The 107,074-nt window shown below is 33.5% G+C and overlaps 5 protein-coding genes and 1 non-coding gene across 7 annotated transcripts; 1 reads left to right on the forward strand and 5 right to left on the reverse strand.

Moving 5' to 3' along the window:
• Positions 1-1,478: 1,478 nt before the first annotated feature.
• LOC104879582 (extensin-2) lies at positions 1,479-31,806 on the reverse strand. The gene is made up of 5 exons (XM_059737275.1): positions 31,535-31,806; positions 18,158-18,681; positions 11,470-12,137; positions 7,733-8,848; positions 1,479-2,661 (listed from the first exon to the last, which is right to left on the reverse strand). The coding sequence occupies exons 1-5, from the start codon at positions 31,695-31,697 to the stop codon at positions 1,479-1,481; spliced, it is 3,654 nt and encodes a 1,217-aa protein (XP_059593258.1). The 5' UTR covers positions 31,698-31,806.
• Positions 31,807-38,519: 6,713 nt separating this feature from the next.
• On the reverse strand, positions 38,520-40,705 carry LOC104879583 (extensin-2-like). The gene is made up of 2 exons (XM_059737381.1): positions 38,945-40,705; positions 38,520-38,854 (listed from the first exon to the last, which is right to left on the reverse strand). Exon 1 carries the CDS (start codon positions 39,959-39,961, stop codon positions 38,972-38,974), a length of 990 nt encoding a protein of 329 aa, XP_059593364.1. The 5' UTR covers positions 39,962-40,705; the 3' UTR covers positions 38,520-38,854; positions 38,945-38,971.
• A 334-nt stretch (positions 40,706-41,039) lies between these two features.
• On the reverse strand, positions 41,040-61,012 carry LOC100248547 (xanthine dehydrogenase 1). The gene is made up of 14 exons (XM_002285437.4): positions 60,331-61,012; positions 58,938-59,037; positions 57,966-58,074; positions 56,096-57,604; positions 49,244-49,486; positions 48,549-48,863; positions 47,138-47,377; positions 46,729-47,013; positions 46,376-46,597; positions 45,601-45,762; positions 44,657-44,791; positions 42,922-43,158; positions 42,376-42,549; positions 41,040-41,533 (listed from the first exon to the last, which is right to left on the reverse strand). Exons 1-14 carry the CDS (start codon positions 60,464-60,466, stop codon positions 41,291-41,293), a joined length of 4,110 nt encoding a protein of 1,369 aa, XP_002285473.1. The 5' UTR covers positions 60,467-61,012; the 3' UTR covers positions 41,040-41,290.
• Positions 61,013-69,200: 8,188 nt separating this feature from the next.
• On the forward strand, positions 69,201-80,478 carry LOC100243203 (polyadenylate-binding protein RBP47B'). The gene is made up of 8 exons (XM_002285443.4): positions 69,201-69,529; positions 71,115-71,601; positions 76,378-76,454; positions 76,529-76,659; positions 77,019-77,115; positions 78,487-78,648; positions 79,804-79,904; positions 79,996-80,478. Exons 1-8 carry the CDS (start codon positions 69,332-69,334, stop codon positions 80,084-80,086), a joined length of 1,344 nt encoding a protein of 447 aa, XP_002285479.1. The 5' UTR covers positions 69,201-69,331; the 3' UTR covers positions 80,087-80,478.
• A 1,312-nt stretch (positions 80,479-81,790) lies between these two features.
• Positions 81,791-89,992, reverse strand: LOC100244935 (origin of replication complex subunit 1B). 2 transcript variants are annotated; one of them, XM_010652946.3, is made up of 17 exons: positions 89,870-89,992; positions 88,863-89,610; positions 88,403-88,538; positions 87,862-88,014; positions 87,637-87,777; positions 87,394-87,545; positions 87,216-87,315; positions 86,963-87,085; positions 86,711-86,872; positions 86,538-86,595; positions 86,187-86,365; positions 85,795-85,909; positions 85,162-85,232; positions 84,190-84,285; positions 83,417-83,493; positions 82,945-83,028; positions 81,791-82,113 (listed from the first exon to the last, which is right to left on the reverse strand). In XM_010652946.3, exons 2-17 carry the CDS (start codon positions 89,582-89,584, stop codon positions 82,050-82,052), a joined length of 2,433 nt encoding a protein of 810 aa, XP_010651248.1. In that variant the 5' UTR covers positions 89,585-89,610; positions 89,870-89,992; the 3' UTR covers positions 81,791-82,049. The 2 variants fall into 2 exon arrangements, with proteins under 2 accessions (XP_010651248.1, XP_019076232.1); XM_019220687.2 differs by lacking the exons at positions 81,791-82,113; positions 82,945-83,028; positions 83,417-83,493; positions 84,190-84,285; positions 85,162-85,232 and adding an exon at positions 85,241-85,375 and having other exon boundaries at positions 88,863-89,980.
• Positions 87,877-87,954, reverse strand: LOC132253990 (small nucleolar RNA snoR28). The gene has a single exon (XR_009465940.1). It is a non-coding gene; the product is annotated as a small nucleolar RNA snoR28 (small nucleolar RNA).
• Positions 89,993-107,074: the final 17,082 nt, after the last annotated feature.

Here is a 107,074-nt window from a genome sequence, read left to right on the forward strand (position 1 = left end):
TGTGTCAAAGTCCAAAGAGTAACCCTTCAATATGAGATATTATCTCTCCCTAACTGACTCTGATACCATTCTAGCCTAGAATATACATATATATGTATATAATTAAACATAATTAAACAGTAAGCATACTTAGACAGTTTCAAATATAGTCGAACATATACTAGCAAATCAATAAGGAATAAAGAGAAATCTTATAAGAAACCGAGGGGAATCTTACACTCAAAAGGACAGAGGAGTTGTTACAAGCCTATACTTTAATTCACCGAGCACCCTCACATGAACACCCAAAAGATCACTTCAAACACTCAGGCATACACTCAGAAGCTTAGTAAGGAATGATTCCTTAGTAAGAAAAGAGTAAATAAAAAATTTAATATAAATTAAAGACTAAATAAACAAGGCCTCATCCTCAGCTTTAAATAATTTTTTTTTAATATAATTAAGACAAATTTTGAATATTTGAAATTTCAACTGATCACAGATCAGGCATCCTTGAAGGCTATCAGTCACTTGACTACTTCTAGATGAGTTATAAAATTGCTTGAGAAATTATCTGCTTTAGCCAGTTAATTTCTAGGCAAATGTTCAACAGGTTACTCAGAATACCCTCCATAATAGAATGAGCCGAGTCGAAAGCACTAATTATACTAGAGATACATGCAATATGGGTATAAATAAAAGTGAATACTGTGAACCCTTTGAGCAGTGAAGGAAAAAAAAATGGTCTCAGAACCTTTCGAGTCCTTAAGAGACTTAGAAATTTTGCAAGGATCGATACTTAAATTAATGAGCCAAATTTGAATATTGATGGAAAAGCACATCAAAGCTAGTAACTTAGCCATGGCCAGCATGCATCAAAGCTTGCTGGCATTAGAAATGTACTATGATGGAAACTGCCGTGAAGCAGCACTACTAGATGCAGCTTAACAATGTTTCACATGTTGAAACTCTCTGCGGGCTTTGCTCAACTTGCGAGCCACGCATTTCTATATTTTCAATTTCTAATTGTTTACTCTGGGCTTTTTGCTCATAAATGAAGTTTTGCCTTTGATCCATCTGGGGCACATTCTCACATTCAAATCACTGCAAAAATTCCTTTTTATTTCAATATCAGTAACATAATTTGTAGACAGTGAATGGATAAACACGATCCTGAGGAAAAAAATCAATCGTAATATACTTAGATTCATGACTCATGAATACAAATAAAATCAAAATCACATGAAGAAAGGCAAAGAAGCATCCATGGGCTTTGACCCTTATTCTGAACGCCATTGTCTTCTTTGAGTTTAACTGGTCGTCAATGTATCCCCAAAGAACATGTGGCTCCTTCTTTTATTAATTACTTTTCTATCAACCAATGAGCTGCAAAAAAGATAATAAAAACATTAATTTCATAAAAATAATAAAAACCAGGAGTGAATAAGCTGAAACATAAGTGTTATGCTTACATAAAACAAGTAGAAATGGCCGATCTTTTAGTAATGGTATGGAGGTGGTGGTGATGGAGAAGGTGGAGGTGGAGACTTGTAGTAGGGTGGAGGGGGTGAGGGAGATGGTGGTGGTGGAGATTTGTAGTAATAAGGTGGGGGAGGTGATGGAGAAGGTGGTGGTGGAGACTTATAAACATATGGAGGAGGAGGTGATGGAGATGGTGGTGGTGGGGATTTGTAAATGTAAGGAGGCGGAGGTGATGGAGAAGGTGGTGGTGGGGATTTGTAGACATATGGAGGAGGTGGAGATGGAGATGGTGGTGGTGGGGATTTATAAATGTAAGGAGTTGGAGGTGATGGTGATGGAGGAGGTGGGGATTTATATACATATGGAGGGGGTGGGGATGGTGAAGGTGGTGGTGGTGATTTATAGATATAAGGAGGAGGAGGTGAAGGAGATGAAGGAGGTGGAGATTTGTAAACATATGGAGGTGGAGGTAAGGGAGATGGTGGTGGAGATTTGTGAATATAAGGAGGGGGAGGTGATGGTGATGGAGGAGGTGGGGACTTATAGATATATGGAGGAGGTGGTGATGGTGAAGGTGGTGGTGGTGATTTGTAGATGTAAGGTGGAGGAGGTGAAGGAGATGGAGGAGGTGGTGAATTGTAAACATACGGAGGAGGAGGTGAGGGAGATGGTGGTGGTGGTGAATTGTAAACATACGGAGGTGGAGGTGAGGGAGATGGTGGTGGTGGGGATTTATAAATGTAAGGAGGGGGAGGTGATGGTGATGGAGGAGGTGGAGACTTGTAAACATAAGGAGGAGGTGGAGACTTGTAAATGTAAGGAGGTGGTGGTGATGGTGAAGGTGGTGGTGGTGATTTATAAATATAAGGAGGGGGAGGTGATGGTGATGGAGGAGGTGGTGACTTGTAATAGTGGGGAGGTGGAGGAGATGGAGATGGTGGCGGTGGTGATTTATAGAAATAAGGAGATGGTGGTGAAGGAGAAGGTGGAGGTGGTGATTTGTAGTAGTAAGGTGGTGGCGGAGAGGGAGATGGAGGAGGTGGAGACTTGTAGTAGTAACGAGGTGGAGGAGATGGTGATGAGGGTGGTGGGGACTTATAGTAGTATGGAGAATGTGGTGATGGTGGTGATTTGTAGCGGTAAGGCGGATACTCATGCTGGTAATAAGGTGGTGGAGGCGGAGATGCATAAATGTAAGGCTTGTCGTCCGCAGCTACATTACTGGCTATCAAGCAAAACGCCAAGGCAAAAACTAGATGAGGCCAAAAATTGGCCATTTCCAGCAACCCTTAAGTCTGATCCCCAATATGCAGGACTTCTACCTCAAAACGTCTGTAGAAGGAACTTATTAATGACTGGAAACGAGGGGCTCTGCAGAGCTTTTATAGTGATCTTCTGAGCAAGTGCAGCATTTGTTTAATAGTTGTTGAAAGCTTCCAACTTGTAAAATACCTAACATTTTGAAAAAGTATCCCACGTTATTAAATTATTTGACAACATGTTAAGGATTCCACTATAGACTAAATATACATGTCTAAGAAGAGGTCAAAATAACTAATGTGAGAAAATATCAGGGTCTCAGAAAATCTTCCATGTAGCCATGTCAAATGGATGCCAGCAGCTAGCCTGCCGGCCATCAGTTGACAACGATAGCTAGGGCCAGCCGGTGGATTATTAATAATGATAATTGTAGGTCTTGGATCTCACATAGACATTTGTCTTCCTACCAAATATCAAGAGCTTGTATACATATTTACAGAATATTTGGCATAAAGTTGAAAAAACATTCCCAGAGTGAAGTTGGTTGATGTTAATAAAGTCTAGAAATTTAATATACTGAAATTGTATATAACTAGATATAAATCAATAACAATATAGATAAATGTATGCTTTTTATGTGGATTTTTTTTTTGAGAGCCAAAAAATCATAAATTAATCAATGGATTAATTTCTTTGTGCCCTTTGTTCTTCTCTTCTATATATTAATTTGTCTTCCATTTCAGCCATGAATTATTGAAATTTTCTTCTATATGTTTTCCTTTTCTACATTTAAATTTCTAGTCATTGGTATAACTGCATTCTAGCTGCTTTTGTCTGGTTCGGTCCATGTATATGTACCTGTGATTATCAAGTTTGTCAATATAAGTTGGTTTAGGTTGTTCTTTTATGTTCATTAAAAGGACCGGATCCAAACCTCTAGCCAATAAAATAGTTGCAGTGACAATCAAAAAGTCATTTGTGAAGAAGAAAATAGGGTGATGAGGTATGAAATGTTCAAAGACATACTACTTAATATATTTTTATCGATCTGCCATCAAGTTGGTTGAAATGGTTATAATAGTTAACTGGATGGCTCCATGTATATTCGGACAATGGTTGCCACCACTATCTGAAATGGAACTATAAAATAAGAAATTTGTTGAGGCCATCTAGCTACAACTTATATACAATGTCAAATGTGAATTAGGTTAGTTGTTCTACACCATTTTTGCCATCACTATCAGTCCACATTCATACCATCCATTCAGGTGCCAGCTAGGAATTAGAAGCTACTCGGAAAATTCATCATGATGTGCTTGAGATCGAGACATGAATCGATAGGTTTTTAGATATTTAAGGATTATTTAATGTTTTTTTTTGTTAATAATTAAACCGAATAATTATAAATGGGGAGTACTCATTTGCTAAACAGCATTCTGAATAAGCTAAGTTCTAGTTAGTTTGTTACTCTCTTCTTCCGGATGCTAGTCGATAGATGAAAATAGGGCCTTTGATTCAGCAAGTAAGAAGTTATGCTAACAAGCCAGATTGATTTAAATGATAAAGTAATAACAGTGTACAGTAACAGCAAAAAGAAAGTAGGGAACTTGGTTTAGAATTTTGCTTTCAATAAGATCCAAATAGGAAGTTTTTTCGCTTCTAAAGTTGCATTCAAGAACATGGAGTTTCTAGTACTTATCAGAGTCATCCTTGAAGACCATACTATAGCCTGATGGGCAAGATATCATTACTTTCATTAGTTAATTTCTAAACTAGTATGGAAGATATCAGTAGGCAGTTTGCTCTCCATATTATAATACTATGTATGAAACGCACCTCCAAATTGAGGTTTGTTTTGTTTTTAATAGGAAAAACTTTAATTAACAAGGAAAATTACTTGTAGCGATGAGTATATGAAGTCAGGATACATTTTTCCCATCAAGCCCAGGTAAAGATCAAAGGTCTAGAGCACCCAATCCAGCAGAAAAATTCCAAAATAAAAATAAAAATAATTAGATGAAAAAATATATCATTAATTTCTTAATGCTCATTCCAAGCTTGATATGACTAGCTAGTACTGAGATTATTTAAGCAATTTTTTAGTGCCTACTTTGAATTTGGGAGGAGGAGACAGTGCAAGGAGATATATATTCTAGAGATCCTTGAAGTTTGAAATCTTCTTTCACTTATTGCAAAATGGTTAGGATATGTTGGGATAGTGAGTCTTGTATAGTTTGTTTATTGGCAATTTTGTTCCTTTTCATTCTAACTTAGGAATCTTTTTAGATATTGATTTACTCTCCATTGAAGATTCAAGGTTAAAGACACTACTATTCGTATGACTCTTTCCTTGGCATTGAGTCAATATTGGTCTATAAGGGAACTTGATGTTCATGCCACCTTTCTTAATGGTGACTTGTTTGAGCAAGTTTTCATGACACATGGTTGATTCTATATGTATATATATTGCATGTAATGAGGGTAAAAATCACATCTTAGCTTATATTTTAGCACTAAACTCATTCCCCAAGTAGTCAATTGTATGGTACCTTATATATGCCCAATTTTCTCACATTTCCTTTTATTTGTTGATGTTTACAACTGCTTTCATGAATAATGATAGTCTTGAGATCCTCTTAGGACATTTTGTAGGCAAGAACAATGTATGAGTAGAGAAGGGTTACAGTCACATGAAGATCAATGGTGTAGTCCTATTTTGACTAGTCCAAAGTTTGAGGATGGTTAAGGGGGTTAGAAATGTTTAAATGAACTCAAATAAAAATTTTCACATTCTAGGCTCTTTAATGATCAATCTCACCAATTTTGAAAATATTTGGACATCACTTGCCTATGTAGAAAAATTGAAAAAAAATTGGTAAAAGATTGGAGAAGCGTTGAAGGAGTTAAAGAGCTTTTTGGAAAAAATGGCTCTAGGATGGTGCCACCACAAGTTCAGACGTCATTTCCTTTCTACCCTAGCTCCATTTTGAGAAAAAGAAGCCTACCTACTAGAAACAATGGCATCAAGATGACACTACCTTATTACCTTGCACCATTTTCTCCAAAACTACTATCATTTGTTTTAGAACTCTGAGAACATCCAGGACCCACATTTTTATTGGACTTTTTCCAAGCCACCATTGGACCTTCCACCTTGTATTTTATGCCTTCATATGTTATGCCACTTAGGGCAATGTGGGAGTACTTATTTAAAGAGATTTTACAATTGGAGAAGGGGATTTTGGGGGAAGGCCCTTTGGTGAGGAGCTCTTCTTCAACTTCCAACCTTGGGACTTGTTGCTACTTGAATCTTCATAATGTTTTTTAGCCTTTAAGAGTTTTTTAACATATTAAACTCCTTTATCTTGATTGTGTTTGCATTTAGTTATATTTATTCTCCAATTTTGTATAACTTTGAAGTTTAATCTTGGATTTCAATGGTTCTTATTTCATGTTTTGTTTTTTAATATTTATTTTAATTCAATTTTCATTTTGAGTAATGGATTAAGCTGAGGAGAAGGGGGTCCTTAGGACTTCCCTTATGCCCATGATATGATCCTTTAATCTTAGGTAATTAATTATTTATTCAACTTGTAAGTCAAACCTCTCCATTTTTAATTAGAATACCACGTCTTGATGATTGAAAATTAGAGTTTAGGGGTCCTCTTTAAGGATATCTCTCAAGTACTTAATGGTGAGATTCATTTTAACTTGAGGCAACCATTATTGAGCTCTTAATACTACAATTTGGAAAACAAATGAGTTGTGGGGTCTTTAAGAATTTCACATAGTGGTTCAACTCTCAAGTTTGAAGCATTAGGTTTAATTAAATGTGCTTGTGTTGAAAATTCTCCAACTGAGAATGCCTATAGATAATCTTGGTTGTGGTAGCTTAATTAGGGTCTTTTCATGGAAGGGAGCTTAAGAGACCCTCCTATCCTTAGCACTTTTTTTTTTTTTTCAAATCTTATAAAGTCAAATTTCAATTCAAATTCACTTGGTTTTTCCTCTATTTTCCATAAAATTCATCATTTTTTTTCTTTTTTTCTTTTTTCAAGCAATTGAGTGAAAGAGTTTGCCTAAAAAAAAAATTTACTTATCCTTTGATCTTTTCAATTCCCTTATACACCTAAGACACCTCGTGATCAACATTCAATTCATTGGGATTTTAAAACTACAATCAACTCCCTATATTTGGGGAACCCCACTTTGGTATGCATATTTGGAAGCAGTCAACACAACCCCTTAGTTTTGCAGGTCCTTCCCAACCCAATTTTGTTTGCAAACTTACCAAGGCGTTCCATGGTTTAAAGTAGGCTCTATGGGCTTAGTTTACCAAGCTTAGTTCTGCCTTAGTTGAATGAGGTTTTTCTCAACTTGAGAGCCACTTATTTCTATATGTTTGATTTCTTATTGTTTTCTATGTGGGCTTTGCTCACGAATGATTATTATAGATAACCCTCGGTGAAGTTTTGCTTTTGATCCATCCGGTCATAGCCATATATTCGTGTGTTCAAATCAATGTAAAAATTCCTTTTTATTTCAATATCACTAACATGCTAAGCAAACAGTGAATGAATAAATATCATCCAGCATAAAAAAATCAAGAGAAATATTACTTAGAATCATGACTCATGAGTACATATAATATCAAAGCCACGAGCATGAAAAAAAGGCAAAGAATCTTGCATCCATGGGTCAAAACCCTTATTCTTAACGCCATTGTCATCTTTAAGGTTAAGTGGTCAGCAATGTGCCTCCAAAGAACATTTGGCTCCTTGTATCAATTACTCTTTCTATCAACCAATGAGCTGTAACAAAGATTATAAGAATATAAATTCCATAAAAATGATAAAAACCATGAGTGAATAAGTTGAAATCTAAGTGTTATACTTGCATAAAACAAGTAGAAATAGATTATTTTTTTTAGTAATAGTAGGGAGGTGGTGGTGATGGAGAAGGTGAAGATGAAGACTTGTAGTAATAGGATGGAGGGGGCCAGGGAGATGGTGGTGGAGGTGATTTGTAGTAATAAGGTGGGGGAGGCGATGGAGAAGGTGGTGGTGGAGACTTATAGACATATGGAGGAGGAGGTGATGGGGATGGAGGTGGTGGGGATTTATAAATGTAAGGAGGCGGAGGTGATGAAGAAGGTGGTGGTGGGGATTTGTAGACATATGGAGGAAGTGGAGATGGAGAGGGTGGTGGTGGTGATTTGTAAATATAAGGAGGGGGAGGTGATGGTGATGGAGGAGGTGGTGATTTATAGACATATGGAGTAGGTGGTGATGGTGAAGGTGGTGGCGGTGATTTGTAGATATAAGGAGGAGGTGGAGATTTGTAAACATATGGAGGTGGAGGTGAGGGAGATGGTGGTGGTGGAGATTTGTAAATATAAGGAGGGGGAGGTGATGGTGATGGAGGAGGTGGAGATTTATAAACGTAAGGAGGAGGAGGTGATGGAGATGGAGGAGGTGGAGACTTGTAAATGTAAGGAGGTGGTGATGGTGATTTGTAAATATAAGGAGGGGGAGGTGATGGTGATGGAGGCGGTGGCGATTTGTAATAGTAGGGAGGTGGAGGTGAGGGAGATGGTGGAGGTGGAGATTTATAGACATATGGAGGAGGTGGTGATGGTGAAGGTGGTGGGGGTGATTTGTAGATGTAAGGCAGAGGAGGTGAAGGTGGTGGGGGTGATTTGTAGATGTAAGGCAGAGGAGGTGAAGGAGATGGAGGTGGGGATTTGTAAACATACGGTGGTGAAGGTGAGGGAGTTAGTGGTGGTGGGGATTTGTAAATGTAAGGTGGGGGAGGTGATGGTGATGGAGGAGGTGGAGACTTATAAACATAAGGAGGAAGAGGTGATGGAGATGGAGGAGGTTGAGACTTGTAAATGTAAGGAGGTGGTGGTAGTGATTTGTAAATATAAGGAGGGGGAGGTGATGGTGATGGAGGAGGTGGTGATTTGTAATAGAAAGGAGGTGGAGGTGATGGAGAAGGTGGTGGTGGTGATTTGTAGTAGTAAGGTGTTGGCGGAGATGAAGATGGAGGAGGTGGAGACTTGTAGTAGTATGGAGGATGTGGTGATGGAGAGGATGGGGGTGGTGACTTGTAGCGATAAGGTGGGTACTCTTGGTTATAATAAGATGGTGGAGGCGGAGATGCATAAATGTAGGGCTTGTAAGGCTTGTCGTCTGCAGCTACATTACTGGCTATGAAGCAAAATGCAAAGGCAAAAACTAGATGAGGCCAAAAATTGGCCATTTCCAGCAACTTTTGAACAAATATCGGCCCAAAAATTCACTCCTGAACCTCAAATCTGATCCCCAAAATGCAGGACTTCTACCTTAAACGTCTTGAAAGAACTTGTGAATGACTGGAAACGAGGGGCTCTGTAGAGTTTTTATAGTGATCCTTTGTGCAAGTTCAGCATTTGTTTAATACTTGTTGAAAGCTTCCAACTTGTAAACTACCTAATAATTTGAAAAAGTATCCCACATTATTCAAGTATTTGACAATATGTTAATGGAATTCCACTACTCTCTCGATGAGTTAGCTACACAGAATATATACGTCTAAGAAGAAGTCAAAATAACTAATGTGAGAACATTTCAGTGTTTGGAACTTTGATGTCTGAAACATTTTCCATGTAACCACGTCAAATTAATGGCAGGTGACAGTGATATCTAGGGCCAGGCCAATAGTTTAATAATAATACTTGAAGATCTTGGATCTCACATGGGCATTCGTATTCCTACCAAATATCAAGAATTTGTGAATATACAAAGCTGAAAAACCATTCAAACAATCAAGCTGATTGATGTCAAGTCTAGAAATTTAATATACGGAAAATGTACATAACTAGATATGATAAATTTATGCTTTTTATGTAGTGGTAGGTTCTTTGATCAATTGCTTTTAACTCTTTGTTCTATCATGACCAAGATTAACATTATAGCTGCTTTTGTCCGGACCGGTCCATGTAAGTATACATACATGTGATTGTCAAGCTTTCAAGATAAGTGAGTTTAGTTTGTTCTTTCATGTTCATTGAAAAGACCATTGCCAAAACCAGTAGCCAATAAAGTAGATGCAGTGACAATCAAAAAGTCATTTGTGAAGAAGAAATGTTCAAAGACGTAGTACTTAATATATTTCTTTTAGTTTTTGTCTCAGTTCTTTTCTAGGATTCCCACTAGAAAGCAAACCAAGTCAACATGAAGCTCAGTTGTCTCTCACCGTTATCTGCCATCAATTAATTATATTCCAAGTTGATGGTCGAAATGGTCATGTATACTAGCTAACTAGATTGATCTCGAACCATATATAATTGGACAAAGCTTGCCATCACCATCTGAAATGGAACTGTTAGATAAGACATTTGTTAAGGCCATTTAGCTAAGCTTACAGCTTACATACAATGTCCATTAAATCAAGGTGAAACTCAATTAATTAATCTCACAATCCTTTCAGTCGAGATTCAGTATACTAGCTGACTGCTCATTTAAGTGCTCGGAAGAGGCTACTTAGAGTTCTCAATTTTTTTTTTTTTTTCTTTTTCGAGATACAAATTTCAGCCGGAAAATTCATCATGATATGCTTGAGATATGAATATATAGGTTTTGGCATTATTTGAGGATTTGCTTCACAAATGGTGTTCTCCCACTCAAGGCTTCTATAGGAGTCTTGTTCCATTCTGCCTTAGTTGGACATCTGTCAATCAAATTCACTGCTATATAAACAGCTTCAGCCCAATAAGTTTAAGGAAGTTTCTTCTCATGTAGCAATGACTTAGCCTCCTTGAAACTAGGCTCGAACTTATATATGTGCCTACTTTAGTGACAGCATTTTCTATGCAAGAATTGAAGTTCATTTAAGTGCAAACTAAAGTGAGTATCATATTTATTCCAAGAATTTTTAGAAGTACAAGTTAATGATTCAAAAAAAGAATCCTTGCAGCAGTTTAGAGAGTCAAGATCAATACTCGGATGCTCAAGTGTAACATGCATGCCACATTTGTTTATGAAGCACCAGCACTCTGATAAAGTAATAAAAGCCGAAGAACTTAATCATGACCATCAAAGCTTGCAAGTAAATCGAGATGTATACATTGATGGAAAATGTCACTCAGCAGTAATTCTGTATTTTTTTCCAGTTTGCTGATTTAATTTCTTTTATTTGTTGGCTCTGTATACAATAAGTTCCGGATAATCCTCATGGAATTTGTCTCATAGAAAGTTTTCCAAGAAAATCTCATGTAGTTTACTGCAAAAATTAACATAATTGTTAAAATGAGAAAGTGAACAACATTTGCATGCTCTTGATCAATGAATCCATGTTTAGCACTTTATGCCCACATTCAGATCAATGTAAATGTTCCATTTGCTTCAAATTCTGTGTCTTAAATAGACAGCAAGTACACCATTGGGGTACAATGAGAGAACACATCAGTGGATAGAAAATATTTAGAGTGTACTCATAAATACAAAATCAATCAAAACAACATGAAAAAAACTGCAAAGCGTCATCAACCCTCTGTAAAGTTCCTTTGTTATTTAACTGGTTCCTCTTCGTATCAATTTTTCTTTCCATCAACCTATGAGCTGCAAAACAGAATAAGATTAATAATTTAATTGATGATAATTGGAAGAAGTAAATAAAAGAGATTTGTATATTTTACTTACAAGAAACAAGCAAAAGTGGCTATTGATTTAGTAATATGGAGGTGGTGGTGATGGAGAGGGAGGAGGTGGTGACTTGTAGACATAAGGGGGTGGCGGTGATGGAGATGGTGGTGGTGGTGATTTGTAAATATAAGGAGGGGGAGGTGATGGTGATGGAGGAGGTGGTGATGGTGAAGGTGGTGGAGGTGATTTGTAGATGTAAGGAGGAGGAGGTGATGGAGATGGAGGAGGTGGGGATTTGTAAACATATGGAGGTGGAGGTGAGGGAGATGGTGGTGGTGGGGATTTGTAAATGTAAGGAGGGGGAGGTGAGGATGATGGAGAAGATGGAGACTTATAAACGTAAGAAGGAGGAGCTGATGGAGATAGAGTAGGAGATTTGTAAATATAAGGAGGTGGTGGTGATTTGTAATTATAAGGAGGGGGAGGTGATGGAGAGGGTGGAGGTGATGGTGATGGCGGTGGTGGTGGTGGTGATGGAGAAGGTGGACGTGATTTATAGCGATAAGGCGGAAAGTCGCGTTGATAATAAAGTGGTGGTGGAGACTTATAAACATATGGTGGTGGAGGTGGAGATGCATAAATGTAAGGCTTGTCATCGGCAGCTACATTGGAGCTGGCTATCAAGCCCAATGCCAACACATAAACCAGGTGAGGCCAAATATTGGCCATTTCTGGAAATTCTCGAACAATACACCAGAAAAGTTCCCTCCTGCAGCTTAGGACTCTACCTTAAGGATGGAAGGGGGAATCTGTGAATGACTGCAGAGGAGGGGCTCAGAGATTACATAGTAATCGCTTAGGAGACTTCCAACATTTGTTTAATGGTTGTTTGAAGCTTCCAACCTTTAACAAGTCCTACACTAAAAAAAAAATCCCAGTTTATTCAAACGCTTGGAAGTTGGAATGGGAACCCACTAACTTCTATATGAAAAACATAACACATTTCTGTGTCCAAGAAATGGTCATCAAGAAGAGTAAAATGTGCAAGAACATATCAACTTGAGCAGGTCTCCGGTGACGTAAAATGGAAACAGTCAGCTGTCTGAAATGTACTAACCAGGACTGTCCGGTGTGTGGATTAAAATATGATAAAGTTTGGAACCATTGGACCTGGATCAATATTAGTGGCATTGACATTAGCATTCTTTCCATTCTTTTAGCATTTATAATCATGGAAAATATTGTTGGTGCGTCATAGTCTCAGCTTGTCAGAATAGACCATTATCATTTGATTATGTGTGGCTTGGGATCAATTAGTCAAGAACATCCTTGGCACGTTGTGATCTACATATATGTTTCATTTTTCCATGTACACCAAGAAAAAATGGTCTCCTCCTTTTTCAGAACTTTGTTCCTAATTGACTTTGGCCATAGATTTAAAAAAATTTCAAAGCAACAAATATGTTTTACCAGTTCTGTTTTTCCATGGTTAATGTTATTGGGATGAGAACGGTATGCACTAAGCCAAAAGCCAGTGCCAAATTTTCTACAAATGCATGCAAGCCTAATTTAAATCACCACATATTTTTTCAATAGAAATTCATTTCTTGGATGGTATTCTCCTCTTTGCTAGCTTTACAAAAGATTGGATTTTCCTATTTAACATGAGCAAGAATACTATGAACACTTCATTTCTTTTTCTCTTTCTCATGATTTTTTGTAAAATGCTTTGGGTTGCCTCTCATCCTTCATCATTGCAATTAATCAGATTCCAAAGTTGAGCTGGTTAACTAGCTCACTCACTAATGGATTATGTGACAGATTTTGCATTTTGTAGTCCTTCCTTCAAAAAAGGGTGCATTCAAATTGTAAAAAGAGCACTTCTAAGCCTCCCAAAAGCACTCTTAACTAATGGGCTCTAAAGTATATTTTATGGTGCTTTTGCAAAGACAGAATGGAGAAAGGCTTAGTAAGATTATCCATGGTTCTCCGAATTCAGTTTTGTTTTCTCGACAAAAAGGTTAATTAACATGAAAAAATATTACTTGTATATAGAAATGAGTAGAAGTAGTGGACCCTTTTTTTTCCATTAGATCTGAGTAAAGATGAAAGTTATTTGGCAAAAGGAAAGAAACGTCATTAATCTCTTAAATATCTTCTTCATGCATTTTGCTAGATAAAGGATTGATGGGGCGGGCAACAAAGGGAGATTATTTAAGGAGATTTTGTAATAACTACTTTGGAATTGGGAGGTTTAGAAAGTGGAAGAGAAAATGTTCAAGGAATTATTCATTCCTCAAATCTTCATCCATTCCTTTGTATAGGGTTTGCCTCTAAAGGTCAACAAAACTGTTCAAAGTGTCTTTGATAACAATTTTAGAAAGTGTTTTTAACGTTTGTAATACTTATATAAAAAAAATTTGGTAAGTATTAAAAATATTAAAAACACATCATAAAATCACTATTAAAAGAACTTTTAAAAATTTATATGAAATTAATCAAGTTAAATAAAGACAAGTTCTAACCTGTGGACATATATGTAGAACTAAGGTCTTAGAACTGGTGATGATGCTAGAGATTGCAATCACAACTCACAACCAAAGATCATACATGCTTGAAAGAAACAGATTGAAAGGAAATCTATTTCAATATGGATTATAAAGTGTTTTTGTGGTTTATATAAAAAACAATGACACTACATGCAACTACATATGTACTTGCTTTATATGCTAACGACATTATTTATATGCTAGATATTAACTAGACACCATCAATCAGGTCTATATATATATATATATATATATATATATATATATATATATATATATATATATATATATATATATATATATTATTATTTATATCCTTATACTTTGATCTCATTTGTTTATTTCTTCGTTCAACAACATAAATCTCATCATGCATGTTTAATGATCCGGATTTAGAGTTCAATAGATATCACTAGGGTAGCTTAGGATTTTCTTACCTAAAATAACTATAAGAAGTACTCAAAGAAAAAGAAAATGAATGATCTAAAAGTGGATCCCTTGCAACACTTCAAGGAGTCGAGATTTGTACTTGGTTGGGCTTGGAATTCTAATAATCCTAGTTGGCTGGGCACTTGGCTTTCTAATAATTCTAGTTGTCGCATTAACGGAAACTGTACGTAACTCAACAGTATGGACAATTGAAATGTTTATGGAGTATTGTTAATCAAAGCTGCCATGGGAAAATCTTTTGTTTGAAGCCCTTCACTGAAATATTCAATAAATATAGCTAGCGCCACTTTCCCTTAGAAATAATTCCCCCCAATACCTTAAATGGTATGCATAACTTCTTATTCACTTTACACACCTATTCATCTTAATTACCAAATGCACCCACTTTCTTTTTTTATTTTTATTTTTTCTTTTAACTCATTTTTTTATATTTAAATTTTGGTATTAATCAAATATTAATTTTAATTTTTTTAATTATTTAAAAAAATTACCAAATCAGTTAATGAATTTAATGCATTAGCTCTCAATTGATTTGAAATATGTTTGTCTAATGATAAAACTTGAAAATTATACAGTTATACGCACTTAAAAAATTGGCCAAGCGATTGTAGATCAGTTTTGTTCCAACAAATTCTAGTATTAATTGGCTTGAATTGAGTTCTAAATGATTTTTAAACTTTGTTAAACTTATTAAGGAATCCAACGCATCAAATTGGATTTAGAAGATGACACATCTCAAAGCAAAACAATAGGGAAAGGTATAACAAATCACAAATTCAATGTTATAAATATCAAAAATTAAACTGAAACAATCTCAAATGACAAAAATTAAAAAGATTCTATAGATAAGGAAATAAAAGCAATAAAGAAAAATAACACATTGAAATTAAATCCCTTCCAAAAGGGAAAAAGGCAATTGGAGGAAAATAGGTAAACAATGAGTCAAATCCTATTTTTCGAAAACAACCAAATGTTTAGAAAACAATAATAAATAAATAAATAAAATGAAATAAAATAAAATAAATAAGATCTCCTTTAAGACTAAATGATTCCATTGAATTGAGTATGATTGTATGTGTGATAGCATCAACTATACTAAGAATATCAATGACCTTTTGGCAACCAACCTTCAAAATATAAAGAGGAAAGATGTGCAAAGAAGAATCTAAAAGGAGAAATAGAGAGACACAAAGTAAGATTAGTGGTTAAGGGTTACAAGCATCAACTTGTAAACAACACATTAGCAATTGCACTATCAAAAAAATCCAATTTTATATGTTTGAAACAATATATTGATACAAAATATCATTTTATTAGAGAGTACATGATGAAGAAGAAAGTATAATTAAATTTGCAAAATCTCAAGATTAAATTGCAAATATTTTCACCAAACCTCTCAAGTTTAAAAATTTCAGAAAGTTAAGTATGTTACTTGGAGTTACAAATAAAGTTTAAGGGGAATATTGGAAAGTTAAACTTGATTTAGAAAGTTTCCAAAAATTAGAACTAGATTTAGTCTCCACAATTCAAAGATAATATTTTATTTTCAATGGTTGTTTATATTTGAGTAGTCAAGTTCTAGAAGGTTAATTTCTATATTTTGTTATTAGAATTTTCTATTTTGTTAAGTGTAAATATCTATAAATAAGATTTTATGTAATATTTGAATAAGAAAGTGTAAAGATGAATCTCACCTACGGATAATAGCTAGAAGGGGCTAAATAGATGTTTTTTAAGACATCTTAAGATGGTATTTCACAAATGCTTACAAATCCCTTATTTTTCTCAAATGTTTTGGTTTGTTTTTTTTATTTTATTAACAAAAAAAAAAAAAAAAAACAAATCATAAGTAATAATGGATGCATCAACACTCTCTCATTAAGTGAGTCAATACAAATCACGTACAAATGAATCAACACTCCTCAACTATAATGTATAAGACATTATATGCATCAACACAAATCCCATTTTCGCATGTCCCTTGACATTAATATCAAAAACTGAAATATACCATATTCTTTCAAAGCTTCAATGGTTTAATTTAAGCTCATATTTCAATTAAACAACAAATAATTCAATAGAAATATCATAAGCTAATGAAAAACTAAATAAAAGATGAGGTAGAATAGAGAAACAATGACACCAATATTTTATCATGGAAAACCTACAAAGGGAGAAAAAACCATAGACCTCGAGCGATCAAATCATTCACCATGAAGAAAATTGACTAAGTACAAGGATTTACCTAACCCAAACCTTCAATCCTCTCCCGGTCCACTTGCCTAAAATCTTCAAACTTTAGCAACCCACTTTCTTCTTCTAGAACACACTTCAAATCCATACCAAGTTTGATCTTGACCTCTTCTTAAATCCACATAAGAAGATATTTGAGTTTTTACCCCAAATAAGATGAATACAAGCGTAGAGATGAAACTCACACCGAATCAACCTATTTTGAAAGAAATTTTCTCACTCAAAAATGATTTTCAACTCAAACCCATAAAATTTTCAGTCAAACCAAACACCCCGAAAACAGGTAATAGAATATGAAGCTCAAGGGAGGCCACCTATCTCTCTCAGCCCACCCTTCCTCTTATAAAAATAGAGCTTACATATTAGGGTTTTAAAACCCATTAAACGGCTGAGATTTGTTTGGAAAATAATGAAGATTCGTAGTGTGATCGAAGTCTGATCACAAGACTGAAAAAATCTGGGTTCAACAAAAACTGTTACCCTTCAGTTTTATGTTGTGGTTGAGTACTACTCGATAATAGTGAGTGGTAGCATTTATGGAGGACCATCACATGATGGTCCAAATGAGAAGTAGCTAGATATGATACTAAAAATTGATGTAAGGTAATCAAGTAAAAGTTAACGAGTTGGATCGAAACAGGTTCTGACTTTCTGTACGTAGCTGCATTTAGAAATGAAGGTTTTACAGGCAAAGATGTTTCAGACACTTCTTCACCAAACCCATGTATAAAAGGAACAGATTGAACCGAAAGCTACTTCATTATGGTTTTGTGGAGAGTTGCTTTTCTTGAGAAGTTCTATATAGGCTTTCTGTTACTTGTGACCTAAGTGCTTCAAATCAATCAATTTGCTTTTCGTGCCAGAATGAAAGCATTGATTATATTAGAAGTTCATGTTCAAGTTTAAAGTAAAGTAAATATGTGAAGACAGCTAAATCGTTTAAGGCATTTTTTTGTTATCAAATCTAATTCCCTTTATTTCCCTCCATTTTTTTTTTCTCAGCTTCTGAGTTCATGAAATTACAGTTACATGGAATTTGGCCCACAGGAAATCTCTTTTAGAAAATCTTATCTGGTTTACTTCACAATTTTTGTTTAGATGTGAAAATTAAGAACAATTGCATGCTGTTGATCAAGACATCCATGTTTAGCAATTCATCCTCTCATTGAAATAAATGTAAATGTTCCATTTATTTAAAAGTTTGCGAATCTTAAGTAGATGGCAAACAGATCAATAAGGTCCAATAACAGAACAAATTAATGGCTAGTATATACTGAAAGAGAACTCAAGGGTATAAAATAAAAACAAAATGATCCAAACTGCAAAGCATCATGGCCATGGCAAGGTCCTTATTGTTGAACTGGCTGTCTTTCTTTGATGTTAATAGTCGTTGTACCCCCAAAAGATCTTCCTGTTCCTTCTGATATCAATTATTCATTCTATCCTATAATCTGCACGGAAAACAGAGGAATGTTAAATACTGTATGAATGATGAAAATGGGAAATGTGGTCTGTATTATATATACTTACATGAAACTAGAAGAGGCAATTCATTTAGTAATATGGTGGAGGAGGTGAAGGAGAGGAAGGGGGTGGTGACTTGTGGTAGTAGACTGGTGGTTGGGGTGATGGAGAAGGTAGTGGTGGGGATTTGTAGAGGTATGGTGGAAGAGGAGATGGAGATGGAGGAGGTGAGGACTTGTAATAGGATGGAGAAGGTGGTGGTGGTGATTTGTAGTAGTAAGGAGGAGGTGGGGAAGGAGATGGTAGAGGTGGGGACTTATAGTAATAAGGAGGTTGAGGAGATGGTGATGGAGGAGGAGGTAATTTATAGTCGTAGTGAGGAGGGGGTGATGGTGAAGGTAGTGGTGGTGACTTGTAGTAATACCACGGAGGAAGAGATGGAGATGGAGCCAGAGGTGACAGCGGTGGTAGTGATTTGTAGTAATAAGGAGGCAGTGATGATGGAAAAGGTGGGAGCGGTGGCAGTGATTTATGGTAATAAGGAGGTAGTGATGATGGAAAAGGTGGGAGCGGTGGCCGTGATTTATAGTAATAAGGAGGTAGTGATGATGGAAAAGGTGGGGATGCAAAAGTATTAGGATTGTAAGGCTCGTCTTCAGCAGCTACATTAGCGGCAATCAAGCACAAAGCCAAGACACAAATCAGGTGAGGCCAAAAATTGGCCATTTCCAGAACACGAGAAAATTTCACTCCTACAACTCAAGAACTTCTATTTCTTAGAACAGAAGGGATTTTGTGAATGATGCTTCAAGGTAGAGGCTCAGAGTTTATATAGTCATCCTTTCCATAATTCTTTCATTTGTTTAATTAGTAGTTGTTGAAGCCTCCAATCTTTAACAAGTCTACAACTAAATGGTATTCCCCTATTTTCTATGTGTTACCTGCACATCTGTCCATGAAAAGTCAAGAAGATTAGTAAACATATATATACAAGAGTGCATTTCAGTTTTGGTTGTTGGGAGCCTAGAAGCTTCCCCATATATTATGTCAAATGTGACTGCCATCTTTAAGAATTTACCATGGAAAACTCAACATAAAATATTACTATGAAGCATGTCTACCAAGCAAAAAGCTAGGGCTATTAGATCTCCTTCTACCATAACTTCCTGTTTTTCGAAAATTTGTCATACATTGAAACCTTTTTCAAAACAACAAAAAGATTTAATATTGCAAATAATTTACGGGCATTAATTAGGAAGGTAATGCACTAATAAACCTAAAATCAATGCCAATTTTTCTAGAAAGGCATCGTTGTCTTTCAATAACTTCTTAAGCTAGCTATTTAATATTATAGGACGACTAGGTCTATGAATGAGATCATCATATGCATTTTCAATAACAAGTAATGGACCCTTGTTTTTCCATTGGATTTGAGTAACGATGAAAGTTCTTTAGGAAAAGGAAAGAAACATAATTAATCTCTTAAATTTCTTCTTCATGCATGTTGCTAGATAAAGGATTGATGGGGCAAGCAACAAAGGGAGATTATTTAAAGAGATTTTGTAATAACTACTTTGGAATTGGGAGTTGTAGAAAGTGGAAGAGAAAATGTTCAAGGAATAGTTCATTCCTCAAATGTTCATCCATTCCTTTGTATAGGGTTTTGCCTTTAAATATCAACAAAACTGCTCAAGGTGTATTTGATAGTAATTTTAGAAAGTATTTTTAACCTTTATAATACTTAAAAAAAAAAAAAATTGTTAAGTGTCAAAAATATTAAAAACACATCTTAAAATCACTACTAAACGGACTCTTAAAAGTTCATATGAAATTAATCAAATTAGATAAGGACAGGTTCTAACCTGTGGACATATATGTAGAACTAAGGTCTTAGAACCGGTGATGATGAGATTGCAATCACAACTCACAACCAAATATCATACATACTTGAAAGAAACAAATTGGAAGGAAATCTATTTCAATATGAATTATAAAGTGTTTTTGTGGTTAATATAAAAAATAATGACACTACATGCAACTTACATATGTACTTGCTTTATATGCTAACGACATTATTTATATGCTAGATATTAACTAGACACCATCAATCAAGTCTATATATATATATATATTATTATTTATATCTTTATACTTTGATCTCATTTGTTTATTTCTTCGTTCAACAACACAAATCTCATCATGCATGTTTAATGATCCGGATTTAGAGCTCAATAGATATCACTAGGGTAGCTTAGGATTTTCTTACCTAAAATTACTATAAGAAGTACTCAAGGAAAAAGAAAATGAATGATCTAAAAGTGGATCCCTTGCAACACTTCAAGGAGTCGAGATTTGTACTTGGTTGGGCTTGGAATTCTAATAATCCTAGTTGGCTGGGCACTTGGCTTTCTAATAATTCTAGTTGTCGCATTAACGGAAACTGTTTGTAACTCAACAGTATGGACAATTGAAATGTTTATGGAGTATTGTTAATCAAAGCTGCCATGGGAAAATCTTTTGTTTGAAGCCCTTCACTGGAATATTCAATAAATATAGCTAGCGCCACTTTCCCTCAGAAATAATTCCCCCCAATACCTTAAATGGTATGCTTAATTTCTTATTCACTTTTACACACCTATTCATCTTAATTACCAAATGCACCCACTTTCTGTTTTTTTTTTCTTTTAACTCATTAATGTTTTAAAAAAAATTGGTATTAATCAAATATTAATTTTAAAATTTTTAATTATTTTAAAAAATTATCATATCGGTTAAGAAATTTAATGCATTAGCTCTCACTTGATTTGAAATATGTTTGTCTAATGATAGAACTTGAAAATTATATAGTTACACGCACATAAAAAATTGGCCAAGCCATTGTAGACCGGTTTTGTTCCAACAAATTCTAGTATTAATTGGCTCGAATCAAGTTCTAAATGATTTTTAAAATTTATTAAACTTATTAAGGAATCCAATGCATCAAATTGGATTTAGAAGATGACACATCTCAAAGCAAAACAATAGGGAAAGGTATAATAAATCACAAATTCAATGTTATAAATATCAAAAATTAAACTGGAATAATCTCAAATGACAAAAATTAAGAAGATTCTATAGATAAGGAAATAAAAGCAATAACAAAACATAATACATTGAAACTAAAATCCTTTCCAAAAGAGAAAAAGGCAATTGGAGGAAAATGGGTAAACAATGAGTCAAATCCTATTTTTTGAAAACAACCAAAGGTTTATAAAATAATAATAAATAAATAAATAAAATGAAATAAAATAAAATAAATAAGATCTCCTTTAAGACTAAATGATTCCATTGAATTGAGTATGATTGTGTGTGTGATAGCATCAACAGTACTAAGAATATCAATGACCTTTTGGCAACCAACCTTCAAAATATAAAGGGGAAAGATGTGCAAAGAAGAATGTAAAAGGAGAAATATTAGAGAGACACAAAGTAAGATTAGTGGTTAAGGGTTACAAGCATCAACTTGTAAACAACAAATTAGCAATTGCACTATCAAAAAATCCAATTTTATATGTTTGAAACAAGATATCAATACAAAATATCATTTTATTAGAGAGTGCATAATGAAGAAGAAAGTATAATTAAATTTGCAAAATCTCAAGATTAAATTGCAAATATTTTTACCAAACCTCTCAAGTTTAAAAATTTTAGAAAGTTAAGTATATTACTTGGAGTTACAAATAAAGTTTAAGGGGGATATTGGAAAGTTAAACTTGATTTAGAAAGTTTCCAAAACTTAGAACTAGATTTAGTCTCCACAATTCAAAGATAATATTTTATTTTCAATGGTTGTTTATATTTGAGTAGTCAAGTCCTAGAAGGTTAATTTCTATATTTTGTTATTAGAATTTTCTATTTTGTTAAGTGTAAATATCTATAAATAAGATTTTATGTAATATTTGAATAAGAAAGTGTGAAGATGAATCTCACCTATGGATAACAGCTAGAGGGGGCTAAATAGATGTTTTTTAAAACAACTTAAGATGGTATCTCACAAATGCTTACAAATCCCTTATTTTTCTCAAATGTTTTGGTTTGTTTTTTTTTATCTTATTAAAAAAAAAACAAATCATAAGTAATAATGGATGCATCAACACTCTCTCATTAAGTGAGTCAATGCAAATCACATACAAATGAATCAACACTCCTCAACTATAATGTATAAGACATTATATGCATCGACACAAATCCCATTTTCGCATGTCCCATGACATTAATATCAAAAACTGAAATATACCATATTCTATCAAAGCTTCAATGGTTTAATTTAAGCTCATATCTCAATTAAACAACAAAATAATTCAATAGAAATATCATAAGCTAATGAAAAACTAATTAAAAGATGAGGTAGAATAGACATATAAGGGAAGCAGCCTAAAATCATGCCTATCATTCAATTCTATATTCTGTCATATAGCTGTATATTGTAACAGTAGCATAGATTTAGCCTTACCGTTTCTAAATTTGAATCATATAGTTGTATATTGTAACGGTAGCATCCTTATCGTGTATATGTTTCTTAAACTAGCTTCTTAATCACTTTATATAATAGAGTTTCCATCAATAAAATGAGTTGGAAATTCTTCATTGAAACTACGACAATATTTTTTTCTTTATATGGTATCAGAGCACTGATCTCAAATGAGCCATCGATCCAAGTTATCACCATGCCTTCCTCCTCTGATCAAACTCCAAACTTTAATCTCAATACTCAACTTCCATCTGCAGTCGATAAACCCCTAATTGCTCTCAATATCACAACCCAAATCAATGAAAAATTAACTCCCTCCACATTTTCTCAATGGTGTGCTCAATTTGAAGCACTCATTATTGGTTACGATTTACTCAACTATGTTGAAGGCACCATTCGGTGCCCTTCCTCTACTGCTACTCCTACTGATGAGTTGCACAAAACCCATTGGGTCCGATAGGATAAACTTATCTTGAGTGCTATTCTAGCCTCCACATCTTCTTCAATCACACCACTCATTGCTACGTCAAAGACCTCCCATGAAGCTTGGAAAAAATTAAAACCTCTATATGCTACCCGATCAAGAACACATGCTATGCAATTAAAGGAGGAACTCACCTTAATCCAGCGAGGAGATCGGTCGATTATAGAATGCATCCATCCTCTAAAGTCCTTGGCCAATGAAATAACCATTATTGATCATTCAATTTCGGATGATGACCTAACCCTTTGTGTGTTGAATGGCTTAGGTCTAGATTTTCGAGAGATTGTTGTGCATATCTGAGCTCGAGAATCATCACTGGCTTTTGAGGAGTTGCATGATCTTTTGGTTGGACACGAGGCATACTTATGACGCATAGGAGTTGCGATGCAGAACCTAGTTGCTTCTGCAAATTTCATAAAGATGACGAAGTAGTCTCCACAATGAGGAAGTCACCCGTGGTCTTTCAAGCAAACTAGCTTTCACCATGAGCCTCGAGGTTCTCAACAAAGCTGCAACTCAAATGGAGCCCAACGTGATGGATGTCGCTCCAACAATAACTCTAGGCGACCCAACAACTCCAATTGGTGTTACCAGCCCAAATGTCAAATTTATGACCAATTGGGCCACACTGCAAAGTTCTGTCCTCAACTCCATTCATAGAATGCCTCCATCAATTGTGCTGCAATCTCTACTGGCAAGGACAAAAATTGGTTACTTGATTCGACTATTTCTCATAATATCACGGGTGATCTTTCCAACTTATCTATTCACTCCGAATATGATGGAATTGACAAAGTAATTCTCAGTAATGGTTCAAGTTTGGTTGTCTCACACATCGGTTTTTTGGATTTACACTCCCCTCATCGAAATTTTACATTGCATGATACTCTTTGTGTTCCAAATCTTTGCAGAAATTTAATTTCCGTTCATCATCTCACCAAACAAAACAATGTCTTGGTTGAATTTCACCATTTTCATTTTCTTGTGAAGAACAAGATCACGGGGGCAATCCTACTAAGAAGAGCATGTAACAATGGCATCTACACTTTTCCGACATCAATGGTGGCATAAAAAAATATTGCTAATGTGCATGAACACAGATGGATGGCACAAGCGTCTTGGGATTCCTTCTACTAAAATTGCCCATCATCTTGTCAATAAATTTTCTCTTCCTATGTCCTTGAACAAAAAGTTTATCTTCATTATGTTCTTCATGTTCTATTAATAAAGCACATCAACAACCACTTTGTGTCACTAGTCTCCAAAGTCATGAGCCACTTGACCTTATTTACACGGATGTGTGGGGTCCCGCTAGTTATACTGGAATTGATGGATCACGATATTACCTTATTTTTGTTGATCATTATACAAAATATATATGATTTTATCCAATGGTCACAAAATCCAATGTTTCTAATATTTTCCCGCATTTCAAAAAGTTTGTTGAAACTTGTTTTTAAAAATCTATTAAAACACTTTACTTCAAAAATGGTGGTGAGTTTATCGCTTTAAAATCTTATTTATTACTTCATGGCATAACTCACTACACCACTGCTCCACACACTCAACAACAAAATGGTGTCTTTGAACGTTATCACTGTCATCTCGTTGAAACGAACCTTACACTTCTTCATGATGCAAATCTTGCTTTCTCATATTGGCCCTATGCTTTTCAAACAACTTCTTATCTCATAAATAAACAACCAATGCCTTTCCTCCAAGAAAAAAATACCTTTTGAAGCCCTTTTTGGTCAACCACCCAATTACTTGAAATTAAAAAAATTTGGGTGCATTTGTTAGCCCCTCACACGAGCCTATAATTCAAATAAAATGCAGCCCAAATCCAAAGTCTGCATTTTTCTCGGTTATTCACCAACCCAAAACGCATACAAGTGTTTTGAACCTCAAACAAAAAATTCTTTCTCTCACGGCATGTGTTATTTGATGAAAATCTAACATATTCCAGTCTATCCTAAACTGCGTCTTCCATAACAACCCAACCCACTCGAGAATCTCACATTTTTTTTCATTTTTTCTTCTTCAATTCTCAGCAGGCTGTCGTGTCTCCATCACAGTTGTCCGGTACACCTATCTCATCGTTGTCTCCGGAAGGTCCGCCTACCATTGTTGCGTCTTCCTTAGGTGATTTCGGACCCTCTGCTCCTTTCTTTCATGATTGCTTGCAAACCCTAGATCACAACACCACCCACTTGAATTTTCCTTTACATGACACTCAGACTGGTCCTTCTTTAAATTTGCAATCACGCTCTCATGATCAGCATCTAGGTCTAGCTAATACTTCCAATTTTCCAACCCCTACCGAAACCAATAATTTTCCCCAACGCACTCATACCATGACCATAAGATCAATGTACCAAATCTTCAAACCCAAACAACTCCACACTGTGTCAAAATATCCTCTCTCCTCGACCATTGAACCAACCAATGTGAGCCAAGCCATTTCTCAACCTCATTGGCGTGAGGTCATGTCTAATGAGCTTACTGCTCTAATGAAACATAGGACTTGGGACATAGTTTTACCACCTTCAAACTGTAAACCCGTGGGTTGTAAATGGGTATTTTGAGTAAAAAGAAAAGCTGATGGGTCAGTGGACAGGTTCAAAGTCTGTCTAGTTGCTAAGGGCTATAATCAACGTCTTGGTGTTGATTACAAAGACACTTTTAGTCTTGTCATCAAACCAACAACTATTAGATTTGTCCTATCTATTGTAGTCATGAATGGATGGGTTTTGAGGCAACTGAATATCAACAATGCTTTTCTAAATGGTGAATTATCTGAGACTGTGTTTATGGCATAACCCCCAGGGTTCAAAGATTTGTCCAAACCTAATCATGTTTGCAAGTTAAAAAAATGCCATCTATGGGCTTAAATAAGCCCCGCGAGCTTGGTACACAATGCTAAAAAATGCCATTCTTCAGTTGGGTTTTCATAATTCCAAAGTGGATTCCTCTCTCTTCATTTACAACCATGGTTCCAATCTTTATTATTTCTACAGGGAATAATTTCATACTTATGGCCACTATTATGAAGCAGCTGGGTGACATGTTTTCTCTCAAAGATATGGGTTCTCTTCATTTTTTCTTAGGAATTGAAGTAATTCCTACTCGGGCAGGATTATTCCTCTCACAACATAAATATGTTCATGAACTTTTAGCCCACACCAGTATGAGTAGTGCAAAAGATGTCTCCATACCTCTCTCTACCACTCAATCTCTTCAACTGGTTGATGGCATTGTTGCTGTGGACAACTCAGAGTTCTGTAAAATCATTGGCAGCCTTCAATACCTTTCTTTGACGCATCCAGATATCTCATTTGCAGTAAAAAAAACTCTCGCAATTTATGCACAAGCCGACTACAAATCACTGGACAGAAACCAAACGACTCATTCGATACTTAAAACAAACCATTTTTTTATGGTATTCAAATCAACAAAGCTGGAACTCCAGTATTAAGAACATACTCAGATGTAGATTGGGCTGGAAATGTGGACGACTGCACGTCCACCTCTGCTTCTATCAATTTTTTGGGATCTAACCAAATTTCTTGGAGCTCAAAGAAACAAAGAGCAGTTGCAAGATCCTCAATAGAAGTTGAATACCGAGACTAGCAACTGCGGCTTCCGAGACAATGTGGATGTCTACTCTCTTCAAAGAACTAGCATTTCCAATCAAAGAATCTCCCCAATTGTTATGTGACAACCTTGGAGCCACACATCTCAGTTTTAACTCGGTTAATCATTCACGCATGAAACACATTCAAATTGACCTTCACTTTGTGCGTGACTTAGTGCAAAAAGGAAGCATCCAAGTCAGCCATGTACATACTCAAGACCAATTAGCTTATCTGTTAGCAAAGTCGTTGTCCAAACAACGCACAGAATTGTTACGCAACAACATTGTCCTTACCGATGGAAGCCCTATCTTGCAGGGGTGTATAAGGGAAACATCCTAAAATCATGCCTATCATTCAATTCTATATTCTGTCATATAGTTGTATATTGTAACAGTAGCATCCTTACCGTGTATAAGTTTCCTAAACTAGCTTCTCAATCACTCTATATAACAGAGTTTCTATCAATAAAATGAGTGGGAAATTCTTCATTGAAACTACGACAATATTTGTTTCTCTATAAGAGAAACGGTGACACCAATATTTTAGCATGGAAAACCTAAAAAAAGGAGAAAAAACCATAGACCTCTAGCGATCAAATCATTCACCATGAAGAAAATTAACTAAGTACAAGGATTTACCTAACCCAAACTTTCAATCCTCTCTTGGTCCACTTGCCTAAAATCTTCAGACTTTAGCAACCCACTTTCTTCTTCTAGAACACACTTCAAATCCATACTAAGTTTGATCTTGACCTCTTCTTAAATCCACATAAGAAGATATTTGAGTTTTTACCCCAAATAAGATGAATATAAGCGTAAAGATGAAACTCACACTGAATCAACCTATTTTGAAAGAAATTTTTTCACTTAAAAATGAATTTCAACTCAAACCCATAAAATTTTCATTCAAACCAAACACCTCAAAAACAGGTAAAAGAATATGAAGCTCAAGAGAGGCCACCTATCTCTTTCAGCCCGCCCTTCCTCTTATAGAAATAGAGCTTAAATATTAGGGTTTTAAAACCCATTAAACGGATGAGATTTGTTTGGAAAATAATGAAGATTCATAGTGTGATCGAAACCTGATCACAAGACTGAAAAAATCTGGGTTCAACAAAAACTGTTACCCTTCAGTTTTATGTTGTGGTTGAGTACTACTCGATAATAGTGAGTGATATCATTTATGGAGGACCATCACATGATGGTCCAAATGAGAAGTAGATATGATACTAAAAATTGATGTAAGGTAATGTCCCGTCCCAAGACCCACTCCAAGGGCATGAAGGTCATTTCACACCTCAAACCCAAAGGCTTAAAGTGTAACCTGACCCAAACAATTATCTTATAACTGGAAGTTACCAATTACCAAATACCTGTTTAGAGTAGCAAAATAAAATTCTAAAATCTTCAAAACTTAACTTTAAAACTAAGCATCCATCAACCAAAATCCATTTTCCAAATAAATTGCAAACTCAAACAATTCAAGTGCTAACAAAAATTTTCATAATCTCCAAATCTCAACTTCAAACTATCAAAAAAAATTTAAAAGTTCAATATCTAAATAGCTTCCAAAAACCAAATAATCCAAATGAACATAAACTTATAAGCTAACAATGTCCAAAAATAACATCCTAAGCAAAATCCTAATGATGACCATTCCCCGACCTAGCCATCACTCATCGCCCGAACTAAGTGTACCTGAAAAATTATCAACAAAAGAGAATGAGCTCAAAGCCCAATAAGGAACATTATTATAGTCCATGGATCAAATATTTCAAGTTCACTTGTAAAATAGGAGATATTATAACTAATTATTTTCATAAACCTTTGAGTCAGTTTTGTCAATACATTCAAAACTTTTAATTGAACACTTTCATTTCTGATTCAAACATTTTCATATCAAATTCAGTCAAAACATTCAAATCATTTATTTACTTTGGTCATCAAACATTAAATGATGTCCAATTAGGTGAGACTTTTCAAATAAGTGGCTAGCCTCAAATTGTTCATTTAAGGTGGACGAAACCAAACACTACTAGTACTAGTAACCTCTAACCAAACCCCTAGAGGTTGGGGTCCAAATCAATTACATTCCCCACCAAGAAATGTAAATGTCAACTATTATATTTCGTCGACAAGGGTCAAACAAACCAAAATCAAACACTTATTTCAATTATTCAAATTTGCAAAACATAATATCTCCATATTTCTCTGTTGTGAACAAAATGTAAGGTTCTAACATACTTTTCATGCAAAACATATTTGATTCATGCATAAAACGAATAATAACTCAAAGCGTTTCCAAATGATGTATATAAAAATTTGTTTCTAAAAAAAAAAAAAAACCTGCATTAATTTCCCTTACCTCAAAAGAAGTCTTCAAAAACTTAGGAGAAAAATAATTCTTAAAAATCTACTCCTCACCTAACAAAGTATAAGAGAAATAACCATTATTATTTATCTAAAATTATAGGTTTGACAATCCTAAAAGGTATTCAAATTAATGTTTTTAATTATAAAAGATAATTTAATCTATTCCTATTTTAGAAAAATTAATAAATTTCTAATTCATATAAAACTTAAATTTTATTTTCAATTTATTTCTTAGGATACAACATAATTTAATTAAACTACAATTTATTCTACTAATTAAATTTTATGCCACTTATTAACTTACACTCATCATTAGTATAATAATATTGATAACTTCTATTCTCTTTCTTTCAATTTTTTTTTTCCACTAAACATAAATTGTAACCCTAACAATTCTCCATTATTGCTAACATAATAATGTAAAGATATTTATTAACCACCAAACACCATCCGTACACATCTTCCTTTATTATTAATATTACTATTTTTTTTCTTTTAAAAAAAATAAAAAATTCCTCCAGTGCAAGTGTGTTCTTTTTTTTTCCCCTAATGTTTTCTAATCCCTTAACCCACATATAATAATATATTTATTTACTCATTTATTTATTTATTTTTAAAAAAATCATTACTTAGATCTATTCATCTAAAAAATTTTGAATTTCCCTTATTTCAACAATAGAACAATCTATATTCCCAATTTCAATATTTTGACCTAAAAGTTTTAAATAGGTTAAGTCTAGCCTAAATTGAAATCTTTCAAAGAAATTTTTTTTTTTTTCAAAAACTTAAGATTTCCCAATTTTTAATAATAAAACCACCAATAATCCTAAATTTCTAATATTTTGATATTAAAACGAATTAAAAAAAAAACTAACCCTAATCTAAATTAAAAAAATAAAATTCAAAGAATAACTAACGTGTTTAGAACTAACTATTGAATATAATATATTAATTTAAGATTAGAATCTTACCTAGAAAAAAAACCTGAATTTCAACTTTAAATCTCTAACCCTTGAGCCCTACGAACTCCAATTCTCTACTTCTAGTTAATAGGGTTTTCTGAACGAAGAAGAAAAGAGGAAAAATCCAATTTATACCTAGGATTTTTAATTGTAAAATGACTCTTTCACCCTCAATGAATTTAATTAATTATTTAATTACTTTATAAATTACTAGTTTGCCCCTAGATTAAATTTTGGGGTGTTACAGGTAATCAAGTAAAAGTTAACGAGTTGGATCGAAACAGGTTCTGACTTTCTGTAGCTGCATTTAGAAATGAAGGTTTTACAGGTAAAGATGTTTCAGACACTTCTTCACCAAAACCCATGTGTAAAAGGAACAGATTGAACCGAAAGCTACTTCATTATGGTTTTGTGGAGAGTTGCTTTTCTTGAGAAGTTCTATATAGGCTTTCAGTTACTTGTGACCTATTGTGCTTCAAATCAATCAATTTGATTTTCGTGCCAGAATGAAAGCATTGATTATACTAGAAGTTCATGTTCAAGTTTAAAGTAAAGTAAATATGCGAAGACTGTTTTTTGTTATCAAACCTAATTCCCTTTTTTTTCCTCCATTTTTTTTTTTCTCAGCTTCTGAGTTCATGAAATTACAGTTACATGGAATTTGGCCCACAGGAAATCTCTTTTAGAAAATCTTATCCGGTTTACTTCACAATTTTTTTTTTAAATGTGAAAATTAAGAACAATTGCATGCTGTTGATCAAGACATCCATGTTTAGCAATTCATCCTCTCATTGAAATAAATGTAAATGTTCCATTTATTTAAAAGTTTGCGAATCTTAAGTAGATGGCAAACAGATCAATAAGGTCCAATAACAGAACAAATTAATGGCTAGTATATACTGAAAGAGAACTCAAGGGTATAAAATAAAAACAAAATGATCCAAACTGCAAAGCATCATGGCCATGGCAAGGTCCTTATTGTTGAACTGGATGTCTTTCTTTGATGTTAATAGTCGTTGTACCCCCAAAAGATCTTCCTGTTCCTTCTGATATCAATTATTCATTCTATCTATCCTATAATCTGCACGGAAAACAGAGGAATGTTAAATACTGTATGAATGATGAAAATGAGAAATGTGGTCTGTATTATTATATATACTTACATGAAACTAGAAGAGGCAATTCATTTAGTAATATGGTGGAGGAGGTGAAGGAGAGGAAGGGGGTGGTGACTTGTGGTGGTAGACTGGTGGTTGGGATGATGGAGAAGGTAGTGGTGGGGACTTATAGTAATAAGGAGGTTGAGGAGATGGTGATGGAGGAGGAGGTAATTTATAGTCGTAGTGAGGAGGGGGTGATGGTGAAGGTAGTGGTGGTGACTTGTAGTAATACCACGGAGGAAGAGATGGAGAGGGAGCCAGAGGTGACATCGGTGGTAGTGATTTATAGTAATAAGGAGGCAGTGATGATGGAAAAGGTGGGAGCGGTGGCAGTGATGATGGAAAAGGTGGGAGCGGTGGCCGTGATTTATAGTAATAAGGAGGTAGTGATGATGGAAAAGGTGGGGATGCAAAAGTATTAGGATTGTGAGGCTCGTCTTCAGCAGCTACATTAGCAGCAATCAAGCACAAAGCCAAGGCACAAATCAGGTGAGGCCAAAAATTGGCCATTTCCGGAACACGAGAAAATTTCACTCCTGCAACTCAAGAACTTCTATTTCTTAGAACAGAAGGGATTTTGTGAATGATGCTTCAAGCTAGAGGCTCAGAGTTTATATAGTCATCCTTTCCATAATTCTTTCATTTGTTTAATTAATAGTCGTTGAAGCCTCCAATCTTTAACAAGTCTACAACTAAATGGTATTCCCCTATTTTCTATCTGTTACCTGCACATCTGTCCATGAAAAGTCAAGAAGAATAGTAAACATATATACAAGAGTACATTTCAGTTTTGGTTGTCGGGAGCCTAGAAGCTTCCCCATATATTATGTCAAATGTGACTGCCATTTTTAAGAATTTTCCATGGAAAACTCAACATAAAATATTACTATGAAGCATAAATATTTTATGATCATTTCATGTCTACCAAGCAAAAAGCTAGGGTTATTAGATCTGCTTCTACCATAACTTCCTGTTTTTCGAAAATTTGTCATACATTGAAACCTTTTTCAAAACAACAAAAAGGTTTAATATTACAAATAATTTACGGGTATTAATTGGGAAGGTAATGCACTAATAAACCTAAATTCAATGCCGAATTTTCTAGAAAGGAATCGTTGTCTTTCAATAACTTCTTAAGCTAGCTATTTAATATTATAGGATGACCAGGTCATGAATGAGATCATCATATGCATTTTTAATAACAATTCATTTTTTTCCTTCCTTCTCTTGTTGTGAAAGTAATTTCCAAAGAAGAAAATTGTGAGATTAGGTATGAAACATTCAAAGGCATTTGCATTAGTTTAATGCCACTCTGCGTAAATATTTGAATATGCACTTATAATATTATTTTAAGAATATATTGTATTTTTTATGTTAATTTGGATATATAAAAGCTTCTTTGCATGTACCACCGGCAAGACAATTGGTATCAATTTGAATACGACTTTTTAAAAAAATAAAAAATAAAGAACTTCTGTATAAAAATATAACATCTTAAACAAAAAAATATAAATTTATTTTACATATTTAAAAATCACTTTTTAAAATTTTAAATAGGAAAAAAAATTGTACTATTTTTCTCAAGAAAATCTTTTAGTATTTTCTCTCACATCTTTTTCTTAATATTTCTTTTTACCTCCAAATATTTTTAAACAAAAAAAATCTTTTCCTTAACTTTTTTTTCTTGGTATTTTACTTTTCACTAACCAAACCTAACCTATATTTTATGTGTGGTACAATAATTTATTTTATTGAAAAGCAAATTTTTATTTTACATGAGTTAAAAAATAAATAAATTAAATTAAATTATTTTTCAAAATTAATTATATATATAGTCAAGGTGGGAAAGCAATACCCAAACCTACCCCAAACCTATCTAGGTTTGAAAAAAGTCTCAAACTTATCTCTAACCCATTTATTTTAATTACAAACATGTCCCATTTGTAAGGCAAGTACCCAAAAAAGTTCATGTCATTGTCATTCATACTAATATCTAATAACCTATATGGTTTGTGTGTTACGACACTATAAAGCATTGCAAACATATTTTGTTAACTTAATATGTGTTAATATTGAAGGAAAAATAAAGTTAAGAAAAATGATGTTCTTATGTTTGGATAGCATAGAAAAAGGTTTGAAAGATATATACATGGAGAAAAGAGGGAGAAAATTGCTAAAAGAGTTTCTCTTCATTTTCCTTAAAAACAATGGGGAAAGTTTGGGGATAACATGGTGTCTCAATAATTTAATTTTCTTTCCTCTTGCCTCTATTTCTATGTGGATGCATGTGAACAAGATTTTAAAAATATCTCTTATTTGTAGCATATGATTTTTTGAAGCTTTATAATAGTCGTAACTTTTTAATAATGTCAACTGCAACAAGGTTGTCACAATTTTGATTCATTCAGAAACGATTTCTATTACTACCATTTGGAAGTCTTGAACTTGTTCTATAAAAACCAACTAGTTGTGAAAGGTGAATCTCAATGATAGAACACACCTAGCGAGGAGTGAATAGGTGTTTCTGTCCAATTTAAAGGTCTCCCAACACAAGTTAACTAACCTTAACAATTTTTACAATTTTTCCTTCTCTTTACAAACACTTAAAAACACAAATTAGAAATCACATGCAAATATGAATGCAACAACACTACTCAACAAGAATAAAATGCAATTCACATGTAGATGTTCCAACACTCCCCAAACCAAAACCTTAAAACAATATTTTTATTAATAACAAGAGTAAAAAAATCTCAAATATGCATATGAACAATATGCAAAAACAATATTAAAAGTAACTCATATCTATTTTTCCTCAACATTCAACCAAAAATTAGATGTCCAAATTATCAAAGATAGCTAAAACTGAAAATGAAATAAAAAGGAGAATGAGAGACAATGAGACAACACCAAAATTTACATGGAAAACCTCCTAGGAGGTCAAAAACTATAGGCCTACAACCGATCAAAAATTCCATTATGAAGAGCAATCAAGGTGTACAAGGATTTATCTTGCTCAAGATCTCCAATCCCTCATGAACTACTTGACAAACACCTTCTCACCTCTCAACCCCACCTTCATCTTCAGGAACATGCTTGGAGTCCTTCCCAAGCTTGAACTCGACCTTCTCCTTGAAGTTCCATTAAGAAGAAAATGGGTTTTCACCCAAACCAAAATGAATGAGAGATGAATGTTCAAATAACTCAACCCATTTTTCTTTTCAAAAAATTCATTAATTTTTTTTTTTTTTTGAAGATTTGAACAAGATTTTCATGAAAAGCAAACAACCTTTAAAAAGGGAAGGGAATGAAGAGCTCATTCACAATTGTTGCTCTCTCTGCTTTCCGAAAATGAGAGAATTATGATTTTAAAGGGAAATGAAACCCTTAATCTAATGGTTGAAAAAAAATCTCAAAAAGAAATAATTTGGATCAATCTGCCCTTGCACTTGGATGGATCCAAAAACAAGGGAACATAAACCTTTTAGCAAATATATTTTTCCCATGCTTCCCTAACTCTTTTAAAATGATTCAATACAATCAACATTTTGAAAATGGGGTTGATTCAAATTCATTTAACCACAAACTCGGCTACTTACCTTGGCCTCTTAGCAAATCTAAAGTCTTGATCTTCAAAGTCAAGTAGTCCAACAACGGATTTAGAGAACCATAGCTAGTAGACACTTAGGTATATTGTTCAAAATTGCCAACCTAACTACAACACTCACAAGTTGGATACTTCTCTGCATTTGCTTCCTCAATATCATATCAATAATGTCAATTGTATTCTCTTTAAGTATATTCAAGCCCTTCTAAGCTTGACAACCTAAAAACTAATGTAGCAGACTTCTCTTGAGTTGTCACCTCCATGATAGAATAGTTCAATGGATTCTCTATATAGCTATCTTATACCAATCTACACAAATGGAAGAGTTCAAAACTACTCTATAAGATAACAATCTTCTTTTGGCAAAAAAGAAACTAAGAAAGAAGAAAGAAGAAAATTAACAAATAAAAAAATATATGATACAATGGAGTACTCTACTAACTATAGGTAAGTTATATATGTAAGGATTAAAATATTAGGAAAGGAGTTTTATAAATGCATCCACCTAGACTCTCTTTACATTCAACCTTTTAATGTAATTTTTTAAGACATGAATGTCCCTTGGTGAAATCCCCAAAGTACCCTTTAGTACCAAAAAAAAATGAAACCCATGGCGTATGTCCAACACTCAAGGATCGAACATAACTGAGATGTTTGGAATTGAAATATTAGACATTTCAGTTATATTTGGCCTTTTGGGACTGAACACCATGGGTTTGAATTTGAATTTTTTTTTATTTCTTCATTTACATTACAGTTTTTCACAATTTCTCACTTCTACATCATACTTATATTCTTCCTAATTGTTTTTCAACCATTTTTACAAGAAGTTTTTTTGTCAAAAATTATATATAAATAAGTTTTAAAAGATTTTCATGTTCTATGTTATATGAATTCAAACAAAAACAAAATGAAATGAGTTATGAACATAGCTACGATAATCTTCTTATATCAAATAAACTTCAAACAAGATGATTTGTAACTAGGATTTCTGGTTGGGAAGAAATGGGTTTAGAAATAAAGGAAGAAGAAAATGGATTTAGGGAGAAAATAATAAGAAGAGTGTTTTTGGTTTTTTAAATTTGTAGGATGGATGTATTTAAAAGTTTTTAAATTTTTAGGTGAATGTATGAATACAGTGGATGCAAAGAGAGTTTAGACGAATGTATTTATAATTTCCCTATTATGAATTAGAAAAATACAAGGTTGTATTTTACGAAAATATTAAAAATATTGGAGAGGAAAATTTGGAAAAAAAAATGATGAAACATAAATAAATTAATCAAAACTCAAAAATGTTAGGGAAAATATACAATGAGGAATATATATACATATATATAATAAAGGGATTCCAGTAACCTCCATCTACATGACTGACATCCATATATATGTCCAAGAAGAAGTCAAGATGACCAATGCCAGATATGAAGAGAAACCTTCTCATCTATCCATGAAAAGGAATGCTAACTAGGATCTGCTGCCCTTCATTTTAAAATAGGAAGAAGATTAGTTGGAAGCAAAAGGATCAGCGACCGCATTAACAATGAGATTCACTTCATAGTCAATGACCATCAATCCGTTTATTAATTAATTTACTTCAACCAATATGTTTAATTATTTTATTTTGATTAGTTAAGCAATACAATTTGATTATTCCCATTTCCTCCCATTTTTCCTTTTTATATATATTTTCCATAGACTTTTCCATTAATACGAAAAAACTTTCTAGAACATCAGCCAATTTTCCTTTTTTATATATTTTCCATAGACTTTCCCATTAACACGAAAAACCTTTCTAGAACATCAGCCAATTACTAGAAGTTCCGTTTTGTCAGTCAATGTTATTGGTACGACTAGTTGGAACTTGAAAAATATGCAATGCAGAACCCAATTTGAATACGTATAGCTTATTATTATATTTTTAGTGAAAAGTCTTGTGATAATGATTTTAAGAAATATTTTTTATTTTTATAACACTTAAAAAATTTATCTTTTTAGAGTGCATTTAAGAGTGATTTTAGAAAATATTTCTAATATTTTTAACATTTAAATAATAAAAAATTTCAAGTGTTAGAAATATTAAAAGCGTTCTCTAAAATCATTGTCAAACGGGTTCTAAGTATTAAAAAAGTTAAAAACGTTTCTTAAAATCAATGAGAAACATACTCTTATTTTTTTTAAAAATGGGTTTTCAAACCAAGACCCAATATATAAATGCCTTTAAAATGTTACTTGTGGAAATGGTGTGGTTAGGTATGCTACATTCAAAGACAGAATAGTTTTTCTGTTTTACTTTTGTCCTCTCTTTCTCTAGGAAGGAATTAAGGCACCATTTTTGTCTTAATAATATAATTCCATTATATGTATATATACACCATACGTCGAGTGACTCAGTCACTCAGCCACACAGGCAACTCGACCTTCAAACATACGAGGATTGTCCAACATCACAACTAGGTCTTCTACCTCAAACTTCATTCTTAAATAATTGGAAACCTTTGGCCTTCAAACGTATAAGCTAGCTAGACTTTTGTTAAATATAGTATGTAGTTTGTTAGACTACTTATTGTACTACTTCATGAATAAGTTAAAAATTGTTTTCGGAATCTAAAAATTTTCTATAGGAAAGCATTAGCTAGGTTGCTTAGAAATGTTTGCATTTAGGAGTCTGAAATAATGTTATAGGTATGTCATCATTATGTGACTGTAGAGATTAGAAAGATAATATAATTAAATTGAAGGTGTATTTTTCTCTGTATTTTCCTTCAAAGATCTGCATTCCTTTCTTATAAAACAAAAGTGTTGTTTGTTTTTGGAAAGGGAATAATTAATTTTCTTCTCTGTGAGTGTTCAAAAATTGTATATAGAAACAAAACTTAGAATATGCATGCATGTCCCTTCCATTCAGTCTTAAATTCTTAAAAGTATATTCCAGCCAACAATAGTCTATTATTGAATTCATATGATCTGATGGTACCTAGCTATTTTGGGAAAGTACCAAAGTCATTGAATGAATAAGTAGTCAATCCCTGAAATGGACTATGTAATGAATTTTATCCGTGGGTATTTTACCAAAGGTTTATATTATATCAATCTACCCTTGCATGATTCCTATTAAAGCATATACTCAGGAGGTGAGTGCAGAGCAGGATGATCTCAAAACGGACTCCCCATTCATTGGATAGAGAAAAACACCAAGATTTCGTGATCGAAAATCTTGGATCTATATATATATATTATCGGATATAACTCATTTCTCTCTAAATTTAGATGTTGGTTCAATACATTTTAAATTTTTTGGTATTAGAAAAACTATTTTTAAAAAATTGAGGACTAGTCCCGTTAAATTTTATTGGATTGAACCAAGAATAACTGAAAAAATTAATTTGGAGTTGTATCTGGGAAAGTTTTAGCTAAAGAAAGGCACTGAATGCATATGAGCTGGTGAAGGTTAAGAGCTTAAGAAACCTTCCCACGTTAGACACTCCATATATAAAAAGAAGCACATTCTAGATTAAGAAGTGTAGTTGGAAAAGGTTACTGAGGAAGGCACTCAAGAGGTGAAAGCGACTGTTTTAAGGAAGAACATCATACTTCTTATTTTAACTATGAGTTACTTGACTCCAAAAAATGAGACGAGAAAGTGAATGAGGATTAAAAGGAAAGTTAACTTCACTAGTATCTATATTAATAATTTTGTTCCTGGATGCTGCTGCTTCATGTCCAAAGTTTGATCATCTCTCTCAAACAACATGCAGTTTCTCTTAATTAATCCGGTCTACATATGCCCATCGAATGGGTTCATTTTATTTCCAAATCTGAGGCAAATGGACGAGTATATGTTCTAACCAACAGTAAACAAATGGAATATTGTAGACATTATGAACATAGAATTGAAAGCACGCAAAACAGGCTGCAGGAGAAGCACCATCCCTCCATGTCATGCCCCCTTATTCTTAAACCAGTTGTCTTCTTTGAGGTGAAGTAGCCGAGGATGGGACTCCAGGAAAACAACTGATTCCCCTTTTTGTACCATTTATTCTTTCTAATAAAGCATGAACTGCAAAACAGAATAAGATTGGTTGATCATACAAATGACATTAATGAAAAGTAAATAAGCTGCAATCAGTACAATGTATTTCGTACTTACATACAACTAGTAGAGATAGCGTCTTGTTTAGTAGTATGTGGGAGGAGGTGGTGGTGATGAGTAGTAGTACATTGGAGGTGGAGGTGATGGTGGAGGAGGGGACTTGTAATAATACGGTGGAGGAGGTGATGGGGATGGTGGAGGCGGGGACTTGTAGTAGTAGGGAGGTGGGGGAGAAGGAGATGGAGGTGGTGGTGATTTGTAGTAATAAGGTGGAGGAGGTGATGGAGAAGGTGGAGGGGGTGACTTGTAGATGTAAGGAGGAGGAGGTGGGGATTTGTAGATATAAGGAGGAGGTGGTGGGGATGTGTAGACATAAGGAGGTGGCGGTGATGGAGAAGGAGGTGGTGGGGATTTGTAAATATATGGAGGAGGCGGAGATGGGGATGGTGGTGGTGGAGATTTGTAAATGTAGGGAGGTGGTGGCGGAGATTTATAGACATATGGAGGAGGTGGAGATGGGGATGGTGGTGGTGGAGATTTGTAAATGTAGGGAGGAGGCGGAGATGGAGATGGTGGAGGTGGGGACTTGTAGATGTATGGTGGAGGAGGAGATGGAGATGGCGGTGGTGGAGACTTGTAAATATAAGGTGGGGGAGGTGGTGACTGGTAGTAGTAAGGAGGCGGAGGTGGGGACAGGTAGTAATAAGGAGGTGGAGGTGGGGATTTGTAAATATAGGGAGAAGGAGGTGGTGACTGATAGTAGTAAGGAGAAGGTGGTGGTGGAGATTTATAATAGTAAGGAGGAGGCGGTGAGGGAGATGGAGGAGGTGGGGATTTGTAATAATATGGAGGTGGTGGTGGTGACTTGTAGTAATACGGGGAAGGAGGTGGTGGAGACTTATAGTAGTAAGGATATGGAGACTTGTAAGCATAAGGTGGAGGTGGCGGGGGAGGAGATGCATAATTGTAAGGCTTGTAAGGTTCATAAGGACTGTCACCATCAGCCACTACATTAGTGGCTACCAAGCAAAATGCCAAGGCATAAACCAAGCACTGTGGCCAAAACTTGGCCATTTCTGGCAAACCCTAAAACCAAGTCACCAGAAAACTACACTCCAACTCAAGACTCCTACTCCTTCAAAGATCTAACAGACACTTTGTGAATGACTGCAATGGAGGGACTCAAAAGCTTATATACTAATCCCATCAGTAAGCCCAACATTTATTTAGTACGTAGTTATTGAAGCCTTCCTACCTTCAACAACTCTATCACTTAAAAAACATATCTACTCTTCTTAACAACTTCGTATGGTATCCCACTAATTTCTTTATGAGCTACACTCTCAGATATCTCCTAGAATGAGTCAAAACACCAATTATTTTAACAGCATTTCAGCGTTTTAGAGGGCAGATACGATCTTGGGGAGTCTAGGAAATGATCCAACTTCCTATCTAGATATTCATAATAAGTGGCACATCATATTCACTCAACAGCTATTTCCCTTATAAGAATGGACGTTGATCATGTATCACCCGGATTAAGTCAATGAACTTAACATAATGATATTCATTTCATGATTTCCAACGCGCTTATTCTAGAAATGCGAAGCGATTATGTGTCTTCGTCACGGACCTTTTCTTTGTAGAATTTTAAAAAAAATTGTAAACATCAGCAGGTTTTTACCAATTCCATACAGAAGCCAGAACCAGTTTTACACAAGTTGTCCTTTCACAGCTCTATAGCCTCTTTTTCACATTAAAGATTGACCCAGCAACAGAAGCTACTACAGCTTGTTCATGCCTAATTATGAAAACGCTTGCAAACTAGTAAACATTAAAATAAAGGAAGTAGAACTCAAAAAGTAAACTATGATGGAAAAAACACCCGATTAGGTACGGAACTTTCAAAAATTTATATTTTTCTTCTTAATCAAACCTGGTTGTCCCGCATTTTCTACATTAATCTTGTCCTGGATCCTCCGGTTGAGCTGGTCAAGTAGCTGCTAGGCATGTCAATGTTTTAGGCCTTTTCCTGACCTGCACTTCAGTTTCACGGCACATCATTCACTACCATATTCACATCAGACAGCAGCATGACGCTTCATCGAAGACAATAGCTCTGCAACTAACAGACATTTAATAGCTGAGAAAATGGAATCAAATGCAACAACCAATATTGTATTAAATCAGTTCTTGTCAATCCGTACACAATCACCTGTTGCAGCAGCGGTTCTAGTTCTAATGGGTGTAAGAATGTAAAGAAAGTACAGTTTGTGGTACTTGAAATGGGTGAATTCATTATTGACTATTTCACATGTTGCGATATGCTAAGTTGAGCATCAACCCTTTTTTGTATAATTACAGATGCAGATTCACTGCATAAGTACAGCAGCAACCAGTGGATTAAACACTAAGCTTTGGGCGGAAATCAGAGCTGACAAATTGCATGGCAAATTCATCTAGACAAGCCATCCGGACCCGCTCAGGTGTTGCTGGATTATCAAGAGGAAACCAGTCTTTGTTCCCCACTTCTCTTCGTGCGGCCACAATTGCATCTTTGATGGCGAAGAAGACAGAGGAAGCCAGAAAAAATGGAGGCTCACCCACAGCCTTGGATGAATGGATGGCCTTTGGATTTGGAGCACCCTGTCAGATAACATAAAAACGCATGAGCAAGAGAAATCACAATGTAAAATATTTTAGATTTAAATGAACTACTGCAACATTCTGTTTAATATGATTGATCTGCAAAGTAAAACCTTATCAGGTGATGGGCCACCATTGATGCCAACATCAGAAAATTTCCAATGTTGAACATCCTTTTCTAAGGGATACATGTTGTAATTTTACTAGTTAACTGACTCTTTTTATGATGAAAACACACTGCAATTTATTGTCATTGCTAAACTTTATTTGGTGGGTGGATGTTAATGAGTGGGAAATGTATGTTGGATACTCAAATCCAACAGAAATAAGTTTACCAAGTTGCTGCAGGTTTTCATAGTGTTTACCACCAGTTTATTGATGGGGAAGAGAACAAACAAGATGCTTGAACATCAAGAATGTTGATGTCCAATTCTTGTTCTCCATGCAGGCCTATCCTCTCACATAATGTATCATGTGATTTTATGCCACATGAATCTGAAATTTTCTGCATTCATGTGAAAGTACGCTCATTCCCTAGTGTGTGCCATACAATAATTTCTAAATTGATTCTCAATGCTCACATCAATCAAGTCATTGCCCTATCACACTGCCTGCCTATTGGGTGGATGCCCAAGCACCACGTACACCCAATGTGCATGTCCACCCTAATGGATGTCTAGGTCTGAAACTACTGCAAGCACATATTTCAACATGCATTTTGGTGACCATGGTGACACTTCTGTTTCACAAAAACAAATGCCATGCGTAACATAATGGAGTACTCTCAGGAGGGTTGTCCAAACACCCATTAAGTATTGATGTGAGATTGGTAGTTTCTCTACCTTCAGAAGTGAAACATCAAATTTTAAGGGGACATCATTGATAGAAGGAATTTTGTAACTTCCAGGCCCACATGTGTACAGGCAACCAGGTGGAATCCATTTGTGAGCTGCATCTCCCCATTTTAGCTCTTCTAAGGCAACCCAACCCAGACCTTGCACAAATGCTCCTTCAATCTGCATTAGAATTAGAATAACACAAGGTCATCAGCAGATAGAACTTTCCCATTGTACTATGTGTGAAGAAGCGGAAAAATCTCTGTAATGCAACACACTGTTTTAAAATTGATTTAACCACCACTCAAAGGACAGGAATTGGCAGTTTAAATTTCAAGTTCGTAGCATCTTTATGTAGGCAAAATCCCATATTTCATAGCTCTTTCCATTATTTTAAATACACAATTACCATCTGAATTTGTGCAATCCAAGATGGTGGAATTTCATGAAGAATAATATTTTCATTGAAACAGCATATAATACAGGTTGAACATTCTAAATAAATTTGAAAACAATGTCCAGAAAAAAGAGTAGAATAGAAAGAAAAAGCACCTGTCCAACATCAATGGCTGGATTTATCGAATGTCCAAGATCCAAGAAAACATTTGCCACCCTAGTGTGAAAATCTCCTGTCAATGTATCAATTTCAACCTCAGCAAATGAAGCTCCATAGGTGAAGTAACTGAATGGGCTCCCTTTGCCAGTCTTCCAATCAAAATGAATATCAGGTGTAATATAAAATCCATGAGCCGAAAGGTCTATTCGCTCCAAATAGCATGCAGTAACCAGCTGAAAATAATTGGGAGAAAAAAAAAAAACTTTTTACCATAAAGAACACAACATATCTCTCAGCCATCACAAATTTGCAGTACAATGATGCTCATTATAATAGAAGATTCCATCACCAAATTAAGCATATTAAATTACAAGTCAATTAAAATGCTCTGCCATGTGAACTATTATATATCGAAACAATATGATAGTTTTCATCCAATTATACAATTAGGTCAAGTCTTTGTGATTTCATCCCAAACAAAGCAAACCCCCACATAGTCAGGAAGATGCATCCAAAGAATGACCTATCCAAGCATCAAATTTATTAAAACACTATTTGCACAAAAGCTTAAGCCCTTTAGAAATGAGCCAAATGATGCATATCGAACAAATGTGTGCACCTCCCTCAACTTGAGGCCCTCTGATGGGGGAAAACCTTTTAAAGTTTATTCAAGGAGGAAAAGGAAAACCTAAGTAAACTTCAAATAGGATTAATATTAATTAGAATTGAATTAGGATTGGTATTTGTTGGAGTCTAATTACGATTAGCTAGTTGAGTTATAATATAATTAGAATTTGAGTCATGATAGGTTATTAGAGTCCTAGTAGACTTTGGATGTTATAATTAGAATTAGAATCCTAATAGATTATTAGAGTCCTAGTAGACTTTGGGTTTCTTAAAGAAGCCTATAAATAGGTTAATCAATGTAAATCAAATGGATAAATTGACATTAATAATATTGTATTTTCTTTTATTGCAAAGTTGCAACCTTCAATGGTGAGACTCCATTGATTTTCTTCTAGATGAGACTCCTAGAAGGCCTTAGTAAGACTCTTAAGGTTTTTCATCTTTTCTTCATTGTTTCTTCTTTTTCTCTATTTCTTATCTTATAAGTTTCTCTACCATAAAATTTATTCCTTGTTCCTCTCCTTACACCCTAAAAATAAAACCCTAGTCCACCTACCCTTGAGTGTAGGCAACCATCCTAGGGTTGTCCTACATCAACCCTCAGTTAACAAAAGCATAAGCTTTAGGAAAACATTTATTTATCAAGATTATTTTCAACCATTTCTTGCATAATTGTGCTTGAAAAGCACCTTTATTACCATATTTAAATTTCTCTCATATTTAGCTTTCAGTCTAGAAATTAGTTAATGAGAGTCTACTCTTGGTTAAGTGGTTGCACTCTACCCTATCCACAAACCTGAGCCCAGCCTATCCAATGGAGCTGAACAGAATGCTTGTCCCATGATCCATCATCTTACGCTATTAATTTTATCAATGACTCTTCCCATAGATCATGAAAAGCTAAATAAAAACTCGGGGATAATGATAGGGAAGAATACTTAAAATACAGGAGTATTCTGATTAAACTTTTATTTATTTGCTCCTAGAAGATTGAGAAGATATGAAGTATTTTTCATCTAAGAAAAGGAAGCATGCATCTCTAGAGTGTATCACTCAAAGGAATAATATGCTGCATGTACATGCAGAAACAACAATGAGCACTACCTCAGCGAAAGAGCTAAAATTACGTTTTGAAGCTATCGGCTCCATCCGTGCTTTTATTTGCTCGCAAGCATCTAAAACTGCAGCTCCATACATATCAGAACTTGCAGAAGCTGCTGTTGGTGTTGAATTAGGAACCTGATTTAGCAGCAACACAAGTACAAGTAAATACGAGAATCAGTGTCGGCAACTAGGTTCATTAATAATCCACAAAAGGATAGTAAAATAATGAATAATCAGGATTAGCTGATGTGAATTTAAAAATTCAAGACCAATACTAGATTGACAAGAAGAATTGTAGCACATTTTCAATTGAAGCAAAAGACAGATACTGGATTGAAAAGAACTGTAGCACATTTTCTATTGCAGCAATGGTTGACAGATTGTTTGCCTTTTTTTCAATTATATATTTTATCATGAACATCTGATTCCCATGGTTCCCCTGGAAAGACTGGAGAGACACATTGACTGTGAAAACATCTTAAGAATCTATTAGAAATGACTCAGAAATTTCTCAAGTATTTCAAGAAAGTGATGTAGTGGTTAAATACCTTGCTTAACCCAAGAGAGGATATCCAAATTAATGTGAAGACATATTGCTGTCCCCCTATCTAAGATGAAACCTGTAATTTTTTGGGTAAAACCACTCTTTCTGATTTTCATTTCCAATCTTCTTAATAGAGGATAAAATGCTCAGTTAGTTCCTATATTCTATTCTTATTATATTTCACATTTAAGCCTATATAGAACTTCTCTCCTAATGTCAGGGCAATTCTTTTAAGGCTTCCTCTGCCTAACGAGTGGAAACCATGACAACACCCCACCAGTGACACTGAGGTGGCTTCTCCAACGAGTTTGTAACAAATTTATCACAGCATATCAATATCTGAGAACCAGAAAGTAGACAAAATAGAGATGTTAATGGGACTCTGACATTGTCCCATTACCTTGTCGGTACTTGTCTCTGATATAAATACAGAACTGAGTGGAATATTGAAGGAAGAAGCAGCAACTTGAGCAACTTTTGTATGTAAACCTTGCCCCATCTCAACACCCCCATGTGTCACTAAAACAGTGCCATCTGTATAGACATGAACTAAAGCACCTGCCTGCCAGCATAAAAAAAATATATAGACAACCAAAATTATTATAAATATAACATGATTAAAAAATAAAGCCTAAATCACAAAGAGAATTCACTCACTCATAGAACAGGAAAAGTGACAACTTGATTATCAGTTCAAGAATGAAGTTAAAATGCATTATCAGGGCAGTATTCAATATAAAATGATATGCTTTATCAAAGTAATTGTTGAACCAATACAACATACAAAATTAATCAGTTAAAGTATTTATGGATTTAGACACACCTCCTCTAGGGAGCTCAAGTGGGCAAGAAATCTAAATTCTTAAAGAAATAAATTAGAGTATTTAAGTTTTAAAAAATATAAAAAACAATGTATCTGGCAACATGACCAAGAATTTTATACCAAAAGCTAAGCCTGAATAATCACGATTTAAAGAGGTGACAAATTCTGTTCCTTGATGTCAGACATCATCTCCACCACCCCACACCCCAAAGCTAGCAAAAAGTGTTCCCCAAAGAGACACCATGCTCAGGCTTGGAAGATCTGGCTGGTGTATATTATGGTCCTACACTGTAAATTATAAAAGCACTAACCTGACAGTAGAACCAATTGTACCAATAGTTTCAAATATTACCTGGTTCATAAACTTTGTTGTAAAGGAAATGCCAAACTTTGTTGGAACCATAGCAACTCCACGTTTCTTCCACCGATTTTGAAGATTAAACTGGTCAACTTCGCCCCGAGCCTTTAAAAACTCACACGATGACTTCAGTTCATTCCAAACCCGGGGCAGTGTGAAGTGTTGGAGTTGTTGACCATAGTGTGTAACACATCCTTCACTTTGAAAATTAATCTCCTGAGAAAGTGTCATTTCATAAAAGTCAATGATTGAAGAAAAATAAGAGAATGATGAGTAGAAAAATAGAAATGAACATAGGTATGGCAACAACAGGAAGAACAAAAAATGAACAAGAACATATGGCTTACCCTTATCTCTTCTGGGCTTTTCTTAAGTTCTGTGGCAATTCTTTGAATCCAATTTTCAGTGATGAGCATACCCTGAGGACCACCAAATCCTCGGAAAGCAGTGTGACTAGGAAAATTAGTTAAGCAAACCTTTCCATTGATCCTGACATTTGGTATATCATAAACATTATCTGAATGGAACATAGCACGTTCAAGGACAGCACCAGACAGGTCCAGCGAGTTTCCACCATTGTTGTAGATTTCAAGATCCAAAGCCTGAACCTTCCCATCATTTGTAAATCCGACCTACATCAAGTAACATTGTTTCATGATTATTTCATCCCAAAACATTCAACAGAAAACCTGAAAAAAGAAACATCAAGCTGCTAAGGATATTACCATGAAAAAATTCAAGTAAAGAAAATGTCACCTTGTACTTTCCAAGAAAGGTATGGCGCTGCCCAGATATCATCATGTCTATGTCTCTATCTAATGTGAGTTTCACTGGCCGATTCAACAGATATGATGGAACACAAGCCACAGCAGCAAAGCAAGCTGACCTAGTCTCTTTCCCCCCAAATCCACCACCGATTCGCTTGGTTTTGCAAACTACTTTTGACATTGGAAGACCAAGAACATGAGAAACATATTTCTGATGCTTCTGGGGACACTGCACATAAAGATCAAATCTGTCAAAATTCTAAATAAGGCTGTGACCACCACAGAGCAGTTGAACTGGCATCCATTGCTAATAAATTTCTAGGCAAATAAAATTGCAACACTGGTGAAGGAAAACACTTTAATACACATGCATAGCCAGTACCCAACGCAATCAGTTTCATTAACCATTCTTATCAATGCATTAGAAAGCATAAATTGAAAAGTTAGTGCACAGGTGCTCCCATAGTCCCTTTTGAAGAAGGGTACTAAGCAGGGATATGAAATTAAGCAATGATTATGAACCAAAATGTATAAAATGTCATCAATAACATTCTGCACAAGATTTAGACCTGACAAATATACACAAAAATACAATACAGAAATTCAAACATATAAAGCATGATTCTTTAGTCTCCACACTGTAAGGATGTATACACAGGAAAATGTGGACAGGCACAAATGTGCAGGAAACCAGAGTCCCAAACCAGCCCAATGGCAAAGTTTCCTGGACCCTTAGTGTTTTCTAAGCTTAGAATATTCTTGGAGAGTTAGCCTGCTGGCATTCCAAAGATGCCATTTTGAATCTTTGTGCTTCATGGATTCAAAACGTTTTCTCTTAATGAGAATTATAACCAGTACCTCATGGGCAATAAATTTTGCATTACCTATAACATGTAAAGGGCTAGGAGTAAATCTATCCGGTGGAATTATCCCCAGGTTCTGAATTTTTTCAAAATTCACTAATACAAAACTTTGTTTCAATAGAAGATAGACAGCAGTGAAGTCTGCAGGTGTGATTTTGATTGGAAATTTTTTCCTTGAGCTCCTAGACTTGATGGTCTTGGCCTAAAATTGGTTAAGAGGAGGTTATTACCCTTTTTGGTGATACTTGAACACTAACTTGTATTAGTGTTTCCGCCTATTTATTAGGCATCTGTTAATATATTATTAATATCATTTGCCCATCAAAGGAATATTAATATATCAAATACTCAAATAAAAATTTTATGAAATGTTTTGTTGGATAACAACTAATTTGTAAAATATCTTATTGTTTCTGTACCAATTTCAGTTTAGCTAGGCCACTTCTTTGGAATTTGAGGGATTCCAACAAACATAAAGGTTGGATGAGTTCATGAAATAGAGGTCAAATATGTCAAGTTGAAGGGTCTACAGCTTACTTGAGTGGATGATATCATGTGAACTTCATTCCCGCTATCTGTTGTCCACACTAAACTGCTGTTTGTCTCCAAATAGAAGTGTTCCTGGCCTCCTACATGGACTTCACCCTCTAAGATCTTATCACAACAGCCTGATTGAAAACAGAGGTCAACGTCCCCTTTCTCTATATGCCTCTCTGTATTAGGAAGGAAACTTTTAGCTTTGAGGGCATCCTCTATTGATAAGATCGCTGGGAGCTCTTCATATTTAACATGAACTTTTCTTGCCGCTAGTTTTGCATTTTCTTGTGTATCAGCAACAACTACTCCTATTACCTGCATAAAATAAACACACAATACAACAGATTAAAAAGGGAAATTTTAAGCATGCATTTGGAACATGCATGGGAATGAAATCATTGCAATGAGTTGACATAGGATTTTTATTAGTTTGAATTAATTCCTAAAAAAGTTGTATGTGTCTGCTTTCATTGAATTTGTAGGATCAGTTTTAGGATTTTATAAAATAGTCTCAATTTTTTTTCATGATCATATGTTGGATAGGAGCTCCCTTTTCTGTGACAACTCCATTCTTGAAGATGGCATATGCCTCAACTGCTGTATAAAACATAATGGAATAATGCCGTTTCATATAATTCCTGAGTGCGGCCAATAATATAAACAGATGAAATAGCTCAAGTTAGAAACTTTTGTACCTGTCCCACAAAAGTGACAAATTCTGAAGCAAATATTTCCTCATCGTTAACAACTGGTCCAATAGCATTACCACCTGGCACATCTTTATGAAAAAATATTCCTGCAAACCCAGGTGAAGACTTCGCTCCTGAATCATCTATTGAAAGGATACGAGCATGAGGCTTTCTACTTAATACTAAAGCAGCATGTAGACCATTTGGAGGCATTGGCATGTCATCAGCATATTCTGCCTCCCCTGTAACCTGAAAGGAGTTACAATTTTTGCACAAGTCATTTAGGTCAGTAGCATTACTCTTAAGAACAACTGCAAGAAACCTTTCAAAAGAAAAGGCACAAACAAATAACATTTTTGAAGGATCCTGATGTGTTACGAACTTGTCTAGGAGTGCCAAATGGAGTTTAAATTACTGACCATAATTTGGAGAATCATAAGTGTTAAAGAGTTATTAGCAATTATTTGGTAAGGAGTAGTTTAGTCATTTTTGCATGTTTTACAAAATTCTATATATATTCTCAGTACTCTTTCCTTGAGAAATAAGACACTCTTTTCTTTCTCTCACTCAACATGGTATCAGAGCAGGTATGATTCGGAACCCTAACCCAAAAAAGAAAAAAAACACTATGATGTTGCTCTACAATATCCTGCTCTACAATATCCACTACAGTGCCATGCTGCAGTACCCACTACGATGTTGTGCTACACTGATTTACTACATTGCCTGCTACAATGTTTTTGCTACAGTAATCTCCAGTATTGGCACATATGTGACTGATTGTATTCGTGATGCAAGTATGTGTTAGTACTAAAGGTATCATAATATCCCTTTGTTTCCATTTTAAGTGCAATAGTCCCTATTTTAAGTGCAAGTAAGACGTCAAGTCATGATCATAAATCTAGAGATGGTGTTAATATTCAAATTACTTCAATATAGCTAAAGGGGCCTAATTATTTATTAAAAGCTAAAGTCATGTGGGTGTATATTGGGGCATTGGGAAAACTAAAACATCTTGTGGAATATCCTCCTCCCCAAGAATCTAAAAGTTTTGATAAGTGGCAATAAGATGACTTCATGATGATAACATGGTTGTGGAACAGTATGGAGCCCTATGTTAGTGATAATTTCATGTTTTTAGAAACTGCAAAGCAAATATGGAAAGCAGTTAAAAAGGCATATTCTCATGAGGGAAAAAAAAAATTCAAGAATCTATCAACTGTATGAAGATATTTTGGGGGCAAAGCAAAATGGGAAACCTCTAAGTGAGCACAATGCATTCCTTAAAGAGATGTAGGAGGAATTGAATGTGTAACAACCATTGTCTGTTGATATTGAGATTCAAAGAAGGCAAATTGAAGAGTTTTAGGTTGTTAAATTTCTTTCTAGCCTTGATTTTGAATATGTTAAGGTCAAATATAATATACTTCCTATTGAGAAGTTACCATCTCTCACAATATTTATGCTTGTCTTCAGTGCATTGATCTACAATTCTTTTCATTTGGGAATGGTATTAAGGATACTTTTGCACTTGCATCCATAGGACAAGGTAGAGGTGGTCCTCCCATTTGAGGCCGAGGCTAAGGTTTTGGAGGAGGTAGAGGCAAAAGTGAGGTAGAAGTGACAAACAATGCTCACACTTTGGTAGGACTAATCATACCTCTGATAAATGTTAGGACAAGTTTGGTCATCTTACATAGGGCTAATTGGGTTGTTTCCTCCTCTCTTGATGATGAAGTTGATGTTCTTACTCTTGTTCAACCTTTAAGTGGTAATAGGGAGTCCGATACCTTGTCTTTAGGTGATTATAACCATGGTTTTAAAAACCGGACCGGACCGGCCAGTCCGACCGGTCCAACCGTCGGCCGGTCATGGTTTCAGTCCGGTCCGATGAATTGGACTGGAATCTGGTTGAACCGGAATCAGACCAGGTGAACCGGAGGTCCAACCGGCGAACCGGACGAACCGGACGGTTCAACCTTTTTTCTTTTTTTTTACTTGCAGCAACAGTTCCAGCAGCAGGTTTCAGCACCAGCAGGTTCCAGCAGCAGCACTTCCAACATCAAAACGGTCAGTTCTCCAAACAAACCCACCCTCGCGGCACCCCAGTTCCAGCAGCAGGTCGGCGGCCCACATGCCGCCAAACAGCGATCTGTACTGCGTCACCCCAGCTCCAACCCCCAACCGCTCCAGCTCCAGCAACAAGCCGGCAAGCCACCTGCCGCTGACGAGCCCCTCGAACCAGCTTTACCCGCTGGCGGCACGCCTTTCTACTACCGACAATCTGGTGAACTAAAATCTTAAACTCCCATTTAAAAAAAAAAAATTAATTTTTATGTTTTATATTTAATCTTTTAATATTTAATTATAATTTTAATGTTATGTTTAATATTTAACTTTTATAATTTTTTTTATTTATTGCACATTGAAATTTTTGTTGATTTTCAAATGAAATTCTAATTTTAAAATTTTAAATAAATATTTGATTTTATAGTAAATTTCTCATTTTGAAAAAAAAAATTGTAACAAATTTCAAAATTTTTAATTCTTTGATTTTTTAAATTATTGATGACTTGATTCTCTAAATTAATGTAGGGTTTTTATAAATTGTTAATGATTTGAATTTTTTTTTTAAATTAAATTGTTAATGACTTGATTCTTTAATTTTATAATTAAAATTATGATTTTTGTTTACAATTTAATGGAGATAAAAAATGAAAAAACTCAACAAACAAAATAGATACTATCAAATTTTACATGGAACTTATTATTTTTATTTATTATTATTTTTTAATTTTAATAATATATAAAATATATATTTATGACGTCACCGGTTCAACCGCGGTTCGACCGCCGGTCCGACCAGTAAACCGTGAACCGATAACTTTTCCGGTTCAATAACCGGTCAGGTTCTGAAAACATTGATTATAACAAACTGGTGAAACAATCCTCACAAGTTTCTATATAATCTAGCATCGGTGCTCCTACTACTACCTTAGCACACTTAAATACACATGCTCTTCTCACTCTTGGTCAATTTTCTTTCCCTTGGGTTATAAATTCCAAAGCTTTTTGTCATATGACTAGAGAATCCTCCCAATTTTCTCACTTAACCAAGGCTTCTAATATATCCTCGGTCCTTTTGTCCTCAGTTCTTTTGTCCTTGGTCAATGGGATAGTCCATCTCATTCCCTCATCTCCTTTTAAACTTAATTTTGTTCTATATGTATCTAAATTTCATATTAATTTATTATCTATTACTCAGCTTACTAAATAATTTAATTGTGTTGCTATTTTTTTTTCCTTTTCATTGTGTTTTTCAAGACCTCCATACAAAGAGGATGATTAGTGAAGGACTTGAGCAAGATGGGCTTTATTATCTTATAGTCAATCTATGCTCCAATCTCATGGTAGAAAGATGTCAAATGTTGTTGCTCTCTCTTTATCTATTACTCTTCTTTAGTGGTATTATAGATTGAGTCATGCTTCTTTTGAGCAATTACATTCCTTAGGATTGTCTCCAAAGTTGTCCAATAAGCCCAAGTGTGAGCCGTGTGAACTTGCCAAACATCATAGGAGTCTTGAGTCTTTTTGCTTCAATTCATTCAGACACGAGGTTCGTGTTGCATCCCTAATGCTCAAGTGTTTAGGTACTTTGCTAGTTTTATTGATGATTGTTCTCAAGTCACTTGGATATCTTTGTTTAAAGTAAGGTATCAAGTACCTCATGTATTCAAACCTTTTAATCAAGAAAGATAAAATCGGTTTGGTATTCAAATGGTATTCTTAGATCTAATAATGACTTGAATATAATGATCATTTTCTTTCCTCTGTTTGTACTGAAAATGGAGCTATCCACCAGTTTTTGTGCGTTTATACACCACAACAAAATGGAGTCACTAAAAGGAAAAACCATCACTTATTAGATATTGCTCGTTCTATTATGTTTCGCATGAAAGTCCCAAAATCTTATTAGGGGGATGTTATTCTAATTGCATGTTATTTGATAAATTGGTTACCCTCCTCTTTATTGGATCAAAAGACTCAATATTCTGTGTTATTTCCTAATCGCCCATTATGTTTTCTCCCTCCTAGAGTTTTTGGATGTATTTGCTTTGTTCATAATTTTTGTCCAAATAATGATAAGCTTGATCCTTGATCTATCAAATGAGTATTTTTTGGATATTCTAAAACTCAAAAAGGATTAAATGTTTTGATCCTATGTTTCATAAATACTTTATTATTACTAATGTAACATTCTTTGAGACTATTTTTCTTCCTTTTTTTTTAATCATGGTTTATGGTTGGAAAATGACTTATTTCAAATAGATTTTGTTCCTCTTCCTGTTGTTATTGATACTTTTCTATCAAAGATGACAAACCATTACAAGTGAATCTATCAAATGAGTATTTTTTGGATATTCTAAAACTCAAAAAGGATTAAATGTTTTGATCCTATGTTTCATAAATACTTTATTATTACTAATGTAACATTCTTTGAGACTATTTTTCTTCCTTTTTTTTTAATCATGGTTTATGGTTGGAAAATGACTTATTTCAAATAGATTTTGTTCCTCTTCCTGTTGTTATTGATACTTTTCTATCTAAGATGACAAACCATTACAAGTGAATCAACATAAAAGACTAGCTAGAGACAAAGAAGCAAATCAAACTCAATCTCTACTTCCTCCATATTCGTCATTAGATGATCCTATACCACCACCTATTTCCGCTCCCTCGATTCCCAATGAGTCCCTTCCTATTGAACTCAAGAATGGAAAATATGGTTATACTCACTATCCTCTTACTCATTATGTATCTTTTGATAACCTTTCCCCCACTTTTCCATGTTTTGCCTATACCTTGTCTTCTATGTCCATTCTAAGTCTTATCAAGAAGATTTAAATCTTTTTTTTTTTTTTCTGATAGGTCAAGAAGCTCTAAATCATACATACCGCATGGAAGAAATCCATGGAAGAAGAGATGCATGCTCTCCTAGATAAAGGTACATGGGAACTCATTGATTTGCCTTGAGGAAAGAATGTTGTAGGTTGTCACTAAGTTTTCACTATTCAGTATCATCCAAATGGGACTATACAACGGTTGAAGGCTCGATTAGTTGCTAAGGGATATGCTAAAACTTATGGCGTTGACTATTTTGAGACTTTCTCCAATTGTTCGTTTTAACTCAATACGTATTTTGATTTCCTTAGCTGTTAATTTTAGGCAGCGTCTAAATCAGTTAGACATGAATAATGCATTCTTATATGGTGACTTGAGCAAGGAAGTCTATATGGAGCAACCACTTGGGTTTGTTACTTAGGGGGACTCAACAATTAGAGTTTACAAACTAAATAAGGTTATTTATGAATTAAAGCAATCTCCTCGAGCTTGTTTTGATAAATTAAGTTCTATTCGCCTATCATTTGGTTCTAGAAAATATTTGACTACTCGGTATTCATTCTCAAGAGGGAAACTAGCATAGTAATACTCATTGTAAATGTGGATGATATTATTGTTTCTGTTAGTAGTGTTATAGGTATTGAAGAAGTGAAAGATTACTTGATTTATTGTGTTACTCCTTGGGCATTGAAGTTGCACGTGATAGAGGTAAGATTGTTTTGTCCCAACAAAAGTATGGACTAGATTTGCTAAATGAAACTGGCATGTTAATAGTAAAGCCAGCTGGCACTCCTATGGAGCAACATGTAAAATCTTAAGGGAAATGAGATCCTTGTAATTTTATTTTTTTTTATGATTAGATTGACCTTCAACAACGATCCTTGTGCTTTTAGATAAAAGAAGATTATCGGAGTGTAGTGGACAAACTCATTTATTTAACAGTCACCATACCTTACATTACTTTTCCAGTTATTACAATGAGTTGGTTCATGGAAGCACCTAAGCAGATTCATTGAGAAGCAGTGTATAGAATCCTAAGGTATCTCATAGGTACTATAAGTATGGGAGTACTCTACAGAAGAAGTTACAACTCCAACCTTGATGTTGTAAGATTTCGAAGTCAGACTAAACAGGATCTTCAACTGACAGGAGATCCACTGGTGGGTACTGTACCTTTGTTTGTAGTACTTTAAGTACTTGGAGGAGTAAAAAGCATAATAGTAACCAGATCTAGAGTTGAAACACAATATAGGGCTATGGAACATATAGTGTGAGTGCTAATGTGGATTCATAAGTTGTTACAAGAGCTTGGGTTTTCTCTTGAAAAACCTATGATTATGTGCTATGATAATCAAGTTGCTATTCACATTGTCACTAATCTGATGTTTCATGAAAGAACTAAGCATATTGAAGTGGACTATCATTTTATCAGAGAAATTGTCATGAGCAAGAAAGTGATAACTTCTTACATCAAATCTAAAGATCAATTAGGTGATATGTTAACCAAAGCTTTATGGAGAAATATTTTTTTTTTGTTATGTGTTCCAAGCTAGATCTTAGTAATATATATACCTCAACTTGAGGGAAAGTGTTAAAGAGTTGCTATTAGTCATTTTGTTTGAGGTAGTTTAGTAAAAGTCTATGTATATGCTCTGTACTCTTTCCTTGAGGAATAAGACAGTCTTTTCTTTCTCTCACTCGACAATAAGTCTTCAAAAGGAAAAATAAATAAAAAAATGAAGATACTACACAAGTGCCTTGAGAAACTATGTGAAGGACCTTTCCCAAATCAACATACACCATATTATATAATTATGTCACTGAAAGAAAACTATAGGAAAACAATTAAATTAAAAATCGCCAAGCAAAAAGGAAGCATTTTCCAAGTACTCAAAAGTATAAAAACCTATGTCAGTCAGAAAATTATTGAAGCATTATTTTTTTAGAAGTACTTACTTGAAGTTTCGATGAAAGATGAATCTCGGGAGACCCCACAGCTGTCCCATGTTTTACAACTTCATAGTCCTGCATTCCTGTAACTGATGGCCGGTGGAATGGCTGTACAGCTGACAGATGTGATATTGGTACAGTTTCCAGGAAGAATCTCTGCCCATCCATTTGATGAGAAACCCATAGGAAAAATTTAAAGAAGAAACTTAGAGTTAAAGATTTTCGAAACTCCACCATCCCACCTGGTGCATCATCCTTGATTAAAATGTTCTTTTGCAAAATTTTCAAAGCATCCTGCAATAGTTCCCGGTTCCAAATCTTACCAATAAGAAAATCTTTTGTTTTTGATGCAGAAAGAGACAGGGGAGCTACCCCTCCATAAGCAATTGATGCATCTGAAACCACCCACTTTTCTTCCTTTTCTTGAAGATAAACCCGCATTCCAGCATTTACAATTGCAATATCGTCATCCCTTCGATGAGCCTGCTTGAATTCTTTCACAAACTCAAAAGGCCTAGTCCATGGTAAAAAAATTGAGAGTAAAATTTCATCATGCGCCAGATCCACCTTACGGTAACCCAGGAAGAAATTTTCTGCCAGGACTGTTCTGATATTCCCTTTACAATTTATCACTCTGAACTTTGCTCCTGCAGCCATCCAGAGCGGATTCAAATCTGAGATTGGACTGGCAGTACAAATATTTCCACCAACTGATGCAACATTTTTTATCTGTGTCCCGGCAAACCATTTTATCTGTTCAATAAAGGCCTTACAAGCTGATGTTTCATAAGCAACACGGTCTGCCAAAACCTTTCTCAAAAGGTTCTGGAGTGATGATAATCGTACTGCAGCACCTATCTCCAAGCCATCATCCTTCACACTCAACATAGTAAGTTCAGGTATATTTATGACAGAGATCAAAACTTGATGCTGGATTCTCTTCAACCTCATTTCAATTCCTACCTCGGAATTACCTACCACTAACTTTGCATCTGGGTATCTTGCTTTTAACTCCAACAAATGTTTTAGTCCTAAGGGCCGATACCACTTAAGCCCACCAAATCCATTCATATTCAAAGGAGTTAATTTCCTCAATAACAGCTCAGGGGGGAAAATAAGCTCTTTTTCGGTGTATGTGCTTCCCTGTATCTCACTGTAAGAAATGGGTTCATACCTATCAACACAACTCATATTTGATTTGGCAGCATCCTTATCATTTGAACTCCCTGATTTACATGAACAGGGCTTACCAGTTGAAGGGCAAATAAACTCACCTTCTTGAAGGCTCAGTGAAGATCTATCAGTATATAAAACATCATCAGTTTTGGCAAATACTCGAAATGCATCAATAATCGGTCTGTAACCTGTGCATCTACACAAATTTCCTGCAAGGCTTTCTTCGATCTGCTCTTCACTGGGTGGTGTCTGACTTGACCTTAATAACGCATACATGGACATAATGAAACCAGGAGTACAAAATCCGCATTGTGACCCATGAGAGAGGGCCAATGATTCCTGCAGAACATTATGAGATTTCAGACAGTTGAGAATTTTAGTACCAGAAAGCTTTCAATAGTAGGGATGACTTTAGGAAAATAAAATCATAGTAGAGACCCTTTTTCTTTGTAGGCAAGCAAAAAGTACAAGTAGAAAGTATAATAATTCCACTACAATTTTCACAGAGAGAGAGAAAATCATAATAGTTACTGGAATTCGTAGCACGACAAGGAAGAATTCGATAGCTTTTTAAATTAAATTCCTACTGCCAAAGGATTGAAGATTGAAAACATGGCAGTAAGAGAAGAAGCAGTACCAGTTACCAATAAGGACAGCTAACATCATAATCAAAGGAAAAATGTGAAAGTTGGTATAATACCTGAATTGGATGCAATCCATTTCTGCGGTTTCCAATCCCCTCCACTGTAATTACATGCATCCCTTCGACAGAATACAGAGGGGCTAAGCATGCATTGACAGCATAATGCCTAGAAAAATTCATGATATATAGGATTATATTTTCAATTGATGCCAATAAACAATGGAATGAAGCTCAGATAACTGGTACATGCAAACCATGTAGCAATATTGTAAGAGTAACACATGGAAGATTTGAGTGCTAAAGGACATAGTACGTATAAGACAGCATGGAAACTCCACTTACAAAAGTTAAATGGTAAGAAAAGGTACATGAGTAAAGAGCAAATAATTCCAGGTTAAATTTGACCTCGACATAGGTTTAGTTAGCTTGATGTGATAGCCAGAAGGAAATGCTACAAAACACTATGAGCTTACTCTCATAGATGTTTCCATTTTTCTAAAGTTGTGTTCCTTGAACTGTGGCACAACTTTCTTAAGTTCATCAAATGCTATTATGTCAGGTAGTTGATTAGTGCAATGTAAGTTAAGCTGTTCAAATTATATCCATCAATATGACTTATGTGTGTTCTAGAAGAATCAATAGAGAAATGGCAAATAAAGAACTTTAAAGTAAGTTATTTAGACGACACAAGAGTACTCTCCTGGGAGAAAGGTAGGATTATGGAAAAGAAAGGACTTTACAGTAAGTTATTTAGACTGCACAAGAGGACTCTCTTGGGAGAAACATAGAATTAAGGGATTAAGGGATAAAAAGGATAAGAACATCATCAATGTATAACCAGAATCCTAAGAATGTGATGAAAATGAATGCACTAAAAAAAGGGTTGGGAAACCATCCAATCAAGCAGTTTACCCAATTCATATCATAAGCGCTCGTCGTAGTCAAGAATTAACTCTAAACCATTACCTGTGGAGGAACAAGATATAGTTCTTCAAGAAGGGAGGGAGAGAAATGGAGAAAGATACTCACACACATTTCTTCGAATTTTCATCAAAATAAGAAACCATCACAGTGCAAGCCCCACAACCACCTTCGCCACAGCCCAACTTTGTCCCCGTCAGACCTATGTCTTTATTACCAAAAAAGGGAAATGATAATCAGATGCTACCACATGAAGAAAAATAAGAACTAAAAGAACAAAACAACACTAGAAAGAGTTACACAAATAGGCAGTATAAAGAATAACAGAGAAACAACAAATCTCGGAAGACAAAAAACCAAAAGGACCAAAAAAAGAAAACTTTGAATAAACAAACTTGACAAATTCAATCCCATCAGTAGAATATCCCATTTGATTTCCAAGATACTGTAGGAAAAGAACAGAAAGAAAACGTTTGAGGGCTTAACTTTTCACTGTTGCCACTTGATTGACCTAAGACTACTACTCCACTTAGTTGAGGCTAGTTTGTCACCAGGAAACGAAAACACCATAAAGTATAAGATTTAAAAACCTAAATTTCTTTAATTTTCCCTGGTTTTCTCAGCAACCAAACAAACTTCCCAAGTTCAATCCACTTTGCAAAAACTCAAAAAACAAAAGACATGATTAAACTGCATGTTATTCTTCAAATAATGAAAGACCATAGAACTCAAAATCCGAAGTATACAACCTTAGCCCACTGTTTGTTTGCTTAGAGAATTAGAAAAATAAAAATAAAGTTAATCTTCAAACACCCAAAACTGAGGATAATTCAATTCTAAATAAAATAAATAAATTAATAAATCAAAATTTTCTTTTATTTTCTTTTCTTCTAAAAGCTTCTTTCTTTTCTTTTCTCTTCTCCCAAACGCACCAGCCACCTGGCAATCAAAACTACCTGCAATTCAATATATAGATCAAAGGAATCAAATTTCTGTTTTCTTTCCTTTTCTCCGAAAACAGGTAAAAAAAAACCGATCCAGTTAGCAATCAAAACAAACTGTTACATAAAACATAAAAACCATTTTTTTCTTTGCTTTTCTAAGCATACCCAAAAGTAAAAATGAATTAAAGCGAAGCGGCAATCATAACTGCTTTTTGACATAAAGCAAAAGAATCAAAAATTCTCTATATTTTCTTTTCTTCAAAAGCCAGAAAAGAAAAAAAGAAATCAGCAATCATAACAAGCAGTTATTTAACATAGAACACAAGCATCAAGACTGTTTTCTAATCATTTCTCAGCAAATCCCAAAAAACCCATTCAGCAATCAACATTGCCTGTAATCAGACAATAGGTATTTAAAATAAATCAGAAGAATCAACAAAACAATCCATGTCAGAATCAAACCAAACTACTAATTCACACAAAACCCAAGTTCTAAAATTTTCATTTCTACAATATTTTCCCACCAACCAAACAAAGCACGTCATCAGAATCATTACCTCTAAGATACTCGAGAAGAGTCAAATGAGCCAACCCATCAGGCAACACCTTGCGAACCCCATTAACATACAAGATTGCTTCCTTTGACCCTTCCTCAACTCCCTCCAATTCCTCTTCATTTTTCAACGACCCCATTCGCCTATTGCTTGATACAACCCCAACTATGACTCCCAGATCGTTCCACAGCTGATAAACCGACACAGGTTCAGTATATCATATATGAAGCCTTGAAGAGCCTCGGCTTGAGGCTGAGTCACAGATAAGTGACAAAGCTCCGAAACTATTTGTCTGTGGAAGGAAATTAAAGGTGAAAAAAAAATGGCAATACTTTGTTCTTTTGTTGTAGCTGCATAGACAAAATCATATAAAATCACATCAGATCTATAATTGGCTGCAAAATTTTTATGAGGGAATATTCATCCGATCTGATCCGACAGAGGGTATTGATTTTTTCTTAATATGAATGAAAACAATGTGGTTTTGATATAAAAAATTTACAAAAATGGATGATAAAAATGATTAAAAAAATACTAATTAAATTAATCAGTAATTAATGTTTAATTGGGTATAACAAAATCGAAAAATATGGGAACTTGTAAGACTTTGGATAACTAGATTGGTGTTCACTCTTCTTTATAGTTGTAATTTTTCTCTAGATTTTTTAATGTTACTACCATTTTTGCTCTATCCCCCACATTGAATTGAGGTTTTTCATGTCCCTCATCTACTATCTTGCCTCCTTTATAACCTCCTGTCTCTTAAAGCACTTAGTGATGTTGACTAATTTTGATTTAATTTTGATCGGATTTCATTTTTAAGGATTAAATATTATACCCTACTCATTTTAAAGATGGTATTAGATTTTTGAATTTGCACTATTTAATAAATAAATAAAATTTAAATATATTCAACAGTAATTATCTTTATTTTTATTTAATCATTTTGCTCTTCATATAAAAGAAAAAAAGAAAAAAAGAAAAAAAATATCTTAAGGGTTTTCAAAATTAATAAATCTTTTATTTTCTAAAAATAAAAAACTATTGAGAATTAAAAAAAAAAAGTTATTTTTTAAGTATTTTAAGAATTTTTTAAGAATTAAAAAATATATATCTTTTAAGAATTTTTATTATTTATGGTATAATAAAGATAATTATATCATTTTATATATTTATATATTATCTTAATCAAATTTAAAATATCTTAAAATTATATACTTTAAATATTTTTTAAACACACTACTTTTTTAATATTATATATATATATATATATATATATATATTATTCTATTAAATTCAAATCTTCCTAATTATCTTTAAAACCTTCATAATTACTTTTGAAATATATCTTTAAAAAGCTCTCCCTTATTGTTACAAGGTTTGTTTATTTGGATTATTTTTTGTTTTTTGTTTTAAAGAAAACAAAAATCAAATTTAAAAATATGTTTGGATGATATTTTTTTCACTTTAAGCTTCTAGAAAACTTGGGCTCAAAAAATGGGGAAAAAAAAAAAGTAAAAACATCATTTGGTATTTTAAAATTTTTCTTAAAAAAACAAATTCTAAAAAAGTTGAAACCAATATAGAAGTATTTGTGGGACGGATATAAAAGGAATATATTTTTATATTAAAATATTTAACTTGATTAATTATAAATATATTATAAAATTTTATTTTATTTTAAAATAAAAAGAATAATACAAAAATGCAATATAAAATTAAGATTTATAAAATGCAATATAAAATTAAGATTTATAAAATGCAATATATAATAATAATAATAATAATAATAATAATAGAATGACTATAATGGATGATAGTTTGCATCTTGATTATTTCTTTTTAAAATTTTAATTATATTAAAATTAAATTAAATTAATTAATAAATAAATATTTTAAATTTGTATAATTTATTTTTAAAAAAACTAGTTATCCATACTCCCTATTTTATATTTTTAAAATCTAAAAATAATAATAATTTTTATATAAAGTACACACTTACATTAAGAAAAATAATTTTAAAAATTGACTAAAAATTTATATATTAAGCAAATTTTACCACCTCAAGTTTTTTAAAAAAAATTAGCGATTTTAAAGACATGAGGTAAAATTTTAATTTTTTTTTTATGAAATATTTTATGTTTATATAAAATTTTTTGTTTTAAAATATGGAAAATAGGAAAATAAAAATAAACAAATTATATTATTTTTTATTTAATTATATATATAATCAAGGGACAAAATAAGACATTATCCAAACTTGACTTAAAACCCAAATTAGAAAATAATAATAAAGGAATCAAATAGAAATTATCTCAATAGAATAGTCAATGATGGTGATTGTAAGGGTGAGAAAAAGGTTGAAAGAGATGTGATGGAATGCAGTTCATGGCTCCTCTAGCCAATTTTGACTCGCTATCTTCTAATCTTCCGTCCAAACCCTTTTTTGGAAAAAGGCAATTGAAGAGATCAATTTAACTTCTTTATAATAATAATATAATAAGCACATTATTACCAATTTCAACCTTATCTTGTGTGGTTGGTAGGATGGTGACTTAATTTTTAAATTTTTTTAATTATGGTAAAGTAAATATATTTTATAAGTAAATAAATATTTGTATAATTTATTTTGGTGAAAAGTGGTTTTTTATTATTTTTATGTGTTAAAAATATAAATAATTAAATTATAATCGGGATAAGACAAGACAAAGTAACATTCGAAATCATCCACGTTTTAAAAGAAATTCTTAAATCCATCTCTAACTTATTTATTTTAATTTCAAACTTATTTCATTAAGGGGGTGTTTGGTACGATTGGAATAGGTGATGGAAATGAATATTTGTTTCCATTCCAATTTCTTAGTGATAGAAATGAATTTGATGATGTCATTTCTAGCATTTGGATGAACTTAGGAATGCAAGATTTGAATAATTATTTGTTTTTATTCCAATGTTTGATAATAATAGGAATGGAAATAAAAAAGAAATAAATTTACAATAATATCCTTCCATATAATTTAAAATATTTTTTAAAAATAAATAAATAAATTTTGAGATTTTTTTTGTTATTAAATAATAAGACTAAAAATATATATATACTCAATAAATAAAAAATTAACCATAAAAAATCATATAATCCTAATGTACAAATATTCAATTATTATTTTTATTTAAAATTTGAATAATTTGTCATGCTTAAGTAGCTATAAAATTATATTTTACCAAATATATATATATATATATATATATATATATATATATATATATATATATATATTAATATTTAAATTCTCAGAGCTAGCAAATGTTTTTCCTATTTCCAAAAGATGAAATAAAAGAATTCAAATTTCATTCTAATTTTCAACAAGTATCATATCCGATAAAATCCATAACCTTAAAAAAAAATTAATATTCATTTTTTTTAATAAAAAAAAAAAATCATGGTCTTGAAATTTGTTTTCTAAATGTCGTGGAATGTTTGATTGATTCAGTCTAAGAGAATCACTTGTTGCATAGAAGTGGATGATAAATGGGTCTCTAGCTTTGCATAGAAGATAACCATCGGATTTGAAGAATGACATAAGATGATAAAATAGTAAATTTAGGTTATTTTATATTATCAAATGGGTTTAATGAATCAAAATACCACCTATTTTGATGAATTCAAATCCGACTTATAAGTTGGATTTGATTTCTACCTGAATAATTTTTTATTCAATTTATGTCTTATTAACATTTATCCAAACATAGGAATAAGGGAGAAAATAAATGAGATGTTTATTCTCACTCCCTATTCCCGTGTACCAAGCATCCTCTAAGCGTAATTGTGTAAGATAAGATACGTACTCGAAAAAGGAAAATATATATTCTTACCATTAAAAAATAATTATTAAAATAAATAAAATAGTAAATTGTTTAAAAAAAACAAGTTGAATAGTATCAAATATAGTTTTTTAAATATCCTCAAATATTATTTTAAATTAAAAAATAATATTTCAAATTGTTAAGACCACTAAATATATTCTTTCAAATCTCTTTAAATATTAATTTTAATAAGAAATAACATTTTTAAGATAATGAAAAACATCATATGAGGACATTTTTTGTATTAAAAATTTTGTTCCTTTTCATTATGATATAGGAACCTTTTTATAAATGGCTTACTTTTTATTAAAGACTTGAGGTTGTCAATCATTCCACCAAACTATCACAGGTAAATTTGAAAAGGCGTGTTTGAGGCAAGTTAGGGTATGAAAGGATATGAATTCAATCAGTTTTTAAAATTGGTTTAAATAGGTGTTATTTTCACTTTCGATAAAATAGAACCACTCAAGCATTGGCCAAAGTGCTCGAGGCACTCGAGCGATGGGTAAGTCCACTTGAGTGGTAGTCCCATTTTTGCCATGTTTTGATAGTGTTTAATTTTTGAAATTCATGATTATTTTTTTAATTAAAAATCTGATTATGGTTCTTTAGGTTTTAAAACCTTTATATACCTTTTCTAAACCCATTTTAGGGTGGGATTCTTCCAAAGGAAAAAAAATATCCTAGCTTACTCCATCATTCCTAAAACTCTCAAGGTTCGTTGATTCAATATTCGAGTTATTGTAAGGATTTGCATCATCTCAGAGGCTGAGGTAAATCCATTAGAGCGAGAAGTGTTGTGTCGTAGATGTGGATCATATATATGCACTAGAGAGCAAGTTTTTAGGATAAACAATAAGATAATTCTATGTATCTCATATAGTGGATTAATAGATCAGAGGTCTTAAACCTAATGGTTTTTTTATCTCCATAGTTGATATGGAGGTCTTTCATGTAAAATCTCATGTGATTGTCTTCTTTTGCCTATTCATTACATCCTATAGGACTAAATTGATTCAATAAGGTTTAATTCTCTCTCTCGGTTATAAATTGGGTTAAAAGTTTATTCAATCCTTTTATTATAATCTTTAAAAGACATTAATTCACCCCCCTCTACGTATGACCCTATTAGACATAATTTTTTCAATTGGTATCAGACTCGACTTTTAGTTAAAAATTCTAATTTTTCTCTCAATCCTACTCGTACGACCAAATTGAAATGAACTTTGATGGGAGTAACTATCCCACTAGAAGGTTTGAATGAACTTTATTATTATTATTATTATTATTATAATGCAAGGTAAAAATATTTGGAATTCAGTAGCATTTAGATGGGGACCCAATTGAAATTAAATGTCTCATAAAGATCTACGAGGGAACTTAAACTCAAGCTTAAGTGGGACAAATTGGATAAGGTAGTGAGCTAATACTTGGGCCATATATAGCATATTTAAATGGGGTTAGTCTTGATGAGTTTCATAGGATAATCATATGCAAATGTGCTAAAAAGGCCTAGGACATCCTTGAAGTAACCCATGATGGGACTTCAATGGTGAAATTGTCAAAAATCTAAATGCTCACTTCTAGATCTCATGCCTTAAGAATGTAAGAGGATCTGACCCTATTTGCATTTTATTTTAAGTTTAGTGACATAGTTAATTCTTCATTTAACCTAGGAGAGAGAGGGTTCCATACTCTAAAATTATTAAAAAAAAAATTGAGATCTCTCTCTAAAAGGTTTAGACCTAAGGTCACTAATACAGAAGAAGACAAGGATGTCTACTTTATAAGAGTTGATGAACTTGTTAGTTCTTTTCAAACTTATGAGATGACCTTTTCAATCTTTCAAAAGCCTAAAGAATCAACTTTTAAGGCTTTTAAGAATGAGGAAAAAAAAAATTTGAAAATTCTAAAAAAGTAGGAAAAGAAGAATTTATGCATATGACAAAACTTGTAAAAGAGGCCTTAAAATTTCAAAGAAGATCTAATAGAAAACAAAAAGTAGGGAAAAGGAAATTTTTTTGAAAAGTTTGGTAAAGAAAAAGGCAAGAGGTCCTCGAAAGGGAAAAAAATTGAATTTGTCATTGTGAAGGTTTGGGACATGCTTCTATTGATTATCCTTATCCCACCGATATTAAAAAAATCCATGCAAGCCACTTGGAGGGACACGAACTCCAAAGAAAGTGACTCCATAGCTCGAGAGGATGCTAGGTATGAGTCCACTTTTTTTGTCAAGGGCTTAAAAGATTTCCATGTCCCTAATGTTTAGGTATTTCATTAATAATAATTAATTTTATCAAGTGTGTATCAAACACATATACACTCTGAAACCCACTACTAAGGTGAGCATTAGTGAAGAATATAAATTGTATGCCTAACCACTGCAATACAACACAACCATTCAATCTGATTTCCATAATATCAGTTGTTCTACCACTAATTACTACTCCAATACTCTTCAAATCTTGCAATATGATTTCAAGTTAAGTACTTGGGAATCATGTTTGTTATCCCTTAAGCAAGTATCAGTTACAAAGGCAAACCTCCATGTGTAATTCCACTAGAAAAGTCAAACAATGGAAGGTGGAAATTTCTGCATCTCCTTTGGTTTGTTGACAGGGATATGATGCCATTTCCATTCCTAGTAAAACAAAAACTACAAAAGTTAAATGGGATGGAATGTTGTAATACAAAGATACTAGCAACCTTTTCAAAGGCTAAAGGGTCAGGGAAAACAAACATGTCGTTTGGCAACATTTTATGAAGCACCAGAAAACTTAAATGACATTTGACAAAGAAATAGATATCATTCAAACTAGAGATGCACCGTTTCTTAGATATCATGGAGGTGTGTAGGCAAGATTTGTGCTATAACTTTTCGCATCCCTACTATTTTTCATCAAGCCAAAACATGAGGGTTATGGGTTATTGTCCTATAAAGTTGGATCAAAATATTAGGTTTGGTAATTGTTTTCAAAAACAGTTCTGAAAACCAGTTTTTTATAATGGTTTTTGAAAACTATTTTTTGATATTTTGTAGAACAAAAGTTTATTTGAAAACCTAAAATATTTTTAACCTATTTTTTAAATACTTTTAAAAATAATTTTATATTTATTATTTTATTTTTAATTATTCTGCATGTTTATATAATTATTTTTTTAAACAATACTTAGAAAATAAGTGAAAACGATTAAAAAATGTTATCTTAAAACACTTTACTTTTTATTCTTGAAAACATAAAACAGTCTTTTATTGTTAAACATGTTTTTCTAGATTTTTATTTTAAAGAACAAAAAATTATTTTTGAAAACAATTATCAAATAGACCCTCGATTATTACCCTAGCTAAACATCAAATTTTGTATAGGACTAGATGATAAACTTAAAAATTTTGAAAAAAGAATCCATTATAGCACCTCATCGAAAAGAACCATGTATGCATTTAGATCATAGTACAATGAACGACTTTAAATACTACAGCAATCTAAGGCTTTAGTACTATAATAAAATTATCTCTATTCACGTTTGATGTTTCAAATTTCTAGAAACATCCGTCTCTTATCATTGTTAGGGTGTAAAGAGAAAAAGGAAAGACATGAGAGAGTGAGTGAGAACGAAAAAGGGTTTGTTTGATAATTATTTTTAAAAATAATTTTTTTATATTTTGTAAAATAAAAGTCTATTTAAAAACTTAAAATGTTTTTAATATCTTTTTAAAAAATTTTAAAAATAATTTTTATGTAGTTATTTTTTTAAAAATCATTGCATATGTTTGAATAATTATTTTTTTAAACAATCCTCATAAAACTGATGAAAACAAAAAAAGAATAATTAAAATATGTTATTTAAAAACACCTATTTTTTATTTTTAAGAATATTAAATATAAAATAATTTTTTGGTTATCAATCATTTTCCCTAAATTGTTATTCCAAAGAATAAAAAATTGTTTTTGAGAACAATTACCAAACAAACCCGACATAATCACCCTAACTAAACATCAAATTATATATAACACCAGATAATGACTTTAAAAATTTGAAAAAAGAATCCATTATAGCACCCCATCAAAGAGAACCCTATATACATTCAGATCGTGGTATAATGAACAACTTTCAGTACTACAATAATCTATGGCTTTAGTAGTATAGTAAAATTATCCCTAATCACCACGTTTGATACTTTAAATCTCCATAAACATCTCTCTCTTATCTCAGTGGAAAGAGGGGAAAATAAAGTAAAAATAAAAAATTATTTTTGTTGTCTACATGGTTAATGGAAAGAAAAAGGTTATATTACTCTGAAAGTTAAATCAATTTAATAATTTAAAGTGACTTAATAATTTAATTTAAGTTATTAAATAAATTAAGTATATTTGATAAAATAACTTAATAATATGACTTAAAATAAAAAATGACTTTATGTCATAAGTAAAAATAATTAACTTATTTTTAAATTCATGCATTTATTTTATATTTTTATTCATATTTGCCCTAATTACTCCTACGATTTTTTATACTATTCCACAACCTTCATTGTTATCCAACCTCCTTTGTCTTATTTATAATTTTTGAAGATAAATATGTTAATTTGATAATTTAAAATAGATTTTAAGTTAATTTTATTGAACAACTTTAATATTTAAAATAAGAATTAAATAATAAATTTTAAGTTAATAATTTAAATATAATTTAATTTAAAATTAATTTAAATTATTAAATAATAAGTATTAAGTTTTATCAGACATCCCATAACTTCATACTTAATCTTATTTGAGCTAAGAAGACCCTTTTAATCGGAAAGTCAATATTTTTGGTATGTTATATAAAAATTATTACCATTTTTTAATTATAAAGGTAAGAATTAGAAAGTCTATCCAATCAAATTTTAATTTTCTATTCCAAAAATAAAAAAATGTTTTCAAGAATACATCATGAAGAGACGACAATCTTTCAAACCTATCCTAATATTGTAAATTTATCCAAAAATAAATAAAAATAAAAAAACCCTGTTTGAAATAAATAAAAGAAAAATGGAACACCGGAAACCTATCTTGTTTCATAGAAAACGACGTCGTATAAAGCGGAAAATTGAATACTGAAAGACAGCAGGAGAAGGGGGAGAGGGGAAGGGGAGAAAGAGATGGAAGCACAAGCGCATCAGCAACAGCAATGGATGCATCCCAGCCATGCATCAGCAGCAACGGTGTCATCAATGGCTTCAGCTCAGCCGTACACACAACCTACCTCCGTCGAAGAAGTCAGAACTCTCTGGATTGGCGACTTGCAGTACTGGGTCGACGAAAACTACCTCCACTCCTGCTTCGCTCACACCGGCGAGGTCCTCTCTCTGCTTTCTACCTTTTTTTTTTTGAAATTTTGTTGTTTGATATTTGAATTTGGATATGAATGTTGTTGATATGATTATATTTCCTGTTTTTCTTTCCTGGTTGCACATTTGATTGGTTTATGTGGTGTTTGGCAATCTTTTGCACTCATCTTTGGGGAATATGGAAGAAAATTGTGTAGAATGGGCGGAAATCATAAATGCTTCTCTGACTCTGCTTGTCTAGGTTTTTTTTCCCCATTTGTTGTTTAACATATGAATTTAGGAATAAGTGTTTTTTTTATATAATCTCAATTAGTGCTTTTGTTTTGAAGTTTAAACTTTGATTGGCTTTTGTGTAGTTTGGCTGTAATTTCAATTTATTTTGGGGAATTTGGAAGAATTTGTATAGACGTAGTAGAAACTAAAAATGTTTCTTTCTCTGCTTTTCTAGGTTTTTTTAAATAAAACAATATAATTTTAGTGTTGTGGTTCATAATTGAGGATGTTATCAGGGTTTGCCTTTTGTTTTGTAGTTTCACATTTGATTGTTTTTTGTGATGTTTGGCAATAATTTTGATTTATTTTTGGAAAAATACTGAAGCAGTTTGTACAATGAGTGGAAAATTTAAGAGTACAAGTTGGGCTTTTAAAATTGCGGAGGGATTGTGAGTATTGAGAAAACAGGAGAGAAAAAAGGAAACACCTTTAAAAATTTTTGTTTACTTTTGTTTGGTTTGCAAGAAAATGTGGACTGTACTTGTCTCTGTTAAATGTTTGTGCAAGACTTATGTGAGAAGCATTTCTCATGTATTGGGGCTATTTAATAGAAAATGACCTAGAGCTTTGGAAAATGTGAGTAGAAGGGTGTCAGAATGATTTGGGTCATGTAAAATACAATTTGGACTAAGTTGACCAGAAAAAGGGGCTTACATATTTCATCAGTTATGATCTTTCCTTGGTAAGAAATGCCAACACTACCAGAAAAAATAGGCTTCAATATATGAAAGTTGCTGTTGTAAAAGTGCAGCATTTTTTTTATCTTTTAGATAATGAATCCGGGTTCTGTGTGTTCGATAATATTATTTTTTTCATAGGTTTTATTTATTTTTGTTTTTTTTGGGATGTTACTTGGAACCTTTTCATCCCACCCCAATCTCTTGCCATTTGAGGTATGGCTCAATGGCTTTTATGTATCCATCAAATTGTTCCTTTTTGAACTGGGTACCTTTCTTCAGGATATGCATCTGCAATATACAGTATTATCCCAGTATTTGGAACTTAGTTCCAATGGGATTTTACTTATGTTGGATTCCTTTTGGAGGACAAAAAACTGCTGGTTGTGGACACTGAAAATGAGTCACAATCAAGCTGTTATTGAATTGTTCTGATTCCTATAATGACATCCTTCTTATAGTGGATCTTAGGTTACTGCCCTCAGTTTATGGGGTTTAAAATTTTGATATGTTGTTTGTGTGTGTGTGTGTTCAACTATTACTTCATAGTGGTGATGAGAAGAGGTCATTCAGTTCAAACATTTTGCTTCATTGTTCAATTCCAGATATTGCCCAATTTAAATGGATCTTTCTGTGCTGTGTAGGTGATTTCAATAAAGATAATACGTAACAAGATCACTGGCCAGCCAGAGGGTTATGGGTTTGTGGAGTTTGTATCTCATGCTGCAGCAGAGAGGATTCTGCAGGCATACAATGGGACACAAATGCCTGGAACCGAACAAACCTTCAGGTTGAATTGGGCTTCTTTTGGGATTGGAGAAAGGCGTCCTGATGCTGGGCCAGAGCATTCTATTTTTGTAGGGGATTTGGCACCTGATGTTACAGATTATTTGCTGCAAGAGACATTTCGAGCCCAATATCCATCAGTTAGAGGCGCCAAGGTTGTGACTGATCCAAATACTGGACGCACAAAGGGATATGGGTTTGTTAAGTTCTCTGATGAGATGGAAAGAAACCGTGCTATGACTGAAATGAATGGTGTCTATTGCTCAACCAGACCCATGCGGATTAGTGCAGCAACACCCAAAAAGACCACTGGTTTTCAACAGCAGTATGCTGCAGCAGCAAAAGGTAATATCATTTTCCTTTATGGCAATCAAACTACAATAATTTTGCAAATTTAGTCTAGACTATATCATTATTCAGCAGTTCATTGTTATCTCATTTTCCAAATTCCACTATATGATTTTTGTTTTCTGGATGAGCCTATCTTGATCAAATTCAGGGTAAGTATGGAGGAGTCCTACTTCCTTGTCTCTTATGATATGAATATACCACACCAATTCATCACATATAGATGGTGAGATTCCATTGATATAGAACCAATTGCAATAGAGTTATTGGAGGGTCCCATTGGATTGCATCTAGTGGGAATTGAACCTATGAATTCACCAATTATGAGTTGAACACTTTAATCCTATACTAATTACACCTGTAACTTTAATGATCCAATTGTTGAATCAAATGGGACCTGTAATAATTCCTATCAGAAAGAGTAGAAGTCTTTCGAAAAACATTGTGTCCTTCATTCATATATTGGATCTCATCAAAGGAAAATGACTCATTTGAAAAATGATTTTCTTTTTTTTTACAAAAAATCCTTCTGTCCTATCAAAATGTAATGACTAAAAAAGCAATATATGTGTGTGTGCGTGTGTGTGACTTAGGTACATTGGCCAAAATGGAATGAGATGATGCATTAGGGCATCCTACTTGTATGTGAACCTGGGATTAATCAAGGCACCATTTGCAGATAATGTAAGAAAGGAAAAAAAAAAAAAGTGTTATCAATTTCAAAGAATTCTTTGCTTAGGTCCAGAGTCGAGAGAGAGTTATGAAAGCTAGAGTGTTCCATTAAGTATGGGTCCCCCGCAAATTCAGGAAAAATGAGCGGGAAATTTGTTGGGGAGTGTTCAAGAAGTGTTGATGTTAATTAGAATTCTCTCTTGGAATGTCAGGGGAATAAATGATAAGGACAAAAGAAAGGTAGTAAAGGCCTTTTTAAGGTTACAAAAGGCAGACCTAGTTTGTTTGCAGGAAACAAAATGCAAACTCATGTCGGATTTGGTAGTGAAAAGTTTGGGTTTTGGTAGATTTGTGAATTGGGGAAGTGTGCACTCTAGTGGACAGGCAGGGGGGGCATCTTAGTTTTCTAGGATTGCAGAATGTTGAAGCTTCTTGAGATGGAAACAGGGTAGTATTCCATTTTGTGTCGGTTCAAAAATTGCAATGACAATTTCATTTGGATATTTACCGTTGTTTATGGGCCAGTCCATTATTCTGAGAGAGAACTCCTTTGGTCCGAACTTAGGGATCTTAAGGGTTTGTGAAGTGATCCTTGGTGTGTCACTGGTGATTTCAATGTGGTTAGACTGCCCAATGAAAGGAGAAATTGCCTGAATTTGTGTTCGACAATGAGGCGTTTTTCAGAGGTAATTGATGAGTTGCAGTTGAGGGATCTGCTTTTGGTTGGGGGCTCTTACACTTGGTGTGGAGGTTTAAATAACAGATCAGCATCTAGACTCGATCGTTTTTTGGTCTCTGAGGACTGGGAGAGTCACTTCTCCAACCTTTCTCAAAGCTTGTTGCCTAAACCCACTTCTGATCATGCTCCTATTTTGTTGGATGGAGGAGGAATTAGAGGCAAAAAAAAACCCCTTTTCGCTTCGAAAATATGTGGTTGAAAGTGGAGGGCTTCACAGACCTAGTCAGGAAGTGGTAGTCTTGCTACAATTTCAGCGGATCCTATAGTCACATTCTTGCTTGTAAGCTAAAGGCTCTGAAGCAGGATCTGAAAGTGTGGAATAGAGAGGTGTTTGGAAATGTCTCTTTGAATAAAAACGTCGCTCTTAGTTAGATTGGTTTATGGGACGCCAAGGAAAGAGACTGTGGTCTCTCTTTAAAGGATAGTGAGGCCAGAAGATGGGTTGTGGAAGAGTTCAGCAAGTGGGCAGTCTTGGAAGAGATCTCTTGGAGGTAAAGTCAAGAGAATTGTGGTTGAAAGAAGGTGATAAAAATTCAAAAAAATTTCACAAGATGGCTAATGCTCGAAGAAGAAAGAATTTTCTTTCTTCTATTACAGTGGATGGTAGGAAGTTGACTGAGGAGACTGAGATGAAGGAGGGGGTGGTTAATGCATTCCAGAATATTTTGTCAGAAAAAGGGGATTGGAGACCAAGTATATCGGGGTTGCCTTTTTCTTTCTTGGATAGTGTTCAGGCGGGGCTCCTTGAGGATGCCTTTTCTGTGGAAGAGGTCCAGACTGCAGTCTTTGGTTTGAATGGGGATAAAGCCCCTGGACCGGGTGGGTTTACTTTGGCTTTTTGACAATCTTGCTGGGACATAGTCAAGCACGAAGTAATGGGCTTTTTTGCTGAATTTCACAGTTCTGGCCGTTCTGAGAGAAGTTTAAACTCCACCTTTATTGTTCTCATTCCTAAGAAAGGGTGTACAGATGATTTGAAGGATTTTCGTCCTATAAGCCTGGTGGGAAGTCTTTACAAGATTCTAGCTAAAGTTCTGGCTAATAGATTGAAAAGAGTGGTGGGAAATGTGATTTCGAACTCCCAACATGCCTTTGTGGAAGGTAGACCAATTTTGGATGTTGTCCTTATAGCGAATGAGGCCTTAGATTCAAGACTAAAAAGTGCAAAGGGTGGAATTATTTGCAAAATGGATATTGAAAAAGCATATGATCATGTGAACTGGGGTTTTTTATTAGCAATCTTGGATAAGATGGGGTTTGGGACTAAATGGGTGAATTAGATGAGGTGGTGTATTTCTTCAATCCGTTTCTCAATCTTGCTTAATGGTTCTCCTGTAGGTTTTTTCCAAAGTTCTAGAGGCCTAAGACAGGGAGATCCTCTTTCTCCTTTCCTCTTCATTCTAGCAATGGAGGCGTTGTCTTCTATTTTGAAGAGGGCTTCACAAGGAGGCTTTCTTGAGGGTTTCATGGCTGGTGGGAGAGGTGGTGAGGGTGTGGGTGTTTGTCATCTTTTATTTGCTGATGACACACTAGTTTTTTGTGATGCAAGCAAGGAGCGTGTGGAGGTCTTAAGTTGAGCTTTTATGTGGTTCGAAGCGATTTTTGGGCTAAAAATCAATCTTCACAAAAGCGAATTGATTCCAATGGGGGTGGTTCCTAATTTTAAGGACTTGGCTAGGGTGTTGGGTTGTAAAGTGGGTTCTTTTCTTTCTTGTTATTTGGGCCTGCCTTTGGGAGCTGCTTTCAAATCATCTCAAGTTTGGGATGTAGTGGAGGAAAGATTTCAGAAATGGCTCGCTTTGTGGAAGAGACAGTATTTGTCCAAATGAGGAAGGTTGAAAGTAATAAAGAGCACTCTTTCTAGCCTCCCAATTTACTTTATGTCCTTATTTATCATTCCTCGCAAGGTGAGCCTAAGGTTGGAAAAGATTCAAAGAGACTTCCTATGGGGGGGAGGAGCTTCTCAAAGTAAGCCGCATTTGGTGAATTGGTGTATTGTTTGCATGGAGAAAAAGGATGGGGGCTTAGGTATCAGAAACCTTTCTAGGCTGAATAAGGCTCTTCTTGGAAAATGGTGTCGGAGATTTGCTTCGGAACAAGACTCTTTATGGAAACAAGTGATTGTAAGGAAATTTGGAGAGGAAGATGGACGTTGGTGCCCTGGCGATTCAAGGGAGAGTCATGGAGTGGGGCTTTGGAAGGCGATTAGGAACGGGTGGATGGAGTTTAGCAAAAGGGTGGATTTTAAGGTGAGGGATGGTAGAGGAGTGCGGTTTTGGAAGGATAGGTGGTGTGGAGAGGATTCTTTGGAAGAGGCTTTTCCAAGATTGTACTCTCTTGCCTCCTCCAAGGATGCTTGGGTAGCTTAGTTATGGGATCAGTCCGGGAATTTGGGATATTGGAACCCTGTATTCACAAGACTTAACAATGATTGAGAGATGGAAGAGGTGGAAACTTTTTTCAGTAGGTTACATGGTCATGCGCTTAAAAGGGGGAATGAAGATGTCATGTCTTGGAGGGTTTCAAAGAAAGATTTCTTTATAGTTAAGTCTTTCTTCTCATCAAGATTTCTTTACAGTTAAGTCTTTCTTCTCATCCCTAGCTCCTTGCATTGGTAGAGAGTTCCCTTCAAGCTTAGTGTGGAATCCTTGGGTTCCAAAGAGAGTTAGCTTTTTTGCTTGGGAGGCTATCTGGGGAAGAATTCTAACTATGGATCAACTAAAAAGGAGGGGTTGGGCCTTACCAAGTAGGTGCTATTTGTGTAAAGCGGATGAAGAATCAACAAATCATGTGCTTATTCATTGTCCCAAGGCAGCTATGATTTGGCATCTTATTTTTGCTCTTTTTGGTGTTCATTGGGTTTTGCCCAATTCTATCAAGGAAACCATTCTTGGTTGGAACGGCACCTTTGTTGGAAAGAAAAGAAAAAAGGCATGAAATGCAGCCCCTTTATGCTTATTTTGGACTTTATGAAATGAAAGAAATAGAAGAATCTTTGAAGACACTGAATTAGAAGATCAAGCTATTTTACGGTCTTTTTTGTACATGTTTTCGGATTGGGTTAGGGTTCATGTAGATTGTGCTTCATGGTCCATTTTCGATTTCATTGATTGGTTGGGTTGTAAGTAAGGGTTTTCTTGTTTTTTCTTCCCCTTTGGCCTTGTTGCCTTGTATACTTCGTGTATACTTTCAGGTGTACTTCAAGCTTTCTTTATACAATTGTTTTTACTTATCAAAAAAAAATTTAAGACATGGCTTTGTTTAGCAAATTGACAGATGATGCATAATTGTCATGCTTTAATTTGTTCCCTGGTATTTTTGTTTTGATCAGACTGAATACACTTTTTTGTTTTCTCTGACAGCCTTATATCCAGCTCCTGCTTATACTACGCCACCATTGCAGGCTCTTCCAGCAGATAATGATATAAATAACACAACAGTGAGTCTAACATTTTTCCTCATTTTAGGATTTATGTCTTTATCTCTTTTCCTTACTATTTTCTTTTATTGCAGATTTTTGTTGGTAACTTGGATCCTAATGTGACAGAAGAGGAATTGAAGCAAATCTTTTCACAGTTTGGGGAGCTTGTCTATGTCAAGATTCCTGCAGGCAGAGGATGTGGTTTTGTACAGTTTGGAACTAGGTTTGTTCAGCATGTAAAACCTTGATCATCAGAATTATTCAAAATCACTTATAGCTACGATAAAAAGCTACCATATTTCTTTAGTACTACTACTGCTAATATTGCTATTATTATTATTACTATAATTTTATTTATTATCTTTTTGGGAGGGTGGAGGTTTATAAATACTGTTTCTCGGAATACTGATGGCTGTTTATCTAAAGCATTTAGTAGTTGAGCTAAAAAATGTTGCAAGTCTAGCCTTTTTTCTCCAGAAAATTTATTATATTACATATCTTTGTCAAGTTTTCCTTTTACGTTCTCTTTTTGTGTTGTCAACTAGTTTCTTCTTATCATGTAATTTTATGATCATCTTTTAGGACATCTGCTGAAGAAGCAATCCAAAGGATGCAGGGAACTGTGATTGGTCAACTAGTAGTCCGGATTTCTTGGGGTCGGAGCCCAACAGCTAAACAGGTGAATTTCAATCTGGATATCTCTTCTTTTTCAAATACTCAATTTGGGATTATAAGATTGAGAGATTCTCTGTATGGTTCTTTCCTCCCATCTGCCTTTTAAAATGACACAACTACATTTGAAGGCCAGGAAAACCTGGAGGGATAAAGGATATCCCCTGAAATTACAAAATTGAGGTGGAATGGCATGTCGCTTTAGCCAAAGGGATCTTACCTTAATTGTTGGAAGAAATGGAGATGCAAACGGAGGGTTCTTAACCAAGAGAACATTATGGGTCATACTGAGTTTTGAAAACACAATGATTTGCATCATAATGATCTGCATCATAATGATCTGCATTTTGTTGCAACTTTTGCAACAGTTCTTCAAAATGATAAAAGAAAAACAAAATTTCCCCAATTCAAAAGGTCAAAATCTGAAATAAAAGAAAGGAGTTTTTCCTCAAGGAAATTCAAATTTGGTGATGAAAGCACATTGAATTGGGAAAGGAATAGGAAGAGGAAATGAGAAAGAAATTCTGCAAAGGAATTTACATTTTGCATTGAACAAACCTCTACCATAGATATTCATTTTTTTTAATTCATCATAAGGGTCTTAACTGTTATTCACTAAAGAAGTCGATATAAGAACTTTGTAGAATTTTGAAATCTAGTAAAATTAGATAATCTATCAAAAAAAAAAAAAAAGAAATCTAGTAAAATCAGATTAAGACTCATCCTGACCAATATAGTAACATTTTTGTACTCAAATTTTATTGCTAATACTTCCAAAGGACAACATTCTTAAAAATAGGCATAACAGCCACTAATAATTCTAAACTACTAAAACAAACTAACATTTTTGTCGAGCCTTTGTCAAATAGGATACACCAATCCCCTCTTGTTGGAGAAAAAATGACCTTGAGTTTTTTAATCTGTACAATCGAGAACTTGCCATTCAGTGGTCAGTATGTCTTCAAAATATTACTTAACAAAATAAGATCGTTCTGGAAGGTCATATTAGTTTTTTTTATGTCAAATTAGTGTAGCCTTTACCACATCAACAAAGAACCTTGGGTACCATGCTTGAAGCACAAAATCTGAAGAGAAAAGAAAGGAAAAGAAAAATTCCTCAAAAGGAGTTCAGATGTGGTGTCTGAAGCTCATTAAATGAGCAGGAAGAAGAAAGAGGGAAGAAAAAAAAAATTGTCAAATGAATTCAGGTTTTAGAGTTACAGATACATGGAACATTATAGGAGAAAGAATACATAGGAGAATGTTTTTTGTTAGTCTTATCACGCTGCGAATGCTACTGCTAATATTTTCCAAAGATTTTCAGGTCCGAACCATGTACACTAGTCTTGACAAAATTTTGGTACCCACTCTGTTGTAGGACCTACCTGGTAGCTGGGGTCAGCAGGCAGATCCAAGTCAATGGAGCAGTGCCTATTATGGCTATGGACAAGGCTATGATGCATATCCTTATGGGGCTACTCAAGATCCTTCTTTGTATGCTTATGGTGCATATGCTGGTTACTTACAATACCCTCAACAGGCAAGATATTGTTAACATTAGTTTTGCATAATTACAATAATATTGAAGGATGAACTATTGGAAATGAACAGGAATAAAAATGCAAATATGATCATGTAATGAATTTCTCCATTATTTTTTAAAAATAAATTTACTAATAAAAAAAGCAGTTTCCTGTTAACTGAATTGTGACATCTGAGATATATAAGCCAGCTACTAAAACAATTGCGCTTTTACCTCCTAATAGTTTAGTTTTGTTTAGAAAAAATCTGTGAACAACAGCACCCATATCTTCTGTCAATTTTGTCTTTTCCATTGCCTTTGGCCCTTCCTCAGTTTGGTTCAATCAATATGGATCAAAATACTGGTGCATTTTTTTATCATCATTTAATATGGCTAAAGCATCCTTTAGACAACTTTTTCTCCTAAACCAACTGAACAAGCCCTTATGTGCAACTACCTAGGGACAACCTTTGCTTGATTGGTGCCTCCTCTATCTCTCATGAATGCAGTCTTTTCTTGTTCTTTCTCATATTGTCATTAGTGCATTCATCTTAAACCCTCGTTTTGACCATACCTATTTTCTCAGTTTGTTGTTTATTAACTGTAAAAGATAAATTTTCGTTTGAATTTGGTGTGTTATCCACATGCACACTATCTTGTAGAGACATTTCTCAAAATCTTTGATTCTGCTCTAATTTTATGGGGCAACATCCTCATTCTTTCCCTTGAACACATGTATATGTCAAGATCAAGTTACACCTAGCATAGAGGTTCTTTGTTCTTATAAAGTATGAGCTGAAAAGCATAAGTATATTAATTGTTCTTCACACTTTTGCCACGGCTTTCTTTTGCAGTTATTTTTTGAAACAAGGAAATCCTTACTGGGACATGATGGCTGCTTAAACTGTTTCTATGTGTCGGTATCTTTTAATGTTATAGAAGTGACCTTATTATTTGCACAGGATGCACCCCTAGTGAGCTACAAGAGTTTGGATTTCATAATGTCTCAGCTGCATTGCCCGTCCACTCGACACATATCCTAAATGATAAACAGCTTGTTCACTGTAACCTTGTCTTGAGTTCTCAGAGCTTAGTTGACATCCATTCTGTTTAAAAAAATTCCCAATTTGGTGACAGCTACTTGAACTTGACTGTAAATTTTGTTCAAATCAGGCTGAGGGTGTTCAAGACTTGGCAGCTATGGCAGGTGCAGTTCCAGCCGTTGAACAGAGGGACGAGTTATATGATCCTTTAGCTACACCTGATGTGGACAAGTAATTCTCTCTCTGTTTTTTGAGGCAATGTTTAGGAGCTCTATGTTTTGGTTCATATTAATTGATTGTGGATGATTGATTTGATCACTAGGTTAAATGCTGCTTACCTTGCTGTTCATGGAAGTGCCATTTTGGGCCGGTCTCTATGGCTAAAAACTTCACCATTCTCACAGATGGCCTAGTCTCCTACTGCAGTACCTGGTTTACTTCACCATTCTCACAGATGGCTTAGGCTCCTACTGCAGCACCTGGTTCATACTTTTGGTATAAACTGCAGCCTGCAGTAGAAACAAACAGCATATGTTTCAGTCTAGCCCGGAATCAGAATCTATAGAACTGCAGTCTGTAGAAGAAATTAACAACACATGCTTCTGTCTGTTTTCTTTTTTTTGTCTTTTTTTTTTTTTTTGTTCTTTCTTTTTGTTTTCTTTTTTGTCTTAAGATGTTATTGTCTTTAGTTTTTCTGGGTATGGCTCTCAATACAGGAAGACGATGTAGGTCATTGTATTAGAATCAACATTCTCGCTTGTAGGGCAGGTCCTATCCCTTTATGAAATTTTCAAATCATTTCTCAGATTGTTGCTCCAAAGTTTTGCTAATTGTAGGTTACATGATACTGTCTATTAAAAACAATCCCTTAGAAGTCTCCTAAGACCACACAATCCTAGCAAGCCCCAAGACAAGGTTCTTGCAAAGCCTCCAAAAGAATTCCAAACCCCGCCTCAATTGATAGCCATTTCCAAAATCTAAGGACAAGGGGGCCTAGAAAAATTATTCTCAAAAAGGCCCAAAAAAGAGTGAAAACAATTTCAAATATCTTTTTTAAAAAAAACATACCGTTTTAAGAACAATTTTTAAAAACTTGTTTTGGGAACGATTGACAAGTAAACTTGCTTTCATGTTTTTATTTTTCCCTCAAAAACAAAAGACTGTTCTTGAGAACTTCCAAAATATAGCTAATTGTTCTAAAAAAACATCAAAAAATTCTTTGAAGCATTACCCAACCAACCAATATGTAAAATTGTTTTTGAAAGCATTCCCCAACAGGCCCATATGTTTTTGTTTTTGGATTGTATTTAATTGTTGAAAAATGCAAGAATCAATTTATTTTAATGTGTTTCAATGTCATCCATAATCATGATTGTCCTTGAGGCATGTCGAGGTTATTAAAAGAAGAATCCATTTAATAATGATTTTAAAAAGCATTTTTAATTTTTTCAACATTCTAAAATAAAATTATTTTAAAGGCAAAAAACATTACTAAAATCACTATCAAATAAAGTGAATGATGTTGTTCAAAGGGATGAAAAAAGGTATAGTTGTATTTAATTAAAAATCTTTAATAATAACATATTTTTCAACTGCACATTAACTTTCACTTGGACTTCTACTGATAAAATGCTATAGGCAAAGGCCATCCCACATAAGTTCAAAACAACATATTAAGAGAAGGATGCTGACATGGGGCTCACCCTTCTACCTTACATCACTTAAAATGCTGGGAAGCACTTATGCAAGACCTGTGATTAATTTGTTGTATACCCAGCTGCCAACATCCTATCCAATGCAGAGACTTTTCAATCTCAAATCATCTGAGATGGAAATTTAAGCATTTCATTTAGGGATGAGGAGCAAGTTTGGCCATTAATCAAGTAACTGGTGAAAAGAGATGGAGATTGTGCAAGAATGGATTGGAGACTGTCCTCTCATCACTCTTCAACCAACATGTGCATCACAGAAAATGGGGCAAGTTTTCGCTTATAAATTGGTAAAACTCCCTGAAAATGTAAAAATTCTCAATTTCAAGATTAGGATGGACATATATGTGTCCATTCTATTTTGAGAAATTCATTTCCAAAATACCATTTTCCATGTAAGAGAAAAAGTTAGAAAGTAGTGACTGATCTCATTAGCATTTCCTCATATCCAAACCTTAAAGTTCCTTGAATAAGAAATACAGTTTCTGTTTCTCCAGGTGAATATTTCAATAGTTTAAAACCTTAAATAATGAGAATTAATCACGGTAATTCTCTACCAGGAAAATCCAAAAATTAACAAATGTATCATTGATAAGGCAAGACCAAAATTGAAGTCAATATTTTATTGGGAATAAATAATTGAACACCATGGGGGTGGAGTGATGAATCACAAATACTTAGCTAACCAAGGTAGTTCCTTGTCATCTTTGAGTGCAAATGCTACATCATCACTGTCACAAGGCAACATAATTCGGGTTAGTTCTTATAATCCTATAGGCTATGTTTGGTTCCTAGAAAATTAGAGGAAAAATGCAAGGCAAAGAAAGTAGAGAGAAAAAGTGAAAAAAAAGAAAAAAAAAATTTAAAGCCAATAAATTATTATGATTATATGCTACTTCAAATTCATTTCACTTATTTTAATTCTTGAATATAAAGATTAAATAATTTGAAATATATAAGTTCCTAACTAATTTTAATTATATTTGATTTTTCTTTCCTAATTTTTATGGTAAAACTAAATATAAGAAAATCAATTTTCTTACTATTTCTTATCTTTCCAAGAACGAAACATAATCATAGTTCTGACAATATTATAATTTGAGAAATTGTTGACAGTATTGCATGGCTTCTTTAAAGGGCTGAGGAAAAATAGTAGTGAGGATCATTACATTATACAGAACTGCAATACTAGGCAAATGAGTTGGGAGCATACAACTTTGGTCAACTTTTTTTTAGTGTGAAATGATCCTGGCTAATTGTTTTCTTTTAACTTTCCCAATAACGTTAATCTAGGATAGGGCTGCCCACTCAACCAGCCAGCCCTGTCTACTTGATCCTTGCAGATGAAAGTATTACCAGCCTAGGTAGTTCTCCATTCCCTTTTTTTTCCTTATTGTCCTCTGTATTTTTGGAAGGATTTCTCAACTGTCACCTTGTACTTAAAAATCTATATCAATGATTTGTTTGTTTTTTGATAAAGAAAAAAAAAAGTACTAACAGTTTGCATAATTCATCAGTTGGATTATTGAGTAACAATTGTGGGTTCACTAAAGGGGACTAACCTTGGAAAATTGAGCTGCAACTTCTGCAACCTATGCTTAGCTCCTGCTTCACATAGAATGATTCTGCATTCACCAAGCTTACAACTGCCCAAAAACCAACAAGATAAGCAGCATTCAGTTTTGTGAAGAAGGTTACAAGAACACATTCTATATAAGCTCCTATTTTAATTTTTGCAATCCTGCAAACAGGCATTTGAAAACCAAATGAAAAATAAATAATTTTACTTTGTTTTCCATGTCATTTAGCAACACACTGGTATTAGAGTCATCACCAAATGATAACAAGATTATTGCTTGAAATGATACAAATCTGGTTCTTTAAACAGCCAAATGAAGAAATCCATTGTGAATGCAACTGTAAGTGAAGTACCACATATGAAAAGGCAGGTGCCAAAATAATGATAGACTGGAAAGACGGCCATCCCAAATTTCACTCACATAAACAATAAGACAATACTTTAACATGGCTTACCCAACTCTCAAGAGTGTGTCCCATCCAGGGAACTTTTCTCCATTGCTTGTACAGAGGCATGAAACAGTCACTGACAACTGCAATATGGAAAAATTTGTTTAGGAGGAAAACCAACATAATATGAAATTATTAACCTATAAGATTTATCCTTGGCAAAGGCATAAAAGAAGTGAATACAAGTAAACTAAAAACTGTTTTTGTTTAGCAGGAAACCAACATACTAGGAAATTATGACCCTATAAGATTCATCCTTGGCAAAGGCATCAAAGAAGGGAATAGAAGTAAACTAAAAACTATTGGGGCTTGATTTCTGCTTCTAATGTGCTTCAGTAAGGATGATTAGAATCTCACAGCTAAGATCCATACACCACAATAGCCTTTCTGGAGAACAAAGGTAATAAAATTATAATGGGATAATCAAAGTTTCTAATGGAACCTTTACAAAAAGGAAAAGGCAAATTCAAAGTATTGAAACTCAAAGCATTCATAACAGCTTCTTGGCTGGTTGTTATCATGTATGGGCTTCTAGGTTCAATCCATGACATCTATCATTGAGACTTCTAGTTCATGTATTCCACCTTTCCAACTTAACAGGAAAAACAATCTCCAAAGCTTGTTGAATATTTGCGGAGTGGGGTAGAGAAATTTCATACTTGGGAGATGATCAATTGAGTTTCAAATGTCATATTTTAAAGACAACAGAATTTAAAATGTGAACATATTAGCAAGCAATATTGCAGAAGTTTCTTTTTTGGGAAGATTGAGAAGTTGACCTTTTTAAAAGTAGTCTCTGCCATTCCTGTTTGATAGAGTTCATGCACCATTGCTACCAAGAAGATTTTACTCAGCTTTGAGCTACTCTTCATCACCTGGGAACAAAGAAGAATAGGTATTTAAGTATTTTTCATTTTCATGAAATATATTAAGTATTTCCAACAAGTAATAATAAAACATTGTTGCAATTCTACCAAAGTGTATAATTATGAGTACATAAAATCTGATATTGACTGCAGCTATGGCTACTTTCGTTGATTCTACCCATATCAACCAATAAAATTATCTAGGGGTTATGCACATTTGAAGCACAAAAATCATGCAATCAATGTCAGTGGCTCAAATTTTTTTCTCCATGATATTCCAGGTCTCATACTTAGTTATTATGTCATGAATCATGACTAACAGCTTTTTGGTGCATGAATATTTTGTTGTTTATTGTCCAACCCATCAGAGAGGCTTTCTAATTTCTTTGAATTAGTCTTAATTTATCAATAGCCCATTTCAGCATGAGGCTCCATTTGGTATTTAGAAATATTGAACTAAGAAATGGCTTCATAAAACTCAAACTTCCATCATGTTCATCCAGAACAAATTTTTTTTGATAGGCAAATAAGAGGAATGTTAATAAAAGGAGTGCCTGAAAACAATGGTGCACTACACTGAAGAATATTGATGCTTTGTTGACTCCAAATTCTGTAACCATTCATAATTTAAAAAAGAAAAAGAAAGAAACTCCCTCTTCTTTTTTTAGGCTATTTTCCTTTTAACCAATCTGTCCACATTTCATTCATTTCATATTATAACAAAAATACTTCAAGAAAATAGCACACTGGCATAACAATAAAATAAACTCATTCAACAGCAAAGATACCTCCTTTTCCAAGATTCCATTTTCTCTTAGAATGAAATGGAGTTGTATCAAGAACCAGGATTTCTAATTGAGAACATAAAGTGGGCTTTCAACTCACTTGAATTTGAGGTGCCTGGAACATTTCCTGTATGGCTGCTTCTACCTCTGCCATTCCAACAAGAGCTTTTCCTGGAAAGCAGAGAAATATAGATCCATCTAGTGAGGAGACTGTTGCTTTAGGAACAAGCGGATAATACTTCTCAACAAAGTGCAAGCCTGTTTGGGAAGCTAAGAATAATGGTAGTGTTCCATCTAACCAAATATACCACATGCTGCCAGGAAAGAATAAAATGTATGGAGAAAGAGATGTATAGGAACAAAAATACTGAAATTCGTAAAAGGAAAGAAATATATAAAAGGAAATGGATATAGAAAAACTTAATTAAACTATTAATAAGGAAAGTCACCATGAGCGAAAGAACAATTTTTGTGGAACTTCATGCAATGCCTGGATTTTATACTGTGGATGATATCCAGGAGCATAATTTTTGCTTCCAGATTTATTCATCAGGTGGATTTTACAGACCAACAAGAAATATAAAATACAGGAATGATACTTTTTATACATGTTGGGAAAGCAGATTCTAGACCATATGCACATTAGCTATGTTGAAGGGATCATTAACCCCACTGCCTTCTTTCTTATCAAGGCGTGAAAAGCAAAGCCTAGTAAGTCAAATAAGTTATCTACCTTCAGAAGAAGAATCAGGAGGTGAAGTTAGCTTTTTAATATGATAATCTGCAAGTTCTGCTGCACGCCTACATATCTCCAAAGCACGACGTGCATCTCCAGAAATAGCTGCCACCTGATTATACAAACAACATTGTGAACATGAAATTAATGAAAACTTGAATAATATGAAGATGGAAATGAGTATCCATTATTGTTCCCTCTTAGAATATGAAAAAGCAGAGAGCCAGAATTTATTAAGAACTTGTTTGGTAGTGATTCTAGGAAGTGTTTCTACCCCGACTAATGCTTAAAAAATAAAAATTTTCAAGTGTTAGAAAGATTAGAATTGCTTCTTAGAATCACTACCAAACAGACTCTAAGTCTCATGAAGAAATAGTGCATGGACTGACCTTTCTTGAAGCAAATTCTATAGCTTGCCTTTCAAATGCATCAATTCCTTTAAGACGACTTGAAATGATTTCTTGTAACTGTTGATAATTATAGGGCCCAAAACAAAGCCTTTGAATACCCATTCGGCTTGAAATACGGGGAAGCAACTTCTCTGGAAGATCCATGGTATTTGCTATCCCTGAATTTAGATTTATAACACAGCATTATAATTGTATTACTACAACTGCTTTTGTTGCAGCAATTTATCACCTGTGCCACTCACAATACCTTATTCTATTAAAGGAAACAACATTACATGGCTATATTTGTCACAAGAGAAGATAAACCTCGTTAAAAAAATAAAGTCCTACCTATCACGATCAATTTGGAATGTGGCTTAGTAGGCCAATCAAGAATGTTGTACAGAACCTGTAATAAGAAGCAAGGATCATGGACATAAGAGTTTCTAAACTTCACAGGACATATAAAAATGCAAATGTAAATGAAAAGTGATTACTTGTATGTTTTATGACAAACAAGTTACCGACTGATTTCTGGTTACGAGAAGATCAAGTTCATCAATAAGTAGAATACAAGGCCGGATCTCCTCTTTGGCAATTTTGCTTTCATCTGCAAATCGCTCATTTAGCAAGTGAAGAGCCTTTTTCCAACCAACCCTATGACCACTTAATGCCTCATATATAACCTGAAAGAAATTATGGACAACATATTATGGGGAAACAAAAGGAATTCAGTAATAAAATATGAAGCAGATAAACTTCATGTAAGCCATTACCCTGTAAATGTTCTCTGGTGATGCCAATTTTAGACCATTAATATCCACAAAACAGTAGGGTTTTATGCTTCCTGCATCAACTTCAGACCTTAGATTTCTCATTACTGAAAGTACACTCATTGTCTGCAGTTTGGAGCGGATGAAGAGTACAAATAAGTAATACTCATTTAAGCAGCGAAAAGATCAAGAAAAAACCTATTGCCTGTTTGAAATAACACAACATTATTTAATTATTTACAGCCAATAGATCTACCTTGCCAGTTCCAGGAACACCATGAATGTACAGGCAACGTCCCAAACATTGATCATTGCAGATGGCACCTTTTATAAATGCAGTTATCTCTTCCATTTCCCTACATAAAAGCCCATGTCCTCTATTAGAAACTAGTGCGCAAAAAAATGGAACCTATAAAAATTCAAGTCTCACATACTTAGTCCTGCAAGGTAGAGACTTGGGCAAAGTTGCCAACAGAAGTGTTGCTTTTGCTCTTTCAAGTTCAGTCTGCTTGTGGCATCTCACATGCCCTGGAATTTTCTTTGTCCCAATTTTCTTTAGCCCAAAGATCCTTCCCTTCCACGAATTCTGCATTGTTTACATAATTAATTAATTCTCTTCTTCAGGCAACCACCAAGCTAAAGGCCACAGATATGAATAAAATGTACAGTGTCCATACTGCAGCAACTGCATGAGCTGGGGATGGTCCACTGGGTAAATTGTTCACATTTTCCTCTTCATATTCCATGTCTTCTTCAGTATCAGAGCCTGAGTCCTTTCCATAATCCCAATCTACATCATTGTCAGCTTCTTCATTGCCCTGACAAATGAGATAGCAAGCCCATAAACTAGAAGAGAACACAATAATCCTCAAAATGCCACTTTGATTGTCTAAAATTCTTACTTCTTCACCATTATTGATCTCTGCAAGACGCTTGAAACTGTGCCAATGTATGTCATATTCATATTCACATAAGAAAATATCATCACCTTCATTATTGGCCTTGGTAAATTCTTTTGGGCTCATTACATAGCAAAGCCTAATGATGGATTCCATCTGCAGCAACAAAACAAACATTAGCACAACTATGGAGTTAAAAGCGAAAAGTTCCACCACTCTTAAAAATGGCATCAGGGCTAAAGACAGTGAAACGAAAGCAGAGAAGGGATCAAAAAGACAAAGTTCTCATGCTAAAGTTAGAGATTAAATCCGAAGGTAAAGGAGAGATCAAAGGAAGATTATGAAGTACAACAAGATACCCAACAAATATATAACCCAAGAGTTATGTAAGTCCTCAAACCCAATCAGATGCTATAGAAACTAAATTCTATTCCAACCCTAACCAGCACCTACTCATAACATAGAAATTTACTTTTATTCCAGGCCTCGTTTATTGCATTGTATACTAGGAAATAAAATATCATAGATAAAAAAGGAAAATCACCTCAATGTCAGCAAAATCATTTGTCCTATAAAGCTCCCTTCTTAGATTATGCGACTGTCTTCCAGCTGCAGTCTCTTCAGGGATGATATACCATCGCCCACGAAACCAGTAAGTACCATCCACTTCTTTCCATATACTGCACATCTCCAACATAAAAAAATGATCCATAGTCCACACAATTACTACTACAATAAAATAATAAGAATTCATATCATTTTCTCTTTTTCTTGTCCCTCAGAAGCAGCAGAAAAGAAAAGAAAACAGAATTTCAAGTCCCATGTTTTTGGTCATTTTGCTCCTTAGAAATTAAAAACTCAAATCAATCAACCCAAATAGTGATGTCAAACTCACTTTATAATGAACGACATAGCATTCATGTTTCAAATTGATTCCTTTCCTTTTCCCACATTTTATCAGTAACCAAACAGACAATTTAGCAAAAGGAGATAAAGGACTATACTTTTCAATATGAGCCGTCCATAAATCACTGGAAAGAAGCTTCTCCCTTGCAGTTCTCTTCCGTTTCTTCCCTTTGGGTGGCTTTGGAAGCACAACTTCCTTACCCAATTTCCGGGCCTCGCAAAACTGGCATATCCAATCCCCTTCTGGAACCTCCTTCAGCCGAGGTTTCAAACACTTCAAATGAAACCCACCCAGACAATCATCACACTCAATCATCACAGCCCTTCCAGACTTGAAGCATACCCTACACTCCTCCACTTGCAATTCTTCATCATCCGAGCTCGCATTTTCCCTTCTTTTCACATACACATCATCGCCCACCGCAAATTCACCCCCATCATACACAACCTTCTTGTAATAAACCCGCTTCTTCCGCATCAAACCCGCATTCCTCGAAACCCTAGCCCTAGTCACCACATTTCCCTCATCAGGGCTCTTCCTCTTCCGCGCCTCTGACACATCAGGAGTGACCGGAAGCTTCGATCTTTCACCCTTTTTCACATATTTTGTGGCTTTTGAAGAGCGCTTTTCAGGTTCCAAGAATTGCAGGGACGACCGGCGAGATGAACGGCGAAGATCTGATGGATCTGGGCTTGAGACTTGGCGCGAGGATCGACTAGGAGTTACGGTTTGCGGCGTTTGAGGGATGATGGGAGTTGAAGGAGAGGGTTTATGGGCTTTTCTGGGGGAATGGAAGGATTTTCGGGGGGTTTCAGCCATCACAGCCCGCGCACAGGATACAAAATCTGGCTCAAAAATCGTGGATTTAGGGTTCGTGAAATTTAAATCCAATGGCACAACAGCAAAGAGACCCTTAAAACAGATCCAGAAAACACAGGAAGCAAAAGAAAAGCAAACTTTTTGGTTTTCTTTGGGGGTTTTGAATGGATTTTCTCGGAAATCAAACGAGGATGAATTTCCCCGGAAATCGAATGGGGGATGGATTTTCTTGGGAATCAAACGGGGGTTGCAAAAAAAATAATATCAACGTGATTAGATTAGTACCTGCGAGGATTGAGAGTGGCAGAGGAAAATAGGTCTTTTTTAGGAATTCTCTCGGCCGGAGGGCAACTTCAGAAAAGGGTAATTCTCTGGGCTGGAGGGCAACTTCAGAAGTGGGTGGCCCTTTTAATTTTTAGATTTAGTAGAGGTAAAAAAAAAAAAAAAAAAAAAAAAAAATCATGAGAACAATTTTCCTCTATCCATATAAATAATTATAAGTTATTGAATTTTATTTTGATTATTAAATAAATTAATATTAATAAAAAAAAAGTCGTTACTATATATTTTTAATAAAATTTTAAAAATTAAATCTCAAATAAAATATTTTATATAAATTAATTTAATTTTCATTTAAAATATAATAAAACATGTTTTAATAAAAGTATTTAAAAAAATTTTAAATAAATATTATCTTCAACAAGTTGGTCCTCTTCATCTAACATTATAATGAAACCATATCGATCTCTTCCTTAATATAAGGACTATTGCAATCTCATATGTATTATATTTTTGTATAAATTGTTTTTATTCAATAAAATCAAATATTTTTTAACTCAATTCTAACTTTATACACTTTCAAAATTCATATATATTATTTTTTAAATTCAATTATCGAATTTACCAATATATCTTTGTTTACGATATTTTTCTTCTTAATTATATATATATGTCAATTACATTTACAAGATAACTTAAAAATGTGTATTTTTACTTATTTTATCATTTTTTGAAGTTTTTTCAAGCATTCCTATTAATTTTAAATAATTTTCACTCATCGATATTTGTGAAAAAATATCCACCGATATTTCCGATATATCCGTAAAATCGAAGTACCGATATTTCAATCCTTGCAGCCATGGATGTAGAGTGAGAGTTGTAGAGGAGAATCTAGGGTTTGCTGTGGTGGGAAAAGAGAGGAGAGAGAGCGTGGGGATTGTTGAGTGAGAAAACTGGCGGGAAATGTTTCCCTCCATTTTTTATGCTTTTTAAACATTGAGCCGTTAGCCAACACTCTTTCCCCTATTTCCTTTTTTTGTTTTCTTTATAATTTATTTATCTATTTGAGAAAAAAATTTCATGAAAAAATATCTTCCAAGTCTCTTCTTGTGATGTGAATTAAGAACAAACAAACTATATTATTAATTTTGCCTCGAACATTTATAAAATCTAGAAAGAATGATCATTTTATATTATAATTGAATTGATATTTTAACTTTCATATAACTCTTAAAACAAATTTTCAAAATAATTTTTTTTATCATATAACTTATATTTTAATTTAAAAATAAAAAAATAAAACCACATCTTAAAATAACAATTTCATATTTTGAAATAAAGTTCATGGTAATTATTTTCAAAAATAAGACCATTTTTTTCTTTTTTTGAAATTTATTGATTAATATTTTGTAGAATAAATATTTGTTTCATAATTGAAATATCTTTTATAGGTTATTTGATTAAAAGGATCATTAGAAACCCGATTCTTGGAAATCTAATCATTCATTTTTTTTTCATCTCATTTTGACAAAAATGTTCTTATTATTTTATTGTAAAAATAACTATTTCTTTTAAACATATAATAAATACTTGAAATAATTAAGGACACTTATATAAAAAATTGATTATTTTTTTTTATAAAAAAACATGGGAATGGATAATTTCACAAATTACAAATATGTGGAGAATTTCACCCCTTTTAACCAATTATTTCTATTTTTAACATATATTTTTATATTTTTAAATATGTTTTAATTTTAAAAATTACTTTTACATATAGTATTTAATAAAGTGAAAACAACTAAAGAATGTTATCCATAAACACTATTTTTTTTTTTTTCTGTTTTTAAGAACATAAAATTGTTTTTTGTTTTTAAGAACAAAAAATCATTTTATGTTTTTTTTTTTTTAAAAAAACTATTTACTATTTTTTTTTATTACTAAATATGTTTTCTTTTTTCTTTTTTCTTTTTTTTCTTTTATTAAATGGGGTAAGTTATTTCAAACTAATTTTTTTTTTAAAAAAAAAAAGGGAGGGGACTTTATAATTTCCAAAAATGTTTATAATCTATCTTTTGTTTGGTTCATGGGTCATGAATTTGGACCCAAAATTTAAGCATTTTTTATGGAATCAAGAGGGTTAGTCAAAATTGACATTAATCTTGGATTATAGGTTATGCTATTGGACTTTAAAATATTAATCATTTTATTAGGTTTCAATCATTTAGTTGAAAATTGAAATTGGGAATTTGGGATTGCTATGAAGAATTGGTAAAAGTATTATTTCCTTGAAAAAGATTAAGAGAGTGTTTGTTTTTTTGTCTTTTTACTAAAAATAATTTGTTTTTAGAATTTAGATTTTTTTTTCATGATTTATTATAAACATTTTATTAAATAGAAAAAACCAAAATTTTGACTTTTTATAAATAGAAAAAGTAACATATTGGTTTTTCTTTACTTTTTAATGCTTAATAGAAATAAAATACTATAAAAATAAACAACCTAATACTTAACACTATTAAATATTAAAGTTCTATTTAAAATTAAGTAAAAAAAAAAAAAAAAAAACACCACCTAAGAGTATGATTGGTTTCCAAGCAATGTAAAGGGAATGTGAAGGAAAATTTGAAATTATGAATTTAGTAGTGGTCCTAAGAAATTAATTTATATAAAAATTTATAATTAATTTTACTCAATTTTATTTTCTTATATATATTTTCCACCATAAACCTAATATGAGAAAATCATTTTTTTAAATTATTTTCCTTTTCTTTATCCTCATTGAAAGTTAACACTAATTAGTAAGTTGTACAATAAAACCTTGATAAATTAAAAACCTTTTTTAAATAATCAAATTTTTGCTCTCAACTCATATTAATGTATTAAATTAATAACATTGTTAAAATCACATATTTAAGTTTTAATATCACAACTCTTCCTTTCCAATTTTTTTTTATGTTTTACAATTTATAATCCTTCTTGTTTATTAAACGTTTATATATTAACATTTTACTACATCCTTTTATGGTTTACAACTTTTTACGTACTTTACATTACAATAGAAACATAATATTCTTTATAAATTAATAGATATTAATTTATCAATAAATTAATAAATTATTTATTTATTAATGAATCAATAATCCCATTAAGATAATAATTTCTCTTCATGTTAAGAGTATTATTTTATAAAGCTTTAGTATACCTTTAAATTAGACTAATCTTTTTTTTAAAAAGTTATAAAATAGAATAAATAGAAGTCAAAACTTTTAAGACCATAAAATTAGCTTCAATACCATATATTAAATGACCAATTATTTAAAAAATTTAAAGTGTAAGTAACCAAATGAATAATGGATGTCATAAATAACTCAATATTGGAGGTGAAGGTTGATATCATAGTACAACATAAATTAAACTTCTTTCTATTAATTTTACAACTTGTACATTTCATTGTATTATTGCAATTGGGGTATTCCTCCTTATGAAACTTCCTCACATAAACAAAAAAAAAAAAGAACCAAAACCCATTCTCTTTTCTTCCCCTAACCATGTCAACTTCACCTGATCAGTTACCGCATGAACTGAGATCATGACAAAGAGAGACGTAGTTTGCAAGATTTGTTGCAATAAATTCTATGTTCATTAAGAATATATCTTCAAGCCCAAGAGGACAAGCAGAAATCCAAAGTAATCAAAGCTGTAAGCTGACTTGGTGAGTGCCAACTTGAAGTCATTCCATGGAGGAAACCTAAGCCAGAACTCAGTAAGCAAGCTTCTTCTTAGGATCGCCTTCTCGTATGTGAAGGTATCGTAGGAGAACTTCCCATGGTACCTCCCAAACCCGGATTCGCCAATACCCCCAAAAGGGATGGTGTCTGCTACATAACACGTCATTGGGATTTTCCTCCTCCAACTTCTTTGTTTCAGATGCTCATGTTGATGATCACTTAGACTATATGTTCATGGGCTACTACGATATGCACAAGAATTTGACATTGTTTTTCCTTTAAATTCGGATTTCACTTCCTTTCCCAAGCATGTTTTTGGGCACTATCGTGTCCCAAAAGGGATGTTCATGTCATTCCAATGCCATTTATTACTTCTACATTTAAAAATACCAATTAACAACTGTTTAAGAAAATAATTCTTTGAGTTATGAAAAAATGCATATATTTTAAAATATTGCATATATGTTAAAACTAGAGTTTTTAAAAATGAACAAATGACTTATAACTAGAGGAATTTTTTTAATCATAAAAAACTAGTGAATTTATATGAAACTCTTGATGATTTCTTATAATCTTATAATGTTTTATGCATATGTTACATGTATTAGATAATTCATTGCAATAAATTTTCTTTCTATTTTCAAATTATTGTAATTAGTTGTAACTTCCTATTGTAATTCCCTAATTCTAGGATTGTTTCCTATTTTTGTGTTTTGGGTTAATTTTAGGATTGTTTCCTATTTTTGTTGTAATTCCCTAATTCTAGATTTGTTTCCTAGTGTTTTGGGCTAATTTTAGGATTGTTTCCTATTTTTGTTGTAATTTCCTAATTTTAGGTTTGTTTCCTATTTTTGTGTTTTAGGTTTTGTGTATATATATTCATTCTTAATCAATGGAAAAATTAAGTCATTGTTTCTCAATAATTTTCTCTCTACTTCAACAGAACCAACACTTCTCCCTACTCCGATGTGAAGCAAGTTCCTACAAGAATAATATCAATATAATATGTATGTTAATACATTGCTAAAATTATGCACACACGGTAGAGATATAGATACCTTAATCAAACCATTGAAAGGAGCAAAGCAAGTTTTGCAATGCAAACAACAGAACCGTGCGTCTAATGTGGATGTGGATGTGGACATGACGATTTTGAACAAAATGACTAATTAAAGAGAATCAAAATGTCGACTTTGCAGAGAAAGAAACAAAGAAAGAAAGACCAAGACTTCTCTAAAACAACACTACCCCTTAATAAAAATCAATGAGAGAAACAAAGAAAGAAGGATACCTGATCTTATGAACCGAGGAGAAGATGCAATTGAGAGAATTGAGAAATCATTTTTTTTTAGAATAACATGTCTTTCTCACTACTCTCTCCCTAATTTATATAAACTACTAAATATAAATAAAAACTAATCCTTAGAATCTGTATTCTCTAAACTAAATAGAAATGAATATAAATTAAATAAAATATAAAATAATACTAAGGATTTTTTATTTCTTAAACTAAATAGAAAATAATTAGGAATAAAAACCAAAGATTGAGGGATCCTAAGTATCTTTTACTCGAGTTATAACACCTGATTGATGAAAAAGAAGCCCAACAATAAAACGTTTCTATAGTCGGTAACTAATAAATTTTTTGTACTTTTTTATTTTTTATTTTTGTGATTGGTTGGAATTCAATTAATCAAATATTTTCTGCAGAATCCGCAAGCATGGCATGAAATGATCCTGTGTCTAGGTACAATTTTGAAGTTGAGATGGGGGAAAATTTTGTTTTGGTTGCTTGTTTTTGCTTTTGGTTGTCTGAAAATAAAAGATGGGTTTGGTTTGGAATGGAACAACAGTTTTTTGGTATCCTCGCTCATTTGCAGAACAATGTCAAAATGTGAGGGATCGGCCCATTGATCGCGGAATCTCAACTGAGACATGTCAATGGGTCCCCCGTAGAATGAACTCCGGGAATGTAGATTAAAAATAAGGAACGAAGTAGGAAAGACAACATGTGTTGAACCCGATGATCAAACTTTAGGTCGCATAGCATTGTTCAGTCGGTCTGGCTGGTACCCTCCATAGATAATATTTAATATTAATTGAAACTCTATAAATTTTCAAAATTCCTTTAAAGGCCAATTTTTTGAAATTACCAAAACTACTCTTAACAACAAAAACAATGTCTCCAACCTGAAGTCCCTTAAATGCAAAAAGCTCGTTTTTTAGTAAAATGAAGAAAAAAAAGCCCTTTTTTTTTTTTTTTTGAAGAAATTATTATTTTTAAATACAAAAAGAAAAATACCTTGGTTGGTGAAATGAAGAATGGAGACGAGCTTTATTTTTATTTTTTTTTGTTATGCATAATATTCTTTTTTTTATAAAAAAAATAGTTTATAACTTGTATTAAGGAACGCATATTGTTCTTTCTAATATAATATATTATCCTATTAATTACAATTTTGAATTTTTAGTTCATTCATATTTTGTGTCAAAATATTCATATGCTTTGGATATATATTTGTAAAATCAGGTTTTGAGTTTGAGGTGCATCACTTGGTTATTACATCACAATTGGATAGAAGAATTCTTTAGGAAAAGAAACAAATATCCAATCAATTGTAATACTATCAAAATTAACATTAACATTGGATTATATGCATGAATATGAGACTTTATTAATAAGAGTTTCGTTATTATATCTCATATGTTCAAATTGAATAGTACAAGAAATGATAGGAGTTATATTTGGGCTTGGTATTAATAGTAGTAGCAACACCTTCATTTTATTCGGTTATTTAGTACAAATTGGCCTGCATGTATAGTAGGATGACATCACATATGTTCAAATTGAATAAGACAAAGAAATGACAGGAGTTATATTTGGGCTTGGTATTAACAGTAGTAACAACACCTTCATTTTATTCGTAAATACTCTAGAGAATGGAATCCAAGGATGCATACTGTCACGGACTTAGTCGTTCACTAAGCTCGTGCGGCACTTAGGCAAGTCAAGATGTTTGATCTTGCTAAGTCAGCCTTACTCCTAATGCTTAGCTTGCTAGGCTAAGATGCTCACGACTCGAAAGCTTAAGAAGCTTAGTAGGCAACTCTTAGAGAATGGAAGCTCTTATTACTTAAGGAAGCCTTTACAAGTGCTTTGAAGACTCACTTGCTTGGTTAGGAAGTAATTTGGGTGGTTAGGTTCTTGGGTGGGTGCCTTGGCCAAATGAGGGTCTCACCTATTTATAGGCACCAATGGAACTCTTTGGAACCTTGGAGGGTTCCTTACAAATCAAGAATATTCTAAAACTCCCTACACTAATCTATGTACAACCTTATGTACAAGAATATACAAGAGATCTCTAGAATTCTTTAGAAAGCCTTGGACTCCTCTCATGCTTTCCACCATAGTGTAGAGATGTGTAGACATCTCTAGGCATATCTAGAACCTTCCACACTCTTCCTACCAATGTCTTAGTGTAAATGGTTCCAGGAGTCTCCAAAAGCTTCCCTTCTCCTATATAAGCCCATGGGGAGGGTCATTTGAAGCATCTTGTGACAATACGCTGATGATTTTCCATCCAATATGACTGCCACAATTCGAATAGAACAAGTCGGCCATGTCCGTCTGCGTTATATGACCCCCGTCTCTAACCTGAATAGGTCTAACGCTTACAAGAACTTCATTTGTAAACCCTCTGCAATATTATATAAATTATGTTTACCTACTATTATACACAAACATACAAAAACAAAGATAGGATATGGACTTTAATGTAAGATAACTCTTATGCATTATCATGCAATAGAAACCAAGTCTTCTCCTTGGTGCGATGTGAAGGTAGTTCTTTAACAAATAAAATATTTATATTATCACTTTAGCAAAAACTAGACGAGGCAACAAAAAGAGAAGCGTACCTTCAAGAGACTATTAAACGTAGCATGTCGTGCCTTGCAGAATGTGCAACAGAACCAAATATCCAACATCGCGAATTTGAGCAAATTGCCTTCACGAAGTGTATTGGTACACGCATCAGCTTATTCAATGTAAACAATGCCAAAAAAAAAACATAAAAGCAGGATTAATACCAGGCCGATTGCACCCCATAAAGTGCCTAGAAAAAAAAAAAACAAAGAATATCACAACCTTTTATGGTTAAGCTTTAAGATGACTGTCACTGCCAAAGAAATCAAGAAAGAAGGGAAGAACGAAAGAAAGATCCATTCTGATTAATTCATGGAGGCTAGAGACTAGTTTTTTTCGATTGTGGGCCTTAAAAAACAGCTTGCAAGAAAAGAAGAAAGACCGAAAGAACCGAGGAAATAAAAAATTAAAGCTAAAAGTAGGATCAATACCAGACCGATTTCACCCCAGAAAGGGCCTAGAAAAAGAGAAAGAAAAGAAAACCAAAAAAGAATACCACGATTTTCTACGGTCTTTTCCTTCGTGCGATGTGAAGGTAGTTCCTGAACAAATAAAATATTTATATTATCACTTTAGCTAAAACTAGTAGAGGCAACAAAAAGAGAAGCATACCTTCATGAGAGTATTAAACGGAGCATGTCGGGCCTTACAGAACGTGCAACAGAACCAAATATCCGACATCGAGATTGTACACGACATCGCAAATTTGAGCAAATTGCCTTCACGAAGTGTATTGGTATACGCATCAGCTTATTTAATGTAAACAATGCCAAAAAAAAAAAAAAAACCTAAAAGCCGGATCAATACCAGGCCGATTGCACCCCAGAAAGTGCCTAGAAAAAAAATTGAAAAGAATACGCTGATGATTTTCCATGCAATATGACTGCCACAATTCGAACAGAACAAGTCGGCCATGACCGTCTGCGTTATATGACCCCTGTCTCTAACCTGAATAGGTCTAACGCTTACAGGAGTTTCATTAATGGGTCTTCCTCCTTCCATAGTCACATTTGTAAATCCTTTGCGATATTATATAAATTATGTTCACCTACTATTATACACAAAGATATAAAAACAAAGATAGGATATGGACTTTAATGTAAGATAACTCTTACGCATTATCATGCAATAGAAACCAAGTCTTCTCCTAGGTATGATATGAAGGTAGTTCCTAAACAAATAAAATATTTATATTATCACTTTAGCTAAAACTAGCAGAGACAAAAAAAAAAAAAAAGCGTACCTTCAGGAGACTATTAAACGTAGCATGTCGTGTCGTGCCGTGCAAAACGTGCAACAGAACCAAATATTCGACATCGAGATTGTATACGACATCGCAAATTTTAGCAAATTGCCTTCACGAAGTGTATTGGTACACGCATCAGCTTATTCAATGTAAACAATGCCAAAAAAAAAAAAAAAAAAACCTAAAAGCAGGATCAATACCAGGCCGATTGCACCCTATAAAGTGCCTAGAAAAAAAAAAAAAAAGAATATCACGACCTTCTATGGTTAAGCTTTAAGATAACTGTCAATGCCAAAGAAATCAAGAAAGAAAGAAAGAATAGAAGAAAGATCCATTCTGATTAATTCATGAAGGCTAGAGGCTAGTTTTTTTCGATTGTGGCCTTAAAAAAAACAGCTTGCAAGAAAAGAAGAAAACCCGAAAGAACCGAGGAAATAAAAAATTAAAGCTAAAAACAGGATCAATACCAGACCAATTTCACCCTAAAAAGGGCCTAGAAAAAGAGAAAGAAAAGAAAACTAAAAAGAATATCACGGTCTTCTATGGTCTTCTCCTTTGTGCGATGTGAAGGTAGTTCCGGAACAAATAAAATATTAATATTATCACTTTAGCTAAAACTAGCAGAGGCAACAAAAAGAGAAGCGTACCTATTAAACGAAGCATATCAAGCCTTGCAGAAAGTGCAACAGAACCAAATATTCGACATCGAAATTGTACACGACATAGCGAATTTGAGCAAATTGCCTTCACGAAGTGTATTGGTACACGCATCAGCTTATTCAATGTAAACAATGCCAATAAAAAAAAAACCTAAAAGCCGGATCAATAACAGGCCGACTGCAGCCTAGAAAGTGCCTAGAAAAAAAAAACTAAAAAGAATACGCTGATGATTTTCCATCCAATATGACTGCCACAATTCGAACAGAACAAGTCGGCAATGATCGTCTGTGTTATATGACCCCCGTCTCTACTAACCTGAATAGGTCTAATGCTTACAGGAGTTTCATTAATGGGTCTTTCTCCTTCCATAGTCACATTGCGATATTATATAAATTATGTTCACCTACTATTGTACACAAACATACAAAAACAAAGATAAGATATGCACTTTAATGTAAGACAACTCTTACGCATTATCATGCAATAGAAACCAAGTCTTCTCCTGGGTATGATATGAAGGTAGTTCCTGAACAAATAAAATATTTATATTATCACTTTAGCTAAAACTAGCAGAGGCAAAAAAAAAAGAAGCGTACCTTCAGGAGACTATTAAACGTAGCATGTCGTGCTGTGCAAAACGTGCAACAGAACCAAATATCCGACATCGAGATTGTACACGACATCGCATATTTGAGCAAATTGCCTTCACAAAGTGTATTGGTACACGCATCAGCTTATTCAATGTAAACAATGCCACAAAAAAAGAAAAAAAAAAAAAAACCTAAAAGCAGGATCAATACCAGGCCGATTGCACCCCATAAAGTGCCTAGAAAAAAAAAAATATCACTACCTTTTATGGTTAAGCTTTAAGATGACTGTCACTGCCAAAGAAATCAAGAAAGAACGGAAGAACGGAAGAAAGATTCTGATTGATTCATGGAGGTTAGAGGCTAGTTTTTTTCGAGTGTGGGCCTTAAAAAAACAGCTTGTAAGAAATGAAGAAAGACCGAAAAAACCACGGAAATAAAAAAATAAAGCTAAAAGCAGGATCAATACCAGACCGATTTCACCCCAGAAAGGGCTCAGAAAAAAAAAAAAAAAAAAAAAAAACTAAAAAGAATATCACGGTCTTCTACGATCTTTTCCTTCGTGCGATGTGGAGGTAGTTCCTGAACAAATAAAATATTTATATTATCACTTTAGCTAAAACTAGTAGAGGCAACAAAAAGAGAAGCGTACCTATAGGAGAGTATTAAACGGAGCATGTCAGGCCTTACATAACGTGCAACATAACCAAATATCCGACATCGAGATTGTACACGACATCACAAATTTGAGCAAATTGCCTTCACGAAGTGTATTGGTACACGCATCAGTTTATTCAATGTAAACAATGCAGAAAAAAAAAAAAAAAAACCTAAAAGTCGGATCAATACCAGGCCGATTGCATCCTAGAAAGTGCCTAGAAAAAAAATTGAAAAGAATAAGCTGATGATTTGAAGCATCTTGTGACAATATGCTGATGATTTTCCATCCAATATGACTGCCACAATTCGAACAGAACAAGTCAGCAATGTCCGTCTGCGTTATATGACCCCCGTCTCTAACCTGAATAGGTCTAACGCTTACAGGAGCTTCATTAATGGGTCTTCCTCCTTCCATAGTCACATTTGTAAATCCTCTGCGATATTATATAAATTATGTTCACCTACTATTGTACACAAACATACAAAAACAAAGATAGGATATGCACTTTAATGTAAGACAACTCTTACCCATTATCATGCAATAGAAACAAAGTCTTCTCCTGGGTATGATATGAAGGTAGTTCCTGATCAAATAAAATATTTATATTATCACTTTAGCTAAAACTAGCAGAGGCAAAAAAAAAAAAAAAACGTACCTTCAGGAGACTATTAAATGTAGCATGTCGTGCCGTGCAAAACGTGCAACATAACCAAATATCCGACATCGAGATTGTACACGACATCGCGAATTTGAGCAAATTGTCTTCACAAAGTGTATTGGTACACGCATCAGCTTATTCAATGTAAACAATGCCAAAAAAAAAAAAAAAAAAAAACCTAAAAGCAAGATAAATACCAAGCCGATTGCACCCCATAAAGTGCCTAGAAAAAAAAGAAGAATATCACTACCTTTTATGGTTAAGCTTTAAGATGATTGTCACTGCCAAAGAAATCAAGAAAGAAGGGAAGAACGGAAGAAAAATCCATTATGACTAATTCATGGAGGCTAGAGGCTAGTTTTTTTCAAGTGTGGGCCTTAAAAAAACAGCTTGCAAGAAAGGAAGAAACACCGAAAAAACCATGGAAATAAAAAATTAAAGCTAAAAGCAGGATCAATACCAGACCGATTTCACCCTACAAAGGGCTTAGAAAAAAGGAAAGAAAAGAAAACTAAAAAGAATATCACGGTCTTCTACGATCTTTTCCTTCGTGCGATGTGGAGGTAGTTCCTGAACAAATAAAATATTTATATTATCACTTTAGCTAAAACTAGTAGAGGCAACAAAAAGAGAGGCGTACCTTCAGGAGAGTATTAAACGGAGCATGTCGGGCCTTACATAACGTGCAACATAACCAAATATTCGACATCGAGATTGTACACGACATCGTAAATTTGAGCAAATTGCCTTCACGAAGTGTATTGGTACACGCATCAGCTTATTCAATGTAAACAATGCCAAGAAAAAAAAACCTAAAATCCGGATCAATACCAGGCCGATTGCAGCCCAGAAAGTGCCTAGAAAAAAAAAAAACTAAAAAGAATTCGCTGATGATTTGAAGCATCTTGTGACAATACGCTGATGATTTTCCATCCAATATGACTGCCACAATTCGAACAGAACAAGTCGGCAATGTCCGTCTGCGTTATATGACCCCCGTCTCTAACCTGAATAGGTCTAACGCTTACAGGAGCTTCATTAATGGGTCTTCCTCCTTCCATAGTCACATTTGTAAATCCTCTGCGATATTATATAAATTATGTTCGCCTACTATTGTACACAAACATACAAAAACAAAGATAGGATATGCACTTTAATGTAAGATAACTCTTACGCATTATCATGCAATAGAAACCAAGTCTTCTCTTGGGTGTGATATGAAGGTAGTTCCTGAACAAATAAAATATTTATATTATCACTTTAGCTAAAACTAGTAGAGGCAAAAAAAAAAAGAAGCGTACCTTCAGGAGACTATTAAACATAGCATGTCGTGCCGTGCAAAACGTGCAACAGAACCAAATATCCGACATCGAGATTGTACACGACATCGCGAATTTGAGCAAATTGCCTTCACGAATTGTATTGGTACACGCATCAGCTTATTCAATGTAAACAATGCCAAAAAAAAAAAAAAAAAAAAAAAAAAAAAAAAAAAAAAAAAAAAAAAACCTAAAAGCAGGATCAATACCAGGCCGATTGCACCCTATAAAGTGCCTAGAAAAAAAAAAAAAAGAATATCACGACCTTCTATGGTTAAGCTTTAAGATAACTGTCAATGCCAAAGAAAGAAAGAACGGAAGAAAGATCCATTTTGATTAATTCATGAAGGCTAGAGGCTAGTTTTTTTCGATTGTGGCCTTAAAAAAAACAGCTTGCAAGAAAAGTAGAAAGACCGAAAGAACCGAGGAAATAAAAAATTAAAGCTAAAAACAGGATCAATACCAGACCAATTTCATCCCAGAAATGGCCTAGAAAAAGAGAAAGAAAAGAAAACTAAAAAGAATATCACGGTCTTCTATGGTCTTCTCCTTCGTGCGATGTGAAGGTAGTTCTGGAACAAATAAAATATTAATATTATCACTTTAGCTAAAACTAGCAGAGGCAACAAAAAGAGAAGCGTACCTTCCGAAGACTATTAAATGGAGCATATCAAGCCTTGCAGAAAGTGCAACAGAACCAAATATTCGACATCGAGATTGTACACGACATCGCGAATGTGAGCAAATTGCCTTCACGAAGTGTATTGGTACACGCATCAGCTTATTCAATGTAAACAATGCCAAGAAAAAAAAAACCTAAAATCCAGATCAATACCAGGTCGATTGCATCCCAGAAAGTGCCTAGAAAAAAACGCTGATGATTTGAAGCATCTTGTGACAATACGCTGATGATTTTCCATCCAATATGACTGCCACAATTCGAACAAAACAAGTCGGCAATGTCCGTCTGCGTTATATGACCCCCGTCTCTAACCTGAATAGGTCTAACGCTTACAGGAGCTTCATTAATGGGTCTTCCTCCTTCCATAGTCACATTTGTAAATCCTCTGCGATATTATATAAATTATGTTCACCTACTATTGTACACAAACATACAAAAACAAAGATAGGATATGCACTTTAATGTAAGATAACTCTTACGCATTATCATGCAATAGAAACCAAGTCTTCTCCTGGGTATGATATGAAGGTAGTTCCTGAACAAATAAAATATTTATATTATCACTTTAGCTAAAACTAGCAGAGGCAAAAAAAAAAAAAAGCGTACCTTCAGGAGACTATTAAACGTAGCATGTTGTGCCGTGCAAAACGTGCAACAGAACCAAATATCCGACATCGAGATTGTACACGACATCGCGAATTTGAGCAAATTGCCTTCACGAAGTGTATTGGTACACGCATCAGCTTATTCAATGTAAACAATGCCAAAAAAAACCTAAAAGTAGGATCAATACCAGGCCGATTACGCCCCATAAAGTGCCTAGAAAAAAAAAAAAAAGAATATCACGACTTTTTATGGGTAAGCTTTAAGATGACTGTCAATGCCAAAGAAATCAAGAAAGAAGGGAAGAACGGAAGAAAGATCCATTCTGATTAATTCATGGAGGCTAGAGGCTAGTTTTTTTCGATTGTGGGCCTTAAAAAAATAGCTTGCAAGAAAGGAAGAAAGACCGAAAGAACCGAGGAAATAAAAAATTAAAGCTAAAAGCAGGATCAATACCAGACCGATTTCATCCCAGAAATGGCCTAGAAAAAGAGAAAGAAAAAAAAACTAAAAAGAATATCACGGTCTTCTATGGTCTTCTCCTTTGTGTGATGTGAAGGTAGTTCCTGAACAAATAAAATATTTATATTATCACTTTAGTTAAAACTGGTAGAGGCAACAAAAAGAGAAGTGTACCTTCAGGAGACTATTAAATGGAGCATGTCGGGCCTTATAGAACGTGCAACAGAACCAAATATCCGACATTGAGATTGTACACGACATCGTGAATTTGGGCAAATTGCCTTCACGAAGTGTATTGGTACACGCATCAGCTTATTCAATGTAAACAATGCCAAAAAAAAAAAACCTAAAAGCAAGATCAATACCAGGCCAATTGCAACCCATAAAGTGCCTAGAAAAAAAAAAAGAATATCACGACCTTCTATGGTTAGGCTTTAAGATGATTGTCAGTGCCAAAGAAATCAAGAAAGAAGGGAAGAACGAAAGAAAGATCCATTCTGATTAATTCATGGAGGCTAGAGGCTAGTTTTTTTCGATTGTGGGCCTTAAAAAAACAGCTTGCAAGAAAGGAAGAAAGACCGAAAGAACCGAGGAAATAAAAAATTAAAGCTAAAAGCAGGATCAATACCAGACCGATTTCACCCTAGAAAGGGCCTAGAAAAAGAGAAAGAAAAGAAAACTAAAAAGAATATCACAGTCTTCTATGGTCTTCTCCTTCGTGCGATGTGAAGGTAGTTCCTGAAAAAATAAAATATTTATATTATCACTTTAGCTAAAACTAGCAAAGACAACAAAAAGAGAAGCTAAATTTTTTACTATAAAAATTTAAAGAAAGTTATAATTTAGTATAAAATTAAATGACCCAAGGTGTCATTTATAATCACCTTGGTACACCAAACCTAGTAAACATGTTGTCTTTTATGAATTACAAATTAATGATGTTTATTATATATGTATAAAAAAATGAGTTGGCAAACAAGGGGTTGAAAGCCTTCAGTACCATTATAAGTCATCAAATACTATAAAAATGAGAGGTCACATTGCTAGTTAGCAAGGTTTGAAATGTTGGAGATATAATATCTCCGATATTTCATAGAAATATTGAATATTGGTGATGCTTAAAGCGAAAATATTGCTAATATATAGGGTTGGCCAATAAAATTGAATCAGTGAAATATTGTCCAACCATTTTTATTTTTTTTTTGGGGAAAAATTGTCCAAATTTCCCTTTTTTTCTTAGAACCTAAGACAAAAAGTTCAATAAGAGTGCATATTTAATTTTATTATAAAAACAAAATATTAAAAGAATATTTTAACTAATTATTTTATTTAATTAAATATAAATATTATAATATATATATATATAATAATTGAGTACAGTAATATTAAATTTATTTTTAAATAGGACATATTATTAAAAAAAATGTCATAATATTATTATTGAATAATATTTAATGTAACTTAATAATGAATATATGCTAACAAAATTCGTATCGATGAACAAATTTGGAAACTTTTTTTAAAAAAATAATGATGGATTAATTTTCAATATTTTAAGTTTCTAAAGTTATCATAACAAATTTCAAATTTATTTTAAAATGTTTATAGGAAAGATTAAATTAATATCATGGAACAACGAAGAAGGAAAGCAATGAAGAATTTGGGAAGATAATTGTGATTTATTTGCACCATTTTATATATTCATATATTTTAATTAATTTTAAAATATAAAAAATTATTTAAAATAAATCTTAAAACTCTCATATTTAATTTAAATGATCTTATTTAATATGATTAAAACATAATTCAAAAAAGTTTTATATATTTAAAATAATAAATTCAACTATTCATATGAACTTTAAATTTTATATTCAAAAAGGTAATAATATAAAAATGAAAGGATATGATACAAATAATTAGTAATTATTAAACATTAATGATTAAAATTAATTTTCAATATTTTATATTTCTAAAACTAACCATAATAAATTTCAATTAAAAAAAGTTATTTGAAGTATTCATAAACAGAAAATTAAAAAATTTAGGTGTTTAATTAATTTTAAAAATGTTTGAAAATAATTTATCAATAAAATTTACAACTCTCAAATTTAATTTAAATCATCTTATTTAATATAATTAAAATATAATTCACAAAATTTTTGTATATTTAAAGTAATAAATTCAACTATTCAAGTGACCTTTTAAAAAATAAGTAATGACACTTTAATTTTCAATATCTTAAATTTGTAAAATTATCATAATAAATTTCTACTTAAAAGTCTATATGATTATAAAAAAATATAAAAACTTTTAGAAAAATTAAAGAAAAATCTTATATTATTATAATATATTACAATTTGTTATGTATTATCATAATATATCATCATTTATTATCTATCAATATAATATTATAGAATAACATATTATTATATTTGATATATTTATTTATAAATATTATTTACTGATGGAGATAGCATACTTTTATGGATAATTAATTTTAAAATGGGGACCAAAATATTTTTTTATTCTACATATCTAGAATTATAAGAATAATTTTAATTTATATTCAAATATTTTATTGATAAGCATAAAGGTTTAGATGATTTTTATAAAAAATATATGTTTTATAAGATAGATATTTCAAATTTTACACTCTTTATTTATTAATTTAAAAGTG

This window comes from Vitis vinifera, chromosome 6 (genome assembly GCF_030704535.1).
Source record: "Vitis vinifera cultivar Pinot Noir 40024 chromosome 6, ASM3070453v1".
Taxonomy (NCBI): domain Eukaryota; kingdom Viridiplantae; phylum Streptophyta; class Magnoliopsida; order Vitales; family Vitaceae; genus Vitis; species Vitis vinifera.

Coding starts and splice junctions, on each gene's coding strand:
- LOC100243203 (XM_002285443.4), top strand. CDS start 69,332: ATGGAAGCACAAGCGCATCAGCAACAGCAATGGATGCATCCCAGCCAT. Junction 76,455..76,528: donor ATGATATAAATAACACAACA/GTGAGTCTAACA, acceptor CTTTTATTGCAG/ATTTTTGTTGGTAACTTGGA. Junction 79,905..79,995: donor GCTACACCTGATGTGGACAA/GTAATTCTCTCT, acceptor TTTGATCACTAG/GTTAAATGCTGCTTACCTTG.
- LOC104879583 (XM_059737381.1), bottom strand. CDS start 39,961: ATGGCCAAGTTTTGGCCACAGTGCTTGGTTTATGCCTTGGCATTTTGC.
- LOC104879582 (XM_059737275.1), bottom strand. CDS start 31,697: ATGGCCAATTTTTGGCCTCACCTGATTTGTGCCTTGGCTTTGTGCTTG. Junction 12,138..18,157: donor CACCTCCTCCACCATATTAC/TAAATGAATTGC, acceptor TTCCATCCTTAA/GGTAGAGTCCTAAGCTGCAG. Junction 8,849..11,469: donor TATGTCTACAAGTCACCACC/TCCTCCCTCTCC, acceptor TAACCAAGAGTA/CCCACCTTATCGCTACAAGT.
- LOC100248547 (XM_002285437.4), bottom strand. CDS start 60,466: ATGGGGTCGTTGAAAAATGAAGAGGAATTGGAGGGAGTTGAGGAAGGG. Junction 58,075..58,937: donor GAAAATTCGAAGAAATGTGT/GTGAGTATCTTT, acceptor GAATTTTTCTAG/GCATTATGCTGTCAATGCAT. Junction 43,159..44,656: donor ATTTTAGCTCTTTCGCTGAG/GTAGTGCTCATT, acceptor AATTATTTTCAG/CTGGTTACTGCATGCTATTT.
- LOC100244935 (XM_010652946.3), bottom strand. CDS start 89,584: ATGGCTGAAACCCCCCGAAAATCCTTCCATTCCCCCAGAAAAGCCCAT. Junction 88,015..88,402: donor ATGATTTTGCTGACATTGAG/GTGATTTTCCTT, acceptor TTGTTGCTGCAG/ATGGAATCCATCATTAGGCT. Junction 84,286..85,161: donor TCCAGGCACCTCAAATTCAA/GTGAGTTGAAAG, acceptor CTTTGTTCCCAG/GTGATGAAGAGTAGCTCAAA.